The 123,744-nt window shown below is 36.5% G+C and overlaps 2 protein-coding genes across 2 annotated transcripts; one reads left to right on the forward strand and one right to left on the reverse strand.

The window, feature by feature from the left end:
• The first annotated feature begins 7,420 nt into the window (after positions 1–7,420).
• Positions 7,421–57,948, forward strand: LOC149826618 (protein yippee-like). Its single transcript, XM_090018905.1, has 5 exons — positions 7,421–7,806; positions 47,922–47,965; positions 57,443–57,551; positions 57,628–57,683; positions 57,768–57,948. The coding sequence occupies exons 1-5, from the start codon at positions 7,711–7,713 to the stop codon at positions 57,823–57,825; spliced, it is 363 nt and encodes a 120-aa protein (XP_089875031.1). The 5' UTR covers positions 7,421–7,710; the 3' UTR covers positions 57,826–57,948.
• Positions 57,949–95,825: 37,877 nt separating this feature from the next.
• LOC149826619 (alanine--glyoxylate aminotransferase 2 homolog 3, mitochondrial-like) lies at positions 95,826–106,497 on the reverse strand. The gene is made up of 8 exons (XM_090018908.1): positions 106,117–106,497; positions 99,102–99,332; positions 98,831–99,001; positions 98,259–98,402; positions 97,965–98,144; positions 97,444–97,669; positions 96,887–97,000; positions 95,826–96,493 (listed from the first exon to the last, which is right to left on the reverse strand). The coding sequence occupies exons 1-8, from the start codon at positions 106,357–106,359 to the stop codon at positions 96,051–96,053; spliced, it is 1,752 nt and encodes a 583-aa protein (XP_089875034.1). The 5' UTR covers positions 106,360–106,497; the 3' UTR covers positions 95,826–96,050.
• Between the last annotated feature and the right edge of the window lie 17,247 nt (positions 106,498–123,744).

Raw genomic sequence — 123,744 nt, forward strand, 5'->3', positions numbered from 1 at the left:
AAATAGCGATCTTAAGAACGTGCCTATAGGCTTGAAATCTCTTTTTTGAAATCCATTTTTCATAAGGTTGGAATAACAATTTTAGAACTTCATTATGGCCTCTGGTTCGACATCCAACTCCATCAATCTGCTTAGCCGTGATCTTGAAAAACTCGATCGATTTGATGGGTCAAACTTCAAGCAGTGACAATTAAAGGTCTCTTTCTTGCTGTCTGAGTTGCATATCGACTATGTCCTAAAAAAGCCTTGTCCCACTGTCGTTGCTGGAGAAGTTGAGACAGAAGAACAAAAGAAAGAGCGAGAGAAGTGATATACTGACAACTACTGATGCAAAGGGCATGTCCTGAACACTTTAGTCGATTCTCTCTTTGACCTGTATTCACCATTGGAGTCAACTAGAGAGTTGTGGAATGCTCTCGATATCAAGTACAATGCAGAAGATGCTGGTAACAAAATGTTTATCGTAGATCAGTATGTTAATTTTTCTATTATTGATGATAAGTCGATACTTCCTCACATTCATGAGATGCAAATTCTGACCTATAAGATCAAAGGAGAAGGTATGTATCTTGATGATGACTTTCAAGTAGCTGTCATCATTGGGAAACTGTCGGATTCCTGGAAAGAATATATGAATCACCTAAAACATAAAAATGAGAAAATCACTTTAGATGGTTTTCTTAAGGACATCTGAATTAAGGAGGAGACTCACTTTCATGACAAAAAGAATTTACGTCCTAAAGAAGGTTATCCTAAAGTGAATTTTGTTAGTAACAAGGGTGGCAAAATCATGAAAACCCAGAAAATAAAAAAGAATTTCGTGAAAGGAAAAAAACCAATTGATAAAAAGAAAATTAGTTGCTATGTTTGTGGCAAGTTTGGCCATTTTGCTAGAGAATGCAGAGAACGGAAGAGGACTGATCCTAAGCCAAATGAGTCAGAAGAGAGGCTTGTTACTGTAATCTCTGAAACCTTTGTGGTGGCTACAAATAAGAACTGGTACCTGGATACTGGAAGCACTGTTCATATGGCAAACGACAGGAACTTGTTCAAATCGTATGAAGTAGTGGAGGAGGGATGCAATCTCTTTATGGGAAACTTTTCCTCAACTAAAGTGCTGGGAAAAGGGAGTGTGAAAATTAAGTTCACCTCCGGGAAAGTCCTAACACTTGAGAATATCCACTATGCTCCAGAAGTTCGGAAAAAATTAATCTCTGCAGATCTACTATCACGAAATGGCTTTAAGATTGTTACTGAGTCTGGGATTGTAACTGTGACCAAAGGAAAATCTTTGTAGAAAAAGGGTTTGCCACTGGTGGTATGTTCAAGATGAGCATAAACGAAGCTGCTACTTCTGTTTATATGGTTGACTCCTATTTTCTTTGGCATTCAAGATTAGGACATATAAATTCTCGTTGAATTCATAATATGAATAACTTTGATCTTCTTCCTTGTTATGTTAGAATAGAACATAAACATAAGTGTGAGACATATATTCAAACTAAGCTAACTAGACTCTCATTTTCTAGTGTAGACAAAAATTATAAATTGTTTGAATTAGTGCATTCTGATGTGTGTACGATGGATAATGTTTTAAGTCATGGTGGCAATTGGTACTTCATTACCTTTATAGATGATTACTCGAAATTTTATTATGTTTATTTGATGAAACATAAATCTGAAGTATTTTCCAAATTTCTTCTTTATCTTGCTGAAGTACAAAATAGGTTTAAAACAAATATTATACATTTAAGAATAAATAGATGAGGTGAATACTTAGGAGGAGAATTTGATAAATTCTGTTAAGATAATGACATTATCCATCAAATTTCAACACCTAGAACTCGTGAACAAAAACGGAGTAGCAGCAAGGAAAAATAGAACACTTATAGAAATGATGAATGCTATGCTTCTTAATACGGGTTTGCATTCCAACTTATGGGGAGAAACTATACTTTCTGCTTGTTATATTCTTAACCGAGTTCTTTATTCCAAATATGAAAAATCACCTTATGAATTGTGTTTTGATAAGAAACCTAATCTTAGTTATTTTTGTGTTTGGGGTTGTTTAGCATATGTTAAAATTCCAAAAAATAAAAGGAATATGGTTGAACCTAAAGCATTTAAATGTGTATTTGTTGAGTATGTTGAACATAGTAAAGCATATAGATTTTTGAACAATGTTAATGATGTTATTATAGAATCTAGAGATGCATCTTTCATAGAAGATCCAACTCTCATTGGTCATATATTTCAAAAGATCCAACTCTCATTGGTCATATATTTCAAAAGACCCAATTCTCACTGGTCATATATTTCAAAAGACCCAGCTCCCGCTGGCCATATATTTCAAAGGATTCAGCTCTCGCTGGTCATGTATTTCAAAGACTCCAGCTCACGTTGGTCGAGACCCCAAATCAATTTACTTCACAATCAAACCTTCGGGTTTCAGTTTCTCAATTCTATTATTTCCAAACCTTTGGGTTTCAATTTCTTAATTCTATCATTTCCAAAACCTTTAGATTTTTAATCTCTATAAAAATGCATTTAATTCTCTTCTTGATGGCAATCACATTACAGTATATGAACATCCTGTTAATGACATGATTGAATATTCTAATAATTGTGCTGAAGAACCAGAAACTAAAGTTAGACACAATAAACGTATTAAAAAAATAACTAATTTTGGTTCTGACTTTTATACATTTCTAATTGAGAATGATACTGTGTCTTTTCAATAGGCTATGTCTTCTCAAGATGTTGCCTTTTGGAGAGAAGCTATTAATTATAAAATATAATCAATCATGTCTAATAATGTTTGGAAATTAGTGGATTTACCTGTTGGTTGCAAAACTATTGGCTGCAAATGGATTTCCAAAAAGAAATTAAAAGTTGATGGTACAATCGATAAATTTAAAGCGTGTTTGGTTGCAAAAGGCTTTAAACAAAAAGAAGGTATTGATTATTTTGATACTTTTGCTCATGTAATCAGAATATCTATTATTAGAATTCTGATTGCCATGACTGCCATATATAAGCTTCAAATCCATCAAATGGATGTGAAAACTGCCTTTTTGAATGAAAAATTAGATAAAGAGATATATATGAAGCAACCTGAAGGCTTTGTAGTGCTAGAGCAAGAGCGCAAAGTTTGCAAACTTGAGGAATCCTTATATGGATTAAAGCAAACCCCTAAGCAATGGCATAAAAAATTTGAGAGTTCTCTGGTACATAATGGTTTTAAAATTCATGATGCTGACAAATGTGCCTACAGTAAAACAGATAGTAGCTCAATTATTATTAGTTGTTTATATGTTGATGATATGCTTATTTTGGGTAACAATAGTGAATACATAAATCAAACAAATAGATTTGTATCTTTCTTGTTTTAGATGAAAGACTTGGGTGTTACAAATGTTATTTTAGGAATCAAAATTATAAGAAATAAAAATGGCATTGTATTATGTCAATCACATTATATTGAAAAAATTCTTACAAAGTATGAATATCTTAATAGTTTACCAACATGCACCTCATATGATCCAAATATGAAATTGACTCCTAATGCTGGTGCAAGTGTTTAACAATTAAAATATGCCAGTGTTGTAGGTAGCCTTATGTATGCAATGAATTGCACAAGGCCTGATATTGCCTATGCAATGTGTAAAGTGTGCAAATACACTAATAATCCTGGTCATCAACACTGGAATGTAGTGAACAAGATTCTTAGATATCTAAAGCATACTTTAGACTATGGAATTCACTATACCGAGTTTCCTGCTATTATTGAAGGGTATAGTGATGCAAGTTGGAATACTGACTTTTAAGATTCCAAGTCTACGAGTGGTTGGGTTTTTACCCTTGGTGGGGGAGCAGTTGCATGGGGGTCTAAGAAATAGACCTGTATAACTCATTCTACAAAGAAATATGAGTTTATTGCTTTGGCATCTGCTTGTAGAGAAGCTGAATGACTTAAGAATATGCTAGTGGATATTCCACTAGGTGAGAAGCATATACATGCTATTTTAATGTTTTGTGATAGCCAACCAGCTATATGTAAAGCAGGTAATATGAAATACAATGGAAAGTCTAGACATATTAGTCTAAGACACAATTTTATAAGACAAATGATTGATGACAATATTGTTTCATTGAAATATGTGAAGTCATGTCAAAATTTGGCAGACCCATTTACGAAAGGCCTTTCGAGAGATGTCATCAATAAAACATCGAGGGGAATGAGAATTAAGCCAATTAAGTCATCACCTAAGGATACCCAACCTAGAGCGCTGAAGATCCCACATGCATAGGTTCAATGGGAAACGAATTGGTGAATGACAGATATTGAGCATATTTATGTAAGCCCATTAGTGATGTGTGCTCATGACCTGTAACTAATATAAGGGTTGAGCTAATAGCTCTTAATGAGTTTGTAGGCCTTAAGGCTAGGGTGTGTGTTACAATACACCTAGACAAACTCACCTATATGAGTGTAGAAATGTGAGCCGTTTCTTATGAGAATTGACAATTCTCTAGAGCACTCATGAATCCAGGAAAGCACAAGGCTTTAAATGTGCCAACATGAAATCCACACAATCGAACTTTTGGAAACCTATGTATGATTGAAAACTCTGTTAACAATATAAGGAGCTAAGTTTAAGGTAAGTCCACTTAGCACCTTGGTTAATTTAGGTTTTCTTTCAAATAGTGGGGTTTCAAGTCATGCAGACACTCTCACTGATGCATAAGTTTCTATGCAAGCCAAATATATTTTAAAACTAGTAGGGGATTGTCAGGAAAGTTTTAAAATATTAAATCTTGATGATTTTTTTACTACCAAAAGTGTTTTGAAAAAGTTTAGTCCCATATCTAAGAGAAAAAAGTTTTTTCAAGAGGTTTAAATAGAGAGTTTGTTATCTATTATTTACTTTGGTAAGCCTTGAGTCTTTAGGTGGATTGCGGACGTTGCTGCGCATCATGCAACAACGGATGCGCCGTTCGCGCACACGCGCACGCGCTTAAGGGCGCTTGAGGCACAATCTGGCATTTTGATGGCGCACTTTGCACCACGCTCGCTGCGGTGCGAGGTGCATATGAGGTGCAAATGTCCGTTTTGGATTTTCGGTTTTGAGATATTTGACCGTTTGAAAGGTTTTAGTAGCATTTATATTGAGTTTATATTGCATTGTAAATGTTGGACGATTTTGAAGGCCTTTGATTGTCAGTCAAAGGTGGGTGACCGTTCAAGAACCTTTTCGTCCTATTTTCAAACCGTCTAGATTATGGCCATTAATCTCATTTATCTCAAAACGTTTTGGCCTTTCTCACAAGTCTATAAATCTTTTCATCTTCCGTCTTTTGAATCATGAGAATTTTTGACTCTCCAGTTTTCTCCTTTCTTTCTTCTCGGTTTGGCTTACAGAGTTCATGTGTGGGAGAGGTCATCTGTTCTTGCGAAGCAGTGACTCTCTTGAGGTTCAAGCCTAGTTGTATCATGGGAACTCAGTCGTAACAAAATCCTTTTTCGCATTTTCGGAATTCTCGGAGTGGGGCTATTGAAGTTCTAAAATAGCGATCTTAAGAACGTGCCTCTAGGCTTGAAATCTCTTTTCTGAAATCCATTTTTCACAAGGTTGGAATAACGGATGCAACATTAGAATGGATGTGTCATAGGGTTTCAACTAGATTGAACCCGGTCAAAGATTTGATCTAAATTTGACGCTTTTATTTCAAAATACGATTACTTAAAATAGGATACAAATATAACTCGGGCCAAATTGAGATTTTCTTGATCAGATTTGATGTTGTTGCATTGGCATGCAAAGCTAGTTTTTGTATGTATTGCACTAAATTGGAATTCAGATTTGAGTCATGCCATATCACACTCTATCACATGCATTTGCAGCAATGAATAGAGCAACTCATGACTAGGCTGGGTTCGGCTGTTCACGAACTCGTTTGTGATCAGTTCATATAGTTGCCGAGCCAAGCCATGAGCAACTCGTTTAGCTTAAATGAGCTGAGCCCAAACACAAGGTGTTCGACTTGGCTCGGCTTGACTCGATAGTGCTCGTATATAATATATATATATATATATTGATAGCTAATATATATTTTGTGTAAGATATAAAAGGAAGAATGCAAAAATAAAATTATATATATATATATATAATGATGAAAAGTATGGACTATTAAGTGTAATTCATAAGAAGTTATATATATTTTCAAGTATAATATATAAAAATGTATATACTATGTATAAATAACTTGAAATATTTTTACGCGAGCCAGCTCGTGTTTGGCTCATTTCATTCAGGGACAAGCCGAGCTTGAGATCGGCTCCGCTAAACACAAACACTAGCTGAGCCACGAGCTCAATTCACTAGTAAACCAGCATAACCCGAATATGGCCTGTTCGGTTCGTTTACCAGACCTATTTGCAGCCATAGCATGTGGACGGGACGGATGATCATGAGATAAAAAGACTGAAGATTAGGTGTAGGCGGAGGTTTTGGTGCGGAAGGATTATGGGTCGTGGAATTTTAAAGACTAAATATGAATATAAAAATATGAAATGTGACGAGGGATAAAGGGGAAGATAGAGTTTGTAACTTTTTGTAAAGTTGACAATTTCTTAGTAAATTCTAATAACAAAGACATAGATAACACTCACTTTTGGCATGATTCAGTGTTCTTACCAAGACCAAAACAAAATTATGAAAAAACATAGTTAATTCAAGACTCAAAATATGACAAATAAGGTTAATTGATTTTTTTTTTTATGGTTTTACCTTTTGAAAACCTAAAATTTTAGCTTGCGGTCAGTTGTGGTATTGCGTTAAAAATTAATACCAGTTTCGTCATTGTCTTTAAATTATAAAGGTAACTTGAAGAGTTTGAGTGAAACCAGTAACTATCTAAACTAATGGGTGCTAATATTAATATCATTTTGGCTAACCATAGAATATTTGATGCATGTTTTGAATTATACATGTTAATTGTTTATAATAAATTTTTTTAGATAACTAGAAAAAACTGTTTTGTTCACTGAGTTCGTCGGTGCGAAATCCCAGTTTTCTTCGTTAACTATGGAGTCACCCAACGTCGACCTAGCAACCAAAGGATGTGCACTTGTTTGTGAAACTGAGTGTTTTAGTTTCATTTACTTCAGAAACGTTGACACAGACAGGCTCCTCCCATCTTAGCCATTACTCGCTCACGGGTAGCACCTCAACCTCAAGTTGGAATACATTACCATTGGTTAAGCAAAAGAAATGGAGGTTGCCTATGGAAAATGGGACAATATGAGGACCGTTTCGAGTTTAAGGAACATAGTAGGGACTTGTTTTCAGAAAACACAAATAAATATATGAAAAAAACCCCAATCAAGTATAATGGGTGAATACTTTGTGACCGGTCCTTCCTCTTTTTCTTGCATTCCAAGATTCCTCAACCGATTCTTCCCTTCCTTTTCCTCTCTTTCCTCTTCTGATTAAGGCACGTCAACTCCCCCGGCTTGTGTTTCCTTCCTTGTTCCTCTTTTCTCTGCAGTCCAACGGGGGCGTTTTAAGTTTCGAGATCGTATTGGCCCTTGAGGAGCTCTGTTGCGTGAATCTTTGGCTTTGGGGATTTTTTCTTTTTCTTTTTGGATTTTGGAAATTGGGTGTTTGGGGTAATTCGGGTGTTGTTGGGAGATTGAGGAAGGAGCAAATGGGGAGATTGTATATGAGTCAGTTATCTGGGCAGTTCTATTGCTGTAAAGCGTGCCAATGCCACCTTGCTTACATTGATGGCATTATTTCCAGGGTATTTTTTTTTCTTTGTCCCCCTTATGTTAGGTTTCTGTATCTTTTTCCCTTTCCACGTTTATTGGTTGATTCATATATATATATATATATATCTATTGTGGGGATTGGTGTTGTCTGGTTTCTAAGTGGTGGGTATTATGGTATTCATGGTTCCCCTTGTTGTGTTGATTCTTCGTTTCTTCTTGGTTTTTAGTTGTTAATTTTGTTTTCCGATGATTGATGTGGAATTCTGTTCTTTGTGGATTTTCAATTCTTGTCATTTCTAAGTGGTGGTGGTGGTGATGGTGATGTGGTGTTTATATATAGAATGTTAGATTGATTATGTTTCAGTCTAGGTACTGTGATATTGACGAGTATTTTTTTTGGCCTTTCGCTTCTTTTTTTGCTTTGCCGATAGCGAAGAGAGAGAAGATCAGCTCCGCGTACTACTTGTTGGATTTTTTTTATTAGCAATCTGGGGTTGGGCAGACCCCTACCAGTTACAAAATAAAAACATTAGAACGGCGCATCAAAATTAGGAGATCAACACGTTGTTTTCACTAACCAACCCTATCTACGAGAGACGAGGACCAACCTAGCAGGCTATGACCAACAATCTCATCAGTTTGCAGAACATCAAGGGTAGGAGACTAATCAGGTGGTTTCTCTTTCCATACCGTAAACCAGCCTAGGCTATGAGCTACATAGTTACAATCTTTATGAATATGACAAGCATTTGATACGAGCAAAAACAATCAACTGACCAGCAAATTCCAAACTCATTGTCTCCGAGACAAAACAGCCTTCAAGAAGTCTTGTTAGTAGCGGCAACAATATGCCTCCTAGAAGATTCAATAATGACCTTATTATGTGTGGGGATGAAGCTCAAAATGTTCTTCCAGGCTGACCATTCTCTCATGTGGGCTTCTTTCTTCCGAACCACCCATTGCAACACCAGGTTCTTGCCTTGGTGATCTCTAATGGTAAATCCAACACACCAATCATGGTGCATAACACCGAAGACATTGGTGCTGATTCAACCAGCCTCTGGTGGACACCATCTACCTGAGTAAAGCCAATTCCTACAAATTTAATGATTCCATTCTTGGTAGATCCATATACTGGTTATTGGGGTGGATTTGACCAATCTCTTGATCTTTGTTTACATTCGTATGCAGTTGTTTACGAACAGTTGTTTTAAGATTTTGATACTTTTAAGCAGGAGTAGGGATGGCAGTGGGTCGGGGCGCCGGCCGTGGACAAGGTCTCCAACCCTGCCCCGTCTCAAAATTTTGCCCTCCATCCCTGCACAGGTTTTGATTTTAACATCCACTTTAGTCCATTCCCCGTTTCATGTCCTCCATCCCCGGTCCAAACGAGGCGAGGCGGGGCCCGTTTCCCCGGTCCTTCTGCTGCTGCCGCCTTCTGCCGCTAGAGAAAAGAGAGGAAGGAGAGGAGAGAAATAAGAGTTCTCACGGTTTGTTAGAGGAAGGAGAGAGGAGAGATTCGAGAAAGGGTTTTATGTTAGGGTTAGAAAAAAAAATATATATGATTTTATAATATGTATAAGAGTATAATAGTAATTTCCTTAACAGGGGGCAGGGCGGGGCGGGGCGGGGGAAAGAGTAAGCCCATCCCTGCCTCCATTCCTGCACAGGTTTTGATTTAACCTCCATCCCTGGTCCAAACGGAGGCGAGGCGGGGTGGGCCCTGTTTCCCCCGTCCACTGCCATCCCTAAGCAGGAGGGGATTTAGTCGTTGTTCTTGAAGACATGATTATTGTGTTGCTGGTAATGGTGGGGATGATAAGATAGACAATCTTTTCTATCTATGTTGAGAATTTGTTTTAACATGTTACTGGTAAAACCAATGCCTCGGTGATTTACTGAAAGCAATGGATGTACCAATTTGCGCTAGTATTGCACTAGGTTTTTTTACTGCATCCATGTAAACTCGACTGGAAACCTGGAGCTTTCAATGAGATTTCTATGCCTAAATGCAACCTCTTGTAAGAAAGAATAGTCATGGATCTTCGTGATTTTTTCATTTTAAGGGGATTTATATTGAAGATTCAAACGGGGAAATGTGTATATTACATTGGATGATCATGTCATATCAGTTTGAAAACCTGGTAAATTTGCAAATTTCGCTCATTTCAATACATCCAATTGAAGCCAGGCCTGCAGTTCATGGTTTGGTAGCATTTAGTGGAATGAATGAATTGCCTTAAATTGAAAGATATAATCAGTTGGCTAACAATGTTAAACTGGACATGGACCGTGAGGAGATTTTTTCAAGAAATGTTAAGTCAAACCAAACAAATCATTTTTTATGATACAGAAGCAATCAGTATTTGAGAGAAATTTGATAGGTGATGGCTACTTTGTCAGGTTATATGGAATATTTGTAAATTGAAAATACCAGAAACCTCATTGTCTTTTTTATGTTTTCAGTGGCTGATTAAGAAAGGACGGAATATCTGTCATCAGAAAAGTTGGGCTTGTTTTACTTTTTTTGCTTTTGTACCACAGAATTATGAGTTCTTCTTAGTTTGTTATTTTATGTTGCTCTATCTGGTTTTGGGAAGTTATGTTTTCAGAAGGATTTGTGTATGCAGCAAGGTTGCCCAGGGTTTTTTTTTAAAGGCAAGCTGGGGTTAGACCGACCCCCACCAGTTATTATTCAACGTACCATTGGGGTTTTGAACCTGCAACGTCCCACCATAGGTAGACGTGCACTGACAGATCCTACAAAAGAATAAAAGTCATTGTCTGTCAGGTTCTGAGTAGCGAGTTGCCTGAGACTCTAGGATGGACCTTTCACAATATTATTGGAAAATGGAAATCAACGGTATTAGTATTGGTGCCTATGAGTTAAAAGTAACGTGCAATCAAACAATTAATATTATTTTATAGTAATATGCAAGGTTATTCAATTTCAACAGCTACATAGAATTTCTTCTTGGCTAATTTGAGTGAGGTGCCATCCATATGTGAGATGTATGGCTATTAGCTTATCTGTCACATGTTTTAGGCAAAACAGGAATTATATTATCATATCATAACAGAATGGATCATCTATTGAGGCAGGGCTTGCATCATCCATCTTAACTAATTTATATGAGAAATCCTATTTTGTAGAGAAGAATCCAAGCTTTGTTCCCTTTAGAAAGGGTTTAATGAGCAAGCTTGATAATAGGATTCTTACACTTAATTGTAGGACTGGAGTATGACCTTAGTTAAAATCCTGCCTAGTTACCCACCTAGGCACAAACCTCTACTCCCTAGGAGTGCCTAAGCACCTAGGCATGTGCCTAGATTGGGGGAAGGGGCACTAATGCTGCTACTTTATTTTTGTTTTTCTAATAATATTTAAAACATTATAATCATGTTTTGGTTGTGTATTTTGAAACATTTAAGTTTTTCATTTTTTCTTATTTTTATGTTTTTATTTTTTAATTTTTTTTTATGACTCTTTAGGCAATGTCAAGGCTCCTGACTAGACACTACCTAGCACTTTGGGAATGCCTGGGTGCCGCCTAGCACTTCTGACTAATAAGGTTATGGCTTAAGATGCCCAAGCACCCTCTCATTTTCTCTTTTTTGCTTTGGGTGTTTCAATTTGGAACAGAGCCCAAGATAAGTTAACAATAACACCACAATTCAACCATGAACTCTCAATGCCCAAAACTAGAAGACAAACTCAAACAATTTAGAAGATTGTTTTTGAATTGCTTTTGAAGAGAGGCCTTAACACAAATGATAGTCCATGATATTCCATCTATGTCACAGGGATTCGACCAGTAGGGTGTCGCACCCGCGTCAAAGCGACATGACTCAAGTGTGGCCAAGCCGACCCTAGGTGCAGTCAACGCACCAAGAGTCATAAATGTCCAAATCTGGACTCGAAGAAAAAAATACACGATGAAAGGGGGTTGGGCGGGAGATTAGGGCAAAAAAATTTACCCTCGCCCCTGACGCCTCCCGTTCTCCTATGAGTCCTCTCCAACCTAGTCCTTCTCCTTCGGCATGACTCCGACGACTGCACTCTTTAAGTATGTCTCTCTTAATCTCTCTCTCTTTCGGTTCTGCGCAAATCGGCAACCCAACCCTGCAGGCTGGGTTCTCTGCCGACAAACCCAGCCCAACAAGCTGGATTCTGCGTTGTCGAACCTAGCCCTGCAGGGCTGGGTTCTGTGTCGAGTCACCGATATACCCAGCCCAATAGGTTGGGTTCTGCTCGTTGTCAAACCCAGCTCTGCAGGGCTGGGTTCTGCACCGACAAACCCGACCCATCAGGCTAGGTTCTGCACCGACAAACCCGGCCTAGCAGGCTGGGTTCTGCTCGCTGTCGAACCCAACACTTTTGATATGAATTTTATTTTAATATAATATTTTTTTGTTTTAAGGACGAAAATAACGGATAAAGGGAAAGGACTTGCGTCATCCTCATCTCCACATATAAGTTATGTTATTAGTGTTGCTGGTAGTGGCAGTGAGAGTGTTAATTCAGGTTTGTTAGTTGCATCATGTGATGATAGGGGGGCATTATCAGCATATGTGGATAAACTTGAAAAAGCTAGAAGAGGTGGTGAAAATAAGAGATTTCGATGCAAGCTTTGTGAGAGAGATTATCATGTGTCTTACACAAGAGTTAACGCTCATTTGTTGAAGATATTAGGACATGACATTTCATATGTAAAAGAGATGATGGGGTAATGCGAAAATAATACAAGAAAATACAAGATGAATATGAGAAGATGAAGACAATGAGCGATTCTTATGCAATTAGTGTATCATTTTTAAGCCACCAAGAATATGGACAAAAGGTGGATGCAGGAGGTACAGAAAGAGGAACGATACAAACATCATTCAATACATATGGAAGGGAGGAGATAGATAAAAAAGTAGGGATGCATTTTTATTCTATTTCACTTCTATTTAATACATCTAGAAATCCGTATTAGAATGATTTAGTTACTTTACTGACAAATTGTAACTTGAGTGGCTATGTACCTCAAAGCTCAGAAAAACTACAAACGATAATTCTTGCAGAAGAGGGCAAATGTTGAGAGATTTCTAGAGATTAAGAAATTTTCATAAAAACAGAATGGAGTTTCCATTGTTTCTGATGGTGGACAAATATTCAAAGGTTTTCACTTACTTCACTTAGTCACCTAGTATTCTTGAAAGCAGTTGATGGATCTGGGCAATATAAAAATGTTGTGTATTTAAAGGGGTTGTTTATAAAAGTAATAAAAGTAGTGCAAATCATCATAGACAATGCTTCAGTTTGTAAAAGTGCAACATTGAGTATCCTCATATTTTTAGACTCCCTTACAGCACACAACTTGAATCTAGCCCTTAAGAGCACTTATAACTCTAAAGAAGAAAATTCATCAGCATATGCTCTATATTCATAGATTGAGGAATTATAAAAAAAGGTCAAAAGCATTAAGAATTTTGTTGTCAACTACCATCGTAATGCCATATTTAATAGGCATTCTAATCTCAAATTGTTAAAGGTTGCTGAAGCACGTTTTGCGTCCATCACTGTGATGGTGAAAATGATCAAGAAAGTTAAGAATGCTTTGGTTAGCATTGTGACTGATGAGAATTGAACATTCTATCGTGTTGATGACGTTGTCAAGGCTAAAAAAATTAAAAAATTCATTGTTGATGATGAGTTTTTGGGATACAGTCGTATACTTCCTTGAGTTTACACAACCTATTTGGGAAATGCTGAGAAGAGTTGATAAGGATGAGACCATGCTTCACAAAGTTTATGAAATGTGGGATAATACGATTGAAAAAAATACAAGTAGTTTTCAAGGATGAAGAAAAAAATCCTGCATTAAATGATTCAGGATTTTTTAAGCATATTTATTCAATTTTAGTTAGAAGATGAGATAAGACTAACACTCATTTGCATTGCATGACACATTCTCTCAATCCCAAATACTATGCAAATAAGTGGTAGGAAGGTGGTGCAGGTTGTTAGTATATATATATATATATATATATGTTCTTGTAAACCGAAATACCCCTCAATGGTATTTTGGTCTTTTCACTGTAATAAGCGTTAGCCCATTAGGGGTTGGCCATCTTTGTCTGTCTTTTTATTCACTTGTACTTTTTCAGACTTTATTTTTGCTTTTTATATTAGTGGAGCAGTTCCAACTAGCTGTTAGCTCCAACTAGCTGTTGGAGCGGCTCCCAACGATCATAAATAGCTACTTTGAGCTGCCGCCAAGTGGTTCTTGTATTATAAATAGCTCCTCAAGGCCATGTATTATTTACTCTCTCAAGAGAGCCTTTTATGCAATAACAAGATTATTTTAACCCTTGTGAGGGTGGTGCGGCTTATTCAATCAAGTGTAATACTTGATTGAAGTGTGTTCTTGCGGGTCCATAAGTGACATATTTTGGATTCAATCCATTTCATTACATGGTATGAGAGCTTTGGTGCTCTTGAAGTATTATTTTCAATCATATCAAGAAGAGGATCGTGAGCTTGGTGAAACAACAAATCATGGATTGTTGCATCGGGAAGCGCACCATCTCTCATTCAAACCACGTATTGCCTTTTTCCTTTATCTCTCTTTCTTTACTCTCTCTCTTGTAAAGAAATGGAGAATGAAAGGGAAGTAATCGTTTTCATTCCTGTATGACTCAATGATACAAACTATGTGATGTGGGCATCCATAGTAAAACACAAAATATGGGAAAAGGGTCTATGGGGTTTGGTGGATGGTACCAAAAAAGAGCCTAAGCTCATTCTTAAAAAAATTGAGAATGAGAAATAAGTTGCTCTTAAAGGAGAAAAAATGTATAAAGCCGTTTTCGATTACGAAAAGAAATGAAAAGAATGGAGGTTACGACATTCCAAGATAATTGAATGTCTCATCAATAGTGTGGACATCCACAAATGTTCTAGTTTAGCGAAATCAAATTTCGCTAGTGATGCATGAAAATATCTTAAAGACATGTATAGTCTTAAAGATATTGCCCACATATGCAATGTTCAAAACAAAGTAAGGACTATGATTCAAGGAGAGATGTGCATTAGGGAATATTAAAGTACACACTCTCTCTCTCCTTTGGGATGAATTGGCTCTTCTTGAGCCAAAATGACATTGCCCTTAAGATGTGGAACTTTGTGAAAACTAAATTAAAACAAAACATTTTTACCAATTTGTTAATGGGCTTAGACATGAATTTGAAGGAACCAAGTCGACTCTCCTTCGTAGAGGAGGTGTACCATCCATAGTCGAAACTCTTGAGGAGTTGACTATGGAAGAAAATAGATTGAAGAAGCCATCCACTTCAAAAGAAGAAGTCATGCTTGCTATGTCAAAACCTGACAATCACACTTGGAGTTATAAACTTCGTCACTTTGTGAAAAATGGGAATGCAAGAAACTCAAATAACTATGAAAGAGGTGATCATGAATACAAAGAAGGTGACAAGATCATATGCTATTATTGTTATGAACTGGGACACATCAAACCTTTTTGTCTCAAAAGAAAGAAGGAAGATGATAAAAGAGTTGTTTCAGTTGAAAGGAATGATGCAAACAACTCCTAATGTATCGTCTCGCTGTTTTTGGCACAACTAATGGAGGCACTACAACTAATGTTCAAAACCCAAGCTTCTTCCTTCTCTGGAACAACCGTATTTACAAGTGGTGACCCTATTTAGACTTTTTTGATCCTAGCTTCCGGTGCCTCTTTTAATGACTCCAAATGAGTCGATATTATCCGAATGTCATTCTAACCCAATTAATTCTTATGTTTTAACTGTCGACGGAACATCCTTAAAAATCAAAAGTTTTGAGATTTTTCAAAAACAACCAATCTTTTACATATCAAATATTAGAGTAGTACAAAATTGAACTTAAATCTTTTATCTGTTTATCAAATTACGGATCATGGTTGCAACGTATTGTTTTCATCTAATGATTGTTTAATACAGAATCTCTAGACCGAGAAGCCGATTGGGCGAGGCCATAGAAGAGGAGATCTCTATGTAATGGACAATCTTGAATTATCAAAACATACTTTTTGTAATTTTGTGGAAAAGAAAGATATAAAATTGGCACAAAAGACTAGGACATCCTAGTGTATCCAAATTACACTTATTTCCATTTCTTACAAATTATAAAGAAAGAGATTTTGTTTGTGAAGATTGTATTCTTGGTAAAATAAAATCTTTACCCTTTGGGTCAAGGCATTTTATATCTAAAAATCCATTTGAGTTAGTACATTCGGATGTACGGGGACCGACTCCAGTTGTATCCAAAGGAGGCGTATCTTATTATGTTGTGTTTATGGATGACTATAGTAGACACTCTTGGATATTTTTTCTTAAACAAAAATCAAAAGAATTTGATTGTTTTAAAAGATTTCATTGCTATATAAAGACTCAATTTAAAACCAATATTCAAATTTTTAGAACCGATTCCGGAGGAGATTTTATGTCAAAAGAATTCAAAATTTTTCTTGGTCTACGTGGGATTATTCATACACTCTTCAACAAAATGGACTAGCTGAAAGAAAGCATAGACATATTGTTGAGACCACTAGAACACTTCTTATATCAAGAAATGCTCTAAAGGATTTTTGGGCCGAAGCCGTCCTTATTTGATAAATAGAATGCCTTTAAAAAACATTGAAAATATCTCTCTTATTGAAAAATTATTTAAAACTTCTCCCGATTATAAAAGGTTAAGAGTCTTTGGATATAAATGTTTTGTCCTTACCAATAAAAATGATAAACTTTCTCCAAAAGCAATCTCTTGTGTTTTTTAGGCTATGCCGAAAATAAAAAAAGATATAGATGTTATGACTTTAAAAGAAACAAATTATATGTTTTAAGAAATGTTATTTTTCTTGAATGTTAAAATGGTTTTAGCAAAGAAAAAATCCAAGAGAATTGTGATTATTCATTTATTTTTTATCTTGTCAATGAACATGAAAGGTGTGAAAACATTCATGAGAGTCAAAATGAAGATACTCATGATACAAATTGGAATGTAAATGAAGGTCTTAATAATATAGACTTGTCTCATAGTAACATACAAACCTATACTCGACGTACTGAAGATCATCCATCATGTGCTTTAGAAAGATATTCCCAAAATCAAGACGTAGATTCTTCTAGTATTAGAAAATCCGTAAGAATTTCAAAAGCTCCTAGTAGGTTTGTATTCTATGATTCCTTTGAACCAATGTATAGATCATGTTTAATGGCCATACACTCATATACAGAACCAACATCTTACCATGAAGCTAAAAATCATCAAGAATGGATTAAGACAGTGAATGATAAATTAGAAGCTTTGGAAAAGACCAAAACATGAAAAATCCAAATATTACCTAAAGGAAGAAAAACTACACGATGTAGATGGGTCTTCAAGGTAAAAAATAAATGAGATGGGACATTAGAAAGATACAAAGCTAGGCTAGTAGTCAAGGGATACAGTCAAGAATATGAAATAGACTATGACGAGACGTTCACTCCAGTTGCTTGAATGGCCATTGTTAGAACTCTTATCTCTATAACATCAATTAAAAAATAACCTATCTTTCAAATGAATATAAAAAATGCCTTTTTGAATGACAATCTTGATGAGGAGGTTTACATGGATCCCTCCACCATGCTTGAATTTAGTAGATGGGAAAACCCTTCGGTTACTAAAAGCCTTGTATAGTTTAAAACAAGCTCACAGAGCTTGGTATGATAGATTCAGTAGTGTGATGACACTTCATTTTAAATCTTGTTTTACTGATTGACATGACAAATCTTGGTTTTTTACGATATTTTCTTAGAATAGAAGTGACTTACTCACCTCATGGTTATTTTTTGTCATAGACTAAGTATGCAACAAAGATCATTGAACGATAAGGACTCAGATAAAAAATGGGTTGACACCTCAGAGGTCATAAATGCAAAAATAAAGAAAGACGATAGAGAACCTTTGCAAGATCCAACTCCATACCAACAAATGATTGGAGCTTTGTTCTATCTTTCTATTACTCATCCTGATATTTCTCATGCTATTCACTCTATTAGTTAATTTCAGCATGCTCCTACTACAATACATATGAGTGCTCTAATGAGAATTATTAGATACATTAAGAATTCTATCAATCATGAATTATTTTTATCATCCTCTTCCTCGTTAGAAGTCATTGCATATTCTGATTCTAACTAGAGAGGGGATATGAATGATAGACGCTCAACTACTGGTTTATGTGTTTTGTAGGTGATTCTCTAATCTCATGGCGATGCAAGAAGCAACAAAATGTATCCCTATCTTTTGCTGAAGCTGAGTATCGCGCCATGACAACAACTACGTCTGAGTTGGTATGGTTGATAAAACTATTAGAGGATTTGGAAGTTCATATTGTAGAACTTTAAAGATTATGTTGTGACAACAAGAGCGCTGTATACATTGAAAGCAATCATACATTTCATGAGAGGACAAAACATATTGAAATGGATTGCCACTACGTTCTTGAAGAATTTCTGAGGAAGACCATCACCCTGCCGTATGTTCCATCTGAGTACCAACTAGCAAACTTCTTTACTAAAGCACTGTCATCACCACGATTTCACTTCCTACTTGGCAAACTCTCGGTTATTCCACGTGAGTTTGAAGGGGGGGTGCTAAGATATATATAAATATATGCTCTTGTAAACCGAAATACCCCCTCAAGGGTATTTCAGTTTTTTCACTATAATAGGCATCAGCCCATTAGGGGCTGACCATCTTTTTTTTTGTCTTTTTATTCACTTGTACTTTTTCAGACTTTATTTTTGCTTTTCATATTAATGGGGCAGCTCCAACTAGCTTTTGACTCTTGGGAGCAGCCCATAAGCTACTTTGAGCGTCTCCCAAGTGGTTCTTGTATTATAAATAGGCCCTCAAGGCCATGTATTATTTACTCTCTCAAGAGAGTCTTTTATGCAATAACAAGATTATTTTGACCCTTGTGAGAGTGGTGCGGCTTATTCAATCAAGTATTAAAGTGTGTTCTTGGAAGTCCATAAGTGATGTATTTTGGATTCAATCCATTTCATTACAGCCGTGTCCCTCCAAATTTAGAATTAGAGCTATCAAGGCATATAAATATGTGTATGGCAAGACTTTGTCGAGAATCACATATTCTAAATCAAGTCACACAAGAGTTCAATTTTTTTTTATCTTCGAGGTTATATAGACAAACATTAATAGCGAGGGAGAAGGAGAATATAGATCCTATCACATGGTGGTCAACATATGGATCAGAAACACCTCTTCTCCAATGTCGTGCATTGAGATTGCTATCTCTGCCTGTTAGTTCATCTTGTTGTGAAAGAAATTAGATCTTATATTTTGAAATCCACAACATGAGGAGAAACAAACTCACCAGCAAACGTGTTGAGGATTTAGTCTATGTTCATTCTAATATTTGATTACTTTCACGAACCAATGAGGAATACAAATACTAATTATTCTCTTAGTTATTTAACTATTTTTAACTATTTCTTAGTTTCTTCGTTTAAATATACTAGAATTTAACATTTTCAAATTGGATTTGTAATGCAAAAAAGCATCATCTAAATTTTTGTATTTAAACCCAGAAAAGTGTGACTTAGAGGGAGATCATGATTTCAACATTACAAACATGGACTTATCCGAGCTTACTCTTCATTCTTATGATGAATTTGATGATGAAACAGAAAATTAGTAAGATATTACCTCATCGTCATGTACATTATGTAGGATATACTTTGTTAAAATGTAAAATGTAATATTTTCTTTTTATTATTTTTCCTTTTCTTTATTTATGTTTTTAATATCTAGTTCAATTTGAACTAGATTCATAAAGTAGTCAAGTTCCAACTTGGAACTTGACTAAGATATAGTCGGTGGACCCTAAGTCCAACGACTATATTTAGAGCCGTTGGATTCCAATGACTCTAAGGAGAGCTCAAAATGAGCTCTCCTCCTCCTCTCCCATTTAGTATAAATAGGGGTGATCCCCTTCAACAATGTTACAATGCTTCTTAAGCATTTTGTGTATGAAATAAAGTATTATTATTTTTAGAGTATTTTTCCATTTATACCCTTTTATGGGTTGTGCTTGTAGTGTCTCCAATAGACACCCTTTGTGAATTTTTTGTACATTTATGGAAGACGACCATTTCATTACATGGTATCATAGCCTTGGAGACCTTGGATCTTGAAGAATCTCTGCTTCTTTTCCAAAGGAGGTCCTCTTGTTCGTCACTCTAGAGACTTGTTTTGAAGAAAGAAAGACTGGGAGGAAGCTTGGATCCAGAATTTTTGTATTTTTTCCATTCTTCTCCTCTCTTTCTCTCATCTATTTTTTCTTCTTTCTCACTCTTGTAAGAGATGGATGACAATGATAAGATTACCATCATACCCATGAAGTTAAATGACACCAATTATGTAATGTCGACTTCAATCATGAAGCACCACATTTGGAGAAAAGGGTTGTGGGTCATAGTAGATGGTTCCAATTTGGAACCAAAACTAATTCTCACAAAAGTTAAGAATGACAAAGTACCTCTCACGGAATGAGAGAAAAATAAGGCTTTGGCGATCTACGAGAAAAAATGGAAAGAATGGAGAATAGGGCACAACAAAATTATGTCATGGTTAATTAATAGTGTTGACATTAAAAAATGCTCTAGCCTTGCTAAATTTGAGCATGCCGATAAAGCTTAGGAATATCTTAAAAATATATATTTCCTTAAAGATATTGCACATGTGTGCAATTTGCAAGACAAGGTTTGGACAATGACTCAAAAGAATAAAACTATTAGAGAATATTACGAGTTATCCGAACTATGAGAGGAATTGACTCTTCTAGAGCCAAAATGGTTGTTTCGAAGACATCGAGCTTCGCTAAAAGCAACTCAATACGAAACATTTTTATCAATTTATAAACGGTTTAAGTTCGGAATTTGAGTCGACTAAATCAACTCTTCTTCATAGAGGAAAAGTTCCTTCTATTCTTGATACTATAGAGGAACTGACTATGGAGGAAATAAGACTTAAAAAGAATACTCTAGACCGGGTAATCATGTACGCTCTTATAGGCCACCTCATTTTAATAGACAAAATGGTGACTTTGACAAAAGAAAGGTCATTTGCCACCATTGTCATGAACCAGGGCATTATAGGCCTCAATGTCCTAAACTAAGAGAGTTAAGAGGAAGAGAAGAAAAGAAAGTTGCATATATTGGATCAAAATCAAAAGATCAAGATGCACCAGTATCTATGGCTCAATTATTGGAGATTCTCCAACCTCTTCTCAAAGGAGCTTCTTCCTCATCTGAAGCCTTAACTGGAGCAGCCATATCATCATTCTCCGATCCAGATAACTTTTCTTTCTTGACTCCGGTGCTTCTTTCCATATGACCCTGAATATCAATAGATTATCCGAATGTTTTAAAAATAAGTCAAGTGTATCAAAAGTTTTTACTGCTCATGAAACCTCTCTTAAAATAAAAGGAATAATTTTTTTTTAAAAAGCAAAGAAATTTTTTATTCCAGAAGTTAGATATATTCCTAAACTAAATTTAAATATCTTATCTGTTTCCCAAATATCTGATTATGGATGAAATATCTCTTTCTCTTCTCACGGTTGTTGGGTACATGAAGGACTCTATTATATGGACTTTTTGGAATTGCCTAAAAATGCTTTTTGTTATAATGTTTAGAAAATAGAGTTGGATTTATGGCACAGAAGACTTGGTCATCCTCGTATGGCCAAAATCCAACATTTTTCAAGTGTAGAAAAATTTTGTGATTTTGAAAGTTTCACTTGTAAAGATTGTATTCTTGACCAAATGAAAAGATTATTATTTCATGCTAGAACTTTTGTTTTTTCCCGACCACTTTAGTACATTTGGATGTTTGGGGTCCCACACTAGTTCTTTTAAAAGGTGAATATGCATACTATGTCATTTTTGTCGATGACTTTTTTAGGCATACTTGGATTTACTTTCTTAAACATAAATCTGAAGTTTTTGCACACTTTCAAACCTTTCACAACACGATCAAGAATAAATTTTAAAATGATATTTCTATTTTTTGCACTGATTCAGGGAGAGAATTTATGTCTAAAGAATTCAAAGACTATCTCAGCTTACATGGCATTACACATTAAAGGTTTTGTCCGCACGCACCATAACAAAATGTACTGGCTGAATCTAAACATTTGACACATCATTGAAACAACTAGGACTTTATTAATAGCCAATCAACTTCTAAAAGAATTTTGGGCAGAAACTGTCCTAACTTCTACCTATCTTATTGACCAAATGCCATCTTCTTTGAAAAGTGTAACTCCAATTGAAAAACTTGTTAAACTATCTCTTGATTATTCTAGGCAAAGAATCTTTTGATGTAAGTATTTTGTTTTCACTAACAAAAGTGACAAACTCTCTTCTCGTGCGATTCCCCGTGCCTTTTTAGGATATGTCGATAATAAAAAAGGCTATAGGTGTTTTGATTTTCAAAATAAAAAGTTATATGTATCAAGAAATGTATCTTTTCTATAGAAGGAAAGTTTCTTTGAATTTGAAAAATCTAAGGAAGTCACTGAGTATTCCTTGATATATTTAACTTCAAAATCTAATGAATGTGATATTCAATGTGACTTTGGCAATGATCAAATTACCATTGATTTTGAACCTAATTGTTGAGAGTTACTAACATGAGGGGTTTATTGGTTATAAGAAAAGTTATCAAGTGGTCTTGTTTATATTTTAACTTTTAATGGTTTATTTTATAAATTTCTTTATTGACCCTAATCACTACTTAAGGGTGATTAGGGCTAATCGTGAATGCACTTTTCAATCTTTCTCAAATCAAGTTACGTCAACATGGTATGGGAGAATTTGACGCCTAGGCTAGATTTTTGTTCTTCCCTCTTTATCATAGTTTTTTTCTTCTTCTCTCCTTCTAGCCTATATCTATTCCTATATCACATGGGTGCGGGTGCGGGTACGGGTACGGGTGTGCAACACTTTAAAAAGCCTTGGGTGCGGGGGTGTGGCAGGGCAAAAACGTAAATATATATATATATATATATATATAATTTTGAAGTTTTAACAGTTAACATTGTCATAATATCATTCATCATGCATGCAATATATCAACCTAAATATCAATCAAATAAGTAAAGCAATTACATAAATCAACCTAAATATCAATCAAATAAGTAAAGCAGAAAATAACTAAATTACATACCAAAGTATATCCCGATGAAGTAATGGATCTTAATAATTTTCTTCTTCATCATCAAATGCATCATTAAAAGGAATACTGGGCTCCATGTTTGTTATGTTGAAATCATGCTCTCCCTCGAAGTCACACTCTTTTGGGTTTACATCCCAAAATTTGGATGTTCCTTGTCTGCGTTACAAACCCAATTTGAAAATGTTAAATACAATACATGTATATTTAAATGAAAAACTAAGAAATAATCAAATAACTAAGAGAGCAAATTAGTACTTGTATTCATCATTGGTTCGTGAAAGTAATCGAAGATTTGAATGAACATATCCTAAATCCTCTGCACGCTTGCTGATGAGTTTGTTTCTCTTCGTGTTGTGGATTTGAGAATATGTGCTCCAATTTCTTTCACAACAAGATGAACTAGCAGGCTGCGATAACAATCTTAATGCAAGACGTTGCAGAAGAGGTGTTTCTGATCCAAATGTTGACCACCATGTGATAGGATCTATATTATATTCTTCTCTCGCGAATCATGCCGGTCCATATAATCTCGAAGATGAAAATTTTTCAAACTCTTGTGTGACTTGATGTAGAAGATATACTTCTGGAAAAAGTCTTGTCGTACACATATTTCTATGTCTTGATAGCTCTGAGTCAAAATTTGGAGGGACACGACCAATACCACCAGCCCGCCACTTATTTGCTTAATATTTTAGATTAAGAGAATATGCCATGCAATGCAAAAAAGTGTTGCTCTTATCCTATCTTCTGAATAAAATTGAATGAATATGATTAAAAAATTCTGAATCATCCAATGCAGGATTTTTTTCTTCATGCTTGAAAACTATAACTTGTATTTTTTCAATCATATTATCCCACATTTCATAAACTCTGTGAAGCATGGGCTCATCCTTATCAACTTCTCTTAACATTTCCTAAATAGGTTGCTTAAATTAAAGGAAGTATACCACTCTGTCCCAAAACTCATCATCAAGAATGAGTTTTTTAATTTTTTGAGCCTTGATATCATCATCAGCACGATAAAATGCCCAATTTTCATTAGTCACCATGTTAATCAAAGTATTCTTCACTCTTTTAATCCTCTTCACCATCACAATGATGGATGCAAAACGTGTTTCAACGACATTCAACAATTTTAGGTTAGAATGCTTATTAAATATAGCATTAGCACGATGGTGCTTAACAACAAAATTCCTAATGCTTTTGACATTTCTTTCTAAATCTTCAATTCATGAACATAAAGCATATGCTTGCGAATTTTCTTCTTTTTTGGGGTTGTAGATGCTCTTTAGGGCCAGATTTAAGCTGTGTGCTATACAGGGAGTCAAAAAAATATGAGGGTACTCACTCTCCAAACTCAACGCTGCACTTTTACAAACTGGAGCATTCTTTGTAATGATTTGTACCACTTTCTGATCACACACTTCTTTTATGATTTTTATAAACAACCCCTTCAAATACTCTGCATTTTTATATTTCCCAGCTGCATTAACTGTTTTTAAGAATATTGGGCCACTAAGCGAACAAACAATAAAATTGATCAGTGGACGCCTTTGAATATCTGTCCATCCATCAGACACAGTAGAAACTCCATTTGCTCCCATGAATATTTTTTAATCTCCAACAACCTCTCCACATTTGCCCTCTCTTCTGCAAGAAGTGGTTCGTATTTTTTCTGAACTTGGGGGCACATAGCCACTCAAATTACAATTTGCCAAGGATGTTACTAAATCCTTCTAATAAGGATTTCTAGCCGTATTAAATGAGAGTGAACTAGAATAAAAATACCTCCCAACTTTTCAATCCAATTCTTCTCTTCCATATGTATTGAATGCTACTTATATCGTTCCTCTACCTCCTACATTGATTTTTTTTTTCAGCATCTTCTTGGTGGCTTGAGAATGACACACTAACTGCACAAGAATCGGACATTGTCTTTCTCTTCTGATATTCTTCTTGTATTTTCTTGTATTGTCTTCGCATTGCCTCATCAACTTTTTTGCATCCTGAAATGCCATGTCTTGGTATCTTCAACAAATGAGCCTTCACTCTTGTGTAAGACCCAACAAAATCTCTTTCGCAAAGCTTGCATCGAAATCTCTTGTTTCGACCACTTCTCCAGTTTTTGGAAGTTTATCTACATGTACCTATAGTGGCCCCACATCATCAATCCCACTACAACTATCAACAAAACTAGCATTAGAACTCACATGTTGGGATGATGATGACGCAAGTCCTTTCCCTTTATCCGTCATTTTTATCCTGAAAACACAAAAAAATACATTCAAAGTTTTAATCAATCATACAAACATTATCTTGATATAAATATATATAATAATAATAATAATAATAATAATAATAAAATCAGGAGCAAGGAGGGGGGAATCTGCCACTCTCCTGCCAAAAACAGGGACGGGGACTCAACCCCCCTCCCCTGCCGAAAACAGAGGGAACAGGGGGAGGGGCTCGTCCCCTCCCCTCCCGACCCAACAAGACAGCGAGAGGGGGGGCTCGGCCCCTCCCCTGTCGAAAACAGAGGGAGCATGGGGGGCTCAGCCCCTCCCCTGCCAACCCAACAAGAGAGCGAGAGGGGGGGGGGGCTCGGCCCCTCCCCTGCCGACCCAACAAGAGAGCGAGAGGGCGAGCGGGGGGGGGGGGGGGGGCTCAACCCCTCCCCTGCCGACCCAACAAGAGAGTGAGAGGGAGCAGGGGGCTCGACCCCTCCATTGCCAACACAAGAAGAGAGCGAGAGGGAGCCAGAGGGTACGTACTTGCGACGAGGGAGAGGAGGAGCCTAGGAGGTGGCGTCGGGAGGAGAGAGCTTGAGCTGCGCTGGAGAGGAGAGAAGAGGAGAGATTAGGGCAATTTTTTTTTGCCCCAATCCTCCTTTTCATCGGTTTATTTTTTATTTTTAAAGTTTGAAACATGGACAAAAATGACCTTGGGTGCGTTGACCGCACCCGGTGTCGCATGCGCACCCGCATCACGTCGTGTCGACGCGGGTGCGGCACCTGCTTTGTCGAGTCCATGTGACATAGATCTATTTTGTTCGATCTTCTGATCGAACCCTAGGTTCTTTCCTCTGTCCCACGACCAGGGATCTGACTGTTTCTGCACAATATGCAGATCTGAGATCGTGTGTTCCTCTTTTGTTCCTGGTTGATGACGCCTCAGTGATATTGCTGGAACGTGGTGCAACAAATCTACCATCATGTGGTGATTGCGTGGAGCAGATCTAACATCATGATCGTGTTGCATCAGATCAGCGATCATACTGTGATTGGGTGGAGCAAATCTGAGATCGTGTAGTAACTGGATGTCGTATAAGCATGGAGCGTTAAAGTTGGATCAGATCTGAATGGTGTGGCTGACTGGTTGTTGCTCATATCAGAGCCGTGTTGATGTGGTAGGCGTCAAATCTGCTGTGCTTGCTATCATTGGAATCAGATTTGATCAGATCTGATTATCTTTGGTTGCTGTTCGGATCTGAAATCAATTTCTGTCATCTGACATTATCGTGGTGATCAGATTTATTATCTTCTTGTGGCGTTTGTGATATTTATATATATTTATATTGCAAGACAGGGATTTTATTTCAGATGGAATCTATTTCTTTACCATCAGATTGCTTGTCTTTATTTTCTGGTTATTATTATTATTATTATTATCCTGTTCACTGGCTAGCTACTGTCAACGTTGAATACCATGGCTGAAATAAAGTCTAGTGATGGTGAACAAAGGGTTGAAGTGTCAGCATAGTACAAAGCTTTTGCTAATCCCTTCTCTTATGGGTCATCTGTAAAGCTAGATGACAATAATTATGAAAGGTGGTCGAGGACTTTTATGATGTCTGTGTCAGGACATCGTCGAAAACATATTCTGTTAGAAAAGGAACTAACAGAGAAAACTGGGAAATATACCATATGCTAGGAAGATAATGACATTGTTATGTCTTGGATTATGAACAGTGTTCAGCCACATATTGCAGACAACTTGATTTACTATTCTACCACAAAGGAGATGTGGGATTCATTACGTGACACGTACTCAAGACAAAAATGTCAGTAGAATTTTGCAAGTTGAGCAAGAGATATTTCAGCTGCAGCAGGGCGATCAAAATCTTTCTCAATATTATGCATCAGTTAAATCGGCCTATGAAGGGCTCAACTCTGTTTGTCCTCCCTGCTGCAATAATCATAAAACCCATTAGGAGCAGACTATGGTGGCTCGTTTTCTATTAGGATTATCTCCTGATTACTCAATAGCCAAGGTGCAAATGCTTACTGGCTCGGAGATCCCTACTCTAGTAGATGCCTACAACCGCTTAAGTCGTCTTGCTGTTACTCTTCCTAAAACCTCATGGGGATTCTCAGACTTCAGCTCTTGCTATCACTGGTGGACGAGGGCATGGTTTACCTAGTTCTTTTAGAGGCAGAGGTCATGGAAGAGGCAGTGGAGGTCGTAGCAGGGTTCAATGTACATATTGTGTCAAGCAGGGGCACCTTGAGGATCATTACTGGGATAAGAATCTTAGAGGTTGCCCTTATAGTTCATCATCAGCTCAGGTTGTCTCTTCCATCATTGAACCTGTGCCTACTTCTTCAACCAATATGATTACTCTCAGTCGTGCAGAATATAATCAACTTCTTTCTCAGAGTTCTGCATCTGTGTTTGCCTCTGAAAGAATGTAGCAATCCCTAACAAGGATTGTTTCTTCAACACTCACAAAAAGGATTTATGAAACAAAGGCATTTAAACAAAAGAGCTCACACTCCTACACAATATCCAAAAGAGGGTATGCATAAAATGAAGAACAAGATTTCATAAACTTGGGAGAGAACTCCCACAAAAATTAAAGAACCAAGAATTAAACTAACTAAAAAAAAGGGAAAACGTTACAAGGGATTACATGAGTTGTCTATGAGATTACATATGAGATATGAGCTGTCTATGAAATTACATATTTTAACACCCCCCCTCAAACTTACGGTTGGATAACCGAAAGTTTGCCTAAGAGAAAGTGAAATCTAGGAGCAGCAAGAGGCTTGGTGAAGAAATTAGCCAGTTGGTATTCAGAAGCAACATAAGGAAGATTGATGGTGCCGCGCAAGAATTCCTCCCGAACATAATGACAATCCATTTCTATATGCTTGGTACGTTCGTGAAACGCTCGATTGCTTGCAATGTAGATAGAGCTCTTGTTGTCAAGACACATGTCGGATGCTTCTGAACTTTCAACTCCCATGTCGGAAAGCAGTCGTCGAAGCCGGACTACTTCCATAGTTGTAGTAGCCATTGCTCTGTATTCAATCTCTGTTGATGAAAGGGATACTTTCTGTTGCTTCTTACATCTCCATAAGATCAACGATTCCCCCAAGAAGACACAAAAACCTGTCGTTGAATGACGATCATTCAGATCACCTCCCCAATCTGCATCAGTATAAGCAAGAAGCTTGAGATTAGAAGAAACAGACAAAAATAGACCCCGATATATAAAATTTTTAATGTATCTGATAATTCGCAAAACTGCTCCCATATGGACAGAGGTTGGAGCATATTGAAATTGACTGGCTGTATGGACATCATGTGCAATGCCAGGTCTTGTAATGAAAAGGTATGACAAAGCCTCAACGAGTTATCTATACGGAGTTGGGTTTTCAATAGGTTCTCCATCACTCTTCGTCTTGACATTTACAACTTCTGGAGTGTCCACATGTCTTTCATCTGAAATACCTGACCTGACAACAATATCCAAAGCAAACTTAGATTGTGTTAGCAAATATCCTCTAGAAGAATAAGCAACTTCTATACCAAGAAAGTACTTTGAGAAACCCAAATCACTCATTTCAAAGTGAGTTTTGAGAAATTTTTTAATATTGCACACTCTCTGTTTGTCACTGGCAGTGATGATAATATCGTCGACGTAGAGAAGGAGAATAATGATACCTGTATTAGAATTCTTAACAAACAAAGCAATGTCAGTAAGACAAGATGGAAAACCAAAATCAAGCATCACCCTGCTAAATTTATCATACCAAGCCTTCGGAGCTTGTTTAAGTCCATACAAGGCTTTATTTAGATGAAGAGTTTTTCCTTTAGGAACATCAATTCTTGGTGGTGGATCCATGTATACTTCTTCAGTTAAACTACCATTTAAGAACACATTCATAACATCCATTTGATTAATGAACCATTGCTTTATAGAGGCAAGGGCAATTAGAATTCTAACTGTGGTCATTCTGGCTACTGGAGCAAAGGTTTCCTCATAATCTATTCCATATTCTTGATCGTAGCCTTTGACAACTAATCTAGCCTTAAACCGTTCAAGACTGCCATCACTTTTAGTCTTTACTTTATAAACCCATCGACAACCAATAGGTTTCTTGTTAGGCGAAAGTTCTTGTATAGTCTAAGTGTTTGCCTTTTCTAAGGCTTCTAATTCTACTTGCATGGCTTTTACCCATTCTGGTTGGGTTTTGGCTATAGCATAACTGAGAGGTTCTTCATAGGAGTGAATTAAGGCTATAAAGGCTTGGAATTTTGGCGAAAAAGATTTATATGACACAAAATTCTCAGGAATTTTTGAGATCCTAGTAGATTTTCTTGTTGACATCTCGGGTTCTGATTCTACAGAGTACCTCTCAAGGGCACATGGTCTTTCTGAATTTCCTCGTCTAGAATATTGAATGAACTCTTGGTTATCACTAATTGGTTCAAGAGGAGAAATATCACTTTGATGTTTGATCATCTTGCTCAACGTTACATTCTTCATTCTTTGAGACTAAATCAAATAGAAAGGAATACTCATCTGGTTCTGCAGATGCTTTGGTTTCAAATGGACTTTCATTTTCTAAGAAGGATATGTTTCTTGAGACATATAATCTGTTATTTCTAAAGTCAAAACATCTATAACCCTTTTGGTGACTTGCATATCCTAAGAAGACACAAGGAATAGCTCGAGAGGAAAGCTTATCATTTTTATCTAAGAATACAAAACATTTGCATCCGAATACCCTTAACCTGGAGTAATCAAGAGTTTGTTTAATAAGCTTTTCGATTGAAGAAATATTATTTAACGACAAAGAGGGCATCCTATTGATGAGATAAACAGCAGTTAAGGCTGCTTCAGCCCAGAAAATTTTTGGTATTTGATGTGATATGAGGAGGGTTCTTGTTGTCTCAATAATGTGCCTATGCTTTCTTTCAGCTAGGCCATTTTGTTGAGGAGTGTAGGGGCATGACCTTTGATGTATAACTCCATATTGATTTAAATAATCTTTGAATTCCTTTGATAAGAATTCTCCTCCTGAATCGGTACGAAATATTGAAATATCCTCTTTAAACTGATTTTTGACCATATTATGAAAGATTTTAAAATGCGAGAAGACTTCGGATTTATGTTTAAGAAAATAAATCCAAGTGTGTCGTGTAAAGTCATCTACAAAGATAACATAATAAACAAACCCACCTTTTGATATAATTGGTGCAGGACCCTAGACATTAGAATGAATCAACTCAAGTGGTCTTGTAGAAACAAAAGTTCTTTCCGGAAAAGGTAATCTTTTCATTTTTCCAAGAATACAATTTTCACATGTAAAAGTTTCAAAATTACAAAATTTTTTCATGTTCGGAAAGTGTTGAATCTTGGATATACAAGGATGTCCAAATCTTTTGTGCAAAAGATCCAAATCCAATTTTTGAACATTGCAACACAGTGTACTCTTGGAAAAATCCAAAAAATCCATATAGTATAAGCCTCATTCTCTATGGCCTTCTCCAATCAGCTTCCCTGACTGGTGATCCTTTACTCGACAATCATGAGAGGAGAAGGAAACATTACACCCATGATCAGTTAACTGAGATACAGATAAAATGTTTAAATTAAGTTTGTGAATATATCTAATTTTTGGAATACGAAATTTGTTTGAGTTTTGAAAAGAATTTTCAAAACATCCTATTCCTTTAATCTCAAGAGGAGTGCTGTCGTCAATCAAAACGTTAGAACCACTTGAGTTATGATATTGAGACAATAATTCTATGTTAGGGGTCATATGAAAAGATGCACCAGAATCAAGAAGCCAAAGAGGTTTACCTGGATCGGAGATGCTTACTGAAGAGACCACAGCTCCAGCAAATGGGGAGGCTCCTTTAAGAAGTGGTTGAAGTGCCTCCACTAGCTGAGATAACAACATGCTTCCAATAGATGTTTCTTTTGTCTCTTGTTGGGCTTCAACAGTAGCAACCTTCTTTTCATAAGTCTTCTTTAACTTTGGGCAGTGCGTCTTGACGTGCCCATGTTCACGACAATAATAGCAAATTACTTCTTTTCTTTCCACCTTACTTCCATATTTCTCATCATATGTTCTTCCAAAATGTGGAGGTTTATATGCACGAACATGATTCCATGGTCTTGAAACAGCTAAAACTGAGTCATCATCATTTTTTGAGATTCTTTTCTTGAGTCAGTTTTCTTCCATACTTAATTCCTCAATTGTGTCCTCAATAGAGGGAACCTTCCTTCGATGAAGAAGAGCGGACGCATTTGTCTCAAATTCTGGTCTTAAACCATTAATAAATTGAAAAAAATGCTCTGCATTTATTTGATTTTGGCGTAGCTCTATATCTTGTGGACAATACCACTTTGGTTCAAGGAGAGTCAATTCTTCCCATAGCTCGGACAAGCTATTATAGTATTCTCTAATACTTTTATCTCCTTGAACCATATTGCGAACCTTTTTTTGAAGATTACATATATGGGCAACATCTTTAAGAGAATACATTTTCTTGAGATAGTCCCAAACATCATTAGCGTATTCAAACTTCGCAAGGCTTGAACACTTCTTTATATCCACACTAGAAATGAGCCAAGACATAATCTTGGCGTGACCCATTCTCCATTCTTTCCACTTTTTCTCATAAGTGAAAACTACTTTAACTTTTTCTACCTCCGAAAGAGGTATTTCTTTTCCTTCTTCTTCTTTAGTGAGCATTAGTTTAGGTTCCTCATTGGTTCCATCCATTAATCCCCATAGCCCCTTTCCCCAAATGAGGTGCTTTATGATAGAAGCCCATGTTACATAGTTAGAATCATTGAGTTTTATGGGCTTAATGGTGACATTATCATTGTCATCCATTTTACAAGTTTAGGAAAGGAAGAAGGGGAGAAGAAAAGAAAAAGAAAGAAATACACCACCACAAGAAGCAAAAATATCTAGTCTTCCAAGCTTCCAAGGCTCCACACAACTAGCCCTTCAAAGAGGCTTCTTTCCTTTGAGAAAAACACTAATGGCATGCTTCCCAATGCACAAGAAGAACTCTGGACTGATTGCTTCTATCGACCTTGCTCTGATACCATGAAATAATATAGCAGTCTCTAACAAGGATTGTTTCTTCAACACTCATAAAGAGGATTTATGAAACAAAGGCATTTAAACAAAATAGCTCACACTCCTACACAATACCCAAAAGAGGGTATACATAAAATGAAGAACAAGATTTCATAAACTTGGGAGAGAACTCCCCCCAAAAATAAAGAACCAAGAATTAAACTAACTAAAAAAAAGGGAAAACATTACTAGGGATTACATGAGTTGTCTATGAGATTACATATGAGATATGACCTGTCTATGAGATTACATATTTTAACAGCCTCTACTGTAGTGACTGATGTGGCATGCTCTGCGGGTACTCAAGTGGATGATGGGGGTAAGATATGGATTATTGATTCTGGCGCCTCTCGACACTTTTGTGGCGATTCACATAGTTTCTCTACACTTGTTCATACATCTTTTCCTCGTCATGTTAAATTGGCAGATGGTAGATTATCCCCAATGGTGGGGCAAGGAGATGTGCATCTTACCCTTACATTACGGATTCAACATGTTCTCCATGCTCTACATTTTCCTAAGAATTTATTATCCATAAGCCAACTTACAAAAGAACTAAATTGTCGAGTTATATTTGACCCGGGTTCTTGTGTATTTCAGGATTTGCTAACTGGGAAGAAGATTGATGGAGGCCATTAGGAGGGAGGTGTTTACTATCTTACATAGCCAGTTGGAGTAGCAACTTCGTGTGTGGAATCGAGTTCTAGTTCCTACCAGTGGCATCTCAGATTGGATCATCCTTCTCTTTCCAAGCTTCGAAGGGTCATTCCACAGGTCTCTCCTACAATGTCCTTTCAGTGTGAAGCATGTCAGTTGGGCAGGCATCATCGTAGTTCCTTTTCTTTTAGTCAGAGTTGTAGTCGAAGTCCTTTTGATCTAATTCATGTTGATGTTTGGGGGCCTAGTCGGGTTCCTAGTAGGTTTCAGTCCAAGTATTATCTTGTCATTGTTGATGACTACTCTCGAGTGTCTTGGGTCTTTTTAATCAAGGAGAGATCTGAAGTCCTATGTATTCTCCAATCTTTTATTCTTGAAATCAAGGCTCAGTTTGGTTCCGTTGTTAAAATTGTTCGCATTGATAATGCTCTTGAATTCAAATCTAGCAAACTATTACAATTTTATCGGGATAATGGGATTTGCCCTCAATTTTCATGTGCCCATACTTCCCAGCTAAATGGGGTAGTTGAAAGAAAATACCGATATCTTTTGGAAGTAACTCGAACCCTTATGATTCAAACAAACATGCCAGCTTCTTTTTGGGGAGTTGCCCTTCTTACGACCTGTTATCTTATTAACAGAATGCCTTCTACTGCACTTGATGACCAAATTCCGATCAGACGGCTTTATCCTGATTGTTGTTTGTTCATAGTTGCTCCTAAGGTATTTGGTTGTGTTTGTTTTGTGCAAAAACTTGGACCTAGTAGGGACAAACTAGTTGCACAGGCAATTAAGTGTGTCTTCCTTGGGTATCCCAAAAACCAAAAAGGGTACAAATGCCTTGACTCCATTGCTCGTAAAGAGTATATCAGTGCGGATGTCACATTCTTTGAGACCATTCCTTCTGGCCGTGTGCGTCTCGTGTGAATCTTGATATGTCCAAATTTTTTCCCTTACCCATTCTTTTGGAGTTAGTTCCTTTGTTGCCTTCATCATTTTATGATCAATCTTCAACTCGGTTCCATGATCCTCCACTAGTGTATACTCGTCGTCAAGCCTCCTCTCGTGGCCCTTCATCGTCTTCTTCTCCTGCAGTTAGTGATCCTGATCATGTTGATGATTCTATTGCTTGTCCTGATGATCGTAGAATAGATCCTGAGATTGAGAATGATTTGCCCATAGCCCTGAGGAAAGGAACACGTCAGTGTACTCTATACCCAATTTCAAAATTTGTGTCCACAAAATTGGAAAGAGCATGCAAAACTTTCTATCTGCTTTATCTACCATCTCCAGTCCTATCAATCATCAACAACCTTTCTTAGATCCTCAATGGAAACAAGCAATGCAAGAAGAAATGGACGCCTTGATTTCTCAAGGGACTTGGGAGCTTGTAGATCCTCTTTCTGATGTAGACATTGTTGGCTGTAAGTGGGTGTACACTATTAAATATCATTCTGATGGCACTGTGTAGAGATACAAAGCTCATCTAGTCGCCAAAGGCTACACCCAAACATATGGGGTGAACTTCTTTGAGACTTTTTCTCCTGTAGTTAGGATGGGCACTATACGCTTAGTTATTTCTGTTAAAACATATGTAATATATATATATATCTAAATATATTTATCATTCACTACCCGATAAGGGGTAGTTCTGTAAACTCGCCCAATAGGGGCATTTTAGACTTTTTCCTTTTCTTTTTTTTTCCTTTTTCTTTTTCTATTTTTTTCTTATTTCTTTTTTGTCTTTTTTTGTTTCTTTTGTGCATTTAATGCACAACCATTGGGGGCCCCAACAAAGAGTCGTTGGGCCCCCAACGGTCACAATTGTGACCGTTGGGAGCCCAACGACTCCTTGTTGGGACTCCCAATGGTCCCTCTCTCTTGCTTTTCTCTAACTCTCCCTCACTCCTCTCTTGCCTATAAATAAGTGGGGTCTCCCCCTTTGTAATGGGTGGCTTCTTCAAGCCCTTTAGTGCCTTTATAAGATTTTATGCTTTCTAGCCATTATTGGCTTTTGTGTATGTCCTCTTTTGGACTTGTTCTTTGATTTCTATGTGTGAATGTCCATTGTAGGACATACTTTTCTTTTCCGCATATTTCATTACATGGTATCAGAGCCTTGGTTGTGCTCTTGATTCATATAGCTAGTTGTCTAGTTTTATCTCTCTCTTTGTTTGTCCTCCATTCTTGATTATATAATGGAAGAACAAAAGTTTGATCTCTCATTCAAGCTCAATGGTACTAACTACATGATGTGGGCCGCCGCCATGGAGAACAACCTCAAAGGTAAAAAGCTTTGGGGATATGTTATGGGCACCATTAGGGAACCTCAACTTCAACTTACAAAAATAGATGGTGATCAAGAAAAAGCTCTAGAAGGAAATGCTCACATGAAGGCTATTGAAGATCACCAATCCAAGGTAGAAGATTGGAAAAGTAAGCATGCAAAAATTCTTGCATGGTTCATGAACAACGTGGAGCTAAATATTTGCGCCAACATTGCTAAATTCCGCCTAGCAAATGAAGCATGGTTCTTTATGAAAGGTATGTATACCAAAAACGACCTTGCTCGTCAATTTTTTATCCAAGAAAAAATCCGTACCATTAAGCAAGGTGAAATGAGTGTAAGAGATTACTATAGCACTCTTGTTCCTTTATGGGATGAGCTATCCCTTCTTGAACCCAAATGGGTATCAAGTGAAGATGTGGAAATGCGAAGAGAACAAATGGAGAAAGAACACTTTTTCTAATTTTTACATGGGCTTAGGCCCAAATATGAACAAGTTAGGTCCTCCCTTCTTCATAGATCAAAACCGCTTCCATTGGAAGATGCCATAGCCGAAATATGCCAAGAAGAAACGCGTCTTGGCATGATTAAAGGCGGAGATGAAGTTCTTGCCGTGTCTAAACCCGGCAATCATATGAAAGCATATAAGCCTCCACACTTTGGGAGGCAAAATAACTATAATGGCAATTATAGGAAAGCCATTTGCCATCATTGTCAAGAACCGGGTCATATAAGACCTAATTGTCTAAAGATAAATGAACCTCCAAAAGGTAAAGTTGCTATTATTGAAGAAATCCCACAAAAGAAGGAGGAGCCAATGAAAGGGAAAAAGTCCCTTTCCCTTGCTCAACTATCCGAAGCACTTCAAATTCTACTCAAATCGCCGTCAACTTCGGGCGCCGCCATTGCCTCTTCTTCTCCTCCAGGTACACCTTCTTGGATTCTTGATTCTGGAGCATCTTTTCATATGACCCCTATTGAAAATGGACTATCCAATGTATGTAGCAACTCCAAAAATTCTTTTGTTTTCACCGCCGATGGTACCTCTTTACAAGTTAAAAGTTTTGGAACATTAGACTTTTCAAAAGATTTTTTTGTGCCAAATGTAAGAGTAGTACCTCAACTTAATTTAAATCTTTTATCTGTCTCTCAAATATGTGATCATGGATGTGAAATCTCCTTCTCAACCAAGGATTGCTCTATACAGGATCTCCAGTCCGGGAAGCGGATTGGGCAAGGCCATAGGAGGGGAGATCTCTACTACATGAACAATTTGAAACTTCCCACTAACTCATTTTGTAATCATGTCCAAGATAAAAATATAGAAACTTGGCATCAAAGACTTGGACATCCAAGCTTCTAAAAAATGTACTCCTTTCCTTTTGGAAAGAAATTTTGTAATGAGAAACATTTTGTTTGCAAGAGTTGTATTTTTGGAAAAATGAAATCCACCCCCTTTCCAAAGAGAACATTTATGTCCAAAAGACCCTTTGAATTAGTTCATTCGGATGTTTGGGGTCCTTCTCCGGTCATATCAAAAGGAGGATACTCATATTATGTTACTTTCATTGATGATTTCACTCGATATGTGTGGATCTATTTTCTTAATCTAAAATCCGAAGTTTTTAATTTCTTTAAAAATTTTTATATGATTGTCAAAAATCAATTTTCAACTAATATCTCCATTCTTCGATCCGATTCCGGTGGAGAATATCTATCAAATGAATTTCAAGAATATTTGGAAACCAATGGAATTTGTCATCAAAGGTCATGTCCTAGGACTCCCCAACAAAACGGTCTAGCCGAAAGAAAGCATAGACACATCTTGGAAACCACTAGGACTCTTCTCATTTCCAAAGAAATTCCAAAATGCTATTGGGCCGAAGCCGCCTTAACCTCCACTTATTTGATAAATGGAATGATATCCTCATCCCTACAAAATATATCTCCATATGAAAAACCTTTTGAAAGAACACCCGATTTTAATAGATTAAGAATTTTTGGGTGTAAGTGTTTTGTCCTTACACATAAAAGAGATAAGTTATCTCCCAAAGCTATCAAATGTGTGTTCTTAGGATACGGAGAAAATAAAAAGGTTTTAGGTGCTTCGATCCCAAAAGCAACAAACTATATGTATCCAAAGATGTTACCTTCTTAGAAAATGAGAACGGCTTTGAGAAAAATAAAGATATTGATGAAAGCGAATATGCTTTCTTATTTGATATTCTTTCTCAAGAAGATGTGACTCCTCACGTAGAGGATGTTCCTAATGATTTAGAGGATACTCTTAGTAATGTTGAAAATAGAAGTAATGATTTTGAAAATAGGTCAATTCAAACCTATGCTAGGCGTGGTCAAGAAACTCCCATAAGCGCTTTAGAAAAGTATTCTCAAAGTTCCAACATAGAAGAAACCTCTTTAAGGAGATCTAGCCGAATCTCCAATCCTCCTAATAGGTTTGTTTCTTATGAGTCCCTAACACCTAAATATAGGGCATGCCTAATTGCATTACACTCTTATCATGAACCATCACACTATAATGAAGCCAAAAACATTCCTCAATGGGTTGAAGCCATGAAACTAGAACTTAGTGCCCTTGAAAATGCTAAAACTTGGGAAATAACTTCATTACCCACTGGAAAGAAATCTATTGGATGTAGATGGGTCTTCAAAATTAAAACCAAAAGTGATGGGTCATTAGAACGTTATAAAGCTAGGTTGGTAGCCAAAGGATATGCTCAAGAGTATGAAATAACTATGAAGAAACCTTCGCTTCCGTAGCTAGAATGACTAGTGTTAGGACTCTTATTGCAGTTGCATCCGTTAAAAAATGGCCTATCTATCAATTGGATGTTAAGAACACATTTCTTAATGGCGAACTAAGTGAAGAGGTCTATATGGATCCTCCACCAGGAGTATCTATTGGTGAAAACAAAATTCTTAAACTAAAAAAGGCCCTATATGGGTTAAAACAAGCTCCAAAGGCTTGGCATGACAGATTTAGCAATGCAATGACTAGCTTAAATTTTCGTTCATGTTATACTGACACTGCGTTATTTGTGAAAAGTGCAGGGTCCTCTGTAGTTATTCTACTACTATATGTTGATGATATGATCATCACTGGAAGTGATGAGCAAGGAATCCATGATATTAAGAAAATTTTAAAAGAAAATTTTGACATGTCTGACCTTGGTTTCTTAAGATATTTTCTAGGTATTGAAGTTGCATATTCACCCCGGGGGTATATTTTCTCTCAGATGAAACTTGCTGCTGACATTTGTTCCAAGTCTGGAATTTCGGATGATTAGAAGACAGAAACCCCTGAGGTTATCAATGCCAAGCTAAGGCTGGAAGATGGGACACTTCTTGAGAATCCTACTCCCTACCGTCAACTCGTTGGGTCTCTGACATACTTATCCATCACTCGGCCAGACATAGCTCATGCAGTTCACTCCGTCAGTCAGTTTCAACATGCACCTACAACTGTGCACATGAGTGCAGTCTTAAGGATTGTCAGATATATTAAAAACACCATAACTAAGGGAGTTTTTCTTTCCTCTTCATCATCCCTTGATTTAATTGCTTATACAGATGCTGATTGGGAAGGAAATCCCAATGATAGAGTCTCAAACACTGGTTTTTGTGTTTTCTTAGGTGACTATGATTTCTTGGAGATGTAAGAAGCAGCATAAAGTATCATTGTCCTCAACTGAAGCGGAATATCGTGCAATGGCCACTAAAACCATGGAGCTTGTGTGGCTTAGAAGTCTCCTCTGTGATATGGGCATCGTCATCTCAATTCCTTCGAAGATGTGTTGCGATAACAAGAGTGTTATCTATATTGCAAGCAACCACACCTTCCATGAGCGTACTAAACACATTGAGATGGATTGCCACTATGTTCGAGATGAATACCTAAAAGGAACCATAGCACTGCCCTACGTCACATCCGAGTACCAGTTGGCGGACTTCTTCACCAAAGCTCTTGCTGCTCCTCGTTTCATGTTTCTTCTCAACAAGCTTTCCGTTGTATCCCCGTAAAGCTTGAGGGAGGGTGTTAAAATATATGTAATATATATTTATATATATATCTATATATATATCTATATATATAAATATATTTATCATTCACTACCCGATAAGGGGTAGTTCTGTAAACTCGTTCAATAGGGGCATTTTAGACTTTTTCCTTTTCTTTTTTTTTTTCCTTTTTCTTTTTCTATTTTTTTCTTATTTCTTTTTTGTCTTTTTTTGTTTCTTTTGTGCATTTAATGCACAACCATTGGGGGCCCCAACAAAGAGTCGTTGGGCCCCCAACAGTCACAATTGTGACCGTTGGGAGCCCAACGACTCCTTGTTGGGACTCCCAATGGTCTCTCTCTCTTGCTTTTCTCTAACTCTCCCTCACTCCTCTCTTGCCTATGAATAAGTGGGGTCTCCCCCTTTGTAATGGGTGGCTTCTTCAAGCCCTTTAGTGCCTTTATAAGATTTTATGCTTTCTAGCCATTATTGGCTTTTGTGTATGTCCTCTTTTGGACTTGTTCTTTGATTTCTATGTGTGAATGTCCATTGTAGGACATACTTTTCTTTTCCGCATATTTCATTACAATTTCTGTGGTTGTTCATCATGAGTGGAGTATGACTCAGCTTGAGGTGAAGAATGCTTTTCTGTATGGGGATCTATCTGAGACGGTCTACGTGCAACAACCGTCTGGCTTCGAGCGACAGGGGGAGTGTGCAAACTAAAAAAGGCAATATATGGCCTAAAGCAAAGCCTGCGTGCATGGTTTCACAAATTGTTTGAGGTGATGTCTAAATTTGGTTTCTAGAGGTCACCATCAAACCATTCTTTGTTCATAAAGAATAGCACTAAAGGTTTTGTGATTATGGTTGTTTTTGTTGATGATATAATTTTAATTGAAGATAATGAGTAGGAGATTTCAAGCACCAAGGCATATCTGCAGAAATACTTTATTACAAAGGATTTGGGTCCTCTCATGTACTTCTTGGGAATCGAAGTAGCAAGAAATAGAGAAAGTATGGTTCTTTCTCAGAGAAAATATGTGCTTGACCTTTTAAAGGAGACAGGGATGTTTGGTGCAAAACCAACCACTATTCCCATGAATCCTAAACTACACTTGTATGACGAGCAATCTGAGACAGTTGATAGTAAGTCCTATAGGACTCTCATTGGTAAACTTCTCTATATTACTGTAACTAGGCCTGACATATCATTTGCTGTTGGCAAGTTGAGTCAATTCATGGATAAACCAAGAAAAGTTTATTGGGAGGCAACTGTGATGGTTCTTAAATACCTGAAGACATCTCCAGGAAAAGGTCTATTGTTTACAAAAGGGGCAAATCTTGATGTGGTTGCGTATGATGATGCTGATTATGCCGGGTTTGCTGATGATAGGCTCGGCCCCTCCTCGTTTCCCCTACTGCCTTTGGCTTTTTGGCAAGGGCGAAGCCCCTGGCACAGATAAGGTTCTGTAGGGGCTTGCCCTGCCCCTCCTTTTTGCGTTAGATAGGGTGTAGGCCCCCTATCTCGAACCTGGTTTGCAGAGGAGGGCTTGGTTTGAACCTGATTTGCACAGGGGGAACGAACCTGGAGCTCCTATTACTATTATTTTGAAGTGTTTATTAACTTTATTTTATTTATTTTCTTTTCAGTTTTCGCTTTTCATATATAATGGCGAGTTCTAGCGGTAGTGTCGATACATTTGGTTCAAGTTCTAACCCTGAATTAGAAGTTTCTCTACCACTTTAGAGGCTTGTGACAAAAGGGGTAAAAGCTAGTAGTGGTGGTGGTGGGAATGTGCAGTTTCATTGTAATCTATGGAAGACTGTTTTCACAAGTTCTTATATGCATGTAAAAGCACATCTTTTGCATATTCGTGGTCAAGGAATTAGGGCATGTTCTGGGGTTGACAAAGATATGTTAAAGCAATTAAAAAAAGAACAAGAGGAAGCTGAAAAGAAGAAAATTGCAGAGATAAGAAGCGATTCGATTAATTTGTCTTTTCCTATTGCTAGTGATATACAAGAAGAACTTTTAAAGAAAAGAAAGATGGAAAGCAATAAAACAATACAAGCGTCATTCAAAAACATGGCAAGAGCAAAAATTGATAAAAAGATTGGTCGATTCTTTTACTCAAGCTCAATTCTTTTTAATGTAGCTAGAAGTCCATACTGGAAAGATATGATTACATCTTTGGCTAATTGTAATTTGAGTGGTTATGTGCCTCCTAGTTCAGAAAAACTAAGAACAATCATTCTTGCAGAGGAAAAAAATAAAATTGAAGACTTGTTAGAGACCCAAAAATTTGCGTGAAAATGACATGGAGTGTCGATTGTTTCTGATGGGTGGACTGATATACAAAGGCGATTACTGATAAACTTCATTGCTTTTTCATTTAATGGGCCAATCCTTTTGAAGACTGTTGATGCATCTGGAGAGTATAAAGATGCTAAATATTTAAAAAGATTATTTGTCGAAGTGATAAAAGAAGTGGGTGAAGAAAGTGTGATGCAAATCATTACTGACAATGCTCCAATTTACAGTCGTGCATGAATGAATTTGGCAGGTGAAGATACATATTCACATATTTTTTGGACTCCTTGTGTAACACACAGTTTAAAATTGGCACTTAAGAGTATATGCAATCCATCAAAAGATGATACACATGCACGTGAAATGTGTTTATGGATTGAGGAAATAGAGCATGATGTTCGAAATATTAGAAATTTTGTTGTAAACCATCATCATGCTTTTTCTATATTTAATGGGCATTCTGATTTCAAGTTACTGAAACTTGTTTTGCTTCTCTCATTGTTATGATGAAAATAATTAAGCAAATCAAGACTGCATTGATGATGATGGTGGCTGATCAAGATTTGGATTTTTATCGTACTGAAGATGATGTCAAGGCTCAAGCTATCAAAAAATGCATCTGTGATGATTTTTGGTGGGATAAAATTACATATTTTGTTGAATTTATAGAGCCTATTTGAGAAATGTTGAGAGAATTGACAGAGATGTACCCATGCTTCATAGAATTTATGAAATGTGAGACAATATGATTGAAAAAGTTCAAAGTATCATTTTTAAACATGAGAAGAAAGATATTGCATTCTATGATTCAGAATTTTACAATCATGTATATAGAGAGATGCACCGAACCCTAGAGAGAGAGAGAGAGAGAGAGAGAGAGAGAGAGAGAGAGCTGCACAGGAAGAAAAACGAGTTAATTCATATTAGGGCTGCTCTCTATGTTAAATAGAGAGAGGCCAAAAGAATAAATTATATCTAAGTCCATTATTAAGTAAAAATATCAAATAACCTCAAAACTAAGAAGATTTAAACTTAAACCACCTATTCTCAACAATGTACATTCAGTTTTAGTGAGAAGATGGGATAAAAACAATACACCTTTGCATTGCATGACACACTCTCTCAATCCAAAATACTATGCAAAAAAATGGTTGACAGCAGGTGTTGGTCATGTTCCTCCAAATGAAGATCCTGAGATATCAAGAAATAGAATGATATGTTTGGGAAGACTTTTTAATGATCCTCACATGTTTAAGGTTGTAAATAGTGAGTTTGGCAAGTTTTCTACTGGGAGATTTGATTCTTTAGCAGCACTCGTGGCAAGGGACGAGGAAGATCCCCTTAATTGGTGGGCAACATATGTATCAGAGACACCAAATCTGCAACGTCTTGCAATGAAGTTGTTATCCCAACCTGCTACATCATCTTGTTGTGAAAGAAATTGGAGTACATATGCTCAAATTCACAACATTAAAAGAAACAAACTCACTAGTAAAAGAACAGAGGATTTGGTTTATGTTCACTCAAATCTACGATTAATTTCTCGCCGCACCAAAGAAGAGTATATGTATTTTTTTTTCTTTGTATTCAAAGTTTGTGTTTAAATATTTGTATTCTAAGTTTTAAGTTAGATACTAATGTAGTCATTTTTTGATGCAGTTGTGGACCATCCAAGATTTGGGATGTAAATCCAGAAGATTTTGACTTGGAGGGAGAACATTACTCTCAACATGGACTACCTCGATCCTGTTCTTCCCTCTAATTCAGACGATGAGGTAGATTTATGATAAGTTTTGTTGTTTATCACACTCACAAGCTTCTTTATGTGTTATATTTTGGTAAGTTTGTGTTGTTAAGACTTGCTTTTTTATTTTTGCTTTAAATTTTATATTCTTTATGTGTTAATTTATTGTTATATATATATATATATATATATATATATATATATATATATATATATATATATATATATATATATATAGCCGAGTCCCCGTGTCCAAATTTTTTGGAATTGCGCAGCACCCGTGTCACACCCGCACTCGCACCCATGTGACATATACCATGGTACAAACTGCTGCTGAAATGATTTGGATAAAATCTATGCTTACAGGATTGGGCATAAAGGTTTCTCTGCCTATGAAGATGATGTGTGACAACAAGGCAGCCACTTATATTGCTAATAATCCTGTATTTCATGAGAGGACTAAGCATATTGAGATAGATTGCCATTATTTTCAGGATATGGTTCAAGTGGGAAATATATCAATTGTTCATGTTTCTTCAAAAGATCAAGTAGCAAATGTTTTTACGAAACCCCTTCCTATTGCAGAATTCTTAAAGTATTGTAACAAGCCGAGCATGATTGACATCTATGCTCCAGCTTGAAGGGGAGTGTTGAGAGTTATTAACGTGAGGGGTTTATTGGAAATCAGAAAAGTTATCAGGTGGTCTTGTTTATATTTTAACTTTTAATGGTCTATTTTGTAAATTTCTTTATTGACCCTAATGACTACTTAAGGGTGATTAGGGCTAATCCTGAATGTACTTTTCAATCTTTCTCAAATCAAGTTACGTCAACACTAATAATGAAGAGCAAACCTAGAGGGACGTTAGTCTACAATATTTAAGACAAAGAGAGTCAAATCTTCCATGTGCATTAGAAACGCATTTTGAAATACCAACCAAGAGGTCATCTCGAGTTTCTAGACCTCCCAAAAAATTTGTCATACGAATCCTTTATACCCACATACAAGACAGTTATTGCATTAATACAATCATACGTTGAACCATCATCGTATTCTCAAGCCAAAAATCATATAGAATGGGTAGAAGCCATGCATACTGAATTTGATACATTAAAAAGGGCTACCACCTGGACTATTCAAGACATCCCTCCAGATAAAAAACCTATAGGCTGTCGATGGGTTTACAAAGTTAAAATCAAGAGTGATGAAACTCTTGAAAGGTATAAAGCCTGATTAGTAGCTAAAGGGTATGCCCAGGAATATGACATTGATTATAAAAAAAACTTTTGCCTCTGTTATTCGTATGACTACTGTTAGAACATTAATAGCCTTGGATTCTATTAGAAAATTGCCCATATTTCAAATGGATGCCAAAAATGCCTTTCTCAATGAAAATCTAGTTGAAGAAGTATACATAGTACCCCCACCTAGTATGAATATTCTTAAAGGGCAAAACTCTTCATTTAGAAAAAACTCTTTATAGGCTTAAAAAAGCACCAAAAGCTTGATATGATAGGTTTAGTTATATAATGCTTGATATTGGTTTTTAATTCTGTTTGACCGACACTGCTTTGTTTATTAAGAATTCTGATGCAGGTGTTATAGTTATTGTTTTCTATGTGGATAATATGATCATCAACGGAGGTGATAAATAAGGAGTTGCAAATATCAAAACTCTTCTTAAAACTCACTTTGAAATGATTGACTTAGGCTTATTAAGATATTTTTTTAGGAATTGAAGTTGCTTATTCTCTTTGTCGGTATTTGATATCTCAATTTAAGTTTGCCTTTGATATTGTTTTCAGGTCTGGCATTACAGATGATAAGAAGGTGGATACTCAGGAAGTTGTCAATGTTAAAATGAGAATTGATGATGGAGAACTTTTTGATGATCCCTTTCCTTACAGATAGCTTATCAGAGTACTTTCCTATCTTTCTATTACTAGGCCAGATATAACACACGTTTTACACACAGATAGTTAGTTTCAATATACTCTCACCTCTATGCACATGGGAACATTTTTGCGTATTATTAGATACTTAAAGACTTCTCTTTCACGAGGCCTCTTCTTGTTTGCATCATCGTCATTAGATTTAATTGCCTATACTAATGTTGACTGGAAAGGTAATCATAATAATAGGCATTAAACCAATGGTTTTTGTGTTTTTTTAGGTGAGTCTTTAATTTCGTAGAGGTGCAAAAAGCAACAACCTCTTTCCTCCATCGAAGATGAATATAGAGCCATGACGACCACTACAACGGAAGTTGTTTGGCTCAAGCGACTGCTAGCTGACATGGGAGCTGAAGCAACACAAGTTTCAAGAATGTAATGTGACAACAAGAGTGCGATCTATATTGCAAGCAACCTGACATTTTATGAGCGCACCAAACATATTGAGATGCACTGCCACTATGTTAGAGAGGAATATTTACATGTAAACATTGATCTGCCATATGTTATATCAGATTATCAATTAGTAGATTCTTCACCGAGCCTCTCGCTGCTCTTAGATTTCACTTCCTCCTAGACAAACTTTTGTTTATTGTATCATAAGTTTGAGGGGGAATGTTAAAATGTAAAATGTAACATATATATATTGTAATAATAATAATATATTATTATTACTATTATATATTGTCTTTTTATTAATTTTCATTTTCTTTATTTTTGTTTTTAATATCTAGTTCAATTTTAACTAGATTCATAAAGTTGTCAAGTTCCAACTAGGAACTTGACTAAGATATAGTCATTGGACCGTAATCCAATGGCTATATTTAGAGTCGTTGGACCCTAGTCCAACAACTCTAAGAAGAGCTCAAAATGAGCTCTCCTCGGTGATCCCCTTCAACAATGTTACAATGCTTTTTAAGCATTTTGTGTATGAAATAAAGTATTATTATTTTTAGAGTGTTCCATTTATACTTTTTTATGGGTTGTGCTTGTAGTGTCTCCAATAGACACTCTTTGTGATTTTTTCGTACATTTGTGGAAGATCACCATTTCATTACATACTTTTGGTGTGTAATTATGCATTGTTTGCTTCTTTTATTAGTATACTTTATAATTTACTTTTTTTCTGCTTTGTTTGATTGTTTCCTTAATATATTTAGGTTGATTTAATTGTGGTCGTAATTTTTATGATGAAAAATAGAATTGTAGATTGTTAATTAGATTTATTGCATGCATGCAGAATTGATGATATGACAATTGTTTTTTATTTCATTGGTGTTACTGTTAACTGTTAAAAATTATATATATACCCTCCTGCACCGAAGTTTTTTTTAAGTGCAGCATTGCCGCACCCGCACCCATACCTATGTGACATAGTATTCCATAGATATCTACATCATGTGTGTACACTAGGAAGATAATGATTAAACATCTAGTAAAGCACACAAAATAGAAATAAATAACTACTCTGGCAGAAACCTGTTTGAGGGTGGATGACACCTAAAAGTGATGCCAGATTAAAACTTCTATCTAACATCCAAAGAAGACCACAAACAACTTCACATGGTTCCTATATTTGTTCTGTAGCTCACCTTGACCACAAATCCAGATATGAATGATTATAAGCATTATGATGGGGATATATCAGTCTTTAGAGTTGTTACAATCCTGCTACAAGCCTACAAATGATTATAGAATTATAAAGGGAATATGACAGCTATAGTTGATGCCTTATTCTCAGCTAAATACCTCCACTGCAATCCATGATTTTGCAGGAAACTTTTGGATAAATCCAGGCCTAGTAGATCAATTGGGCACATTGCCAAACTTACCAGAAGGGAGATGCATGGACTGCAAACTCTGGTTTTAATCAAGCTGACAAACTTTCCTATGCAGCCATTAGATGGAATGCTTTAATTGAACCTTTTTTGGCTAAAATTCATGCATAAAACTAGGTGAACTAAAATATCAAGCTGAACAAAAGGCAAAAAAACTAGTCAAGTAACAATAATAATAGCTAAGTCAGTGTTCTGTGTACTGCCATACAACTCTAGACATATGAATGGTAAATTAAATGTAGTCTGGCTGACATAATTCTATAACCAGTAACTGTTATGACTGGTAATATCTAATCTGTATAATGCAGTGTAACCTCTCTCTCTCTCTCTTATCTTACTAAGTTCACTAACTCCCTTGTGACACTGACATGTGTGGTAGTTGTGTCCATGTGACATGGACTGCAGCAGCATGTTGCAGATATTAAAGTTTAGTGTGCACAAAATTCTTCCTTGCATATTTGATACTTTGTTCTTCTAATTCAGTTACTGCAACTTGGATCTTAACTGTGAACAGTATGATTGTTTTATTCTTCATCCTCTTCTTATTCTTGCATTGTGTGAACAGTGAGTACTTGCTTGTTTTACTCATCATCCTTTTCTTATTCCTGCATAGTGTGAAATGTGTGTACTTATTTAGTTTATATTTCCTTTGTTAGGCATTTCAAAGCCGAAATGGGAAGGCGTACCTATTTGATTCTGTGTAAGATCTTTTCTTACATCGGCATTTCTTGTTCCCCTATATTTCTGGGCATCCAGACTCTTCATCCATCTCTTAGAAAGGCAATAGTGTTTTAATCTCTATGCAAGTGTTCTTGAGAGTTTCAGTTTTTGCTTTTCATTGCCATTCATGATTTTGCTCTTTTTTCCCTGGCTGGATATATATTTGTCTGGAATATGGTGCTTACATCACTATATTTTTCATTTATTTCCTGCTCAGCAAATGAATTGTGAAGTTCTTTCTTTTATTAGCCACTGCTTTGGTGTTGCTTGTGCCAATTAGTAAGATTCTTTGAGACCCACGTACACAATGGTATTATTCTTTATTATGATTTTTTTCTTGTTTATGAGTCAATGCAACTTGACTTCCCAGAGGAATGTATGCTTTATATGGTAAAAACTGTGAATTGAAATATTTGAAACGAAAGCACCTCTCTTGTTAGCATTTTCCCTCTGTTTCCTTTGCTGGTATTGTTTCAACATTCATTTGCTTTTCCATTTCAGCAGGGGGCAGGAAGGTGACAAGTTTTCTGTAAAATATAGGAGGTTAACAACGCAGAACTTGGGGATCAGCCTCAGTCTCTAAATTTCATCATGTACTAGACTGAAAGAATTGAAAAGAAAGCTGTCCTTGAAACCCAAGTGCCAAAAGGCACGAGTAGAGGAAAAGCCAGACAGAAGAATAAATAAATAAACTGTCACATGGGTACGGGTACGGGTGTGGGTACATAGGGTATGACATGGCGATTTCAAAAATTATGGGTGCGGGAACACGACTATATATATATATATATATATATATATATATATATATATATATTATATTTTGGGGAGATTGGGGGATGTGGATGAAATTATTTTTAAAGAAAGGAGGGGGCAGTTTGACATTTTCTTTTTATAAAATAAAAGGTGGTGTTCCCTTTTCTTTCTCTCTTTCCAGCACTGACAAAAGAACAACTGAAAGGAGAAGAACCCCGGGTCTCTCTCTCTTCTTTCTCCCTCTCTTTTGAGAGCAGGGAAAACAAGAGGGAAATCTAGAGAGAGAGAGAGGAAAATCGAGAGGGGGGGGGGGGGGGAACGAGACTAGAGAGAGGGGCGGTATCATGGTGAGGGCAGGATCAAAAATGGCCTCGCCCCTTTGACCTTGGTTTGACCAAGGTCAAAAACCCTAAAAACAATAAGTTTGAGTCGGGTTTGGGTTGGACCCGACCCGGATCAATGTGGGACCCGACCCAGGGTGTGCTCGCACTGAGTCTGGTTCCAGTACCCGTGTCGACATGAGTATGACACCACCTATGGCATGTATGTGTGACATAGATAACCAACTATGTCAGAGGGACTTGCTGTAATACCTGTGATTTTATCAAATAAATAAACCTGAAATTTATGTCCTTAAGCTAGTATAAGTATAATTCTATCGTTTTAATTTGAATCTTAGGAATCCTATTTGGATCTTCAATGATTGGGTCCCTAATATCTAGTTCGAACCTTCGATATCATGTTAATAATGAAATCCCGACTGTACTTGATTCAACTGAAGCTTTTTCTGAAACTCATTATGAGTTGTCCTGAGCCTTTTAAAAATATATATGTCGAGAGGTTGCATATGTGCTCATATTGGTGGTTGTCGACCCTGAGAGTAGTTATTGGTATTGATGCATATATCACCATTTTGACACCTGTTGATGACTTGTCTTCAAGAGATTATCTGTGAGGGTATGTATGATCAAGATCAGGTCATCCGGCTAGAGTGGTGGATCTCTGTGAGGAAGTACACTGTCCAAGAGCGGGTAGCTGCAAAGACGGTGAATTCTTGTGAGAAAGTGTATTGTCCAAGACCAGGTATACCCTCTAGGACGGTAATTCCTTGTGAGGTCGTACATTTCTCAGACCAGGTGATCCAGCGTGGACTTTGGGATTTGTTAAAGAGTTATGCTAAGCTGTGAGGATTTACTAAGATTGATTGAGATAACCAGTCGTGAATCTATAGATTTGGGTTTTCTATCATAGCACGATTAGCGAATCATAATTGTATTGATTTTGGATCTCGATATGATGTTATGTTTGTGTATTTTGAGGAAAGATGTATTTGTTCTAAGAATAACAACTTGAGCGAAGTCGCGTCAAGAGGTAGCTGACCGCATAAGGCCTTGGGAAATGAGAACTAATTGAGGTCATAGAGTTCGTTGAAATAGTAAGAGCAACAAGCGATGAGCTGATATCGACAAAAGTTATTAATGAAATCCTGACTGTACTTGATTCAACTGAAGTTTTTTCTGAAACTCATTATGAGTTGTCCTGAGCCTTTTAAAAATATATATGTCGAGAGGTTGCATATGTACGAGCAACCTTGTCAAGATAAGTTACCTTAGGCTACGATGTCTACATTTAGCTATTTAACGAAATTTCGAGTACAATTTTTTTTAAGGGGAAAGGATGTAATACCCGTGATTTTATCAAATAGATAAGCTTGAAATTTATGTCCTTAAGCTAGTATAAGTATGATTCTATTGTTTTAATTTGGATCTCAGGAATCCTATTTGGATCTTCAATGATTGGGTCCCTAATATTTAGTTCGAACCTTCGATATCATGTTTGGATCTTAGATATCGAATCACGAACATTTTTAATTGGATAATCATTAATGGATTTTAGGCAAATGGACCAGATCTCTGATATTGGATCCTCAATTTCAAAGTTTAAATTAAATATTAATGGGAAAATTTCTATTTTGGACCTATAACACTTTATTAGGATCCGTAGTAGCCTATGCGACGTTTGGATCCACACTACTTCATTTGGATCCTGGACTTCAGAGATTTAAATATGGTAAGGGTCCAATTAAAATTCTAATTGGATCTTGGATACTGGATATTTTGAAATTTTAATGGAAATTGTACCTTGGAAACCATATTCGAAATCGTACTGGAAATTTTATAATGTTTGGATCCTTGTGCGGATCCAGAATTTGCTTAATAGGATCCATAAATGTATTGGGTCCTGGACCCATAGCATCCATTAGGGCGTAGTCCAAATCAAAAGATTCGGATCCTTAGATCCGGATGGTTTTAAGTTGGACCCAAAGTTTAAATGGGTCGCGGGTCGCAGTTGATCCAAAGTCGCACATACATGTGCGTTAAAATGAAAGCACGATAAAAAAAAACCTAAGGTTAAAAGAGAGGATTATGCAAACCCTAAAAAGGGTTTGCTTTTGAGTTAAATGAGAGAGGGTTTTCACGCAACAAGCAAAAGGGGATAGGGGAAGGGGTAGCGCAGCCGTCGGGGTGGGGGTAACGGCCCTTCCGTTTCGGGGGCCACCCTCCTACAAATCCCCTCTCCTCTCCTCCCCGTTTCTGTCTTCTCGCTCTCTCCTCTCTTCCTCATGCTCTGTCTCCCTATTTCTCTCTCGGTTCCTCTCCCTCTCGGCTCGAGCTCGGCATGCGGCGACGCCGACAAGGCCTGCTAACCATTGTCTCTTGACAACAGCCTCCGATCGCCGGTTGAGGTAGGATTCTGTAAATTCTTTTTGGGGTATCGAGTCTGCCGGGTGTGTGCGTGTGGGAAACCAAAAGGGAAATCCCCAAGGGGGGGGGGATTCTTGCTAACCCCAAATCGTTCGATTTGGGGGTTTCGTGTTTCTATTCAAGAAAGGGTAGCGAAGGTCATCGAAAACCCCAAATTGCTCTAGTTGGGGATTTTCGATTGCCAGGACAAAGGTATTCAACGGTCTTTGTTGCATTGGCATTACACTCCTAATGGCTCCTACTGCGTTATCTTGTTAACTTCAAGTTGCATGCCATCCTTTACTGTTTAAATATGCTCACTCTAGTTTTTCCATTATCTCTGTTTTCATTCGATACATACCTGAATGAGCCTTTGCATGACATTATGCTTCCTGTTTTCTTCTGATGTTACTTGACTGAGTGTTCACATCTTAACTGACATCTGAATATGTCACATGGCTTATACTTTTCTTTTGAAATCCATCTAAACGAATCCATACATGTTTAAGAGTCGCCCATTTTGCCTTGCAATTTCTGTAATCTTAGCAAATATTGGAGGCAGTTGATCGTTTACTACATTGCCATTTTTCAACTGGATAGGGGTTGAACTCATGTATTCACCATACACGTCTGAATGCAATTTTTCAATATACATTGGAATGATCTGCGTTTCAATATGAAAAAAAAAATACAGCATATGCAGGTTACATTAACTATTATTTCTCTGTGTATGTTAAAAAAAAGGGGTTGATTCCTGTATAAAACTGATTATAAAGGATTTATTGTTGAATATGCCTAGGGGTTCAAAGTGTCTCACAATTTGCCTAACCATTAGTTTCCTGTATAAGTTTAATCACAGTATGCTGTCTGCTAAAAGACTCTTAACAGTTGGGATTCCTGTATTCAAGATATTGATTGAAATTCACACCTGTATACGATTTATATTAGTTTTATGATTTTAATTCTGTAGTCTTAATATTCTTCGAGTGCACCAAACTGGAACTGTAATTATAGTTTTCCATATACAATTGTTGCAAGACTTAAAAATCTACTATAGTGAAACAATTGAGTCTGTTTGTGATCCTCCTAACAGGATAGTATAGATTTTCAATTATTGGATTTTCATATAAGAACTAATACATAATAATTATTGAGTTCAGTTGTGTAAAACGAGGTAACACCCGAAATGTTAATATTGATGATTATGACCTGTGTATATCTCTTTTGAGTTTCATGTGAATAGTCGAGGTCAGAAGCATGATTAGGTTCTGTGCATATTTTGGAGATTTCATGATCTGATTCTGTGTAACTTTCTTTAAGTTTTATATGAACCGTTGGTGTGAAGCATGATTAGGGCCTGTGCACATTAATTTGGTTAACCTATGTTCAGTTGATATTGCAATATGTTGTTGAATATGTTGTTGTTCAACATGCTGTAGCATATTAAGTGTAGCCCTAACTGAGTAAGATATTACATTGAAAAAGCCTACTCGTAATTGATGCCTATACATTGTTTTTACTTTTTCTCAATTTTCTGCGTATGGCAAAATTGCACAATGAATTGTGAACGTAAACATAAGCCTATGTATGCTTAAGGTTGTTACATTGAGTTCAAATATATCATGGTGCACTTAGTGACATTAGGATATGTGCCTTCTCGCGATTGGGTCATTTGAGAAACCTTGCCTAACGGGCAATATGGGTCGAATACCCGATGTAGGTACTTGGACTGTTAACTTGTGTGCAATGCCAATAAAACTGGTGAAAAACTTAAATTAAGTTTTGTGTGGACCTGACTGGTTTAAAGGTACCGGGACATCCGTGCTTGATTGGTTTAAAGGTACCAGAGCATTATGAGTGGGTTTATGCAATCAATATGAAAAGAAAATTGAGATATGTATGCCTTGGTAAAATGACTAAGGTTGGAGATCTACTACTATGGTAGTAGGAGGTAGTTGGGGAAATGCCCTTGTACTACGGAAAAATAATTAAATAAAAAGATTAACCCACTCAAATTCGAGCTTACCTTGGAGAGGGTAGGTGTTACAAAACTTCGGGGACATGTGTTTTGTGCTTCGAGAAAAAATAGCTCGTTGGTCCCCGTCCTCGGAGTTAGGGGACTCGGATTACCAATTGTGTCATAGGTGGCAGCTCCACTTTCTTCTGCAGAAGTTAGGGATGCATCCTTGTGTGGTTTCGGCCTTTGGGAGGTTCTCTCGGTCACTGGCCGCTCCCTTAGGAATTACAGTTTCGGTTAAAACGTTCAGGTTAATAAAACACCCATAAATAATAAACCCCTGAATGTTCTCTTCTGTTACGGGTGATTCGGCCCACGTGTACCCGCAGGATAAATAAAAGATAAACATTAATTAGAACATTTTAGGTATCACACTGAGTAGAATTACTAGATTTGCAGTTTCACAGTTAAACAATCATTTCAGAAGGTATCTCTTTACTTTTAACATGCTGTAGACTTGGTAACATGTGAGATATTGATTTCTGTTGATGTGTAGTCTGTTAGCTAAATGTTATCCATGTTAATGTTGTGGTTGGTAGCTAAATGATATACGTGTTACTGTTGTTGTGTAGTTTCTTTACTTGATCCTATATGTGCTGAAAATCACACACGGCACTCATATCATATACTTGACACATGATATACCTGCAAGAAAATTTACAGTAATTCCTACTTAATCAGTTGTAGTCTAATTCCTATAAATTTACCATTTTCAGGTGAAGAATAGAGTTTATGAGTGACTACGGGATGAGACTTTGATCGAGATTTTGGATTTACTGTTCCCGGGATAGCTTGAGTTCATTTTTAGAACATGTCATTAAAAACTCTGAACTCTGATGTTATTATTCGTTGATAATGAAATAAAATAAATGTGTTGGCTTGCTCTCCACTGTAATGTTCCAGAAGGTTTAACCTTATAGTATTATTTGTTTCCGCTGTTATAAAAAAAATCCTTAAAATTTGGGTTAAATTTTTGGGGCATTACACTTGCCATAGAGGTCATTGCACCTGCGTCGACACGACATGAGTGCAGCACCCGGTGCGGTCAACCCACACCCTGGGTTATTTTTATCTAAAATATACTCTATCAACTTTGACCGCATCCATTTTGGTTCATTAAAAAAGAGAGAGTCTCGAGAGTACCTCGAGCCCCCCCCCCCCCCTTTAAAAAAATAAAGGGGGTACCACTCCCCCCCAAGTGGTACCTCGAGCCCTCCGCACCAAAGTTATATATACCCTCCGCACCCAAGTTTTTTTTTAAAGTGTCGTACCTGCACCTATGTGACATAGATGACCAGATATTGGCGGAAAGAGTGTTGCTCTTCAATATGATTATGATCCCACTTGTTTAAAGCGGTGCGCTTAAACCCACCTACCTCTGTCAAGGTGTTACACTGACCATATATATATAGGAAAATGGGAATCTACCTGACTCCATCCATGCCCGACTCATACCAGATGGGTTTTTTTCAAAAATTTTAGTGTTTTTTTCGAAATTCTAACCTTACAGATGTGTTCTACGTGCTTGTTTTCATAGGAATCGGGTCTTGGATCATTTGATTCCGATGCATGGTTAGGTTTTTATATGGTTTTAAAATCAACGGTCTACAAATTTTTAAATTTTTTGAGGTTCCAAAAACTGTTTTTTCGTCCAAAATGCATGATCCAATAGTCTATTTCTAGTGAATTGATCATGCAGAACACATCTGGAAGGTCGGATTTTCGAAAAAAATCCCATCAGATACTCGTCGTGCAGGGATGTGGTCGGGTATATTACCATTACTCTCTCTCTCTCTCTATATATATTTTTATATATATATATATATATTTATATACAGGGAAAATGTTTTGTACACTTGAGTGTCCAAGAATGGTGTTGCACTCTAGCATTTTTTGGTCACATTACACCATGAGATTGGCTGCAACTGTCAGGGTCACACCAGCCAGCATGGATGGTGCTACCTTGATGCTTTCCGGCCAATCTGATGCCAAAAGGTTGCAAGTCAAGGAGTGGATTGTTTCAGGTAAACTTGGGTCCAAAATTGTCTCAACTATAGTAGTAAAGGGCATTCATGAGACTAAACATTTTATGGCCAATTACGGGCTGTGCTAAGACCGAATATGGGTAGAGGGCATCACACCCTTTAAGATGGTATTCACTATGCCGGTTTCCGGCAACACAATGGCCGAAAAATGGTATAGGTTCATTATTGAGCGACATGTTTTGGGTTATGATTTTTCGATGTTTAGATGCATTTTTGAAAGCACTAAAAATCAATGGCCACAATACTTTGTATTGTAAAGTTTTAAATGCAGTGAGCCATTTTTGCATTTATTTAAATGCATTGCCCCCCTTCCCTATATATATAACATCAATTTTTGCTTTTATTTAAGGACAAGATTAAGAAAATGCACGAGAGTTGGTTCATCATGCGTTTTACACCATTAGATGTGCATTGCATAGCAAAGGCATCATGAAAACCCTGAGTTAATGTTAAAAAAATTAAATGACATTAATACCAAAAGGTTTTCAATGTCATTTCTTAGTTTCTATATGGCAGATCATGTTTACACCACACTATCCTTTGAAAGTGTTAAATATATACATGCACTAACAGTGAAAATGAATATTTTACAACTAAAAGGACAGCTGAATTTTTTTATTTGCTGACTGTTAAGTGTTAACATGGGTGGTGTACTTGACAAGGAATGTTTGAAATTCCACTTCAGCTTTTTAATTAACCTTTTTATGTTGCTAGCAAAAATAGGCTATGCAACTTGCTAGAAACGCAGTGTCACTAGATTATTCTGAAGATGATATTTTTAACTTGGTCTTCCATAGAACAACCTTCCAAATGTTTTGGAATTGCTTTTTGGTCATGCAACCCTGCTGAGTATCAAATGTAACTGGCATTTATTATTTTGTTGTTGTGGTCAGTGGTGGGATGGGTGATCTCTTGCTTCTTTCATGCTTGAAAGACTACTACTAGTCTCTTGCTTGCTTTCATGCTGACTTGAAAAAAAAAAAACTATTGCTCTCAGTCATGTTAACTGGATAATGACATATTGTTGAGTAATAAATGGCCTGGGACTCTAGAGATGCATTCATAATGAGGAATGGAAGCTTTGCTTTGTTTATGCAGAGATTAATCCAAAGGTCAGAAAAGAAAAATACTTTCTGTCTGGGACTTGTACTAATTTGAAGAACGTGCAAGTTTCAATTTTGTGGGTATATCTAGCGAAGCAATCTTAGTGAGAAATAGAACTTTCGTTTTATATATGCAGACTAATTCAAATGTTAGGAAAGAGAAGTACTTTATCTGGAACTTGTACGAAGTTGAAGAATGCCCAAGTTTCAGTGTACATCAATTTTTTGGGTGCTCTTTTGTTCATAAAGGTGAAGTTCCTGTTTGGAGATTTCCCTTTGTTTTGGAGAATTTAAACCCTCGTCTTGTTAGCAGAACTCTTAAGATTCTTAGTTTTTATTATTTCAAAAGAATGCCATGAATTAGATACACATGATGCAATGTTGATACCTATTGGTGGGCTTTGATTTACAGCTAAATTTTCCCTTGGAATGTTCAACATTGAAAGAACCCTCTCAAGTTTGTTCTTCTTAGGCCCGAGTGTGAAGCTGCTTCTGTAGACATAAAGGGACACACTCTCCTTTTTGTGCATATATTTTTGTGTTTTCAAGCGTAATTAGCTAAAGAAAACCCTATGGTGTGTCCCCCTCGTTTTTTCTTTGTCATTTGTGGTTTTGATAGCTCTCGTATGCCTGAGTTTTGTCTTTTGTTTCCATTCTGTGATAACTTTCTGTGCTTGTGGATGCAGATTTCTAATGGAAGGGTAATGTACCTTTATAACTGAGCTGTGACAGAGACTGACTACAACTAGGCATATAGATTATGTACTAACTACTTTTTCTTGTATGCTGCAGTGTTAATGTGTCTGTTGGAATTTTAGAAGATAAACTAATGATTACTGGTTTACATACCGTTGCTGACATCTATTGCAACTGCTGTCATCGACTCTTAGGGTGGAAATATGTAAAGTCTTACCGTTTCAAGTGGTATAGTTTAGTTTCATTAGTTGGTGCATGCATGACAATGCCTCTTGTTTCAGGAGAAAGCGTACTCGAAGGGACAAATGTACAAGGAAGGAAAGTTTATACTTGAACGGTGAGTCTTTTGAGATTTAACAGTTTATTAAGTACCAGACAGTTTATTTTGTTGACGTGCTTTATCCCAATGTGATTTTTATAGTTGCAAGATTGTACATGGAGATGGATCAGACTCCCCAGAGCACTCAGATGAGGCATAATTAATTCCAATTAGTAAGACTGGATCAAATCACAATGTAAATTCACTGTATGTCATTAACCTGAAAGTTGATTTAACATGATCAGACTGCAAATTATAACTGGGAATGGAAACCCACTCTTTCTAGCAAGAATCTGGCCAGCTTCTAAAAAAACGTTCCTACAGGTTTGGTTCTTCATGTAATCTTTTCTGACATGTTTTGCTTCTAAAGAACACACAAAAATGCAGCAAATGTAATACATTTTCCACATGGCCTGGAAGTAAAAAAGATGGAGCTGGAGGAGGAAGAAGATAAGAGAAAGGAGGAGAATCTTGAGAATTCTCTAGCCAATTGCCTGATTGCACTAGATAGAACGGTCCTGATCTGGCTGGATCTCTCTCTCTATTAGCCACGGCTGGCAGTCAACATGCCAGTGGTGAGGCAAGGCAGTGGAAAAGGAAGGGGCATTGAAGCACGATTGGGAACCAACCTTCCTATCCCGTTAACCCTTGCCCCTTCCCCTGCTCTCTCTATCTCTCTCTGTTGGCCAACTGTCAGGCCATAGCCGGTGGTTGGCCCACTAGCTAGCTGTCAATGGCCCACACCCTGGTGACAGCTAGCAGCAGGTGAGGGAGGGCTGCATAAAAGACCAGTGGCAAGTAGGGGTGGGCAACGACTAAGGTGGCCTGGTGGGCCATTGGCTGAAGAGGCATCCTGTCACGGCAAGAGGATTCCGGCGAGGAGGGATTCGTCCTGCACTCCGAGGGATTTTCGGAAGAGAGAGAGAAGAGAGAGAAAAGGTTTCTTTTATGAGAAGGGAAAAAAATATACGGGCATAAAAAAATGAAACGGTGCGTTAAAAAAAAATGGGTGTTAAAAAACGATAAAAAATCCAACGGGTATCGGGTCCCTTCAATTGAAAATTTTAAAAAAACATCAGTCGACTAGAAATTTATCGGTCGACTAATAAGGTGCGATTTTGTTCAAAAAATTAGCATTTTATAAATCTAAAAACGAGCAAATGCCTAGTTCTTTCCTAATTCTCATAAAATCTTCATTTTTAAGTGGTTTAGTGAAGATATCGGCATGTTGTTCATTAGTGGAAATAAAATTTAATGAAATGTCTCTTTTTAACACATGATCTCTTAAGAAATGATGTTTAACTTTAATATGCTTAGTCCTTGAGTGTTGAACAGGATTTTTCGAAAGATTTATAGCATTAGTGTTATCACAATAAATAGTTGTAGAGTAATTTAAACCAAAATCTTTTAAGGTCTGTTTCATCCATAGTACTTGTGAACACGCTAAACTAGCCACTATATATTCTGCTTCAGTTGTTGAGAGTGACACTGAATTTTGTTTTTTACTAAACCAAAAGACTAATAAATTTTTTAAGAAATGATAAGTTCCGCTAATACTCTTGCAATCAAATTTACTTCTTGCAAAATCTGCATCACTATATGAAACTAAATCAAAGGAAATCAAAGGAAAATGATTTTGGGTAAAACAAACCAAAATTTGAAGTATCTTTCAAGTAACAAAGAATTTGTTTTACTGCAATTAAATGAGATTCTTTTGGATTAACTTGAAATCTAACACATATAAACACTAAACATTATATCAGGTCGATTAGCAGTTAAGCATAATAGAGATCCGATCATACCTCTATAGAGCTTAGTATCTACATTTTTACCATTTTCATCTTTATCAAGAGAAGTAGTTGTACTCATAGGATTTCTTCTTGATTTCGATGAGTCCATCCTAAACCTCTTGAGAAGTTCTTTTGTATACTTAGCCTGGTTGATAAAGATTCCTTCTTCAGTTTGTTTTATTTGAAGTCCAAGGAAGTAGTTTAATTCGCCCATCAAGCTCATTTCAAACTCTTCCTGCATAGCTTTAGCAAACTCTTTATAAAGAGAATCATTAGTAGAACCAAATATTATGTCATTAACATAAATTTGCACAATAAGAATATCTGAATTAAGATTTTTAATAAATAAAGTGGAGTCTACCCGACCAATGGAAAAACCAGATTGTTCTAGAAAATTTCGTAGTCTTTCATACCACGCTCTTGGTGCTTGTTTAAGTCCGTACAAAGCTCTTTTTAATTTGTAGACTTTTTCTAGATATTTTTCGTTTTCAAAGCCTGGAGGTTGCTCTACATAAACTTCTTCATTGATGTGTCCATTTAAGAATGCACTCTTAACATCAATTTGATATAACTTAAAATTCATGTAACTAGCAAATGCAAGCATCATTCGAATTGACTCCAATCGAGCCACTGGTGCATAGGTTTCATCAAAATCTGTCTTCTTCTTGATTATAGCCTTGTGCTACTAGTCTTGCTTCGTTTCGAATGACTTTGCCATTTTCGTCAAGCTTATTTCGGAAGACCCATCTTGTTCCAATTACTGGATGATCCTTTGATCTATCAACTAGATCCCATACATCATTCATAGTAAATTGGTTAAGTTCTTCAGACATAGCCAAAAGCCAAAATTCATCATCACAAGCCTCATTGATATTCTTTGGTTCTATTTTAGATATGAAAGCAATATTTGCAATATATTGCAATTGCCTTCTAGTTTGGACACCACTCTTTATTTCTCCAATAACTTATTCATGTGGATGATTGAGAACTTCTTTCCAAACAGGTTGAAGAGGAACATTTTCTTGAGAAGTACTCTCTATCAAAGGTTCTTCTTGAAGTATTACTTCTCCTTCGCTTAGAGGTATAACCTGCTCACAATTCTCATCAAATGCAACATGTAAAGATTCTCCAATGCAAGATGTTCTTTTATTAAAAACATGATAAGCTTTACTTCTAGAAGAATATCCAAGAAATATTGATTCATCTGATTTTGAATCAAACTTATCAAGATTATTTTTGGTATTTAACAAGAAGCATTTACTACCAAAATTTTTGAAATATGAGATCTTTGGTATACGATTATAATACAATTCAAAACATGTTTTTATGTAAGATTGGTTGAATAAGAACACGGTTTAAAACATAACATGTTGTATTTATTGCTTCAGCCCAAAAGTATTTTGGTAAATTTTTATCTTGAAGCATGGTTCTAGCACATTCTTGTAAAGTCTATTCTTTCTTTCAACAACTCCATTTTGTGGAGCCGCTCTAGGAAAAGCAAAGTTGTGAGATATACCATGTAAATCACAATACTTTAGAAAAGATTCATTTTCAAATTCACCGCCATGATCACTACGAATTTTAATAATAGATGTAGATTTTTTATTTGTAATTCTTCTACAAAGTTTGAAAAATTCAGAAAAAATATCATTTTTGATTTTTAGAAAAATTACCCATGTAAATCGAGAATAATTATCTACTATAACAAAAGCATACTTGCTACCATTCAAACTTTGAATTCTAGAGGGTCCAAATAGATCTAAATGTAAAAGTTCAAGATGACATTTTGTTGAGACTATATCTTTTGCTTTAAAAGAACTCTTGATTTGTTTACCCATTTGGCAAGCATCACATAAGTGATCCTTCTTATATGGTATTCTAGGTAGACCTCTAACAAGATCATTCTTGGATAACTTGGAAATAATTTTAAAGTTAACATGTCCAAGTCTCTTGTGCCATAACCATTGAATTTCATTTGAAACAATAAGATATTTTTCATTAAAAGTGGGTAACTCATCTAGATAAAGTTCATACACATTGTTTCTTCTTTTATCTTTAAAAATGATCTTTTTAGATTGAAAATCAGAAATTAAGCATAAATCATGTTCAAAAGAAACAAGAAAACCATTATCACATAATTGACTAATGAATAATAAATTATGCATTAAACCATCTACTAAAAGAACATTTTCTATCAAGGGAAATTTTAGATTACCAATGTTACCAATATCGATTACTTTTCCCTTGTTATTGTCAACAAAGGTGACAGTTCCTCCATCCTTACTTTGGAGGGTGAAAAATAACTCCGGCCTTCTAGTCATATGTTTGGAACAACCGCTGTCCAATATCCATTTGCTCCTTATTTTGTGTACCTACAACAAAATTAGAAGACAAAGCATTTGACTCTTTTCTATTTTTGGGTCCATGAGAGTTAGTCTTAGGAACCCATATCCATTTGGATTTTGGTTTCCTTTGATAAAAAGATTTAGCATTTCTAGAGTAATCATGTCTAGGCTTATAAGCATTATAAGTGCCATGATTATATGCATTTTTATTATAACTAGAAAATTTAGTTCTTTGAACAAATGGTTGAGAATATTGTCTTTGATTCTTCACCACATAGTTTGGTTTATTTTGATTATCAAAGAAGCTATATCCCAATCCGGTTTTATTAACCGAGCATCTTTGAGAACCAAGAAGTCTTTCTATATTCTCTTGACCATTTGTGAATTTGGTCACTATAGAAAGAAGATCATTTGATTTTTTTTTAGACTAGTTATTTCGTTTTGTAAGAGATTGGTTCTAATTCCAATTTCTTTTATCTCAAATGCTTGACAAGAGTTTTCCTTCTTGAGATCTTCTATCTCTTGAAGTGACAATTTGTTTTGAGAGTCAAGAGTTGAATTTTCAGTTTTTAACTCTTTGTTTTTAGAACTGACTCTTAAATTTAATATATAAATCATTAAATGCTTCTAATAAATCATATACTCAAATTGACATTTCGAGTCTTCTTGTGCTACAAAACACATGTTGGCGACTTCTTGATTTGATTCTTCATCGGAAGAGGAGTCACTATCATCCCAACATGCTTGAAATGCCGTTTTCTTCTTGATTTGGTCTTTGGACTTGATTTTGAGAAGAAGACAATCTTTCTTGATGTTTCCTGGCTTTTTACAGTTAAAGCACTTGACTTTATTAAGATTGGAAGAATCCACTTTCTTTACCTTTCTTTGAAATCTTCCCTTTTTGATCAATCTTTTGAATTGCCTTGTGATGAGGGCAATATCTTCATCTTCTTCTGAATTTTCAGAGTCAGAAGTAGCCTTAAAAGCAAGAGATTTCTTCTTGGGTTCTTCTTGTCTGTCTTGAAGTTGGACTTCATATGCCATTAAGTTACCAACCAAATATTCAAGAGTGCGAGTGTTTAAATCATTTGCTTCCTCAATAGCTGTAGTTTTTCTCTCCCATTCAGGAGTTAAACACCTAAGGATTTTTTTGACTAAATCCACTTGTGAATATTCTTTTCCAGGGGATTTTAGAGTGTTAGTGATATCGATCATTCTTGTTACCATGCCTGATATAAATTCATTTTGCTTCATTTTAAACAATTCAAATTTATGAACTAAAGAAACGATTTTAGATTCCTTTACCTTTGACGTACCTTCGTGAGTCACGAGAAGAGTATGCCAGATTTCATTTGCTGTAGAGCATTGAGAGATACGATTGAACTCTACCTTGTCAATGACACAATACAATGCATTCATAGCTTTGACATTAAGTGAAACAGTCTTCTTTTCTTTATTGGTCCATTGATTGAAATCAGTTGATGATATTTGGTACTTTTCTGAAACAACTCTCCAAATTTTGAGATCCATGGATTGTAAGAATATTGCCATTCTCACTTTCCAGTATCCATAGCTTGTTTCGTTGAAGAGAGGAGGACGAACAAAGGAGCATTCTTCTTTGTGCTGAGATGATGTTGTTGCCATGCTAGATAATGGTAAGATCAAAATATAGCTAATCTGCTCTGATACCAAATGAAAGTGCAGTAGAATCGAGACAACTAGCACTAGAGGGGGGTGAATAGTGCTTTTAAATATCGTCTTCAGAATTTTGACGAATGTTGGAATTCACAAAGCAATCACATAAAGAACACACGAATTTATCCTGGTTCGGTCTTTCCCGACCTACATCAAGTCCCCAAGCAAAACCAACTTGAAATTTCCACTATCAACCTTGTGTAACTACAAGATCATACAGACCAAATTCGGTCCTACTTTCAGTAACACACCTACTGAAAGCAAACAACTCCTTTAAACCAATGAGTCCTTCCTTTTACAGAAAAAAGAAATAAGTAACAACTTACAAAACAACCTACAAGCCCTTCTTATGAATGCAAATGAGATGCAATTGACTTTTGAGGTTGTTGGAATACTCAACTCACGAATTCACTGTCTCTCAAAGGAATTTGAGTGAAAAAATGAAGTGAAAAATATCAAGTGAGTGAAAAAATGAATATGAGTGAAAAGCAAAGAGTAATTCAATGTAATTGCATTCAATTTGATGTTTTTGAATGTATAATGCACTCATATTTATAGTTGAAAGATTTCATACGTTGAGAGTATGAAAAGGTGTCAAAATAGTCTATTTCGAACGATCAAAACGTTTGAAAAATGAAAAGACACACCTTTTAAAAGTTTTAGAAAAAATGACAAAATTAGTCGACTGGAACAGTAGTTAGTCGACTGATAATTAACTATTAGTAGACTGACAGTTATCGTCGGTCGATTAATATGTTTATCAAGCTGTTTGAAAATCTGAAGTTTTGAAACTTAGTCGACTAGAGAAAAAGTTAGTCGACTGATAATATCATCAGTAGACTGAAAAACCTTTTAATCGACTGCTGGTAATTTTTTCTGAAAATACATGTTATGTCCGGTCGACTGATAAAATCATTAGTCGACTGCTGCTAAATTTCCAGAAAACAGACATTCTGTCCGGTCGATTGATAAAACCTTTGTTCGACTATTTTGACAAAAATGACATTTTCTTTAGAAAATTTGGCGCGAAAGGATTAGTCGACAGGTGAGTCTATTGGTCGACTAATAAACATAAAAAATTAAATAAAGAGTTTTCTAAAAAGATTTTCATGAAGGGTTCTTTTAGAAAAGTTTTTCTAAAAACTTTTTAGGTGGAATGCAACCCAAAAAATATGCACTCTAAGTAAGGCTCTTACAAGAATATAAGACTTTTAATGAATTTAACATTTGCACACTAGTCTTCAAAGATTCTTCGTCGAATTCTTCAATTCTTGTCATCTTTCTTCATTGCCTTAGCTGAAATGCAGTTGATTCACTTGTTCATCATCAAAACCTTGTACTTGAAGTATCATGTACGACTTCATTGTCGTAACATCATCTTGATATGGGCCATTGCAAGGAGGGATCTGATCCATCCTTTGAATGGATCCCTTCTCTCACATGGCCAAACATTCATCTTCATAAAAAGAAAAGAAACATTTTAACTTGCTTGAATCCAATTTGGGTTTCTGTTATCATCGCAAAATTTTTCTCCTCCCTCTGCGAGAGAGAGAAACGATTCTGCGAGTCAAACTCGACCAAAGTTTTGAAAATGGTTTTGAAAATTAATTATGCTCTATTTTTCTAAAATGCACAAAGAATCAGACATGTGCTATGAAATTTTGAAAAGATGCAAGTTTGAGAAATATGATGTTTGCTTCTGATATTTGGAAAATGCTTGGAAAAGTGATTCTTGGGAAAATCATTGAATTTCATTGGAAATCAGGAATTTGCATTGGAAAGTAACTTTTGAAGGGAAAGTTGATTCTCAGGAAAACTTGGACTTTGAGAAAATCGATTTTAATATTTGGACTGCTTTTCTGAGAAAACCGATTTCTAAAATGGATTTGAGAATTCTTGGGAAAACCCAATTGTAGAAGTAATTCAAAGTTTTTGAGAAAATCAATTTTGGAGCTTTGAAACTTGAAATTGAGAATATTAAAATATGGGAAAATCATAATTTAAACTTGGTAAATACTTGAAACATCATTTGAAAACTCAGAATTTTTGAGAAAATCAATTTCTGAGGACTTAGAAAATTTTGAGAAAATCGATTTCTCTGAATTGAAATTGGGAGATGAGTTTGAAAATGATGCAAATTAAATGAATGAGTATGAATTTTAAAGATATTTCTTTAAGGAATTGGGAAAATCCTTTTGAATTTTTGAGAAATGCAATGCATTTTTGAAGTTAGCCTAAGAGTGTAGGCTGAATGTGGCTAATATGAAGATCATAAATTTGAGTTTTATTTGTATTCTAACTATGGCCAAAAATACGAATTCCACCGGGTTTGTAAACTCCCTAAGAGCTTGTGCACATGCCATTTGTGTCAACCATAGTGGATTTGAAATAAATGCACATGAATCATATATCAGATATTGAAATTTGCAGAATCAAACTATATGCAATGCAGTCCTAGTCTAAGCAGAAAATGTAAATCTTATTCCAAATATTACAACTTGATATTACATTGAATTGAATAAAGAAAAATAAATAAAAGTCTCCTTTTTGAATGTTTCTGCAAAACTAGAAAAACATGTTAGCATAAAAATGTAGGTTTATGTGGATTTATCCAAAAATATTGGAAAATTATCGAATATTATCTAGATGTAAACCCTGATTCATACCTCCCTGATATAAACATAAATGATGAAATTGAATTGAAAATATGAAAATAAAATTTAGAAAATCGAAATTGGGGTTAAAATGACCAAAATGCTCCTAATAACAAGACTATGGCCTAGAAACCAGGGTTTTTCAGAAATAAATTTTGTAAAAATAGGATTTTGAAATCCAAATGAAAATAAATTAAACACAATATGGCATGATATGATTGAAAATATGAAAATCAAAGTTTGGAATTTCGAAATTGAGGTCAAAATGACCAAAATACCCCTGATAACAAGACTATGCCCTTGAAATAAGGGGTTTTCTAAAATAAATTTTATAAAATAAGGATTTTGAAATTCAAATGCATGCAAATGACATGGAAATCAAATATAACAAGATATGAGATGATGATAAACATATTTAAAACCCTAAAATGTAAAAATATCACAAAATTGCCGAATTTCGCCTAATTTTTGCCTGAGTTCTCCTTTAATTTTAAAAATTAACTAACACAAAAGGCAAATGAGTTTAAAATTGGCTCAAATTTGTCATGGACACCTAGACATGGATTTCGAAAATTAATAATTTTGGTATTTTTACATATGGAAATTCAAATAAAAACCCCAAATTACATGATTTTTGCCTAAAAATCTAGATTTGCCCTAATGAAAACTGAATTTGGAGTACTAACCTACCATAGAAATTCCCCACATTTTATGGGGGTGACAAAGGACAGTTAGGAAAAGATTTTTTGCCTTTTATAGATTTTGGTTTTGACCTATGGTCGGAGCTTGACAACTCCGACAAGTCGGATCAGAATCCGACGACTCTGGAATTTAGAGCAGACTGACAGGTTTTTATAAAAATTTAAGGAAAAATGGTCACCAGAGGCCAAAACCTCTAAAATTTTAGGAGAATGACCCTGACACACGGAGGAACAATTCCTCTTTTGTCTGTTTCTGCAATGAACCTACGGATTGGATGAACACATAGGTTTATCAGACCTCTAATTCTGATATAATCTAACTAATAGAGATCTAGCTAATGAATTTGTAAAATATGGAAAACTAAGAATTCAAACCCTAAAAATCTTAAAATTCTGAGAAATGACAGAGGAGTTCATTAGAAATAACTCCACTGTTTATGGTTTTGGCATAGGACCTATCGGTTGACATGCCGCAACAGATTAGGGTCGGTCTAGACCCTAGCAAGTAGGAAACCAGATTTTCACAGGGGCCTGGAAAATTTGATTTTTGACAGAGGCAAATCTCTTTAAAAAAATCTAGAAAAATACTGGAAAATAATAAGGTCCATCAGAGATCTATTGTATGTTTTTGGGAATGAATCGAATCTCCTATGGTGGAGATCTCGGGTCCCCATGTCTTGTAAAGTGGGATTCCAGATTTTTACAGGGTTTAAAACTCGATTTAATGTTTGATTTATTTAATGGGGTTGAAAAATCCGAATTAATTCAAAATTTTGACAGGAAATCACAGACAAGATATTATAACTATCATAAATTTTTTTAGGATTTTTAAACGGAAAATTTTACATAAAATCATAACTGGACTCGATGCATAAATGAACCTAAGTTAAACATCAATAAAAGCAATGTTAAATGCTCATGAAATAGAAAAACTATTCTAAATGCAATGTTAAGAGATACAGAAAATACATGACAATCATGAAAATAAAACAAGAAATGACAGGGGGGATATGGTCTATTTTGATATTGCATCTCTAAAAAGGGGGATTCAATCCATTGAGTGGGTGAATCCCTTCTCTTAGATAGCATAAACCTATAAGATGAAGATCTAATCATTTTTCGCCATTCAAGAGCAATCAAACCACTCTCATTGTTGTAGATTCAACCTTTTGGGCTGATTTCACGTAACCATCATAGGCATCAAGCTTAAGAACCCAAGATCCGATGGATGATAATGGTGAAAAATGTGTGATCTTGATAAAATTCAATAATAAAACCCAAGTGAGCAAAGGAGATTACCTTAGGTTGGTTTGGATTCGATTGAAGGAGGAATATTTCAAGGCTGGGGTCACTGCACCTAATGAGGGGTATAGGAGATAGTAATGGTCGGAGGTAGAGAGTCAAAAGTTTGATTCTTGCGCCGGCTGGACTGATGATTGCAAAAGGGAAGGGGCTAAAAGAGATGACGCCGACTGGGGTAGCTGGTTCAAGGCTGCCACTATGGAGAAACCCTTGATGTTGCTGGAAATGGTGGTGGCTGGGGATTGTGCTGCACTGTGAAGGCTCTTGCTTGTTGGAGCTGTGGGGGCTGGAGTTTTGCTGGTGCAATTAGGAAGGAGGTGATGATGCTGCAAGTGGAGGCTGCGGATCATGCTGGCTGCAATGTAGGAGTTGTTAGAGCTGGTGTTGTTGGACACCGACTGGGGGTAGGCAACTGATGGTGGATGCCTTGTTGCTGGAAGTTGCAATGGTGGAGGTGGTTGAAGGTAGTTGAAACTTGAAGCAAGGTGGAGGTTGAAGATGATGGTTGAAACAATGGAGAAGGAAGCTGGAGCAATTGGGAGAGAGAGGAAGCTTAAGGTGTCAATGAGAGAGAGAGAGAGAGAGAGAGAGAGAGAGAGAGAGAGAGAGAGAGAGAGAGAGAGAGAGACCTCTCTTTAATTAAAACCTAAAACTTAGGTTTTAATGAGAGAGATAGGGTGTTAGAAGGAGAGGTCCACCTGTGGTTTTTTTTTTGGTATTAGAAAGGGGGAAAGAAAGGAGAAGGAAAGGAGGGAAAGAAAGAAGGAAAGAAAAGGAGGAAGAAGAAAGGAAAGAAAGAAGAAAAGGGAAAAAGGAAAGAAAGAAGGAAGGAGGGAAGGAAGAAAGAGGAAAAGAAGAGGGAAAGAGGGTTGTACGTGAATGAGAAGGACATGGAGGAAAGAGAAGGAAGAAAGAAAGAGAAGGAAGAAAAAAAAAGGAAAAAAAGAAAGAAAAAAGAAAGAAAAGAGAAAGAAAGAAAAGTGGAAAAGAAAGAGGAGGAGGAGAAGAAAAAGGGAGAAAGGAAAGAAAAGGAGGAAAAGAAAAGGAAAGAGAAGAGAGGGCTGGTCGACCCCCTTGTGGGTCCCACCACCTCTCATTAGGTGGAAATAAAAAATAAAAATAAAAACAACAAATAAAATAAAAAAAAGAAAACAAAGAAAAGAAAAGAGATTTTTTTTTTCTTTTTGAAAACTCGAAGTGTGGAACCACTTTGGAAGTGGGTCCATATTCATTTTGAAAGCCAGAGGGGTAGAATGGTCTCTTAGAAAATTTTCGGACAAAATGAGCTATTTTTGACAGTTTTTGAAATGAGCTCAAAATTCAAAGTTCTATACCCTGTTGCGAAGCAAATCTAGTTTAGAATTTGAAAAACCAGGTTTGAAAAGAATCTAGATTGTTTTCTCGAGAAAATATTTTTAGATTTAGAATCTTGGGGGTAAAAATGTTAATTTTAGAAACCTAGGGATTGAAATTAATTTTTGAAGACTTTAAAACTCAAATCTGGATTGAAATATTCAAAATTGGAGTTCTGGATCTCGAAAATGAAATAAAATGTGATGAAATGATAAAAAATTATGAGAAATGATATGAAATGCCATGCAAAATGCTAACTCTGGATGAAGAAATTTGGATATTGGACCCTGATTGACACTTATACCAGTTCAGAAAGTGGTAAAATTAATAAAAATGGGCAAAATGGTTCAAGAAATGATTTTTGTCTCTGTCGGGAAAGAGTGACACTGAAAATTTAGGTTTGAGCTGGATTGAACTGAAATAAACTGGATTGAGCTAGATTCTAGGGTTTCAGAACTCAACTGCACTGACAAGACACTGACTCAATTGAACTCCCAGACTGAATTGTCAAGAAATACTACCATTTTTAGAGAAATTGTGAGAAATGGTCACTGGAGTGAAGTGAACTATAGACCAGAGGTGAGTTCGAGCTGAAACAAATATCAGTAATACTGAGATGAACTCGAATTGAAGCTCAAACACTAGCTCAACTGACTAGACTCAACTCAATTTCAGCTGAAAAAGCTAAAATGGGCTAAAATGGGTTCCTAGATACTTGGAAGTAAATTTGAACTGAAACTGGAGCAGTTGAACTCCTAGTGAGCTCAAACTAGACTCAGAGGAATAGGATTAACTGACTTGGAGACAATTGGCTTAGATTTGAGTGAGAAATGAGCTCATTTCTGACAAAATGATCCCATTTTGGCAAGAATGGTCAGAAATAGAAATGACCTTTTTCACTGTGTGATTAGGTGAGCTAGAAATGACTGACATTCTATCTGTTCTGAGCTTGAGAATGAGCTTGGTTGACTCCGACTGATTGGGGTCTTAGGATGACCTAGGGGTAAAATAGTAATTTTCTAAATAAAAGTGGGTAAAATGATAATTTCTTAAGACAGAGTTAGGGTTGACTTCTACACTGGCCTACTAGGGTTGGCATTCATACGAGGGATGTGTCTGAAAATGGATGAGGAAAATTTATGGTGTTTACAGTTTCCTACAATCATCATACAACATGGATTCATGCTAAACTCATGAAAGAAAAGGGGAAAGAGGCTTTACCTTGGGAAGGCTTATACCGGTTGTAGCGGGGTTGCTTCAAAGAAAATGCTTGGAACTTTGTTGCGCCCAAGGGAGAGGGCTATAGAGGTCTTGTTATAATGAGATTGCCTTGGAGGATCTGCGGCTGGAGGAAAGTGTGGGATGTTTTTGCTATTGTGATGCCGTGGATGGTAGCAATGGCTGTTGGGGTAGCTGGGCGTGAAGGTGTTGAAGGAAGAGATGGTGTTGAACCATGGTGTGGGTTGCAATGATGAAGGTTGTCACCACAGAAAACTGGAGCAATGGCTGGATTGGTTGAGGAAGGTGGAGGCTGGACTTGAAGGGGCTGCAAGGGAGGCGCTGGAGGTGCTTTGGAGAGACAACAGTACCGATGGAAGTGACTGCGGTTGATGGCTGCTATGGTTGATGTGGCTGAAACCAAAGGAGGGCAAGAGGGAGTTGGGCGAGAGAGAGAGAGAGAGAGAGAGAGAGAGAGAGAGAGAGAGAGAGAGAGAGAGAGAGATTTTCCAAGGGTTGGGCGTGTGATGTCCTTTGGAAAATAGAAAGGAGGTGGGGTTATATGATGTGGGCTAGACCAAGGAGGGAAAGGAAGGAAGGAGGGAAAGGAAGAAGGAAAGAAAAGGAGAAAGAAGAAAGGAAAGAAAAAAAAAAGGGAAAAGGAAAGAAAGAAGAGAGGGAAGAAGGAAGAAAGGGAAGAAGAAAAAGGGAAGGAGAGGGGGTCGACCAAGGGGAGGAAGAAAGGAGAAGGAAGGAAGAAAGAGAAGGAAGAAAAGAAAAGGAAAGAAAGAAAAAGAAGAAGGGGAAAAAAAGAAAGAAAAGGGGAGAAGAAAAGAAAGGAAAAGGGGAGGAAAAAGAAAGGGAAAGAAAGAGAAGAGGAAGAAAAGGAAGGGAAGAGGAGGAGAGGGGGTCGACCAACTTGTGGGTCCCACCTCTCCTAGGTGGAGATAATAATAAAAAAATAAAAAATAAAAACAAAAAAAGAAAAACAAGAAAAGAAGAAAAGAGATTTTTTTTTTAATTTTCTTTTTGAAAACTCGAAGTGTGGCATCACCTTGGAAGTGGGTCTACATTCAATTTTGAAATTCATTTTGAAAGCCAGAGGGCTAGAATGGTTTTTCAGAAAATTTTTGGATTAAATGAGCTATTTTGGCAGTTTTTGAAATAAGCTCAGAATTTGAAGTTCTGTACCCCGTTGCAGAGCAAATCTAGTTTAGAATTTAAAAAATCAAGTTTGAAAAGAAACCAGATTGTTTTCTTGGGAAAATATTTCCAAATTTAGAATTTTGGGGGTAAAAATGTTAATTTTGGAAACCCAGGGTTTGAAATTGATTTTGAAGAGCTTTAAAACTCAAATCTGGATTGAAAATTTCAAAACTGGAGTTCTGGATCTCGAAAAATAAAATAAATTGGTGGAAAATGATGAGAAATTATATGAAATGCCATGCAAAATGCTCACCCTGGATGAAGAAATTTGGATATTATACCCCAATTGACAGTTGTACCAGTTCAGAAAGTGTTAAAATTGATAAAAATGGGCTAAATGATTCAAGAAATGATTTTTGTCTTTGCCGGGCCTAGAGTGACACTGAAAATTTAGGTTTGAGCTGGATTGAACTGAAGTGAACTTGATTGAGCCGAGTTCTAGGGTTTTGAAACTCAAATGGACTGCCAAGATATTGACTCCACTAAACTCTTGGACTGAATTGTCAAGAAATACTGCCATTTTTAGAGAAATGGTGAGAAATGGTCACTAGAGTGAAGTGAGCTGTGGATTAGAACTGGGTTTGAGCTATAACAAAGATTAGTAATACTGAGATAAACAAAAACTGAAGCTCAAACACTAGCTCAACTGACTGAATTTAGCTCAATTCCAGCTAAATGAGCTAAAATGGGCTCCTAAACACTTGGAAGTGGATTTGAACTGAAACTGGTGCACTTGAACTCTTGGTGAGCTCAAGCTAGACTCAGAAGAATATGACTGACTGACTCAGAGACAATTGACTTGGGTTTGAGTGAAAAATGAACTCACTTTTGAAGAAATGATCCCATTTTGGCAGGAATGGTCAGAAATGAACATGATCCGCTCATCATGAGCTCAAGTGAGCTAGAAATGACTAACATTCCAACTATTTTGAGCTTACAAATGAGCTTGATTGACTCTGACTGACATGGGTCTAGGATGACCTAGGGGTAAAATGATAATTTTCCTAGTGAGAGTGGGTAAACTGATAATTTTCTAAGACAGACTCGGGGTTGAACTCCTACATTGACCTACCAGGGTTGTCATCTGCATGAGGAGGAGTGTATGAGAATGAATGAGGAAAATTTGGGGTGTTTATAATGACCCCAACTACTTCAAAAGATATTGGAAACCCATGCGTCAAAATCTGGAGATTGAGAATAAGCAATGTGGAAATGTTGGGAACCCATGCGTCCCTCTTATCCTCCATCATGTCATCTCCCAGCATAGAAAACACATCCATCGTGTCCTTCCGGCTATAACAATGATTCTCTCAGTTGCAGTACACGATGAGGAGCGAACACAACTTATAAAAAAGAAGGTAGTCTTCGCCACAAGGTTAGAGATGTTAGAGAGGGAGAATAAGGAGTTACAAAAGTAGGTGAAGAATTTGGAGAGACAAATGCAGTCACAATATGATACACTGGTAGAGATGATGACCAGTGTTTATAATAAGATCGAGAGAACCAAGAAGCCCTCGAGGAAAGAGAGTTCACCAAGAAAAAGAAAGAGACAATTTGTATATCATAGTCCATCTGAGTCGTCAAGTGCCACTGAGTAAACATTATATAATTTTTTATCCTGATATTTATTTATTGTAATTCTATAATTCTTTGTTGTAATTCTCTAATTATTTTTTGTAACGTGACATTCTATAAATGTATAATTCTTTTTTTAATAAGCGTAACACAAGTGCCACTGAATAAATCATTATAATGTTCAACCTTCATAAAAAAAACCCGAAGAAGCATTTAGCGTTGTGTACTACACAAATTATAAATTGTTTTTATGAGGTCTTCATATCGCGATTTATACAAATATTAATAAAAGGTTGAAACAATTTATATGTATAAAAACTATGTACTATCACGATTTACTTGATTCTGATTGCCTTGCAACCAGTTCTATAAGAGATCGTGATTTGTTTTTTTATAGGTGTTCTATCACGATCTGTATAGCCATCCCACCAAAACCTATCAAATAATCGAACCAAATTTGTTTGAATATCCTATTGTGATTTGCCTTTACGAGCTTTGTCTAAGCAAACAATACGTTACATCGTGATTTACACATTAACTGATTCATAAATGGTAGAAAAGAAAAATAAACAAATCGATGTGATGTTTAGACTTAGTAAGTAACAAATCGAGTTAACTTCAACGATATAGATGTCATTGTGTAAATTGCTTTGGGACAATATCTAGTATAATGATTCAGATACAGTATATGTACAACGATTTGTCTTGTCGCGATTTACACAATGACTGATAAAAGGTGAAAAGTAGAAAGAAAAAATAAATTGACACAATGTTTATTGGTGAAGTACAAATCTAGGTATCTTGATAAATATAAATTGACTTAAAACCATAATTCTTTAAGTTTCATAATATAATAATATTTTTCCTATTGCGATTTACTTTTATAAGCTATATCTATATGAACGATATATCCTATCGCGATTTACACAATGACTGATTCATAAAAGGCAGAAAAGAAAAATGATAAACAAATTGACACGATGTTTAGACTTAGTAAACTACAAATCGTGACTTAGTTATAAATCGATTTCACTGCAATGATACATGCTATCGTGATTTGCTTGATACCGATTGCCATATCGCGAATTAATTTTATGAGCTTTGTATATGTGAACAATATGTCCTATTGTGATTTACACAATGACTGATTCATAAAAAGCGGAAAGGAAAAACAATAAACAAATTGACTTGATGTTTAGACTTAGTAAAGTACAAATTGAGGTAACTTCAATGATACATCATGACCAATGGTTTGGCTTAGATACAATACATGACCATCATCATCAAAGAAAACAAACATCATCATCAGCATCACCCCTACGTCCAAATAATGATGTGCTTCTAGTGCAATACAGGTGCACATGAAATCTAGCTTGGTAGTGTAGAAAGCTTCGAGGCAGAACTGAACAACCTGCACAAGGTATGGATTCCAATAGGCAGAGAATATGCAACCCGCACGACTAGCATATTTGTCATAAAGTATATCGAAGATTGGGTAGATATTTTTTCAAATGCGAAGGATGGTTTGTGAATGATGGAGGGTCAGAAAGCTTTGAGGCAGAGCTGATGAAGTTGAATATGGTATGGATTCCAACAAACATGAATATATCAATGCAGAATATCTATGCTTGCTCGGTATGACGACAATGATCGAGGATGATTATGGTCGTTATATTCTGCGTAAGCTTCGATATACTTCATGACAAATATACCACAATCGTATGTGTCATGAATATATCGATGTATACATAGAAGATAACCACCATAATCATCATCAAAGATTATACAGATCTTTCCTCACGGCATAAAACAACTACGTTATCAACATCAAACCCCATCTATCAAGCACAGGTAGAAGGAACACAAAAGAACAAAGAAGAAAGAAAAATACAAGGAAGAAGAAGAAGAAGGAAAAGAAGATGAAGGCAGAGGAGACGAAGAAGAAGAAGAAGAAGAAGAAGAAGAAGAAGAAGAAGAAGAAGAAGAAGAAGAAGAAGAAGAAGTTGCGTTGTCGCAGAAAAGCGGAAGAGAGGTTAAATAGATTAAGGTTTTAGACCTGAACAACGGGTCAGGTCGGGTAGGGTTTTGCATAGAATAGGGTTTTACACAGATCTATATTAGGTTTCTAAAAATATATCAATATCGTTCACAAAGATAAACAAAGTAATATCGTTGTTGTGGTAACTTCATAAATACAAATCGATGTTCTGATAATTATTTGTTGGGTACTATGATTTTTTATTGTAATTCTATAATTCTTTTCTGTAACATGAAATTCTATAAGTGTATAAATCTATTTTAATAAGTATATCACACAAATGCCACTAAACAAATTGTTGTAATTATCAACCTTCATAAATAAAAATCGAACAAGTATTTAGCATTGTGTACTGTGAAAATTATGATTTGCTTTTATGAGTTGTCTTCGTATCGCGATTTACACATTGATTGATAAAAGGATGAAACAATTTGTATGTATAAAGGCTACATGCTATTGCGATTTGCTTGATACAGTTTGGCTTGCAACCAATTCTATAAGAGATCTCGATTTGTTTTTTATAGAAGGTGTCCTATCACGATTTGTACACCCATTTTTTATAGAATTTAAGGTTTAGGGTTTAGGTTTAACGTTTTTGGGTTTTACGGGTTTAGGGATTTAGAATTTAGGGTTTAGGGTTTTAGGGTTTTAGGGGTTTAGGGTTTAGGTTTCAGGGTTTAGGGTTTTAGGAGTTTAGGGTTTAGGTTTCAGGGTTTTATGTTGTAGGGTTTAGGGTTTTAGGTTTTGAGTTTTGGATCTATATAAATTTCAAATGGATCCTCTTAAATAAATAGAATTTGGGTTCATTTAATAACCAAATAAATTTAATTAAAAATATATATGTAGATATATATCTCTATATATTTATACATAATAGTTTAGATTGAGTTTGGATTTCATGAGAGCTAAATGGGTATCACAACCAACCCAATCCAATCACTCACCTACCTATACCCATCACACAATTGATTTACACATTGACTCATTCATAAAAGGCAGAAATGAAAAACAATAAACAAATTGAGGCAATGTTTAGACTAGATAAAATAAAAATTGAGGTAACTTCATAAATATAAATCCATTTACAACTTGATACCGATTTAAGTAACAGTTGCAAATCGATTTCACTGTAACAATTTGTATAACCATGGACATAAAGCGAAAAAGATTTGTTATATCGTGATTTGCGTTGATGAGCTTTGTCTATGTGAACGATATGACCTATCATGATTTACACAATGACTGATAAAAGATGAAAAAGATATAGAAAAAATAAATCGACACATTGTTTATTGGTAAACTACAAATCTAGGTATCTTGATAAATACAAATCGACTTACAACCAAAATTCTTTAAGTTTCATAAAATAACAGTTTTTGTCCTATCACAATTTGCTTTTACGAGCTTTGTCTATGTGAATGATATGTCCTATCGCGATTTACACAATGATTGATAAAAGATGAAAAAGATATAAAAAGCAAATCGACACAATGTTTATTGGTATACTACAAATCTAGGTATCTTGATAAATACAAATCGACTTACAACCAAAATTCTTTAAGTTTCATAGAATACCAATTTTTTGTCCTATAGCAATTTGCTTTTACGAGCTTTGTCTATGTGAACGATATGTCCTATCGCAATTTATATAATGACTGATAAAAGGCAAAAAAATCTACAAAAAATAAATCAACACAATGTTTATTGGTAAACTATAAATCTAGGTATCTTGATAAATATAAATCAACTTACAACCAAAATTCTTTAAGTTTCATAGAATAACAATTTTTGTCCTATCGCGATTTGCTTTTACGAGCTTTGTCTATGTAAGCAAATCATTATAATGTTCGCCCTTCGTAAATGAAAATGAAGACTTAGTTGTTGAGTTTTATAAAAGGCCGATTAAACAATATTTTTTAATTTAATTAATGTGCAATGTAATTTATTTGTGTGCAATTTTGAAAATGAGTAGTATGTGAAACACTGTTTTCTTTATAAATAAATGACACGTCGCATAAGTTCAGGAGGGTGTCACTTCGCTTTGCTTCATGAGTAAGAAACAGATAAATCAACATTTCCTTTATAAATGACATGTTCGTGTGTCGAACATATAACCTGCCACTACAAGAAAAATGTTATTTAACGACGAAAATAATCCATTGCAACGTTGTGACGGATTAGCGCGAGAAAACTATCTGTCCCTAAAATTGGAATTAGTTGCAAAATTTGTGATGGAAAAATTCTGTTGCAAATGCTATCGCAAATTGTGACGGATTAACGACAGACAAATTCCATCTCACACTCTGTCACAACTTCGCGATGGATGAGCGACACCATTTTTCCATCGCTACTTCGTCGCAAATTTGCGACGGTGTTTGCGATAAATTTTTTTCGTCGCTAAATTTCTTGTAAAACCCTAATTTGAGCCCCTTTCTTTTCCCTTTTTGTTTCATTCTGTCACCCGCCGTGTCTCGCCCTTCACCCATCACCCATCGCCCACCGCCCATCGTCCGCTGCTCGTCGCCCGTCGCCCTTCACCCATCGCCCACCGCCCATCGTCCGCTGCTTGTCGCCCGTCGCCCATCTCCCATCACCTGTCACCCGTCACCCGTTGCCCGTTGCCCGCCGCCCTCTCCTTCACCTCCTCCTTCTTCCCTCACTCCATCTCTCACCATCGTGTGTTGCCGCCGATGACCCCCAAGCACTGACGCTGCCGTGTGTCGTGTGCTGCCGCCGTCGACCCCCGAGCATCGACGCTGCTTTGTGTCATGTGCCGCTGCCGCCGACCTCCAAGCACCGATGTCGTCGTGTGCAGATTACCCAACGTTGCCCAAACAACCTGACTCGTTGACATCGCCTCATGGTGCGACAGGGTCTGAACAGGATGGGGCTCTCACCCTCTTCGGCGCCCCCTTCCAGGGGACTTGGGTCCAGTACGTTGGTGAAGATGCTTCTAGAGACTGCAATTCGGTAGGCGAAGCCTACCGATTCTCAAGCTAGGCTATTCCTGGTTCGCTCGCCGTTACTAGGGGAATCCTTATAAGTTTCTTTTCCTCAACTTATTGATATGCTTAAACTCAGCGGGTGGCCTCACCTAACCTGGGGTCACTAAGCTGAGATGAGAAATCGCCTTTAGAGTTCCAGCAAACTTCTGATGCTTCATGCGAACTGCGGCAATCCACCGCACACACAGTGCACGACTATGGTAATCCACCACTTGCCTCACTGCATCGTGCCATGAGCCAACATTTTAGCCGACGACACACCCATAAAAAAGGCACCACATGCCAATCCTCTGTTTATACATTTATGCTTTGCAGGTGAGTAGCTGAGCTAATTGCGCGATGCTTAGTGCTAAGCATCGCATGTGGATAAAAATGCTATGCAAAAAAGAAATAAGAAAAATGCAAAGGCAAAAGCATGCAAATCGGGTAAATACCCGTGGTAAGTAAGTGATACAGGTGCATCACAGGTTATTTAATTTTTTCGATGCAACACTTTTCTGTTCACACACTCACTTAGTTGTAGATATCTAATACTGCTTTACTAGAGTTTGGAAATCATGCTGAGCATGATTTGAATGTATGAAAATAGAAATGCTCTTATTTTTGAACTTCGGATTTCATGCTAGTCATGGTAGTAGTTAGCGAGATATTGGAGTGTGTTTGCTGCAGATACATGTTTGACATTATTGTGGTATGAATGAGTAATTATATTGCCATGTTTGATGTGATTGTATTCATGCTTGCATGAAGTTATTTTCAATTTGATTATGCCTTTCATGTGAAATTGTATCATGAAAACATGCTTCAACTGAATGTATCATGTTGATGAATGTGATTTCATTATTCTAAATATCCTTGTGATGAGTGTAAATATGATGTGATGGTTTTGTACATGAAAATATTAAGTTATTAATGCATGCATCATAGTTCTTGTGATTGAATGACATTATATATATATATATATATATATATATATATATATATATATATATATCAAATGATTACATCCACCATCAATGCATGATAAATTAGATATTTTCTTCATCATAACATTCTTATGATTCTTTTTTAACTGGTTATGATAATATCCGTAACATCATAGGACAAAATGACTGCAAACCGTAAATGGATGTACCGTAGGATAGTTGATAATGAGGTATCGCTTGAATATATGAATGGTGTTGACAATTTTATTGAATTTGCAACATCAAGTGTTAGTATAGTGGATCTGATTGGTCGAATCAGGTTCCCCTGCACGATGTGTAAGAATAATCGATTTATAGAACCTCATGGTGTTAGACATCACCTATACAGAAAGGGTTTTGTGAGTGATTATCAGAATTGGACGCTTCATGGTAAAGAATTTTGGAACAATTTTGACGCACAGGTGGATGTAGTGCACGATAATCCATATGTGGATTTGATATTTGATGTCGCAAGACCAAGATTGAGTTCTGCTATGGGTCCTAGTGATGTACCAACTTGGGTAGAGGAAGAAGCAGCAAACAATGCAGCTAGTAGATTTTATGACTTACTTAGAGATGCTGATGAGCCACTTTGGAATGGTTGCGAGAGTCACACTATCTTGTCTGTAGTTCTTCAACTATTGAATTTAAAGTTCAAGTATAATTTGAGCCAATCATGTTTTGACTATTTGTGCTCTATTGTGAAGAGTATGTTGCCCAAAGATGAGAAATTGCCACAAAATTTCTATCGTGCGAATGTTATGGTCAATGCTCTAGGTATGGGGGCATCAAAAGATAGATGCTTTTTCAAATCACTGCATGTTGTATTTCAAAGATCAAGAAAATAGCAGATCATGTCTGTCATGTGGGCATCCTCAGTTCAAGCCAAAGACAAGAGACAATGGTAGCACGAGGTCAAAAGAAGTGTCATACAAGTCACTCTGCTACTTTCCTCTCACCCCTAGATTGCAACGATTGTATATGTCTTCGATGACCGCTAAACACATGAGATGACATGCAAATAAAGTTTGACATGATAAAGACAAGATCATGCATCCTATTGACGCAGATCGTACTCATCAGACCTTTGCAATGAAAGTGAGAAATGTTAGGCTCGATTTATGTACAAATAGATTTAATCCATTTGGGGGTAGATCAACTTCATACTTGTGTTGGCTAGTATTTGTCACCCCATACAACCTTCCTCCAAGCTTGTGTATGAAGCGTTAAAATCTTTTCTTGTCTCTATTGATCCCTGGTCTGATCTCTACGGGTCAAAATCTTGATGTATATTTAAGGCCATTGATTGATGAACTGAAAATACTGTGGGATGACGGTGTTCTCACATACGATGCCTAAAAAAAATAAAACTTCAATATGAAGACTGTTGTTCTATGGACAATCAGTGATTTCCTTGCATATGGTATGTTATCTGGTTGGAACACACATGGGAGGTTGGCATGTCTGTACTGCATGAAGGATACAAAATCTTTTAGATTGACGCATAGAAGGAAGTCATGCTGGTTTAATTTTCACCGATGATTTCTACCCATCAACCATCCATTTAGACGAAAAAGGAATGTGTTCCGAGCAGACACAACTGAAATGGAAGGTCCACCTACACGGTTGTCTGGCATAGAGATTTTAAGATGATTGTGATACTTTCCATATGGACTGATATATGTTTTTAGTCTGATGCCCTTCCTTGGATTTGGGAAGGATCATAATTGGACAAAAAATCTATATTTTGGAAACTACCATATTGGCTGACCTTATTGATACGACATAATTTGGATGTGATGCATACGGAAAAAAATGTGTTTGATAATTTGTTCAATATGATAATGAATGTTAAAGGGAAAACGAAGGATATTCTGAAGGCCCATATGGATTTAAAAGTAATATGTAAAAGACCAAAATTGGAACTCAAAGAGTACAATGACAAAGTACTGAAATCAAAGGCATGATTGAATCTCTATGAAAGTTTTTTGACAACCTTAGAACACATATATGCATGATTGAATCACTATGAAAGTTTTTTGACAACCTTAGAACATATATATAAGTATGATTTCATCACTATGAAATTGTTTAACTGCCTTATAACACATATATGCATGATTGAATCACTATGGAAGTTTTTTGACTGCCTTATAACACATATATGCATGATTGTGATACATAACACATTTATTTGACAGTCTTATAAACCATATATGCATGTTTGAATCACTATGACATTTTTTTGACAACCTTAGAAAACATATTTGCATGATTGAATCACTATGAATTTTTTTTTGTCACCCATAGAACACATATCTGAACTCTGTTTATGTCCTTCACTTTATTGCTAGTCTATGTGTCATTCATCCATGTTACTTTGATTGTCGTAGATTAGCTGCATTGCATATAATTTATTTCATTATATTTTGTTTATCAATACTAGCCTTTCGGTTCTCTTGTAGGATGCTGGAGATAATCAACATACAGGAGCTAATGGAGGCATCGATGAAGGGGCAGATCAAAACAATGAAGAGGATGATGCTCCGAATCTTAGCAATGATTAGATTCATGTGTTGAATTTGTTGCACCTTCTTGTTGTTTCAAACGAAACTCTTTGTATATGTTCACTTGTAAATAATTAGAACTTGGTGAGGATTATAGGGGATCGATAAATTTTTTCCCCTTGTAACTTGTGTTAAATTTGTTTCACCTGCTTTGTATATGTATTTTTAATGTATACTTTATTTTTATACACAGGATATACAAATCTTGATATTTATATTTCAAACAATTTTTATTTATTTATTTTTGTGACAGATTAGCGATGGATAATATCCATCGCTAATTAGTATCAGCCTCCAATTTAGCGACAGATATTTATCCATCGCAAAACTGAATCAGTCGATGTTTTGCGATGGATTGTAATCCGTCGCTATAATAGTGACGAAATTAGTGACAGATGTGTATCTGTCGCAAAACCAAATCTCTGCGGATTAGTGACGATTTGGCGACAGATCATGGCGTTCATTAATCCATCGTAAATTAGCGACAAAAGTAGCAACATATATGTTCCATCGCTAATTAGTGACTAGAAAATTATGATGAAAGTTATCAGTCGCTAATCCATCGCTAGTCTATCTCTAAATTGTTCAACGACGGATTAGCGATGAATTACGTTCATCGTCAATCCATAGATTTCTTATAGTGTGCTTCATCACAAAGGGGGTATCGATGATAAGGAAGGAGACGATGACAACTACACGGCCAACGATGATGAATAAGGTGTATATTGTCTAAACCTCGTGATGAGTTTCTTCAAAATTTGTCTCTTTTATGGCATATATTTGATTTGTGTTGTGTAATGTAGAAAGGAATTTCAATAACGTTTATTGAATATTCTGCTAATGTTAGTAAAACATCTATAAAAAAAGGTGCCTGAAAACTCAACAAAGAGCTCCAAGATAACATCAATCGGTTGCAAGATGAATTTACAGAAGGAAGCACTATTAGTAATTTTATATGTATGAAACCACTATCAATTATATATTTACGTATGCAATGGGTATGTATGTTAACACGTGTATATTTGTTGTAAACAGACTATATCTGATTTCGTCATGTATATTCAAAGCAACACAACAACCAATACTAGACACGTCGTCACCCCCTATTTCATGGTATATCAGTTCTCTTATATGTTTATTTTCTTTTTTGATTTACTCTTGTTGCTTCGTGTTTTAACCTTACTATTATCATAGTTTCGTCTGTCGAATGCCATACTCCATTGGATTTCAAGATGGACTACCATGCTGGGGTAATAATGATCAATACAGAGACTTTTGGTCAAGTGAAAAGGTAAGTGAAGAAATCTCTTGTTTAAGGTTTAGGCATAACAGTCCTAACACGATTTGTACAATCAATTTGTAAGATATTGTATCGATTTGCAGATATTGATTCCTACACCCTAACAAACTTCTGAGCATTGGGTCTTATACATGATGGATTTACAGAAAAAATAACTATGGTGCTATAACTCATTGAACTTTCACACTGGTGTATAACGTGACATTATGCATTTAGTAAGTTTCTATCTATAAGTGTATCGTATCTTGTACAATAGCTAAAAATTTACTTGATTCTGCTGTAACCACAAGAAGGATTCATCAAAGGCGTTTTGGGTGTCGACATTGTTGAGTGGAGGTTTCACTCAGTACATGATGCTCCTTTATAAAATAATGACATTGATTATGGCTTAATTATAATAAAGTATATTGAAGCAATATACAATGTATGAGAACCTGATTTCGACGTTGTATGCTCTACACTTAAACATGTTTTATTATCCTTTATTATTGGGGACTCAATTTATATATTGGTGTCACATTACCTTTTTGTTGCAGGATGATATATTTGGATTCCGTACAGAACTATACAAAAAATTGATGGAGTTTCTAATTACAAAAGAGAAAAAAACTCAACCGACAAGAATACCTAAAAGGCAACGAACGACACGACCCCCTCAGGAGTAATATGATATACAAAGTTTTTTAACAGATTTTGTAGATTGTATATACAAATTTTGTAAGACTGTGTATACAAATTATGTAAATCTATCTGGGTTAAAATAAAATTTCAATTTTACTAAACACGCCAATAAGTTGGACTGTTATTTGTATGAAAGGCAAATCGTTGTCTCTGACATAGACGTCATTTTGTAAATCACTATAGGACACTGTCTTGTATAATGATTCAAATACAGTATATGTACAAGGATTTGTCTTATCGCGATTTATACAATGACTGATAAAAGGTAAAAAAGATAAAGAAAAACTAATCAACACGATGTTTATTGGTGAACTATAAATCTAGGTAACTTGATAAATAGAAATCAACTTACAACCAATGTTATTTAAGTTTCATAGAATAACAATATTTGTCCTATCATAATTTGCTTTTACGAGCTTTGTCTATATGAACAAATTGTTGTTATGTTCGCCCTTCGTAAATGAAAATCGTAAAAGCGATTAGCATTGTGTATAGTGAAAATTATGATTTTCTATTACGGTCTTCCTGTTGTGATTTGCAAAAAAAATGATAAAAGGCTGATTCAACGTTCTTCCTATCGCGATATGTTCTATAGCAATTTACACAATGGCTGATTCAACAGTACAAATCGATGTCCCATTTAGAATTAGTAAAGTACAAATCGAGATAACTTCAATGATACAAATCGAGTTAACTTCTTAAATACAAATTGATTTCGTTCACAAAGACATATCGCTGTCGCGGTAACTTCATAACTATAAATCTACATGATTTACAACCACATTCATTTACAAAAAATATTAGTATTTAATTACAATACATCATGACCAATGGTTTGGTTTAGATACAATACATGACCATCATCATCATCAAAGAAGACAAATATAATCACCAATATGAAACCCATGTCCAAATAGTGATGTGCTTCTAATGCAATCCTGGTGTGGAAAGCTATTTACGGGAAGACATTTTCGTCAAGCGCGGATCTATCTTTTAGAGACTCTTATTTTTACAGAAGAGATCACCAAAACATCCATATCATTCATCATCGAGTTTATTTCCTGCTACAAAGCGATTCTATATGCAGCTGAGGATACATTCTCTCCAAGTAAACGAGCTCATTAGTATTGGCAGCCCACTGCACCATTTGACAAATATTTTTTCAACTGCAAACTATGGTTTGTGAACGATGGAGTATATAAAAAATTGTTGTGCACTACTTTAGAGAGAAGTATGAAGCCCTCACAACTGTAGCATACTTGTCTTGAAGTATATTGAAGATTAGGCAGTAGGAATAGATCAAATAGATGGTCATCAACATCACCCCCTCTCTATCATGCAGAATATATGTGCTTGCTCCGGTATGGTGGCAACAATTGAGGATGATTATGGTCATTATATTTTGCGTAAGCTTCAAACCTCATTTATCAAGCACAGGTAAAAGGAATACAGAAGAACAAACGAAGAAAGAAAAATACAAGGGAGAAGAAGAAGAAGAAGGCAAAGGAGAAAGAAGAAGAAGAAGAAGTTGCATTGCCACATAGGTTAAATAGATTAGGGTTTTAGACCTGAACAATGGGTCAGGTAGGGTTTTGCATAAATAAGGTTTTACACAGATCTATATTAGGGTTTTATAAACATATCAATATCATTGTGGCGATAACTTCATAAATACAAATCGACATCCTGATAATTATATAGTGGGATTCTATAATTCTTTATTGTAATTCTATAATTATTTTCTGTAACGTGGCATTCTATAAGTGTATAAATCTGTTTTAATAGGTGTAGCACACAAATGCCACTGAACAAATTATTGTAATGATCGACCTTCGTAAATAAAAGTCGAACAAGCGGTTAGCGTTGTGTTCTGTAAAAATTATGATATGCTTTTATGAGCTGCCTTCCTATCGCAATTTATATAATGATTGATAAACAATTGAAATGATTTGCACAAGCATTGATAAAAGGCTAAAATGATTTATATGTATAAGGATTACGTGCTATCGTAATTTGCTTGATACCGATTGGCTTGCAACCAGTACTATAAGAGATCACGATTTATTTTTTATAGAAGGTGTTCTATCATGATCTATACAGCCATCCCACCTAAACCCATCCAACAATCGAACCAAATATGTTTGAATATCCTATTGCGATTTGCCTTTACGAGCTTTCTCTAAGTGAACGATACGTACCATCGCAATTTACACAATGTCTGATTCATTAAAGGCAGAAAAGAAAAACAATAAACAAATCAAGACGATGTTTAGACTTAATAAAGTATAAATCGAGTTAACTTCAACGATATAGACATCATTATGTAAATCACTATTGGACACTATCTGGTATAACGACACGATGTTTATTGGTAAAGTACAAATCTAGGTAACTTGATAAATACAAATTGATATTTTTTAATTAATGTGCAATGTAATTTATTTGTTTATATAATTATATACTTTGCATGCAATTTTTCAAAAGGAGCAGTATGTGAAATGACGTTTCCTTTATAAATAAATGACACATCACACAAGTTCAGGAGGTTGTTGCTTCGCTTTGCTTCGTGAGTAAGTAACAGACAAACCAATGTTTCCTTTATAAACGATGTATTCATGGGCTAAACATATAATTTGCTTCATTGCAAAGGGGTTATCGATGTCAAGGAAAGAGATTTCAACAACTACATGGCCAACGATGGTGAATCAAGCGTATATTTTCTAAATTTTGTTACGAGTTTCTTCAAATTTTGTCTCTTTTATATTATATATTTGATTTATTTTGTGTACTGTAAAAAGGAATTGCAATAGAATATGACAGATCATTTATTGAATATTCTGCTAATGTCAATGAAACATCCACAAAAAAGGTGCCCGAAAACTCAAAAAAGAGCTCCAAGAGAACATCAAGCGACTGCAAGATGAATTTATAAAAGAAAACACTAATAGTGCAGAAAGCTTCGAGGCAGAGCTGACAAAGTTACAGAATATATAGGATCCCATCATCATCGATATGTTTCTACAGGCAGAGAAGATGAAAGTGCACGATCGTAGCATATCTGTCATTGTTATATTTTGCGTAAACTTCAATATACTTCACGACAAATACACCATAAGCATGGTCCCCTTGCAAGCATTTAAATTGAGCATATATAAGGCTTTGCATGCATTCATGCCTGCAGGCTAGTGCAGACAACTTCAAGGCAGAGCTGATGAAACTGCATAAGGTATGGATTCCAAGAGGCAGAGAAGATGGAGCCCACACGATTGTAGCATATTTATCATGAAGTATATCGAAGAAAAGAGGAAGAGAGGTTAAATATATTAGGGTTTTAGACCTAAAAAATGGGTCGGGTCGGTGATGATGGACAACCTAGACAACGGGTTTTAAGCCTGGACAATGTATTTTTTTTAACAAGCGTAAAACACTAGTGCCACTGAACAAATCGTTGTAATGTTTGGCCTTCGTAAATAAAAATCATAAAAGTGATTAGCATTCTGTATAGTGGCAATCATAATTTGCTTTTACGGTCTTACTATCGCGATTTACACAATGATTAATAAAAGGTTGAAACGATTTGTATGTATGAAGGCTACGTGCTATCACGATTTGCTTGATACCGATTGGCTTGCAACCAATTATAATTCATTATGTAATGTAACATTCTATGATTATATAATTCTTTCTATAACAGATCAAGAATTATTTTTCATAGATGAAGTGTCCAACCACGACATGTATAGCCACGAACATAAAGCAAAAAAGATTTGTCCTATCGCGATTTGTTTTTATGGGCTTTGACTAAACCTCATCATGAGTTTCTTTAAAATTTGTCTCTTTTATGGCGTATATTTGACTTGTGTTGTGTACTGTAGAAAGAAATTGCAATATCATTTATTGAATATTCTGCTAAGAAGAAGAAGACGCGTTGTCGTAGAAAAGAGGAAGAGAGGTTAAATAAATTAGGGTTTTAGGCCTAGACAATGTATTTTTTTAATAAGTATAAAACACTAGTGCCAATAAAAAAATCGTTGTAATGTTCAACCTTCGTTAATAAAAATTGTAAAAGCAATTAGCGTTGTGTATAGTGAAAATTATGATTTGCTTTTATGGTATTCCTATCGTGATTTACACAATGATTTACAATAGAAATTACGATTTGTACTTATGAAGGCTACGCGGTATCGCGATTTGCTTGACATCGATTGACTTGAAACCAATTATAATTCATTATGTAACATAAGATTATAAGATTACATAATTTTTTTTATAACGGATCACAAATTGTTTTTCATAGAAGAAGTGTCCGATCACGACATGTACAACTACAAACATAAAGCAGAGAAAATTTGTCCTATCGCGATTTGCTTTTACGGGCTTCGTCTATGTCAACAATATGTTCTATAGTAATTTATAAATCGATTTAAGTAACAGTTGCAAACCGATATGAGTAAATCACGATATTACATATCGATATCGTTCACAAAGACAAACAAAGACATATCGTTGTCGCAGTTACTTCATAAATACAATTAGACATCCTGATAATTACCTACTCGTGATGATATCTGTTTTCTTTGATGATGATGGTTATGTATTTTATTTAAGTCAAACCGTTGTGGTCATGTAAAAAAAGATTAGGTTTTTTCATAAATGATTGCAATTGTAAATCACATTTATTGTTTTTCTTTTCGGCCATTTATGAATCAGTCATTGTGTAAATCGTTTCATGGACAAACCATTGGTCATGATGTATTATAACTACATACTCATATTTTTGGTAAATGAATGTGGTTGTAAATAAGGTTGATTTGTATTTAAGAAGCTACCGCGACAACCATATATCTTTGTGAACGATATCGATATGTAATATAATGATTTACTCATATCAATTTGTAACTATTACTAAAATATTGTTTCTGTATAAAATATAAATTTGTATCATACTGTAAATCGATATGTATCATTGAATTTACCTCAATTTTTATCATTGAATTTCACGTCGATTTGTATTTATGGGTTTAGGTGGGGGAGTGATTGAATTTGGTTGGTTGTGAGACATATATATAATTTAATTTAATTTATTTGGTACTTTTAATAGTATTTATTTATAGAACAATATTTTGTGCAACGATTCAACTACAATATATGTACGACGATGTGTATATATGAAGGCTAGATGAGACAAGGATTTGTCCGTGCACTTTTACCATGATTTGTACTCATGCACAGTGCAATTTTCATCCAATTATGGCCGACATAAACATCATTGTATAAATCATGATAGGATACTACATGGTATAACGATTTATATACCAAATAAATCACCATAGAGTCCATTTACTAATGGTGTAAAAATTAGGCTACAACAATTTAACAATGATCATGCACAGGTAGTAAATATAACAACTTTTTACTTTTAAGATAGTTTATTTATAGAACAACTTTTTTGCGCAATGATTCAACTACAATATATGTATAACGATTTGTATATGTGAATGCTAGATGAGACAACAATTTTTACTAATGGTATAAGCACTGAACAATGACGATTTACCTACGGTATCAAAATTATAGCTCTGTAGGCTAGATGAGACAACAATTTATACATGTGAAAGATACATATTACAACAATTTATACATATAAAGGATACATTATTAAATAGAATTCATACACGATTCCTGTGTTTTATAGCTCACTTTCGAATTGTATCGAGCCTCTCATGAAACCGAATAATATAAGACACTACATTAAGTTTTATAAGAAATGCAAACATCCTCCCAACATTGATTACATACCAAAAGACTTATAAAACTGATGTTATCATTCCACTGAAATTGGTCAGGAGGATTGAAGGTTCCAACATTGTAGTGCACGTCTGTAGGGTATTGCTGCATGTTAGAAACTACACAAGTTGGATATTGATAAATAGCACGTAATGCAATTTGCATGAGAAGCAATATAATGTATTACATAGATGTTCATGCAAAGGGCTTGGTTGCTTTTGCTTAGGGGTTGGTTCTTTCTTAGACATTTTCTTTCCAATCAATTTTAGCGCACTATTTGTCCTTCGACGACTGCGATTAGAGACAAGTTTCCTTTTGATACCCTTCGCTAGGTGAATTTTTTCATCATAATCTACAATGTTGACTCTTGACTTGTTGAAGATAATGCTTATGCTTCAACGCAACTTCTCATGTAGGTCAAGGGAAGCATGATTTTCACCTCCATTGTTTGATGCCATTTTCTTGGATTGGTCTTCATGAGCTGCAACAGACTGATGGTGAATTAACTGCACATTTTCAAGTAACACCCTTGACACTTTTCTCATGCATGCATAGACTTCTTTACTTTTTGATGCCAAATATGCAACATGCATAAGTAACCTACATAGTTGTTGGTAACAGGAGGTTATGTGGCACTTCTCATCAACACCAGATTGACTGACATTATCTGTATCCATCAGTTCAATCTTTGCTTATTTCATCCATTTTCGCATTAAATATGACTCAGGTATTTCTTTTATCTTCTCTTGATTAAGTGCCTTTAATGCATGACGACATAAAAGACCTTTGAATTTATATATTTTGTACGTATATTCAACTGTTTTGTTGTCAACATTATACATAACATGTGTTTTTTGCCTTTTTGGACGCTCTTCGCCCTCCTATACAATATGGTATTTGCGCATATTCTTTGTTTGCACGCGGTCTTCTATATTGCAATTCATGACCTGTATAACCTTCTTCTTAATTCATTCAAATACAGTTAGTGTATATAGATCTGCAGATCACATCAATATTTTCATGCCCAAAGTTACAAGGTGTGTATTGAAGCATTTCACATCTTGTTCAAGCTTATTCAGTCTAAGACCGTCTACAAATAATTCATATCGTTCAATGAAGTGAAACATTGTTAAACATGAATACATGATTTTCTTCAGTGTGACATGCATAGATTCAGCTCTTTGTGTGTTTATCATACCTGCACAAAAGTATTGTCTTCCATATGCCAATGCCCACTTCTCTTTTTCTGCATATAAATTTTATAATCACAAAAAGTCTTCAACGTCGTACATCTAAATCATTTCCTCCCAAATCAAACATAAAGGTGACCTCATCTACGCCCTCAAGTACACACCTTGTAAACTTTTTGTCATACCCTGTCTTCTGATTAAATATGTGTCATATGTTCTTTGCAGCATTTTGAAAGATATGCCACAAACATAGGCGATGATGTGCATCTGGCCATACATGAGACACTGCAGCCGCAATTGCGTGATCACCATCTATAAATACAACTTTAGGTTACTTTCCATTCATTGCCTGTGTAAATACTCTGAACAATCATTTTAAGCTTTCTTTGGTCTGGTCATACAAAAAAGCATCACCTAATATACAACTTTGTGAGTGATGATTCACTCTGACAAACTGCACAAATGACCACTATTCAGTATTAATCTTCACAGTTGTATAAAAAATAAGCACATCATTGAAGCATTCATAATCTACTCTTGATTTTGAATCTGCCCAAAACATATTCACAACATATCCATCTTCATCAAGTTGCATTGCACTAAAGAAACCAGGGTCATTGTTTGATTTCTTCTGTAAGTAATCAACCAAAGAACATATTTCTCCATTCTTCATGTTATTTGTCATCTTCCTTCTCAAGTGGTTTCTTTGATGCATAGGTGTGAATGACATATTTTCGCGACCACCATCTATGTGTGCACACAAATTATATGTCTTTCTTGCTGCAATGTCGACGCTATTAGCTATTTCAGCAATTGTAGCATACACTTTAATTACTTTACGATGTGACCTTAACATAGGAGTCATAAATGAAGCTGATAATTTATGGTTATAATCACTGATTAAAATACAAACTATATATTTTCCATTCGAAAGTCTTATTAACACCATTTTTGTTGGACATCTACATCTTGAATCTGGCTTGCTCCTTGTTGGATTTCTACTTGACTTCTTTCAACCTTCCTTAGAACAAACATATGTCTTTCTCACCATGACACCCTATGCATTTTTTAATCAAGAATACCTTCTAACACTGAAGCCAAGTTTTAAGGCATAATCATTATAAAATTTATATGCAACTTCCTCATTATTAAACTGCATTTCTTCTATGGGAACAAAGTCAAGTGTACTATCATGTACATTCCCAGTGCCTGCACCTTTATCAAGTGTATTGTCATGATCGTCTACCATATTATCAAATTGTATTTCTTCTGCTGAAACATTTAAGTCAAGAGTGAATCCAATGCATGTACTCTTCTTATCATGTGCATCATTAGTGCACATGTTCACTTCTTCAGGTGTGTCATTAGTACAAATGTTCACTTCTTCATAACTTTCCAATGATTGAGATAGATCATCTTCACTGCAACCTGATGATAGGCTCACTACTGTCATAAGCAAGATATCAATTCGTGTTAGCCAGTGCATATGTTTACTATGATTTATTCAAGATGCATATAACAACGAATACCGATAAGGTTAAGCAAGTCAAAGAACTGATTGAATGAGTCACAGTATAAAAACAACATCAATTTGTTATTTGCTTATATTATGCATTGAGTTGTTGTTTACCATTCCAATAAAAGAAATGATTCGTTGTATATGTGTGTTGATGATAGTGATTCACATGACAATGATTTAATTATATCTACGATGTTGTGAAGCGATTTCAATAGAAATCACTAAATGAGCAACGATTTGAATATGAAAATTGCCACCACAAGTACGCAATAATGTATTTCTGCACGCACACGTTTTAAAATTCTTTCTACAAATATCTTACAAATCGATACTAGAAAACACATAATATCTTACAAATCAATATACATATTGCATAATATATTATAAATCGATACGACAATTCAGCATAATAACTTACAAATCGACACTACAAAACACATAATATCTTACAAATTGATATATATCCCATATTATATTACAAATTGATACAAAAATTTAGCATAATAGCTTATAAATCGATATTAACAAACAAAACAATATCTCACAAATCAGTAGTATGTTACTATAACTGCGATTTGCGTTATATTGCATATATTGAGTGAGTGAACGATATCGGATGGAGTAGAGGCCCTTCCTCGCATCTTTAAACAAGCATTCTTGTCAACAGGTCCCAACGTCTTATAAATATCTTTAATTTTCCAACCTTAAAAAAGACAATATCCACCTACAATAACAAAACAACATTGTAATGGCACTCATGATGACATACGTTCTTCAACAATAGCATGATGACATGGAAAGGAACTCACGATGCCTTAATGACACTTGTTGAAATGTTTGTGTGTCATTGCTTTTTTTCATACTGCCTAATGAAAATGAAGAAGAAGAGAAGACTGTAAAAAGAGATGGCCGACAAATGCCCCTATGATGCCCACCAATGATCGAACTAGTCGATCGATTTATAGTTATCTTCACGAGGTAGAAACAAACCCGAAAATATTTTATAACATAAGGCAGGAACGAGAAGGTGACAATGTGTTGTAACACTAGCTAAAAACGTAGGCGAGAACCTGGGTTCGAGACGACGACAAAGGGTGCTCCGGTGGTAGCAGACGACGGTAAAGGGTGCATCGTTAAAGGGAGCTCCTGTTACAGCAGATGGTGTATTGTCAAAGGGTGATCTGCTGGCAGCATAGGAGTTTACTGCTTAGGGCGAAAACAGAACGTTTGGATTTTTTGAAGAGTTAAGATCATCCTCCATTTTCTGGATGGAGGACATTTTTGTCCTTTTCTAGAACCCTTGTTTCATGGCGACAATGGCGGGAAAGGGTACTTAAGTCTTTGCAACTACACCAAACTTGGATGTTAAGTGATGCCAACACACACGGGGATACGAGCCCCACATGCTTATATACGTGGCACTCATTTGGACCCCTGAACACCCACTATAGCAAACAATGCATCTTCGGGGGAGAACACGCAAGAGAGAGAGAGGGCAAAGGTGGTGAATGAGAAAACCCCCCAGCACGAGGGGGTCTAAATAGGGTAGGGTTGTCGGCATGGGGTGTCAACATGAGGGGTTGGATCCGATTGGATCCAACCTAAATGAGGGTGTTTTGGGGCCTGGGTTGGTTCCAATCGGATCCAACCCAAGTTCAAATCATATAAGGGGCTTGGTTAAGGGGGTTTGGATCAGGTTGTGTCTAATTGGACCCAACTTGATCCAATATAATTATATATCTTATATATATTCACACACACACACACACACACACACACACACACACATATATATATATATATATATATATATATATATATATATATATATATATATATATATATATATAGGTGGTTTGGATTTGGATTAAAGGTCCAAATCCATTCCTTAAAAACTTATTTTTAGTGCTCTCCTCTTTAGCCGCTGGGAAGCTTTGCCACAGGATCATTTCTTTGTTCGCAAAATAGAAGAGGAAGTAGAAGAGTTTGGAGCAATGTGGTGGTTCACTACGCAACCAAGCAACGCACGATTGCGAGAAAAGTATGAAGTTTCACTCAAGGCGCAGTGCGAAGCTCCACAACAACGTGGTGTATGCTTTCTTGAGAAATTTGGAATTTTGATTCGTTGCTTGTGGAAAAGTACATTTTTGGTGTAAGCTTTTCTACACATCGTTTACAATCTTGTGTATTCATCAAGAATACACTGGAATTTGTTCTTATTTTCTTGTGTTCCTTTCTGAAACCAGATAGTGGAAAATATCAATGTAGTCTAATCTTTGAAGGCATAAATTGTGCTTTATATTGCTTTTAGATTATTGTATTTGGCCAAGTTTATAGGCATAGGCTGCATTAGATCTACAGGATGCATCAGTAAAATCATAACATAAATTACCAGGATAAACAAGTTGTATCATGATGGTGAGATTATTCCTATTCAAACCCTTGCTACATTCTCACCCTTGAATTTCAATGGTTTATGCATGCTCAAAAGTTGATTGCTATAAATCATTAATTATTATGGAAAATAACCCTGTTGTCCTTGCAAATGGTGTGTTTCTCGGAATACCTAACAATTTAACAAAATCCTTAGTTTATCCAAAATTTTGATTCCCATTTTTTTAAGACATTTCTGCCCATCTGCAAATACAGCAAGAGGACACTCGCAAATACAGTATGACCTTTGCAACTCTATGGTTGTAAAAATGTCTTCCTAGACGTGTCATTTTTTTCACAGAGGACATTTACATGCGAATGTTAGGACATTTAGCTTTTAGTGGTGCTTTTGAAGCGCCACTAAAATCAAATGATGGTTGCGTTCTCACAAGGGCTTCTAAGCAGTGTTTTGAAGTGCTGCTAAAGGTCCCAGTGAAACTAAGACCTTTAGCTATGCTTCAAAAGCATCACACAGAGGAAGGAGATGACTAGGGCCGATTCAACGATGGGCCTTTCCTTCAATGCTTCCGTTGATGAGTGGTTCGAGATTTCCCTATCAGCCTGATGACGAGATCCATGCTCGCAGTTTTCTTTCAGGGCTTTGAGAACAAGTAGATGTCCATTCAGAAGCTCGATCATGCGCTGATCCATCCCCATCATCGGTTCGAACTTTAGGATTTGCGCCTCTAGTTTTTCAATCACCTTGTTCAACTTCCCATTGATATGATTCATGCATTCGCCCATAGATTATTCGATATTGCCTTTTGAACTTCGTGTGCCATCGTAGATCTCGATCGATCACTATTATGCATGAAAATCAAAGGAAAGCAGGAAAATTCTAGAAACTGGCATAAAATTAAATGAAAATAATGTTTAATCACATAACATAACAAGTACTTATAGAAAAATGAAACCCTAATCTTATTTTTGATCTGAGATAGATCCATTACATAAAAAGATCTAATTCTAATCAAAAGCCAAATACAAAAACCTTAAACTAATTAAAACAGGATTCAAATGGACCCTCCAGACCCGAATTTATCCTGCTTCGATCCTCTGCATCACTGTGGTCTCGAAGACTCTACATCTATCATAAATGTTTCTACGTCTGCCAAGCGTGAGAGACATCGAGACGGTGTCACACCTCCATTTTTTCTTTGTGACCGCTTATTTCTTTTAAAAAGCAGTGCAATTTCTACTACACAATCAAATCCAATCATCCACAAACATAGGTGGAAGCATAGAGGGATAGGTAGGTTTATAGACAACTGGATAGCTTCAAGGGACTTAGAGCCTCGCCACTGAATGATCCATGACATCCACAAGGAAATCTGCAGTTGAGAATCAGTCAGAAATTTAAACTTGGAGCACAATGTATGGTTTATTGCGAACATGTAAAGTGTCAAATGGAACATACCAGCATCTTCCTTTGTGAAGCAAAGCGGTGGTGTGATTCTAAAGACGTTGCCATGAAAGCCGCCTTTCCCCACTAACACGCCCATATCTGTTTCAAATTAAACCAGTAAAAGAAAAAAAAATTTATCAATGACAAAACACCTATAAGAACATACGGGGGCCATCTAACACTAAAACATTTTACAATACATGGGCATAGAGTATATGATTTAACCCTTTTAAGCAGATCGCCCATGATGTGAACGTAACAGGTCAAGTGTTTAATGATTCTTAACAAGTAACCCATATGTCCAATCGGATACCAAAACATTTTACATCAAATTGTCATTGAAGTCGATTTTCTCGAGAAACAGAGAATGAGTCAACAGCAGTAGCGAACCAGTTAGGCACATCCAAATGAGAGAGAGAGAGAGAGAGAGAGAGAGAGAGAGAGAGAGAGAGAGAGAGAGAGAGAGAGAGAGAGAGAGAGAGAGAGAGAGACCTTTCATTTTGTCCATGACATGCAATATCTCAGCTTTGGCAGGAGTCTTCAACTCGCGATCAGTAACAAGTTCGACCCCAATCATTAGACCGCGTCCCCTCACATCGCCAATAACTGAAAAGTATGTCAATTCACAACATGATCAAGCATCAAACCACCGTAAATCGCAATAGTTACCATAGTAGGAGTAGCAGTAGAAAAAGCAGTGCTCTTAATAGTATCAGTAGCATACTAGCAGCTGTAACAGCAATTAGTAGCAGCAACATTAAAAAAAAATCTGCTATACTTCACCAACTAATGATTTAAGAAAATGTACCCGTGGAAAATGGTGCAAGTAATCGTTTCTGTGAACAGTCTGAGCCATTTTTTTGTTCCAAACATGTGAAACCATGTTAAATTTAAAGAAATGTGGCTTTATTAGGAAACCTCCTTCATTGGCTGATAATAAACCCATCTTCTAGGTCAGAATGTTTCAGCAGTTCATTGATGTACATCATACAAGGTTAAGGTGAAACAACTAACATTTCTCATTAAAAGAAAATATTCTAGAAACTTACTTTCATACTTGTCCTGGAGGGACTTGAGGCGCTCCTTCAAATAAGACCCCACACTTAGAGCATTTTCTTGAAGCTTTTCCTTCTCAATTACTCTCAGAACAGCAAGGCCTCCAGCAGTGCACACCGGATTCCCACCAAAGGTATTAAAGTAACAACGTTGAGTCAAAACTTGAGCAATCTCAGGAGTAGTAATCACAGCCCCAAGAGGAATCCCATTTCCAATGCCCTAATTATCCATGTAGTTGACAAAAGGAACCATTTGAATTCAGCATTACCTCTGAAACACTAATTTATGGCAAAGAGGAAGGAAACTAGAAGGGAACTTTGTTCATATTTCAGTCATAAATTTCAGGAATGTACCAATACAAATCTGTATTTATGATTGTCACCATCAAAATGATCTTTGGTTTCTTAAAGAAACAACTTACACTTATTTCTAGCCAAGCGTTGTTTCTTTTTGCTGAAAAACCAACGCATCAACCATGTGAAAACATAATGCTGCAAGCATTCACATTTTATACCTTTGCCATTGTGACTATATCAGGTACAACACCGTGAGATTCGAATCCCCAGAAATTGCTTCCTGTGCGGGCAAAACCAGATTGTACTTCATCAGCTATACAAACACCACCTGCTTTCTTGATGGTGTTATATACAGCAGGAAGATATCCTGGTGCCAATTCAACTATGCCACCTACACCCTACAGAGGCCCAAGTAATGAAGTAAATAAACAAGAAAAGAGATTAAACAAAAGAATCAAACATGACAGAGAAACAGTGAATGAAGAAATATTGAGGATAATGAACAGATGTACCTGTATTGCTTCAGAAACAAATCCAGCAACACGCCCGCAAGTTCCAAAATCTATGATATCTTGGACATCTTTTGCATACTTCTCTCCATCTGAACCAAAAATACCTCTGTATGGGTCTGGGTTCAATGCATGGTGCACTCCACTCTATTCAGACATTCATTAAGAAAATGCATAAACAACCCTTATCACGTGCATATAAACTAACATGAAGTTTGTTGTCAAATTTGATATATTGTGACACAACAAATTTAAGTCAATGACTAGATCAAACTTCACTGTCATGCTTAGTTGAAATGCGAAACTATTCATCTCAAGGCCTAGGTCCTCACTTAGGTCAAACCATTTGGCTTTTGCCAACCATTATAACAGTGCAAAGTCAAAACCTTAATGTTCATTTCATTATCTCGTCACTCTTGAATCCAACTTGCAAGCATTAAAAGGTACATAAATCTCTCCAGATAAAAATACATAAAGATATGAAATATGAGTAACAATTATAAATGCATCATTTATAATTCTGGAGATCACCATAAAGTAAAAACCACAGGAACCATAGCAAACATTGAACACACCTGTACAGAACTGAATTTCCAAATAGACTGAGCGGTTGCACACATTGTTCCAGCTGCATTTCCATGGTAAGCATTTCGAACTGATATAATGTCATGATGACCAGTATACAGGCGTGCAATCATCATAGCCAGTTCATTCGCCTCTGTACCAGAATTGGTGAAGAAAACAACCTGCAGAGCATTTAAAAGCAAGGCATATGAACTTTGGTTGTGGCTAAAAAACTGCAGAGAAGATGCTGACTATAAAACTTGAGAATGCCACCAACTATACCTTAAGCTTTTCAGGAAGCTTGGATGCTAATGCTTCGGCAAAATCAGCAATAGCATGATTAAGATACAGTACAGTGGAGTGTTGCAAACGCCTTGTTTGATTTACAATGGCCTCTACAACTTCTGGATGACAATGTCCACAACTAACGGTAGCGATGCCTCCAAACGCGTCAAGAAAACGACGACCATTTTCATCAAATAAGTATTGCATCTTTCCTTCAACAACATTCAACTGAAATTGACATATTCATCAGCTGCTAATCATTCTCATTGTGGAAAGTAGATTATGCACCAGAGTCAAGTGCCAAACAGTTGCAATTCTATTAAAAAAGAAAAATCAATTACTAATAAACAATATGTTAAAAAAAATAAATAAATAGTTATTTTAAAGCATACCTCTGTAAAATGAAATGTCTACATTGCAAAAATAATTTGATGGTCAAGCTACCTCCATAAAAGTATAACTATTTGAAGAACTAAAACAAATTACACATAAAAAAAGCACAAAGAAACCCCTAAAATCCGAGTAGAAATCAAACATATAATTGCTAATTGAAAAGGAAAAAAAGGCATAGACAACACTTAAAACCCTAATTAGACATTCATGTCATTTGAACAATGTAAATAAAAAACCTAAATCCTAGTGAAATTCCTATTGATAAAAAAACAAAACTGCTAATATTCTAACAACCAAAATCAAGCATTCAGATTTGAAAGGCATTATGGCATTAAGATTTCCAAGGTTTAGCCAAGGCTTAGCTCAGGACCCCACTACTCGTATTTGGTTTGGTATTGCTACCACATATGACTTTGAGAGTCATGATGATATGATTAAGAGAATTTTGAATACTCTTAACACGGTCGAAGGTTTGAATGAATATTGAAATGAAAATAAATACTAGTTGTTTACATATAGAGGTAAGTTCCATAACTGGATAGGGTCACTGGCGATAGAGACACTACGACACTACCTATAAAATCTTACCCTCCTGAAGGAGGCACCGAGAAACTCACTTTCCAGGTGAATAAAAATGCTTTACAACTTTCTAAGGGTGAAGTAGCTACCAACGTACGCGGTGGAATTGGGGAAACTCTAATGACAACAAGGTATTCCATTGTTAGGGGGGCAAACTTCGACTACCTTGTAGACCAAGGGAAAGGCAACCCTTAGCACTATGAGATGAGAAGCTACCCAAGTCCTATGTCTGAGGTACAATAGCAGCTTGCAACTTACGTTGTGAAAACTTTTATTCACTTGACTTGATGTCGAGACTAGATTGAGAGTTTTAGCACCATGCTTTGAACCTTAACTGTCCTTTCAAAATCATGCTTAGGGGCACTGCTTGGCGTAATATCAACTAGAGCTCTTCGCCACCTAGGATAGTAGTACGTCCCAAGGGCTGGGTTGTTGCCCATTAAAGCTATATGTGAGCTGAGTTCAGAACATCGTGAGACAGTTTAGTCCATATCCAGTGTGGGGGTTAGAGCATTGAGCGAACCTTTTCCTAGTATGAGACGATCGAGAAGGACAGACCTTTGACGTACCAGTTATCGTGCCCACAGTAAATGTCGGGTAGCCAAGTGCAGAGCAGATCTAAAAGCATCTAAGTAGTAAGCCCACCCCAAGATGAGTGATCTCCTATTCCTACTTCCCCAAAGTTTCTAGTAGCATAGTTGAGACAGTTCTTTGTTCTTGCAGGGATGGAGCGACAGAAGTATTGAGAATCTAAGATAAGGTCACGGCGAGACAAGCCATTTATCATCAGACATGGGAGAACCATCGATCTACGTCGGAGAAAGATCTTGATTCATTGGTAAATGTGATCTAGTCTATCCTTTGTCATTCCAATTGGTCTACCGTAACTCCGCGGCAAGACTGGACAATTTCACTCAAGACATTACAACCATTCTATAGACACTCGACAGAGTTGGAGAGGAAAGCATTTTCTTTATTATAACCCGGGGGATTCCTTCCAATCCTTTCTCCAACCATTCACATATATCTATTGATTAACATTTCGTTTGTTTGGACATGAAATCGAGTCTTTCTAAATGAAAATAAAATAGGTGCTTTCACTAAAGGACAAATTTTGGGTTTCTAGAAGAAAATAATCCTATTTGACCAATGTACATTGTTAACATCAAGAAATGAAACAATCACAAATTTCGTGTAACTGGCCAATCTACCGAAGTAGCTAAAGTAGTGATAAATCCCGTGAATAAAATAGGTCTTGTGAAACCCGTCCTTTTCTCCACTTGGGATGGGAATGGCGGAGCCCACATACATCATTTAATGAAAGAAAGCTTGGAATATGAGAGGATGTCATAGGGAATATAAGCAGAAATGTCCTTGGATCGAGTCTCAACTATTGGTAAAAGTCATCGTACTTCTTTTGCCTAAACGAGAACTTGGTTTAGAAGCTCTTTCCAAAAGGCAGGAATGCAGATAAAAAACATCTCATAGATAAGCTTTGCAGCTTTGAGAGGTTTCTTTGTGGACAATGCCACCTTAAATCATTTTTTAGTCTCCATCGTTTACTCTCCTTTCTTTTAGTAGGCCAATTGGATCATTGAAGTCACAAGCCCCTAAAAACTTAATCAAATGCAAGGCCCCTTTTAGCTTTCTCTCCCCGCCCTCGTGAACTGTTCCTTTATCCCTTTCTCGTCTTTAGGTAGGTTGAATCAACAAGTGAAATAAGCTCGATATTACATATACCCATTTGGCATTTTTTGAGCATAGCTCCATTCCACAAGTAACTCTTTCATAATGTAGCCCCGGTGCTTCTTCCTTCTAACTTTATACACTTGGGTCGGCTTAGGCCCAATGTCATCATCATGTTCCTCTTTAGTGTCTTTTCTTTGTAAGAATAAATAGAGTAGTAAGAAAAAAATGAATCAAATCACACCCGCTAATAGGTAAATGCCTCTTTTTCTCTTGAATGACTACAATTGAAGAGGTTTTATCAATAAAACTTTCATTTATTCAAGATCTAGGCATAGTTTGCAATCCATTTTATAATTCTTTTCAATAGATTTATGCCTAATGGTAATTGAAAAAAAAACACAGATAACTAAACATTTATGCCATTTTAAAAGAACCAAATCAAAATCATAAATTCTAACAAACATAATTCATATGTGGTTAAGGTGGGCACGTGAATCCTATGTAGTTCAAACATGTATATTCAATTTTCTTATCCTCTTTTGAAAAGTCCATGGTGTCTTTCCATAGATCAGAAAGAAGAGCACAAGAATAAAAAATGAACCTCTGACCATCATGAGCATTAGATATTTCGGATAGGGAAGCACCAAAAACATTATATGATAAGAAATGTCAATTTTTTTTAGCTAAATTGATCCGAAGCATGCTATTTAGTAAATAAGTAAAGTTTTTTTTTTACGACGACGAATCCTCACCCAAACGAGGAAAACCCTGTGTGGGGCCCCAGAATCCTAAAGCAAAAAACACCTGCAACTAGGGGTGGCAATCGGGTCGGGTTGGCGTGTCAGCATACCTCAACCCGAACCCGACCCGTTTATTAAACGGGTCTGCTGTGGCAAACACGAACCCGACCCGTTTAATAAACGGGTAACCCGACACGACCCGCCAACCCATTTAATAAATGGGTTGGGTCGGGTAAACGGGTTTTCAGGTTGGCGGGTTGACGGATCGGGTTGGCAGGTAGTCAGGTTGGCGGGTTGACCCACCCGCGTAACCCGTTTATTAAACAGGTTGGCTTAAGCCCAACCCGAACCCGCCTAAGAGGCGGGTTGGCGGGTCGTGTCAGAAATTGCCACCCCTACCTTCAACTATGTTTTTTTTTTAAGTGGTTAGGACCAAAGGAGATAAAACTGGTTGGGATCTCTCTCTCTCTCTCTGCCTAGGCTAGTAACCGGTCGGGTCCCAGTCTGTACGGTTCTGACCCGTCTGAATAGCGCTAATCTGGAAGGGCCATCTCTTTTCTTTTATGTATCTCCCTTTTGTTATTGGGTAGTCTAAGCTGGGATATGAAACCGAGGATCTCTGTGGAAGATGGTAAGACACCGGTTCAGCAAAATGGCATCCTGCGACATGGTTCTTTTAGTCAAATCTAACACCTTATATGCTGATCTACACGGTCTGTTTATAGTAAAGATTGGCATTTAAATTGTCAGAATCTGACTTGTGTACTCGGCCTGATTCTTCTCGGGCTAGAATAGGGGTAGGAGTGCACAAGAGCCGCTCTCCAGCTGGGCTTAGGCTCGAAAAGCTCAGCTCGAGCTTGAACGCCCAACGTAAAAATTCGACTCGGCTTAAGTTCGAGTATGGCTCGGCTCGGCTCGGCTCAGCTCAGCTCACCCCGAGACGAGTTGATTTGTTTCAAAAAGGTGTCTTCAAACCATGGTAAAAGGTGGATTTGAACCGAGGATCTCACGCACAACCCCCTAATCACTTGGGCGAAACCACTTTTTTGTGAATTTTAAGAAACAAAAATTATAAGTATTATAATATTCTTCATTATACAACTACAAACCGAGCTTAATAGGGTTTTAATGCTTGATCAAACTTGGATTGTTTATGTTTACTCTTTGTTCAAGCTCGGCTTGTTTACTTACCCGGACGAGTCCGAGCTGAGTTTAATCGAGTCAACCCCAACCGAGCTCAAGCTAGCTCGGCTCATTGTGCCACCCCTAAGTAGGAGCATAGTGAACAAAAGTTTTTATCGGCAATTTCTCATTTTTCAAGAACTCGCAAGAAATTGAAAAAATTCCATAAATCTCATGTTATTTTTGACAAAATCTCGACAATAAAAAAACAATTAAAAATTATAAAAATTATTTTTTATAAGAAAATATTAATAAAAAACATTTAAAAACAGAGATATAGGATTTTTTCATGATAAATAGCTGTTTAAAACGTAAAATATCACGTTTAAATCACAATATTTATGTTTTTTCATAAATCTCGCGATATTTTGAAAATCTCACGAGAAATTGCCATTTTAAACTTTGAGGCAATTTCTTGAGATATTATCGTGAGATTTTCATAATTAAATCTCATGATATTATCGTGAGATTTTTATAAATCTCGTGATATTTGTCACACTGAGTAGGAGTGTCAACGGGTCAGGTTTGGTTCAGACCCAAGTGAAACCAAATCCAGAATTGATCTCATGGCACCAGGTCCGGAGTCGGGTCTAATGAAACTCACCATAAGAGAAACCATACCCGGATCTTATAAGAACTCCATGAACTAGAACTGGACTATACATGATAAAATAATATATTTTTTATTTTTTTATATTGAAAATTTGTAGATCTTAATCTGAACTCGGGTTTGATATGAATTTTACAAACCATACGCAGCTCCATATATTAATCGGACCCTTCGATTCAGACCCAGATTCTAATCTATCACAATTGACCCTATAAGGTATGGTATCGGTGGGCTCTGAGTTAAAACCCAAGCCATTGACACCCCCATGTTGTAGTTGTCATTTTGCTACCTTGCATGATAAAAGTCACGCCGAGCCTGACCCAATAAGTTATCTGGTCAGGCTCGGGCACTAGTGTCAGCTCGATTTAGGCTTTTATATCCTATATATTTTAATTAAACAGCATTTTATATATTATATTATTTACTTTTATAATATATATATATATATATATATATATATATATATATATATATATATATATATATAGGGCATAATGGGTCAAGTTCCAACCCAAACCCCAAACCCAATCCATGATGAATCAGGCTTCATATGGAAAAAAACACTCCTTTTTTATAAGCATTGAAGATGTTCCACTCTTGCATACGGGTAGTACTTGGACTCCTGGACCTGTGGGCATATTGACAAATGTTAAAAAGGGCAAATTATCGGCAGCCAAAAACTCGTGAGAAATCATTTTTTTTTTGAAAATATTGCATTTTTTGGCAAAATCTCTGTAATAAAAAATAAATTAAAATTTTATAAATATTTTTTACAAAGAAATATAATAAAAAATATTCAAAAATAAAAACCACATATTTTTTCATGATAAACACATAACTATCACGTTTAAAGCGTGGAATTTATGTTTTTGATGAAAAGTTTGTGAAAAATTGAAAATATCGCAAGAAATTACCGTTTTTAACTTTCACGTAATTGCTCCTAATATTTTTCATAAATCTCGAAAGATTTGTCACTATGCCCGTGGGTGCCTGAATCGATCCGAAAGTAATGGGACGGTCTTAGGCAAGCTCTTACTATCCGAACCTGTAAAAAAAATCTCAGGCTGAGCCCGACCCGATAATTTTCGGGTTGGGCTCTTGGCAGCCCAAACTAGTTTTGAGCCTGTCATATACCTTAATAGAGTTTCCACCCCTACTTTAGTTACTAAAAAATATCAATGACTTTAAAAACATCAATTAAAAAAATCATGTTTCTCATTGAAAACGCGTGATCCAAAGTCGATTCATCATATCTCTCGGGATATTTTGAAAATCTAGTTTTGCTGGGTTAAATATCTGGAAAAGGTCGGTATATAAAAAGTAAATAAAAAATAAGAGTTATACAAAGCTTTGTAGAAAGCGTTTTTATCGCATCAATATTGTGTTAAAAATGTGATATTTTAAAGATAAAGATTAAGCCACGTTAAAAATGTGATATTTTAAAGATTAAGATCTGGAATCATGTGATATAGAAAGCCACGTTAAAAACTGACGACTGTTTTAACGCGAGACAATGGAGCTGATGAGAATAAAGTGTCAACCAACCTCTCATCATCTCTGGGATTTCAACATCCATCAACGACATTCCACAAATGCGCGCATGTAGTGACGACCTCATTCTGTCATTATTTCATTGCTAATCTGTCGCTAACCGGCTTAGCGACGGATATCTTACGTCGCGATTTTTTCGATATTAACTGGTGACGGCATAAATCTGTCGTCAGTTCCATCGCAAATCCGTCGGTAAGATGCGCATCTGATAAATTAAAGAGCTAGGACTAATAAAAGGAAAAGAGCGAATAGGTAGATCATGGCATACTGGTTGCTTGTAGAAGTGGAACATGGAAGGACTGAGGAATTCGGTACGCTTGCGGACGATTTCAGCGGCGGGAGGACCATCGTAAGGAAGGGGCGTGTAGTCGAAGGCGGGCATCCTCGCCAGCACTCCTTCGACGGCCAAGTCTATCGCCTCAGCCGAGTGAGAGAACGGCCTCGCAGCATTGAGATTTCGACGGATGATTCCCTTCCACACGGTCACCATCCTCCTGCTCATTCTCTGCATTCTGATAGTGTTTTTATCTTTCCCTTTATTTGGTCGAGCCAAGAAGAAGAAGGGGCGTGTGTTGAGGAGGAACGAGGAGATCCAAGCTATGGAGAAGACGGCTATTTATAAAAATAAAAACGCCATTTTAAAGAGAGAGAGAGATTTGGCTTTCCTTTTCTTTTCATTGGTTGACGACTACGGGTATCAACGGGCCTGGTTTACCAGGACCCCACCCGAACCAAACCCAAACCTATAAGGTTCGGGTATGGTGATAAACAAGAAGACCATAGTAAGACCCGGATTCAGACCCGAAGGTTCGATTAATATATGGATCCGAGTATAGTTTTATGAAATTTTATACCAGACTAGGACCCGACCCGAGTTCCGATTAAGACCCATGAATTTTCAATGTAAAAATGATAAAAAATATGGTTTTACCGGGTATGAACCGAGTTTGGTTTATGTAGTTCTTATCGGGTCCGATTATGGTTTTTGTTATAGGGAACCAATTGAACCTGGGTCCGTACTTATACCATACTCGAAAATCCAATCCAAACCTGGTTCCACCTGAGTCTCAACTAGGGATGGCAGTGGGGTGGGGGACAAGGTCTCCACCCCCGCCCCGCCTCAAGATTTTATCCTCCACCCCCGCCTCCATCCCCGGCGGGGAATGGATTTTATCCTCCATCCCCGCCTTCATCCCGGTTTCATGTCCTCCATCCCCGGTTCAAACGGGGATGAGGCGGGGCGGGGCGGAAATATTGCGGGGAAAAGTTGTTGTGGCGGGGACGGGGCGGGACGGGGAAAAGTGCACATCCATCCCCGCCTCCACCCCCGGACGGGGATGGATTTTAACCTTCGTCCCCGCCTCCATCCCCGTTTCATACCATTCATCCCCGGTTCAAACGGGGTGAGGTGGGGGCCCGCTTTCCCCCGGTCCACTGCCATTCCTAGTCTCCAACCCAACCCATTGACATCCCTATTCACGACATAACGTTTCTACTCGTCAAAACAAAAAAAAAAATTACTCATCGAAACGAGACAACATTTATGGTTGTTGTGTATAATCTGACACCATATTGCAATCTCACCGGTCCTCCATCACTCGGTGTCCTTTTATTTTACACCTCCATGTATGAAACTTTCTAAGGGATGTGAGTGGTTCCCTCAAAACGTTGATTAACAATTTCATCTGGATTTGATATAGAGTATTACATTCAAGTCTGATCCCAAATCCAAATCCAATAGACATCCAAAACGAAACATTTGTAAATCTAGTTAATTTTTAGCTCTTCTCATCCAAATGAGAATCTAATTGACCAATATCTGATTAGAATATTGGATTCAGCAATTGCTATATCCGAACCCAAGTACCACCAGCTTATATCCTTATTTCCAAGTTAGCGTCTATTAATAAGGCTTATCCCTTTCAGTGTTAAGTTAAATGTTAATCTCATGTGGAAAATTGAACATTCTCATGGGTAAAAACGAAAAAAAAAAAAGAGTTTGCATTAAAGAAAAAATTCCTATTAGTCAATCAGTTTTGGCAAATGTGATAGGTATACCACATCTTTGCTATTAAGGAGGGCACACCAGAATTTAGCGTATTAATAAACTTTCTTTCTTGTTTGCTTAGCCTACATTACAATAGCTAAGGCTCAGCTTGTCCAAGGCAATTAAGGGTGCAAATATGAAATGGGTTCATGGATTTGACAAATCCAGGTGATTGTTTGAGAGAAAATGGTAGGCATTAACTTGGGATTCACCGCTTCTACTCCTGTTCTTGTTTGGAATGAAGGCGTGTGAACATGAAAATAAACAAAAAACACACGAGTAGGGGTGGCAATGGGGTCGTGTCGGTGGGTTGGCGGGTCAGCATACCTCAACATGAACCCGACCTGTTTATTAAACGGGTCGGCTGTGGCAAACATGAACCCGACCCATTTATTAAACGGGTAACCCCATACGACACGACACGACACGACATGGTTAACCCATTTAATAAACGGGTCGGGTCAGGTAAACGGATTGGCAGGTCGGGTTTGTGTTAGTGGGCGGGTTGGCGGGCGGGTCGGGGTCGGGTAAACGGGTTGACCCGCCCGCCTAACCTGTTTATTAAATGGGTCAGCCGGGTTGGCGGGTTGGCATACCCCTAACACGAACCTGACCCATTTAATAAACGGGTTAGGCGGGTTGACCCGTTTACGACACGAACCCCCGTTTAAGACAAACCCGAACCTGCCTAAGAAGCGGGTTGGCGGGTAGGATTGGCGGGTCATGTCAGATTTTGCCACCCCTACACACGAGTTCCCTTACTTCCTACAACGGCTTCAGGGGGCACTGTCGTTTGCTCCCAAGGAAGCGACCCCAGCAAAAACCATATGAGCATAGAATGCCAGTAGCAAAATCATTTTTGTTTAGTGTGAGAATGATGTGGGGCATGGGGAAAGGTCCCTTGCCATTATTGATCAACTATATAGTTAATGTACAAAAATGATAAAACAATAACCCTGACCTAGTGTATCCCAACTAAAAACTACCATTCCTACCAGCCTTTCTAACCTCCCAATCTGCCGGCATATTCTGCCAAAGCTACTCTCTCCCATGACCTACAGGTTGAAAGCACATTAATTACTAATCTCGACCTTCAGACATTCTGAAGCCATGTCTATTCCAATAAGGGTTAGACGGCGCCATCGATATCCTGATCTTTATCTCTCTGGCATGGATGGTGGGAAGCAAATCCTGGAGAGCTGCAAAAAGCATAAATTTAAATGTTACGGATTCAATTGAACCCGAATCCACAATGACAAATAGCATTGGCAAAGAATGAAACAAACCCTGAATGACCCGGATCCATTGAGGCATTGGATGGAGAAAATCGAGGACCCGACCCTAACTTGGAGGGACCTGGACCCAAGGAGAGTGGAGGGGACAGCTGGCCCTAGTGGCGCCAACGTGGACGTCGACGTCCCTTTGAGAGATGCTTAGATGGATGTGTGGTGGAAGTAAAGAGGGTTGAAAATTGGTGTCTCTATTTTTTGTAAAGTCAAATAGGTAGTACCTAAGTACGGGAAAGCCTTACCTATTCTTAGGAGAATGCTTGGAAGGTGCTAACAAGGTTACCTAATTTTGGAGTATGGTCAAATTTTCTTCTTCTTCTTTTAGATTTTCATTATAAAGAACTTGTAACTTGTATAAAGGTGTTACTAGCCCTCTACACTCTATATAAACCCCTTGTTTTCTGCTTAGTATCATAAAAAACAAAGTAGAATTGCTTTTGCCTACTCCTCTCTATCAAAATCGTCTCTCACTTCTCTACTCTCTTTAGTCCACACCCCTCTCTCTCTCTCTCTCTCTCTCTCTCTCTCTCTCTCCTTAGCCCCTAGGCCCTCTCTGACGTTGCACCCTCTCTGCAACCTTGCTGCATCAAGTTCAAACCCTCCTTGGTCTGACTCTTGGTACTTGGCCCAAGCCAAGTAGAAGGTAGACCCGAGTTTGATGGTGGTCAACTCTATGCTGCATCATTCTGCATCCAAACGGTCACCTGCTCTATCAAACCCCCTCTAAGTCATAGTAAGTCAAACCATCTTTAGCTTTAGCCAAAACCCATGTTTGCAACCCGTAAACTCAAACCGGTTAAAAAAACCCAACCAATTATGCATGTTGTGAACTCTAGAATTTGACCCAACTTCCTATGGTCAAATCTCCCTAACTCGACCTTATAACCAGAGCTTTCTCTTCGTGTTCCCAAGATACCTTCCAAAAATCAGCTTCAGATCATACCCTAATAGCGAAATATTAATTTTCTACTGGAATATGCTAGGCCCAAAACATAGTTTAGTCCAGCCCAGTCCTATCACCTAATTCTTTCTTCCAAACCTGAACAAGTATGACTCTGCAATTTTTTATAGAGCATTTGCTAAGAACTAGATCTAGCCCCCATGTGTCTAGAAGCCTCACCTAAAAAATCAATCATTTCTATTCAACCATTTAGAATAAATTACCTTTTTCCTAAAACCTGTCAGACCCAAATAGAATCTGTTTTGAACTTGACCCTATTTTTGATCTACCCGACCTAATGTAGACCTAGGTTCAAACACATACTCACTGTGGGCCCACTAGAAACAAAAAAACCGGTATCAGAGTAAACCCTAGTTTGTTCCTATGCCTCCGAAGAAAGGTACCAAAAATCCACTGGAGATGAACCCTAAGTTCATCCAAAAGTTTGTTGAAGATACATATGCAACTTTAGGCGGTGTCAAATCAAGTATGGCAGTTTTCAAAACTAGCCTCCAAACCATTATCGTGTTTCTGCATCAACTTTAAGCAAGCATGCATGTAATGCCCCGAGATATCCAACCCATGGAAAAATATGTGAAATTCTAAAACTTTTCCTTTTACTTCTAAGAACAACCAGTGAAAACCTGGGTTTGAAACCTCGTACGAGTTACATTCCACTCAAAATGTTATTATACTAAATGTAACATAAAAAATAATTTTATTCAAAATGCTGTAGACCCAAACGGGATGTTGTAGATCCAAAAGTATTACAACACAATTTTTCTCAAAATGATAACTACAAAATCCAGTGCCCTAGATGAAAAAATGGCTGGCTCTTTGACACCGCTCCAATATCCCGCAACTGCTCTAACCTTCTATTCATTTCTTGCAGTTTGTAGGGTGTCAATATCAATGATCCCTCATAAGAATACAATGATGAAACATGCATGCATAGTACAGACATATAAGAAGTATTTCATCAAGAGTGTATAGCATATCACCAGATAATTGTACCAAATTCTATAATATATGCATACCTTACCCGAGTAACTGAAGCATCTATCATGACATGGGTAGCTTACAATTCTTTCATTTATAGTTCTTTCTTAGATGATGCGTATCAGGATTCTGTATGTGCTCAATATACTTTTGTTTATCTTTCTTTATACTCTGCAGGTACAATGCATACTAGATTAGAGGCTTGACCTAGGGTAGTATATTCAGTCACTTTTTATCTTATTACCCCGACCTTGCACATTCTTTTTTTTCTTGGGTGAAGAGTGCTTTAACAAAAGAGAAAATTCTAACACTTGCAACATGATATATCAGAATTCACTTTTAGCTGAAACCTTCTCACTACCACCTTATAACACAAGTAGTAGCTATCCCCTATCTCCATGGTTGGAGAAACAACCTTCTGTGCTTAAAAATCTCACAGAACCTAGTGTACCCACTTACTCTCTCATTATAAGATACAAGAGAATTAATCATTCACATTTTTTAGTTAACTCTACTGACATACATGCTTTAAACAATAATTGATCTTATGCAGATGCAATAGCCTCTACCGAGCTTAAGCACATATGATTTCAACTTGTTATAAGGTTATCGACCATCACTTTAGGGAACTAACACAATCTTAGTCTGGTTGACCATACATAAGGTCAAGAGTGCCTATCTGGGTTCGAACCATGCCTCCTTTCAGTGCAAAGTCCATCACTTATGTTGATTTTTTTATATTGATCATTTTATTAAATGTTTCTCCATTAAAATGTTGTATGTTATAACATTGTTATATATTCAATATACATGTTTATTGCAACTATGTTATTCTTATTTGATTTTTGTTATGATATACATGTTTATTTAATCATGTTAAATATTCATAATGTTGAATGTTATTCATATATACTTCTTTGATTTTGTGCATCTTACTAATGTTAAAACCTTAATGATTTTATTTGTGTTTGTAGATGTATAATGAACCCTAATCAATAACTTATTTACTTACTCACCATGACGGTGTTGATCATTTCGCTACGTAGATTATGAAGGTTGCGTAGGGCAATAGCTCATGATTCTATACATAACAATAATGATTTTGTGCGTGATTGCGTATTGGGTCATCGACGCAATTATTTTATCCTTTTACATATGAAAAAAGATACATCGCATTTTGTGAAGCTCTTCGCAGAAGTGGATTATTGTAAAATGCCCATGATATAGGTTATCAAGAACAAGTTACAGTTTTTTTTATAAACAATTGGTCACAATGAATAAAATAGAATAGTGCAATATGTGTTTCAACACTTAGGACAAACAATTAGCAAGTACTTTAATTTGGTTTTAAACACATTACTTAGCATTGGTCATCGGTACATGGGCCGACACAGTAATGATACCCCAAAAAAATTTATGGGAGAACCAAGATTCTACCCATATTTGAAGGTAACCGAGATTCTATACTTGTAATATATATATATATATATATATATATATATATATATATATATATATATATATATATATATATATATATATATATATATATATATATATGTGTGTGTGTGTGTGTGTGTGTGTGTGTGTGTGTGTGTGTGTCTATTGACTTACCTTTATTTCTTACAATAGGATTACTTGGGGGCTATTGATGGAACACATATTTCTATAAATGTATCAAGGGAAGAACAAATGAGGTTTCAAAATAGAAAAAGGTGGTTGTCACAAAATGTCCTCGCTGTGGTGGGGTTTGACATGCGATTTCACTACGTATTTGCTGTGTGGAAAGAAAGTGCAACCAATGCAAAAATATTGTATAGTGCACTTGACGATCCTGACCAGTAAGTAAATAACTATCATGTGCATAAATTACACTGATTATTGTATATAGACAAATATTTTTATTTACTTCATAAACCAAATGTGTGTATGTAGGCAAATATTATATTGCAGATTCTGGATACCCAAATATTGTTGGGTTTTGGACTCCACACAAAGGATATTGCTACCACTTGTTAAAATTTAATGCACTTGGTACAAAACCAATTATAAAAGCAACAAAGTTATACAACCATAGACACTCCTAATTGTGAACAACAGTTGAACGTGTTTTTGGTTTGCTTAGAGCATAATTTCCAATTTTAAAGTGCGAAATAAAATATCTAGTTCCCACTCAAGTTAAAATTATTTATGCGGCATGCATAATACATAATTTTATATTAGAAAATAACCCATATGCCAAACAATTTACAATTGTCAATGATGAAGATTGGTTGGTTCCTGAATATGAGAAAGAAAATTCCACAACAATAGTTATTCGTGGTTGCAATAAGGATCTGAGAGATGCAATAACAACCAAATATGGAATGAATGGCCAGACAATAAGTATATTTCATGATTTTATTACATGTTATATAAGTTTCATAATTGCAATATAGAATTATTAGCAAAATTAATGATTTGATGTATTATATTGGTGCAACATGAGGTAGCAACTGGAGGTGCGTGAAAAAGTGACTACATGATGTTTGAGGAGATGTTATATTTGTTTTGCCATGATACTCTTCCTGATGTTATGCTTTTTCCTAGTATTTTTTCATACTTGAGTGATGTACACTTTTTGGGCCTTGGATGAGTGGTTCACATAGTATGATACTCTATCACATACTATTATACTCTCATTTTGCACATTTTGGATTTATGATACTGTTAATATTTTAATGAATGAAATGTATACATTTGGGAACACAAGTTGATTCTCAAATGAATGGAATGAACATGAATACAATGTAAAGAAGTGAGACTTTTCGACTGCATGATTATGTTTCTCTTGGGTGCTTTTTGTATGTTCAAAATGATAATGCATGGTCCAGAGAATATTTGAAGACCATCTCCCATATTTAATTTTTATTTAGTAAAGGATATATGCAGTGTATGGATGATTTGCCTTTCTTTCCCTCTTCTTTTTCTTCCTTTATTTTCTGATTATTGTTCTGCAGAATGTATGACATGATAACAAAATTCTTGCAATTGAATTTTCTTTCTACCTCTTCATTTTCTTAAAGAAAGGTACTATCAAAACACAATATTCTTTCCTCAATAATCATGCATTTTCTCCATTTCTTGTCTTTCTTGTCTTTAAACATTTCCTTTTGTCTATTGAATTTTCTACCATATGGACCTGTATATACACAACATCTTTGGATTTATTTCCTTCCGCAACTAGAGAACCTTCATTCTACACAATTCAACTTCTGTTATGTATTTGCATGTTATCTTGGTCGTCTTCTTTTTCCAGACCATAAACAGGTAGTTCAGTGATTAGGATCACTTTGTATAGCTTATATAAACGGTGTAGGTGTGCCACCCAAAGGGTTGGCATTGAGGCATCATACATGCATCTGATTGGAAGCTATTTGAAATCCTTAGGGGCTTCTACTGGTTCGAACATGAGTATGTAGGTAAAACTGGATGATCTGGTTCTTTTGCTTAAGAGGGAGCAATCTGGATAATGTTGTGGAAGATTTCTTTTTTAGTGGGAACAGTGTATCATTATATCTTCCATTGCAGGCATTTTTCTGAAAACTTTATATCAGTTTGTTTTTGAATTACATGTAGGGTGCATTTAAGTAAGAGGGAAATTGGTGGTAAAAGTGTATTCTCATCAATGAGGGTTCTTATAAATATGGGCGTGATAATTGTGAGGTACTCTGGGCCTTGCAGTATCCAAAATATCTGTTTGCCACTTGTATAGGTGGTAACCCTAGACACCTTGAAAAGTTCATATTTGTCCACCTTTTAAGAATCAAAGGAACTTTGACATAATTCGTTCTGTTTCAAGCCTTCATGAACATGGCCACACGAGAATTCCACAAAAAATTCTTGCCTAAGCCTATTTTCTGTAATTTAGTTATTAGAAATTATGAATGATTTCGGAGAAACACCGTTGTTGAACTGATGTGCTAACCTGAACTCTGTTACTCATCCATATGATTTCTTACCATCTGATATAAGGTTTTCCACAAACCAAGTTATTCCTCAAAACTAAGGGTGTGTTTGGATAGATTTGAGAAGAATTCTCATGGAAAGAGAATTCTCTCAATTTTAAGAATTCTCTTGTTTGGATAACCCAAGCATGACCAAAGAAGTCCATTGAGAATTCTCTTTTTAGCGTTTGCTTTCATAATGGAATCTATGTGACAATTCTCATTGTATATCTTTAATTGGATAAAAACATTAAGAACATGGAGATCTAATGGGCCCATGGTGCCGAGTGTTTATATGGGCTTCAGTTAGGGTGGATGGCATGGTGGTAACTTGTTGCAATGTTTTTTAAGATATTGTAGAAAATATGTCATTATCCAACTTGGCCTGTCTAGTGGAATTGAGCCTCAACACCTATACAAACTATTCATGCACTTAAAAAAATAACAAAGCAAGGAACATGATATAACTAACCACTTCCTTACACACATCACCAACAAAACAAAAACCCATAACTCCTGCTCTCAGGAGAATTTTAACTGCTACCTTTATTCATTTGTGTCTAAGGTTGTCTGTGGCTTTTGGTTGCTTTGATATCACTTCCATGTACATGTTTCACCTCCATAGGATTGTATGCATCTATCGCTAAATGAGTTCACAAACTATAATTGCTTGTTTTGAGAGACCAAGTACATCTAGTATTGTTGTCATAAACTATTCATCTCACTTGTTCGTATGTAGAGATGGGTTTTACCTTTTTCTTTTTCTGTTTTCAGAATTGGATTCTTGAAAATGATGAAATATGCATTTGCAATAGGAATTTGTTCCTTTTACCTCCTACTTTGGTATTGACATTGGATGCTTGGAAGTTTGGAGAGACCATAACCATAGTCATTTGCAACTTGTTCCACACATTGCAAGTTCCTGCAATGTGCAGTTTCCAGTAATGAGCAGTTTCATGCACAAGTTCTTGCAATGTGCTGCACTGTGCAGTTTCCTGCAAAGTGCTGCAATGTGCTCTGCACATTGCAAGTTCTTGTAATGTTTAATACAATGTAGGTGCTGTACATATAGTTTTTCCTTTTTTTCTGCACTTGTAGTCTGTGAATATACTTTTTCTGCGCTGGTAAGTTCTTCAGACCTATTTGCCTTGCACTTGTAAGTAGGAAAATATATTGGCCTTGCATTGTGGTTCTGCAAATATATTTTTCTGTACCTCACAGATTTTGTGACAATTTTTTTGTACATCGCTAGGTACTGTAATATTTTTCCTGCACATACTGCTGCACCGACATCGAGTCCAAATATGTGTTTTCTTGTAGTCATGTACACATGGAAAGCACATAGTATAGAATGTGTCAGTCTGCAGTTATGTACACAGGAAAAATGCACAAGACTGTTTTTTTTTGGGTGTTTACACAGGAAAAACGCAGCCCCATCAATACCCGCATTTTGTATTGGTTAGCCTTTTGAATTTCCTCTAGTACAATTTGATTTCTTTTGCATTCTACTTATGTTGTGATGTTTTGAATTTTCTTATGGATAAATTGATATGCATTGTTTTATAAGGGCAAATCTGCTTGACATTTTTATATGAGTATCCATTTGCATCGGTGTATATATATATATATGTGTGTGTGTGTGTGTGTGTGTGTGTGTGTGTGTGTGTGTGTGTGTGTGTGAATCTGCATTGGTTGTTTTAGTTATGTGGGTGTTTTCAATGTGTAGTTGACGTGCAAAAGACATACACCTATTTATTTACATGTAATCTGTCACATGATCAAACTAAACGCACCTTGGTGGTGCATTTGTGTGCTTTGAATCCCATGTCTGTTGATGGGTTTGGGCGTGAGACCCACTTGTCACTTAAGATAAAATCTATGCATAGTATAGTATACTTTAATTTAGAATGTGCAGCATGCTTTTGTATTATGATAATTAAATGCTCGAGCCCAAATTTGTTGCTTGTAACCATAAGAAGGGTCAATTGAGCAAACGGGTGTAAGTGCCCCAAACTGGTTGCCGTTAACCCTGTGACCGTTTCATTTAGAACATATGTGCTTGTGCCCTGTGGAGGCTATTGACATCGTACATTATTAATTAGATTTGGGCATGTATGACAAGGAAATTTATTTAAATAAAAAGTGATGAAATATGCATTTACATTAGGAATTTGTTCCTTTTACCTCCTACTTTGGTATTGACATTGGATGCTTGGAAGTTTGGAGAGGCCATAACCATAGTCATTAATTTGCACAACTACCAAACATAAAAAAATGAAAATGAGAAACAGAATGTGATATGAAATCACATTTGAAGTCAATCGCATGTGATTAGAAATCACCTGGTGTAATCTGTGATTTGAAATTATAGGTGATTCTAAATCACATGAACATGAGTGCAACCAAACATACTATGAGTCTGCAACCATGTACAGAAAAGAATTTCCATACATTTGGTTAGGTGTTTCGGTTCAAGGCATTCAAGTTGAACAGTATCTAAAGTTTCAACCCTTTGTGATGCTTGTGGTAAGGCCATAGTTAACAGAAAACTATCCTCGGTGGACAGGAAGAATACTCGTAGAATTTTTACTTTATGGTTCGACACCTCTTGATTTTTAACATAACATCCAAACCAAAGTTTCTCCCTGTTATTAAAAAAAAAAGGCAAAGATCTTGACAACCACTTGCTGCCACACATAATGAAAGTTCTTCCCCTCCAAAATGCATCAATCTCTTCTTGTAAGGTGGATCTCATAAACAATTTGCGGCTGTAGGATTTGAGTAGATACAGGGATCTCAAGCCTGTTCCTGAAAACTTTTTGTTTTCCTGTTGGTAAAACTTTGGTCTCTCCTACCCATCAATAGCGACACCAAGTTTCAACTTGCAGCAAAAGAATGTTTTCATGGCTTTTGAACTCGTGATGTCCCATCAACTTGATGACTTTCACAAATGGCCCTTTCCTTGATGAACGCATTGTGTATAACAATCAAAATATTTTAGGAAGAATAAGGTGAGATAGGTTGCACAAGTTTAGTGCGCTGCTGCACTTGACCACCCTCCATCAAACCGTGTTGATGCACCTGATCCACTAAAAGGCGTACTTTGACAATCAAACAAAAAGTGTAGCATTTTGAGTTTTACCACCCCAAAAAAAACTACAACTTTAAAAAGGTTGCAACAAGAACTATGGTAACTAACCTGACTCCAAAATTTGTGTGTTCCTACCTCCCCAGCTACCTCTTGAAAGAAGAACCATAACCATCATCCCGAGCACCAATCTTATAGCAAGAATCATCATCCTCCCATTCGTTATCGCGTAGATATAGACTTTTCGAAGCTCTGTTTCTTCTTCCACGACCTGCCTGAAGACTAAATGTTGTTGATGACAATTTTGTGCTGCTATAAACCAATTTGAAAATCATATTCGAGGCAAAAATCAAATTAATATTCATATTCGGGGCAAAATCCAATTAGAGATCCATATTCAAGGCAAAAATCCAATTTGAGATTCATATTTAGGGCAAAAATCCAATTTGAGATCCATATTCGAGGCAAAAAATACATATTCAGGGCATCGAGATCCATACTTGAGGCAAAAAATCATATTGGGGCCAAAAATCCAATTTGAGATCCTTATTTGGAGTAAAAATTCATATTTGGGGCAAAAATTCCATTCGAGATCCATATTTGGGGCAAAAATCCAATTCCAAATCCATATTCAGGGCAAAAAATCATGATTTTAGATATAATTTAGTAATTGGATCTATATTCGGTCAAAAAACCATAATAAACCTGTTAAAACATGGAAAATGGTGGAGGGATTGGGTCGTAGGATCCCAAACTAAGTACTTAAATTTTAAATGTGACATTTTGGTAGACATTCTAAGTATTTAGAATAATCACCATATATACAAAGTCTAACGAATATAACATGTTATAGCTTTTATTATGATATCTATGCTTTTTTTGTTTACAAAAGATCAAATAAATGTTTCTTTCAACTTTTTATCAGCTCTTCAACACGTGGGCCAAGTAAATGTCTGAAACAATGTTGAGTTCGGGCCTAGTGGTGCATGCACGACCATTGAAAGATCATGTGCACGGCATCCTCACGTGTTTATGCCATTCATGCTCACTACCATCTTTTCTATTTTCCTCAAAGCAATCTGTGGGCACTATCCATCTAACATTGTTTAAACATGCAGTCTTATGGTAGCTCAAACAGAAGACGCTCAACAACACACCACATTAGCCAAAAAAACGAATTTGGCCATCAAAGAGGGAGAAGTGGCCGGAACCATCAGTCACCAAATATAACGTCGCTTCCCTCTGCCTACCAATTACAAATGGACTAAGACTGACATCATCCCTGTATATGTGACTCAATGGTTTGCTGCATGAATTGCTCCATTTGTTTAAGCAGTGTATATTCATTGTGGCGACAACCTTGCTTCTAGGAGCATTTCAAACCAGAAGTTTCTTATAAATTGCTTACTTTTTGGTTACGGTAGGAGATTATATTAATCACTCACAGTGAAGTTAGGCCTTCCTAATTAGCCTTTTTTGTTACCATACTCAAATTGTCTTGTAAGTTTAGCATTAAAATGTCTGAAATCTGAATGTTCCTTTTGTTGCCATAACAAAAAAAGAAGCAAGATATGAAAAACAAAATGCATCGCACAACCGACAGTAGATGAGGGGTGGATACCATGGGTTGCCAATCAAGAAAAAGAGTAATGCTCCTGGAATCACGGCTTCCCACCTCCCAGCTTAGCTGCATTCCATACTTCAAGTGCAACCCTAGTCTTCCTAATATCAAACTTCAAACGTTTCAAATTAGCCTTCAAAATCATGCCTTCCAATTCTGTCTGTCGCTTTTGAAGTTTTCTCACTTGTGACGGATCAGCCAACCCGAGCCACTTTTCAACTACTTCCTCATCGAGAACCCGCTCACATGTTTCTTTGACACTAACCATAGAATTTCTCATAATTTCGACGTTATTCCCATCCTTTAAAACAATCGAATTTTCTCCTTCTCTTCTCCTGCCATTTTTAGTTTTTCGGGGAGTCACTTCACCGCCCTGAGCATATTCGACCTCCGTCTCCTTAGCATGGCTATCCTTCCCCTTCGCTCCCTTCAGCTTATCCCCCCAGATATCCTTTGAGATGAGGAAAACCTTTTCTTCATGTGGCATCTTAAACGTCAGTGACTTGCATGCTTTCTGCTCCTTGATAAAATTATTCTCGTACTTCTTCTTCAGCCTATAAACCTTGTCCTTAAGCTGAGCCTTGCTGAATTTTCCTATCTTGTTCATTGAAAACTCAATAAAACCACTCATATCCATCAGAGCATCCCCTCCCTTCTGCGAGTAATCCCGAAGTGCTTTAAGGAGCTTTGTCTCATCTTCATACTCCCAAACCCTTTGAAACAACTCACGGTGCTGCTTGATGCTGCTGCTACAGGCATTAAGAGTCTTATTATTTTTTTGCTGGGTTCATTGGGAAAAGGAAATGATGAGAGAGAGAGAGAGAGAGAGAGAGAGAGAGAGAGAGAGAGAGAGCCTAATTACCACTCATGAAGATTAACAAAATGTTGAACCCATGAACCAAACAAGATAGAAAACAAAAATAGAAATATAAAAAAAAAAGAAGCTAAAGAAAAATAAACTACATATAGCAACAGACAACAAAGTGAGGCTCAACCAGGATCCGTTGGACTAGAAGGCATCACCGATGAGGGAAGAAGGAAGGGAAGGTCTCTAAAATGCATACGCAAAATCACATATACATCAACTAGGATTTTATGCACAAGATTATTAAAGATGATCGAAATTCGTCAAAAAATAGCATCATTGCACGCCATCCAAACAAACCACCAAGTAGTAAGCAACCACGTCTTACATGTCAGCCTCCATCGCTTGCATAGTCTAATCCGAATAGAGCTCAGGAGCAGATCAAGCGCGAAAGACTCCTCTTTGACAATTACGTCCAAAAATCTCCGCATCTTATTAAAAAGGACCACAAAGATTGGGCAGAACCAGAATAAATGAAAGATAGTTTCTTCAGCAGCTTGACAAAGTAACCCAACTTCTTTAAATCTTTAAATAACTGTGAGTCTCAACCCTATCATGCAAAAGGATGTTCCACTCACAACACAAACACTCCTAGATGAGCTAGGGATGATGATGAACAAACTTTGGATGCGGATTGCCTTGTTTATTTGCTTGCTTCTTGTTGGGATTGAGTTGTATATTTGCTTGCTATGTTTGCACCAGTCATAACCAAGTGGGGTTATCGAATCTTGTCAGACCCATTATCTAAACGGGTTCAAAAATTAGAGCCAAACCAAAACCCAAGTTGGTTTGGGACTGGTTCTGGGTTTGGGTTACAGATAAAATAACAGATCTGTATGTGTTAATGGGTTTGAGTGTCAACCGGACAGGTCCAAATGGGTTGACTCATAAATAGAACAACTTTTTAATTGTGTTTAAAAAACCTGGGCCAATTTGATTTGGTTCTGAGTCTGGTCTGGGTAAGGCTAAAATTATGGTCAACGGATTCAGGTGCAAACCTGGTCAGTTTTAAACGATTTGAATCTCAAGTATACTTGTTTTTGTCCCTGCTCAATGCAAACTAGGTCACCAGCAGGGTCATGTTTAATGTCATTAAGGCATTGTCCATTAGGCTATTCCAATTGAATAACTACGTTGGATACTGGTTGAAATCTAAATTTAATGATTCAGACCAAATAATGGTTCATATTTAGGAAGGTATATAGTCTATATAACTGTTTAGGTTGGGTGTGAATCTGAGTCAGGTATGATACGAGTTTGTGTGCATTTCTGGGTTTGGATCGTTTCAGGTACACGTTATATAGAACTATTTGGGTCAATAATAAAAACAGATCAGGTGCGAAACGAGTTTGGTTTCATGGGTTTGGGTTCGAGAAGGTTCAAGTATAGATTTCATAGACCTGTTTGGGTTAGATATCTAAAAATATGCAAGTTCGACAAGGTCTGGATCTATATTTTTCAACCCCGAGAACAAACTCGTATATCAAATGGGTCTAGATTTCCATCGAACTTAAAGCATGGCATGAGAGCAAAGTGTAGGAGGGGTTATAATAATACATGGGTAATAATGCATGCTAATAATTTTCCAAAGAACTTTATGCATGGCATGAGCCGGTTTTAAGCATATCTAGATTTCCAAAGAACTTTATGAAAGGATTATCCAACGGCTGATGACATGGTACTACCATAACCATATCTGCCAGATATAAGCATATAATAGATGAGATACGTCGGACCTAAAAATTAATATTTGTCGTTTGTTGGTTTGGATTCTCCCCTCATTGAGAATCTGAACCGACGTTACTTGGTTTGGCTGTTCTCCTCTTCTCTGCTTAAAACGAGGTCGGCCCAGGCTCAATGAGAAGAAAGCAAAAAAGGCATGCATGGGAAAAAAGATTAAACAAAAACAATAAATTGACTAAACTTGCTCTACATTGTATAGAACACAGATTGAACAAAGATTTAACAGGAATCAATGCAAATTATTTTTTAGAAAAAACACATCCAATAATTTACAACTGAAAAGCAAGCAAGCAAGCAAGGAAATAGTAAAAAAAACAAAGGCCGGAGAAGCACCTAATTTTCATATAAGATATTGCTATAATTCTCAAATAAGATTATAAGAGGCATAGTTAGGGAAGAAAAGGCACGGCAAATAGAATCATTCAATACCAAACACTTGGGATGGCAAATGGAGGAAAAGGAAAATAGTAAGGCACACTAACTTAATCCCAACCTTATTTAAAACAAATAAGAAAATGGAAAAGATAATCATGAAAATATATATGTGAACAAAAAAAAATTGCTGATTTTTTCTTTTGTAAGAACCTTCCCCGGAGAGAAGAAAACTCCGGGTGGCGCCCCCTCGACCACCTTGCCTTGAGAAGGTGTTGCATGTGCACCCCCGAAACAGGCACGGTAGCTACAGTGCATGTTTCAGGGTCCCCATGAGCGTCGCGTGGCGCTCAGTGGGGTGTAAGGCGTACACCAGCCTGCAGGATGTGCGGCAGTGTACAGCTTCCCCATACACCCCACTAAGCGCCAGGATGTGCAGCAGTGTACGGCTCCCCCGTACACTCCACTGAGCGCTTGGGGACCCACTGTAGCTACAGTGCATGTTCCTGGGGGAACATATAACCTGCCCGCCCTTGCCTTGGCCCACCCGTGAAAACAGCCAGCGGGGTTTGATCCAATGCCTTCATCTCAACAACCCTGCAGGCCAGGAGGGCGAACCCCACGATGGTATTGCTGAATTAATTATCCCAAAACTAACCGGACGATGACAGACAATTTCAAGAGTTCAAATAACAAGGTTAGGAACAGGAAAGGAGATGCAGCTTGAGCAACCAAGTAGGGGAGCAGCAGTTAAAACAACTAAACAAAAGAAATGAACAAACCTTTAAAGACATAGGAGGAAGGTTGTGACAGGAAAAAAAAAAGAGCGAACTGAATGAACAAAGCATGTTTTAGCACAAACAAGGAGAGTTAGCAAAATTGACTTTATTATTTCATTTATACAAGATATAGTCTGCACATTTTCTTGAATATCAAATTCTCATTT

This window comes from Nuphar pumila, chromosome 10 (assembly GCF_984573655.1).
Source record: "Nuphar pumila chromosome 10, dmNupPumi1.hap1.1, whole genome shotgun sequence".
Classification (NCBI taxonomy): domain Eukaryota; kingdom Viridiplantae; phylum Streptophyta; class Magnoliopsida; order Nymphaeales; family Nymphaeaceae; genus Nuphar; species Nuphar pumila.

Excerpts from the sequence above, each read along its gene's own strand:
- LOC149826619 (XM_090018908.1), bottom strand. The coding sequence starts at position 106,359 with ATGCAGAGAATGAGCAGGAGGATGGTGACCGTGTGGAAGGGAATCATC. Across the intron at positions 98,145-98,258 it reads TTGTTTCTGAAGCAATACAG|GGTGTAGGTGGCATAGTTGA; the intron begins GTACATCTGTTC and ends GGGCCTCTGTAG. Across the intron at positions 97,670-97,964 it reads ATATAGTCACAATGGCAAAG|GGCATTGGAAATGGGATTCC; the intron begins GTATAAAATGTG and ends ATGGATAATTAG.
- LOC149826618 (XM_090018905.1), top strand. The coding sequence starts at position 7,711 with ATGGGGAGATTGTATATGAGTCAGTTATCTGGGCAGTTCTATTGCTGT. Across the intron at positions 57,552-57,627 it reads GACTCTTAGGGTGGAAATAT|GAGAAAGCGTACTCGAAGGG; the intron begins GTAAAGTCTTAC and ends CTCTTGTTTCAG. Across the intron at positions 57,684-57,767 it reads GGAAAGTTTATACTTGAACG|TTGCAAGATTGTACATGGAG; the intron begins GTGAGTCTTTTG and ends TGATTTTTATAG.